Raw genomic sequence first — 144,179 nt, forward strand, 5'->3', positions numbered from 1 at the left:
ACTGGTCTAAGGTTGCCGTCCTTCTTTGGTACTAGGAAAAGTGGGCTATTCCATGGACTGACGGAGGGTTCAATAATGTCTTGGTCTAACATGTTCTGTACCATTTGACCTGTCTGCTTTCTCTGGCTGTGAGGAAATCGATACGCTGGTATGTAAATCGGCTGAGTTCCTGGTAGTAGTTCAATCGTATGTTTGACAAGGTCTGTTCTACCCATCGGTTCACCTGGTAAGGCAATCACGTTTCTGTACGAGGTCAGAAGGTTGAGGAGTTGAGGCGTATTTTCTGGGAAATCTGTGCAAGTGAGATGTGAGAGCATATCGGGTGAATATGTCGGCGCAGATCCCGTAGAGTTAATAGTACATACACCGATTGGCGTACTATCATCAGTCTGAATAGTAGGAATTGAGGAATCCTGGCACACCTTTACGGCCACTGGATATACTAGGAAGTCTCCAATCTTTACACCACTTTTAAGTTTTAGTGGAGCATTTGTGACATTGAGCAAGTACAGGTAGCATAAACTGTCCTCTAAGACTGTACACCATGCTGACTCATAAGTCAAGCCATTCACACAACACGTCTCAGGTAGTGTTAGTACATCCACTCCTTCTTTCGCACCAGCAACACAAACAGAGACTTTGGTGAACTCATGCGGTAACAAAATTGTGCACGTATTCGTTACTGCACGTTTCGTCTCTGCGTGTTGGAGAAGATCATTCAGACTGTGTGAGGTAGGTAACTGAGACATGTCTGAGTCAGCGATAGTGTTGTCGGGAGAGGAGGTAAGAGCCATGTTCGAGGGCTGAGATGATGTATCAGGAGACATTGAGGAATTTATGTCCTTGCTCGCAGTCAGTAAGGGAATGATCTCTGTATTCTCAGATGATGATAGTGGTGGTTTGGGCTGGGTTGGACTTTTTGGTAGTGATAGGGACAGAGGTAAGTGAAGGACTGATTTGATCGTAAGAACAGGACGGGGACATTCCATAGTGTAAACTTGGAATCCAGAAATGTCTATACTACCACAGGCAGGTAATAATGCAATGGAGTGTTGTGTCATGGTGGAGAAACCAATAAGGGCATCTGCGGGATACTGCAAGTCATTAGTGACATGAAATTCAATGGGGACACGGGGCAAATCTCTGTGGAGTTTGACTTCAAGGGTGACTCTTCCCTTAACCTTAAACTCTGAGCCTTCGACACCACATAGGCGAATGTCTGGTGGTTCAAGGAAACTGACGTGGTTGTGATGTCGATGAATAATTTGTAAGGAATTTTCGGAGATGAGATTTAGTATAGATCCTGTGTCCAAGAAGAATGACGTTGGTATGTCATGACTGCTTCCGAGAATGACTAAACCCGAGGATGTTACGGGACCTACATGGCGGATGGGGAGTTGGGTGTCTGGTTCTATGTGATATTGGTCCGATACGGGCGCGGCGCTTCCCCCGACTGTTGACGGTTGAGGTAACGACATTCCTCAGTGGTGTGAGTCATGCTTGATTTGTGGTATTTGCAGTGTGGACGACGGGAGCGGGAAGGCGTATGCTGTCTGGTTTGGGAGTGAGGACGTCTGTATGTACGGCCGCAACTGGATGCTCGATGTCCAAGATGACCACAGTACCAGCAAAGAATCGAAGATTGTCTGTTCCGTCGGGCGCTAGATTGATCACGACCTGCGGTAGGAGAACGATGTGTGGCAGGTCTGCCGCGTGTGGTGGGACGGGAGCAAGATTGGTCTGGGGTAGTGGAGGTGTGACAGACTGAGGAGGGCAAGGGTTGGGTGGTGCCCTGACGTGTGTAGTTCGAACCTGTTCTTTCATGAATGGCTTTAGTGACCTGAATAATTTTATCTCCTGGATTGAAACCGATTTCCAAGGCTAGCTCTCACTGTTTAGGAGTAAGCCAGTGAAGGAATCTCAGGTAACCAATTAAGTCAGCAAAGTTGGTGAGTGAAAGCATTGGAACGCCATTCTTGTCTTCTGACCATTGCATGCCTACCAGTAATTGGAGCATCTCGCTACTAGTTGCTTTCATGGCGGCGGCAGCTTCGCGGAGCTTGGCATATTGCGCTGGGACTCGCAAGTCCTCATCTAGTTGGTTTAGGAGATTAATGAATCCCATGAGAGACGCGGTATTTGAATGCTGGCAACAAAGGCTGATGAGTTCCCTACGAAAATCAGCAAAGGTACGAATGCTATTGAAATGTCCTGCACGGATCGCGGATCCGATGTCCGATTTGCCGTGGTGCAAGCGACCTAGGAGGTAGGCTACTTTGAGCGATTCATTGGTTATTTGTCTATTGTGTATTTCTGTTTCGACTTCTCTGAGGAAATCATAGACAGACCAAGTTGGGTCCTGGCCGGTAAATTTGGGACGATTGGCATCGTCGAGATAGATAGACTGTGGAGGGTTGGCCATGGCTGGAAGTGTAGAAGTGGCGGCAGGAGAGGTGTGGGAGAGAGAGAAGGTAGTGGCAGTTAAGGGCGAGCAAGACGGGGTATGAAGGGAGGCAGGAGAGGGAACGACAGGGGAAGGAGTAAAGGAAGAAGAAGGGAGTGTAGAGGCAGGAGTAGAGGAGGAGGTATCTGGATTTACGAGTGCAGGACGGGTAGTAAGTGATTCTGCGGGAAGTGAAACGGGAGGCTCAGGTACAGGGCCGTGGTACTCTTTGCCACTTCGTAAATGAGTGATTGTGTTAGAGTCGGCAGACGGGGTAGGATCAGGTGATGTTTCCGGGTCGGGAGGGCTGGTGTTAAGCGGTTGACGTGGAAAGTATGACATTTAATGCGCAATGGAAAATGAAAGGATGAAGATGGATACGTAGGGGAGAGAATGGAATACACGAGTAGGTGTGAAAATTAATGAAGGTGCGGGGATGGATGGTTTAAATAAAATGCGAAGGATGAGATGGACTATAAATAACGTAGGTGAAGATGAAAACGGGGTAATTGAAATGAGATGGCATATTTACAATAACCAATCTGTAGAGAAAATCGAGGATAATCTCTATAGAAAGGAAAGATATACTATAGTTACGCAGTAGAAACGGGAGTGTCGAGATGTATGACGTGCAGGGGTGGCTGGGCGTAGCTGGGCTGGGGCGGGGCGGGGCGGGGCGGGGCGAGGCGGGGCGGCGGTGGAGAGACAGCTGGGCAGAGAGGAGAAGAGATGCCGCGATGAATCACCGGCAGGGAGTGGCGGTCTTAGGAGGCTCCGTAATGCAGACCAGATGTGGCGGCGGCAGAGGCCGGTGGTGGGTGGTGAGGGCAGATGTTGGTGCAAGGCAGGTGTAGAGCTGTTGAGTTGCAAATGCAGAGAATGGTGGTGGGCAGGCAGTGGGCAGACAGTGATAAGTGGCACCGTGGGGGCAGGAGCTATGATGAGTTTGGAACAGGTGCTGGGAACAGGTGCGTAGGTCGGCGACGGCGACACGTGCGGTCAGGAACAAGGCGTATGGGTGGGGTTGTTTGAGAGGTGAGCACTGGTGAGAAAAATTGTACACTCGGAAAGCACAGCCAGGTATTACACCACTAAAGGCACTGAGGAGGGGCGAAGCTGGCAGATGCGAGACGTCGTGTATCTTGCGATGTTACTCCATGGAGGCGGTCAGAATCTGATGGTTCGAAACACCGCTGCTACCAAATGTAACTTGCAATACTTTGGTGATAGAAACTCCGTGTACAAACAGCTAGATAAGGAGTTTATTACAAGCTCACAGTAAGACATATTGTGGAGGGGGTACACTATATATATATATATATATATATATATATATATATATATATATATATATATATATACAGTATAATATAAACTTTTGTATAATGGTCAACATGTATAGTATTATTATATTATAATACTATATATATATATATATATATATATATATATATATATATATTTATATATATATATATATATATATTTATATATTGCAAACTAACCACAGGAGAAATGAAAGGAGCGACAGTGAGTACTTTCGTATATTACTGGTACATCTTCAGACAGAATGAGACAGAAACGTAAAGGGTAGAGGTCTTTTATGCACACCCGCAGCAGGTAGTGGCACACAGAACAATGGATGACCTGAATTTTTACCTGCGGCTTAACTTAGGGTCACCTGCAGCAGGGAGTGGAACACAACAAAGGATGACCTGAATCTAAAAATGCACGTGACAAAGGAGGAGGGAGTAGGAGGGGAGGAAAGGGGAGTGGGAGGGAGGGGGAATGGGAGAGGGGAGAGGGAGGAAGGGATAAATACTGTTGCTTAACTTAAGACCTAGAGGATTAATGCTTGGTGTGTTCCACACGGGTGTGACTACACCACCAGGAGATGACAGGGAACAATCACGTGTTAGTCTGGGGGATACTGCTTTAAAATTGATTCGGTTAACAATTTATCACACTTAAAATGACCATAGCTCATGTTTACATTCTTTTCATATGTGCCAGAAATTAGACAAGATTCTGCTACATTTCTTTCATCTAAGCTTTTTGATCTTGCTAGAATCTTGGAGCCTGTCCAGTCAATATGGTGATCACTGGATGCTTTGTGCTGAAATAAACCACTACTCTGTTGGGCTGTCCTTACGCTGTATTTATGTTGTGAGATTCTAGTTTCCAAAACTTTTCCAGATTGTCCTATGTAAAATTTGTTACAGCTTTTACACGGGATTTTGTAAACAACGCCTGAATTACTGAAATGGAAAACTAATAAGTCAGATCGCCAGTACATTCAAAGAACCCTTGTCCTCCCCTTCCATGAAAATTTTCTTGATGTTGTTCACATACTGAGGACACTCAATGTACAAGTAGTATTCAAATATGAGAACATCATAAAAAAAAACCCTCATCAAGAACAGCCCTTTCAGTAATTCAGGCCTTGTGTACAAAATCCCGTGTAAAAGCTGTATCAAATTTTACATAGGACAATCTGGAAAAGATTTGGAAACTAGAATCTCACAACATAAATACAGCGTAAGGACAGCCCAACAGAGTAGTGGTTTATTTCAGCACAAAGCATCCAGTGATCACCATATTGACTGGACAGGCTCCAAGATTCTAGCAAGATCAAAAAGCTTAGATGAAAGAAATGTAATAGAATCTTGTCTAATTTCTGGCACATATGAAAAGAATGTAAACATGAGCTATGGTCATTTTAAGTGTGATAAATTGTTAACTGAATTAATTTTAAAGCAGTATCCCCCAGACTAACACGTGATTGTTCCCTGTCATCTCCTGGTGGTGTAGTCACACCTGTGTGGGACACACCAAGCATTAATCCTCTAGGTCTTAAGTTAAGCAACAGTATTTATCCCTTCCTCCCTCCCCCCTCTCCCCTTCCCCATCCCACCCACTCCCCTTTCCTCCCCTCCTACTCCCTCCTCCTTTGTCACGTGCATTTTTAGATTCAGGTCATCCTTTGTGTTCCACTCCCTGCTGTAGGTGACCCTAAGTTAAGCCGCAGGTAAAAATTCAGGTCATCCATTGTTCTGCGTGCCACTACCTGCTGCGGGTGTGCATAAAAGACCTCTACCCTTTACGTTTCTGTCTCACTCCGTCTGAAGATGTACCGGTAATATACGAAAGTACTCACTGTCGCTCCTTTCATTTCTCCTGTGGTTAGTTTGCATACATATCTTCACGGTGAAGTGAAGTCTCTGCATATATAATATATATATATATATATATATATCTATATATATATATATATATATATATATAAACTTTAGCATAATGGTCAATATGTATAGTATTATTTCCCAAGGGGACTGCCATTCTCAATGAGGATGGTCTTCGGGGCTGTTACTTTGCCTAAATTGTGGTCGGGGTAAACACTTTTCAGTATTCAAAACTTCATGTTTCTAGGTTAAGAACTATAACAGTGCATAATGGCTTACCGGGACCCCCAGGGGTCACTCCTTGCTGTGTGATGGAATGATTCGATTGTTCCCCTCATTCCAAAATTTCGTCCCGGTTAGCATCTATCAATATGCAGATTTCAATTTCTTCTCATAAGAGCTTTAGCCGTGCATAACGACTTTGACTGACATCACCAAGAGCCCCCTACACTCGGGTGGCCCGTCGGGGTCTCGCCAAGCTTATAATCTGATGAGGGTAATAATAGGTAAAAGAAGAAAAATGGCCTTCCCTAACGGTTTTGCGTGGGATGCCTGGGGGCTACCGTCCTGGTGGGGGAAGATCCTTAGGAGTCCCACCCTGCCTGACACCTGGCCAGGGGGAACGTCTACCAATGGGCAAAATTTCCATAAGGCCTGGACTCCATTCTTCAAGAAAGTACAGTAACTCACTGACTGAGCGAGTCATTTAGTGCGGAAGTGACATTTTCAATGTCAAGCTTCATATTTAGTGATCTGTTTTCCATAAGACTCTTCGACATTCTCTCGGATGTTTTCGTCATCTTATTATTGACAATAATTTATATCGATTTAATATAGAAATAGTTTGTATTAGGAATAATTATATAGGCAAAGATATTTTCGTGTTAGGCGCTGAATAAATTGCTAAAGAACAGGTATTAAGAAATCTTAAGAATCATTTAGAGTACAAACTGATTCCCATTCATGATACATCCTACGTCCAACCCATTTTTGTAGACGTAGGAGCTTGTGCTGCATCTAGCCCTTAGCGATTTATTCTGGTTATATACCTTCAGTATCATCTTGTTTGTCATTAATGCAAATTATGTGTAAACTGAAACGATATAGTAACACAATGCCAAAGTGTAATAAAAAAAGGTGCTGCGAGGCCTCCAATTCATGTCGAAGTAGAAGACCTTATAACATCTCCTCCTCAGTGATGTACTTTACATATTACACTTAAACATTCTCATATATAATATTTATGAAGTTGTTAATACCGATAATGCACCAGTTGAATATAAGAGGATTAATACTCATAATAAATTGCTAGAAGAAAGGTGTCATGCAACCTCCCATGACATCCGATACACGTGCTCTAGTGACGCCAAACACACACACACAGACACACACACACACACACACACACACACACACACACACACACACACACACACACACACACACACAATTATTTAATTCTTCATTATATCAACCATTGGGCACTAACTACCCTCAGACATCAACAAAACTAAACTTACAGACCACAAACAAATAAAACAAAGGGTTATCACGTTTTCTTTTTTTCTGGGGGGGGGGGCAATGGGGTGAAATTTGGAATCGGGGAAAGGGAAAATAAAACAAAATAATACAGTGTTTCCAAACAGAAGCAGTTAATTCGTTGGTACGTGCACAAAGCCCCATAAGCCACTTGAAATCATATTCTGATCTCTGCAGTATATCAAAAATATGGACAAAAACGACAGTGATAAGCAAAATATGGCTTTGAAATGCTGTTTACACGAGCAGACTCAGGGACCATAACACTAAAATGGCATCCTAGAAACACAATTTGAGACAGGCTAGGGATGATGGATAGTTTCGCCTTACCTTGGCTCATGGTGAAGATATTTCTGTCCACTCTTCCTCGCCAGTGATCCACGCACATCACCGTAACTCACAGTAGACGCCAAACACCATAAAACATCGAAAAACATGCAGATGAAGTTCTGCATCTGCACAATCACTCAAACATCAACGAACTATTGAATTATGGGAAAGGGGAGGTGGAAGATGGGGTATGGACGGGGTCATGTAATGCAAGGGGTCAGATATCTCCCTCTAATTCTGTCACTGGCTCGTGTTGCTGGTTTGCAAGGCTTTTCAGCACCTCTTCCTAAGCCATTTATTCCGCTTAGTGCACCTTACTAGTGTCTCGTATGTCAGTTATACCATGTAAAGATCGGTATAGACTGCATAAATAACATATAAAAGAATACTGGCGGCTCATAAGCAGAAAGAAACAGGTTAGGAAAAGGTACTCTACTGTACCATAATTTTAATTGTAACTTGGTCCAGATTATCGTCCCATTGTAGCTTATTTCATGTAGCTCAGTGGCGGAAAAAGACATCTTTACATCCTTTCCTCAGTACTTCTCCATGAATAGCAAAATTTTCTAGCATTAATCTCTTGTAGTCAAGCCTCAAGGTGAAGAGATTGCAGTTTTAGTCCAAGCTGCAATAAAAGCAGTATAGTGAGTTTTCTTTACCAACGACGATGCAGAGACAGGAAATGGAATGTTTTCGACAAGCAGTATTTCTATAAACTCAGAAACAGGACAATCAGCTGTTGTTAAGCCTTGCAAGCTCTGTATTAACCCGCCCCGTCCCGGAGACGTGAATTCACGTCCTCACATGATGTGCACTCATATCCCGGAGACGTAAATTAACGCGGCAACATTGCAAGGTCCCTAATTTGCACAATTTTCAATTTAATTTGCACAATTTTCAATTTTTGCGAGTGATTTTTGGCACGTATACACGGGACACCTTCCTCTACAAGATGCCGGGCAGGGACAATGCCTTACCCAGCATGACCTCCTCCCCCCCCCTGCGTGCCCTTTTCTTAGCAATTCACCTTTTATCAGTGACCTGGCCAGTAAAGCCACGTCATGCCTTGGTACGAAATTCAGGGCCAGAGTGATTCCCCAATCGATGACAATGTGGAGGACAAACATTAGAGGAAGAAACAGTTAGAAATGATGATCAGGTAATGTGGCAAAAAAAGGTCAGGAATGGTGATGAGTTAGTGAGTGAAACAATGCTTATAATACCTATATTACCGTTTGAAAACCAATATACTCTTGTACTACATATAAATTCGTACCAAGTAAATAAAATACCGTTTATGAGTGGTGTGGAATAGTTATCCTCCCATAGAACTCGTTTTCTTTGCAGCCAGCCTGATAGAAAACCATGTAAGGTAAGGAGATACTCCTACCTGGATAGAGTATTTTAAACCTCAGGTGAGCGATTTCTCTATGAATTTTCGATGTTTCTCGCCAAAAGCGGATGTTTGAGCCAAAAAAAAAAAAAAAAGGTCCAAAAATGGTGGGACTGGTGCGTACCACTGCCCAGAAAACGTCGGGATGGGGGGGGGTTAAGATCTATGAAGTACTGCTGTCGCTGATTTTGTAACATCTCATTTCACCTACTCATCCATCATTGTAATGTGTCCAGTTATCGTTCCTTGTAGACACCCTTGTGTCCTGCTTGCCATTCTGTGTCAGTGTATCACTGACTATACTGAGGTTCTGGGCGACATGCTTACCCTCTACTCAGATTTCCATAACCCTTGAATCCATGGCACACGGACATTTGTTTTAGTCTTCATTCCATCCTCCCCTACTGTACTCTCGAGCACAAAAGTTCCTTTCCCTCACGAAGCACACTGTGAGTCCGAATCTCGTGAGATTCAGTCACTGAGAGAAATGTTGCCGTGATAGACCAACATCGTCCAATGCAACGAGTACGAGGATGGGGGCTTGTGTTGCGAGGGGAGGGGGTGAAAAGAGAGAAATCAGTACACAATATAGTCTAGTGATTTATTGAAAATATTATGTTGAAGGAGAAAGACCGGCCACTGTGGAAGAAGATGGTTGATTGTCTTCCTAGTGCTTATGTTTGTAAACTTGATCGCACACTACCAGCAGTTACCCTCACAAATCTACACATTCATATTGCCCAGTAAATCCATCTACCCCTACACAGTCACTCCATACACGCCCACACAGTCACTCCATACACGCCCACACAGTCACTCCATACACGCTCACACAGTCATTCCATACACGCCCACAAAGTCACCCCAAACACCCACAGACAGTCGCCCCATACACATCCACACACACCGTCAACAACAATGCTTGTGGGCCGTCTCTTCTGTTGCGTCCCCGCGGCTGTGGAGAAAGAAGGGTGTTATTTGTTACTGTAGAATATTCTGATATATATATATATATTTATGTATAATCACCATACAGTATTACTGCATACTGCAGCGGAGATGCAAAATTCGTCCTAAATGAATGGAAGAACATTTAAATTACACTGTGGTATAATTATATCAACTTGATATAAGCTCCTTGTTTCCTTATTTATTCATCAATTGATCTGAAGTTATAGTACATTTGGAGTGTTGGTAGTGAGACTAACCAGATAGTGACCTGAAGTTTTACTCGAAAATGCAGCGCTGGTCTGCCCGTCTAGAACCTGAGTAGCCTAACTTGTAGCCTATAGCACTGAATTAACCCCTCTGTCTGGAATGTACTCAGTAAAAGCAAGACTCTAGACCATCATCCATACCTCGCTCCCCAAACTGGCATGGAGTGAGATGGAGTGTGGCAGGGTTGAAAGAGAGAGAGAGACTGACACAAGGAAAAACAAACCAAAGTCTCCCCAAATGATAGGGCCTCACTCTCATTCCCTCACTCTCCTAACTCTGGTAATCCTGCGCTACCTTTGCAATATTCAGTATGACCATGGACCCTCTGACCCCACCACAAGAGGCCTGGCTGGGTGGTGGATGGTGTGTGTGTGTGTAGAATATGTACTGTACACTCCCTTGACTTCCCTTCCCTCACCCCAAATATATTCCTCCCTGGATAAGTATATACTCTTGGAAAGATTTCCCCTGGATATATTGCCCATGGACATACTCCTCCTAGATGTATTCCTCCTGGATATATTCCCCCTGGATATATTCCCCCTGGATATATTCCCCCTGGATATATTCCCCTGGATATATTCCCCCTGGATATATTCCCCCTGGATATATTCCCCCTGGATATATTCCCCCTGGATATATTCCCCCTGGATATATTCCCCTGGATATATTCCCCTGGATATATTCCCCCTGGATATATTTCCTCTGGATATATTCCCTCTGGATATATTCCCCCTGGATATATTCCCCCTGGATATATTACCTCTGGATATATTCCCCTGGATATATTACCTCTGGATATATTCCCCCTGGATATATTCCCCTGGATATATTCCCCTGGATATATTCCCCGGGATATATTCCCCTGGATATATTCCCCTGGATATATTACCTCTGGATATATTCCCCCTGGATATATTCCCTCTGGATATATTCCCTCTGGATATATTCCCCCTGGATATATTACCTCTGGATATATTCCCCCTGGATATATTCCCCCTGGATATATTCCCTCTGGATATATTCCCCCTGGATATATTCCCCCTGGATATATTTCCTCTGGATATATTCCCCCTGGATATATTTCCTCTGGATATATTCCCCCTGGATATATTTCCTCTGGATATATTCCCCCTGGATATATTTCCTCTGGATATATTTCCTCTGGATATATTCCCCCTGGATATATTTCCTCTGGATATATTCCCCCTGGATATATTTCCTCTGGATATATTTCCTCTGGATATATTCCCCCTGGATATATTTCCTCTGAATATATTCCCCCTGGATATATTCCTCCCCGGACATATTCCATCCATGCATCCATCATCCAATCCTATGGTGCCCCTTGAGGAGTGTACGAGCCCTGGGCTAAGCAAGTTGGTCCTGACATTTAAGATGAGAGTGACCAGCCTCACTCATCCCTGAGTGGCATTACCTGAGCAATAAACCCCAACCACCCATTGCAATATATCCAGTCGGCTCAATCCGACTGGAGCTCCGTAATTATTCACTAAACCTCCAGACACCAAAATTTGGTTATATGGTTACCACCCAGCGCAGTAAATGGTTTTCTGGTGTACAAGAAACCATTTGGCTTGTCACTCAGTGTAGAGTCACTCATAGAAAGATGGAAGTGGAAAGAATGAAGGAAAGAAAGACAGAAGAGGTAGTGTAAAGTCACCCGTAGGCAGGAGGAGGAGGAAAGAATGAAGGAAGACAGAAGAGGATGGAAGAAGGAGGGGGGGAAACGGCAGACACCCGACAGCAGCACTACATCGAGTGAGTGGATGGTGAGTGTCCCCACTTATCACAACGAACATATTCCCCCTGGATATATTCCCCCTGGATATATTTCCCTCTGGATATATTTCCCTCTGGATATATTCCCCCTGGATGTATTCCTCCCTGGACATATTCCCTCTGGATATATTCTCCCTGAATATATTCCCCCTGCATATATTCTCAACTGGACATTCCCTCTGGATATATTTTCACCTGGATTCCCCCTGGATATATTCTCACTTAGACATATTTCCCCGGGTATATTCTCACCTGGACATATTCCCCCTGGATATATTCTCCCTGAACATATTCCTTCTGGATATATTCTCACTTAGACATACTCCCCCTGGATATATTCTCACTTAGACATGCTCCCCCTGGATATATTCTCACTTGGACATATTTCCCCTGGATATATTCTCACTTGGACATATTTCCCCTGGATATATTCTCACTTGGACTTATTTCCCCTGGATATATTCTCACTTGGACATATTCCCTCTGGATATATTCTCACTTAGACATATTCCCCCTGGATATATTCTCACTTAGACATATTCCCCCCAGCATATATTCTCATCTAGACAGATTTCCCTCGAATATATTCGTACCTGGACAGATCCCCACCTGGTTATATTCCCTTCCGCATATTTTTCACCATCTGTGTATTGCCTTTTCCTTCTAATTCGAGTGGTATCATAAAACCTATTACAAACTGAATTGTAAAAATAAGAATAAAAATAAAAATGGCAATCAATACTGGTCTATAATGTCCCTTGCCCTGTTTCAAGAGGAACATAATCAATCACCCTAGAAGCGTGTCAGACAATCCAGCAAAGAACCTCAGGAGCGCCTCTTCCTGAACTGCAGGTGAGCAAGATGGTCAGAATATGTTGACACAAAGCACAGGCCAGTGTGACACAAGCATTGCTGAAGGCAACTGTAATCATCTTTCACGTACAAATATATACCGAATATTTTCTTACCTATGACAATATTACCGTACCTGTTCAATAAGAAGTTGTTGATGAGAATGGTGTGGTGTTATCAGCAATTAATTATATATATATAGATAGATAGATAGATAAATAGATAGATAGATAGATAGATATTCGACAAAAGCCCTTTCATACCAGTCAAGACAGAAGGAGGCAGGACTAACTAGAGGGTGAAAATATCTAGGAGAATAATGTGGGGAAGAATGTATCGAGGGGGGAAATACTTATTCAAGGCAAAATTATGTGTGGAAGGATTAAGTCAGAGGGAAGGAAGGAAGGAATAATGGAGAACTAGCGCCATGCCATAATATGGCTGTATGCCACTAAGGTAGAAGGGAGTGGGGGGAATAATTCAATTAAATGCAGGATTTGGAGAGCCGATAGAAAATGATATCCTAATAGTGGAAATATAAATAGTGGGAGACACCTAGGAAATGAGAAAGCAATGGGGACCGTCATAGTGAGGAGAGGAAGAGGTAAGCTGACAGACAGTGGTGAAGTGCAGTTGAGCAATCAAGAAAAGAATGACGGATTGTCATGGGGCAGTTACAGTGTAAACAGAGTGTCTGAGGATCACGGCTCATTAAATGATCATGAATGAGGCGGATATGGCCCAAGCGAAGACGAGCAAAGATAATCTTCCATCGACGACTGAGGTGGACCAAGGTGTGACACGGAAGAACTGAGGGTTTATTACTGTGAAGTTTGCTGTTAACCTATAGGTCCCATGAGGAATGCCAATATTCATGGAGGAGACGGGTTAGAACAGGAAAAACAACTGACATCAGGAATGGGACGGAGGGAGGACATAGAGAAGAGAGTTGAAGAATGTGCTGGTGAGTCAGTTTGTTCATTTCCAGTAATACCAAAGTGACTAGTGACCCAATAGAGGCGAACTAACTTTTTCCGAACAGATAGATGGAACAGCCACTCCTGAATCTGGGTGACCAGGAGATGAGAGTGAGTCTAGGCGTGTACGGAAGTGAACTCACTAAGAGAACCTAACAAAGGAGAAAGAAGAGACTGTTGGGAAAGACCCCAGAGCAAAAAGAATAGCTTCATCTATCTATCTGTTTATCTATCTGATTCAGTCTATCTGTCTATCTGTTTATATATCCATCTATCTATCTGTTAATCTATCTGTATCCATCTATCTGTTCATCTGCCTATCTATCTTTATCTATCTATATCCATCCATCTGTCTATCTGTCTGTAGCTGCCACAAAACATAGCAGCTTGTTTACTGAACCATTGTAAAGTTTCTTGTCTGACTTTTGCCACAGTTGCCTTCCATGCACCACTGTATATCTTGTGTACAGTCATCTACAAAAATCCTTTCGCCTCTCCTGCCTCTCTTTCACAGCTGGTTTCATGGACGCTGGGATGAGATGCATTGAACTTGGGGCTACAATGTGACACAAGAGGGTTCATGATACCTCTTCTTTAGCGATTTGTTTTGTATATTGCACCTTATTCTCCTGTATGTTGTATCTTGTTTTAAGAAAATGCAATGAAAATAAAGTGTCCAAAAAAAAAAAAAAAAAAAAGTGCGTATATGATGCGATGGTGACGTCATTACTAGCTAAGAAGCGATGTTATCGCTAGCTATGAGGTGAAGTCACTGTCCTCGGCGCAAAAAATTAAACGTGATGTTATGACGTTAGGAACTGTGTAGATACACAATAGCCTCTTTAAATACTGGTATTCTTATTTTCCATTATTTGGTATAAATTTTGTGTAAAGAACAATGTCTGAATATTTGAGGTATACAGTCACATAACTGACATGGATGTACGATAGCTAAGTTTATCATTGATTTCTTGCCCATTTCTTCGTTGATGACGATGATGAATGTTATTATTATTATTTATTTGTTTTTGTTTTGTTGTAATTGTTGTTGTTGTTGTTGTTGCTGCTGTTGTTGTTGCTCCAACCCTAGGCTCATCGGATCGTGAACCTGGTGAACTGCAGGTTGAAGCTGACCCACTTCCATAGACCACCATCATCCTTTTTGGGAGACTGGGAGGTGATAGTGATATTTATATAACCGGACAGCTCCCCCACCCGGCCATATCAATGCCACCACGTGAAGGCATCCCTCTGCAGCCCCTGATGGTGTATTGAACAATTTTAACATACATTATTTACTTTTACGAGTTTCTCGCAGCTATACTTGATGAATCTGTTGCTCTGGTTAGGTAAATATACTTATCATCCTCAATCACAAAAGTTTTCCTGAAGTTTCACTTATATTCCCCTTAAAATACCCCTTAAAGTTCTCCTTAATATCCCTTAACATCCCTCTTAATACCCCTTAAAATCGCATATACTATCCCCCAAATTCTCTTAATATCCTTTAAAATCCACTTAATTATCCCTGAAAATCTCCCTAACTGTCCCAAAAAATCCCTCTCAGTATCCCTTAAAATCTCCCTCAATATCCCTAAAGGCCCCACTGAATATCCGTTAAAAATTTATCATATAATATCTTTAAATTCTTCATAAAATTCCATAAAATTACCCTTATATGCCTTATATTCCTCCTTAATATCTCTTAAAATTCCCCCCTTAATATTCCTTAAAGTTCCCCTTCATATTCCTTAAAATCGAATTAATATTACAAAATCCTCAAATATTTCTTAAAACCCCCCTTAACATTTATTAAGATCCCTTAGTATCCTTTAAACATCTACTATTCCTTAAAAACCTGTTTAACGTCTCTTAACATGCCCTTTAATATCCCCTAGAAGCTCTTGAGTATTGCACGAAATCCCTAAAAATGTCCTTTAATATCCCTCAAAATGTCAATTACTCTCCTTTAAAATGCCTCTTAAAATCCCACTCATCACCCCTTAAATATCCCAAAAATTCCATTGATGTCCCTTAATATCCCTTAAAATCATGCTTGACATCCCTTTAAATCTCCCTTCACATTCCTTAACATCCTCTCCAATCCTTCCCTACTCACCGTAACCCCGCCATACTTGCGGTCAGGTCACATCAGGTCACAGGTCACTACGTCCAGGGTATTTTCTTGACATAATCCACGCTGACGTAAATCCTCAGGTCCAGCACATCATACTGAAGCTCCATCACCTGACCTGGGCCCGGCCTACCTGCGGGACTGAGAGTGAGGTTAGGTTGGGTTTGGTTAGGTTAGGTTAGGTTAGGTTACGTTGGGTTAGTCAGTTTAGTTTTGGATACATAGCGATAAGTTAGGGCCTGTTTTGCTGGGTCACATTTCGTTTATAACATCATATTAGGTTTGGCTGGGTTACATTATGGAAGAAATGGGATGGCAGTGACGTGGAGAGGAGTGGAAGAGGAAGAGAAAGAAGGACTGAAGGAAGAGAAAGAAGATGGAAGGAAATGGATTGGAGAGAGAAAGAGAGAGAGAGAGAGAGAGAGAGAGAGAGAGAGAGAGAGAGAGAGAGAGAGAGAGAGAGAGAGAGAATATCAAGAAGTTGAAAAAAAATTACTTGTGTGGCCTGTACTAGTCGCGGCGCACGACTCTGAGGTTGTCATTATCGTACCCTGACAACCTACCGTTCAAAATTGAGTCTGATTTCGTATCATATTATACACGAATCATATTATTATGCACGAATATATTATACACGAATATTATAATATACGAACATATACACGAATCACATGCGTCTCATATTATACACGAAATCAAACGCACTTTTGAATGGTAGGTTGCCAGGGCACGATAATAACAACTTCAGAGTCGCGCGCCGCGACTATAGGCAACTCCTGCCGAAAGGAATTAATATACTAGAAGGACAAGACATACTAAAGAAGCAGCAAATAAATAACACGTTAATAATGCTTATGTTCTGAAAATTTTAACTACCCCAGTATGGTGATGTCTGTCTATCTATCTATCTATCTATCTATCTATCTATCTATTCCCAGACGCCACAATCCCGTAAGGGTTGGCCATTTGACTTTGAGTTTGTTTTACGGGGAGGGGCACTAACCCTCCACCAACCCACTTGCTGACACGTAGGGAGGCTGTATGGTTTGGTTATATGGTTACCACCCAGCGTTGTAAATGGTTTCTTGGCTTACAGGAAACCATTTGACTTATCACTCAATGTAAAGCCACTTGTAAAGGAAAGAAAAGCAGTAAGAAGTGACAGGAAAGATGGGAGAAATAGGAAGAGAGGAGGGCAGGCACAGAAAAAGAATGATAAAGGCTAAGGAAGAAGTAGGCAGCGCTGCATCAAGTGAGTGGATGATGGTCGCCACCACCTACCTTTTTCCTATCTCCAGAAGATTTAATTGTGTTAGAACAATACCTAAGTACTCATGTGGTTAAGGAATGCTATGTTTGACGTTTTCAGTTTTAAGGGTCTATCCTACTGTGAAAAAATGTGTCTGGAAACAGAAGGAACAGACTAAGAAATACGTCATCGATTTGAAGGGGTTGATAATACAGATGTTAATACACATCTCATACCATAAGCTTGTATGTGTATTTTGTTCCCAGTTGTTGAGAAGGTGGGGATAGGATGTAGGGATAACAAAGGAATTGATTATACAACTGTTAGTACCAGACCCATCCTGTACCATAAGCTTCAGTAATTAAGATACAAATAAATGTGAGTGTGAGAATGAGTAAATTGGGAGTGTGTCGTCCTGTCTCGGCTACCTCACTTTCTTTGGGGGAAGCAGCCTAGGTATACAGATAGATAGTAGTTTAGTAAGGGTGGGTGGGGAGTGCGAGATTCCATGATAGGGTATAGCTTGCTAAGGGTTAATAATATTTACAATACTCACCGTGTACCGTAAGTTTGTAGGTATAGGTGGCTCCCGGGTGTAATTTAGGAAGTGTGGGTGATGGTGGCCTGGACAGGATGCCAGACACGGGGTCCAGGTGGAAGTGTGTGTCCCCCAGTGGTGCAAACAGCTGATAGGTGACGGAGGCGCAGGGACAACGAGTTGACTCACCGGGACCCAGGGGGCATGTCAGCCCAAGGTCCTCATCAGTGCTCCATGCCCGATACACCACACCTGGGGAGGGATAAGTTAAGTCAGGCAGGGCAGGTACACTATGCATAAGGATGCGTCGTATCAGGTCAGATCAAGGCAAGTTAGGTTGGTGGTGGAAAGGTCTACTCAGAGTAGGTACCTGTCATGTGCAACCTTTAAAGACGTCAGGTCGCGCTAGGTCCGGTACAGAAACTTTGAGGTAGGACAGAAAGATGAGTAACTTTTATAGGAGTGAGGCAGGTAACCCAGATTAAGGCTATAATGATTATGCCATCATAACCTTTCCTCACTTAAGTATGGAGTGGGGTAGGATCCAGAATTATAGAAATAGAAAACACGAAACTAGGAGAACCCCAGTGTATATACTAAAAAAAAAGACAGTGACTTCATGCGCAGTTTCCCCGCCTACCCGGGATAGACTCCTCCTCCAACCCACGGTGCTAAAGTCACGACGTTGAGGTGGCGGTTGGCCGGATGCGTGTATCATTTTTATTAGTTTATTTTTGTATGCAGCTGGTTAGTATTATACTGTGCAAGCTATGGCAATATTAAGATTATTGAAATAACACATAAGAATATTTTTACTTTGTGAGTGTAATAGAGTTGGTAGGGGTCGTTGAGCGACATATTTTACTGGGCTGTCTTCACGAGCACACGTAGGTAGAGGTCGAGTAGCGCCTCATCTTCATTACTGTAGTTTATTTTTGTATACAGTTGGTTAATATTCTGCTGTACAATATGTATGCAAGTTTTGCCAATATTAAAATCATTGAAATAATACAAGTATACTGTCTACTTTGTGATAGCAGCAGCGTGGTTGGGGTGGTCGGACTATGAAATTCACGAGCTCAAGAAAAGCTCACTGGCGTCTCATCTTATTAGTTTATTTCAGTATACAGCTAATTATGTTCTGCTGTACATTATCTGTGCAAGCTATGCCGGTTTTAAGAGTATTGAAAGAACACAGAAGAGAATATTTAAGTGCCACATGCATAAATATATACAAGCACAGATATCAGTAACTTACAATAGGACTCGTAACTACTCTTCATTTTCCAGTGTATTGGCTCAAAAATTAAGTATCGCATAGGATTGGACTGAAATATTGGTAATCAGAACAACAGTCATGTCGCCAAACCAACAAATATATCTAGCAGAATGAGTAATGTAAGAGTAATCACCAGAAAATAATCGTTTCCTTATAAGCTTTGGCACTGCTTACCTTGTTTTCCAGGTAGATGAAGATCAGGATGGCATCAGGCTTTAATCTTCTAAAATTTCTTGATGATGGTCTTTTTAGAAGTTCACTTTTTACGTCTCGAGCATATTGGTGTTGACTAAAATGTCTCTCACACACTCGGCCATGAGCGGACACCTTGTCTTTCCTTCCATACCTGCGAATCCACTGAAGTCTGGTGTTTTTATCTTTAGGGAAACTAGAATACTTCAAAAAGCCACCCTCAGGTGCTTTACCTGTACATCCAAATACACTGCACCACGCCATGTTTTCCGTGTTTCCCCGAGAAGTACATAGAAAAGAATAACCACTGTACTACAGTATGTACCCCAGGTAGGCCTAGTGCGCGAACCAGGCTGCACCCTTCTACCATACCTACGTCACCACTCACGGCGACCAATCACAGATGACATGCGCAGAGCAAGGCTATTTTAGTCAAGAAATGAACTCACTGTTTAGAGTATATACACTGTGGGGAGAACTATCAAGAACAAGCCTGATGAACAATACCAGACAATCGTTCATGTATCATCCAAGTCTTCAGAACCCTAAATTCATCAGTAGCTGTAATATATTGTTATGCCGGTTGGGTTAGGTTAGTGGTTTATATCTGGAGATGCAAGGAACATTCTAGAAATTAAGTGTTGTGCTGTAGGATTAGGTTGTTGGTTTGTATCTGGAGGTGAGAGGAATATTCTGGAGATTTCGGCATGCCTATTTATTTTCTTTCTTTCTTACCTTAGAAATTGGTTCTAGTCATCATGATTATTGTCTACTGTTACTTTTGTGTGCATTATTACGCGGAAAAAAAGGGAATTATCTCCTAGACTCTTGAATGTTTTTGGCTGCACTAGTAGGTGGAATCGGGGGGGGGGGGGAGTATTTAAAAAGACTGTTCCGCCTCTCGAGATAATTTTAGTTGGCCAGAGAGTAATGGACAGAGTGAGTTTTGTGCACAGCAACGAGTCGATGGAGCAGTGGTAGTGAGTGAGAGCCATTCAGGCAGTGAGTCAGTGAACAGTCAGTCAGTGGCACATGGACAGTGACAGAGCTAGTGAAAGAGTTAGTAAGTGAGAGTTGGACAGTGAGAGTTAGTCAAACAGTCAGTGAGTGACAGTCAGTCAGTCAGTAAACGGACAATGAACAAGGACAGAGAAGCCATGGTGTTTTCCAAATGTACCTCAGCTGTGTCTGGAAGCAATAAAACCCAAAAGTGTTCAGCGGCTTTTGATTAACACCCAGGCCTGTCTACACTTCGTTCTCGACGTATCAGTTCACCCTATGATGTAACAGTTGGTGTCAGGAGTAGGGATACGTCTTGGGATATGGAGATGCATGGACACGCTGCCAAACCGGCAGACATATCTCTGGTAGATATACTCGCAATATTGAAAGCACAGCAAGAAGCACTAAAGAAACATCATGAGGATGAAAAGAAATATTATGAGGAACAAAAAGATATGCTTGCAGTTTTGAGAGCACAGGAAAAAGAACAAAGTGAATATTGAGAAGTACACAAGAAATATCAAGAAGAACAATCAGAAGATCAGGCACAACACTAAGTGAGACTAGAGAAACTGCTAAGTGGGCACAGACAGGAGCTTTGCCAGCTACAAGAGGAGCATCAGGATGGGATCAAGAAACTGAAGCAACCACAAGAGGTAGTATACAGCGAGGTAGAAGGAATAAGCAATCAGGCAAATGAAGTGAGAGAAGAGGTTTCTTGGATAGTGGAGGAAAAGTGAGATATGAAATACAGGTGAGCAACAAGGTCGAAGTCCGTGAACAGTGTTAGGTTGAGGGTCACACGCAGCACACCCCTTAGGTCCCAGTGACAGGTGCACAGAAAGGGGGTACCGTGCCCAAGATCATCAACACAGGACCATAGAGGACTTCGGTGCAGCTGAATGTGGTGTGTCATTGACAGTTTCCAGAGACTTTGCAGTGGCCGTGTGGATTCGCAGGGTGCTGTGCTGGGCTTGGGGGGACCAGTGGATGCCAGGATGCAGAAAGAAGGACCCTGGCCATGTGTGTTGCCAACACTGGGGACCCCTGGTTTTGCCTGGCTGGTGTCCCGCCGCTACCTGTTTGACTTCCATTCGATGCAAATGCGGCTAGGGGGAAGGAGTGTTCCACTGAGGGCCATGGGGCAAGGAAGTCTACTAGTGTTGACCAGACGGACTTCAGTTATCTCCACCTGAGTCAGACATGCTGCTGCCCTGCAAGATCCACGACAAGCTAAATGCTGCCCTGGAACTGGCTGAATACAGGATCCGTGGCTTGATGGAAGGGGGAGTGACGGTGGGGAAGACTTCAGTTGACCCTATGGGAGAAGTAGTACCCATTGTCATAGCCAACATTTCACTTTGTCCTAGTAAGATGAACTGGAGCATAGTTGTGGGTATGTGCAAAGAAGTCGATCAGGAGCCACCAAGCAGTGCATGCAAGAGGAATACCATTAAGCCCCAAGAAGAACTACCCAATCACTTTGCCAGGAGCGTCCAGTGTCTGGAGAAACCACAGATGGAGCAGCTGAAGAAGCTTTTGGTGGGGTGAGAAGATGTGTCTTCTATAGGAGACCTGGACTAGGAGGTGCACCTAGAATGGAGCTGAAGACCTGCTGCACACTGAAGATGAAGGGAGGGAGCACGATAATGGTGGAATCATTGACAGCCGTGGTTATCCAAGTCTTTATGCCATGGGACTTAGACAGCAGAGGCAGTGGTGATGACCTGGTAGTCTGGTAGTTTTTCCTGTATATAGGAACAGGTTTCTATAGTGTTCCTCCTCGTAACATAGGGTTTGGGTGGAGACACCCCCTCCCTACACTATTGCCATGTTTCCTAACCCTACGATGTATAACGCCTGTGGTTTGTGTAGTAGGAATGATACATAAACATAACTCATACTAATATAACTGTAATGAAAGTGCTGACATGTATTAAGGAAGAATAAAACTATTCTGCATACTATATTATACGATAATAGAGAAACGTGGCATAAAAATTTGGCAGTGTTGCTCTAAAAATATTCTAATTATTATTTACTTCCCCAACACTTCTAACATTGCTAATTAATTTAGCAAGTATAATTGCAAGAAAATTTGAAGGGATAAAAGTGGGAAGAGGCGATCCTTTCATAATTAAAATAAATATATCAAACAGCTCTGGGGTGGCAGCACTCACGCGACACGTGTTTGTGTGTACGCTGTGGGAGGTCACCAACCCCCTACAGGATTTAGGCCTATTGGGGAAACCTCTATAAAAAAACGCGCCGTGACTTTTACCTCAAGGGTGGTGCGGAAATAAAGTCAAAATTATAATCCATACATAAAAATGGAAGTAAAAAACCATGGATGACACATAACAAAATCTAGCGAGAGAGAGAGAGAGAGAGAGAGAGAGAGAGAAAAAATAATAATAATAATAATAATAATAATAATAAAACTTTATTTCCACTAAACAGTGGGTATTCTTATACATTATACAGTAGTACAGCATACAGTATGAAAGTTCTATACACAATATAATACAAGTTGATACATATGGTGGAGAATAGTGACAGAGAGGTAAATGGTTTAAAAGGTGTGGGGACACTTAGGTTAAAAATAGATCAATTAAGGGATTTAGGAACGAAGGCAGTGGGAAGGATTAAGACAGATGGGATTGTAAGATTAGGGAGTTTGAGCAATAGGGTAGAATGTATGCTCTCAATAAAAGTATAGCAATTATCAACGGCTAATTATTATACAGGTGTTGATGGTGGGGGTCTATATTTATAGGAGGTGTTGGTGGTGGAGGTATAGCGGGTGTTGTTGATGGGGGTGTTGTTGGGGGTAGGGGTATAGGGGGTGTTGGTGGCAGGGGTATAGGGGGTATTAGAAAAACGGAGATCACAAGAGGGAAACAGTGTCAAGGTCATCGCTGATGGAGAGGTCAGCTCGGAAACGTGGCAACAGTGCAGGGAGGGGGTGACTCCACCAAAACCCTACGTTTCGATCTGTCAGACTATAGTCCTGCAGACTTTGATGGAATCTGAAAACAATGATATGAATCAAATGTGGAGAGAGGTAAGAGAGGTTCTGCATGAGAGTGCTAAGGTTACTATTAAGAAAAAGGGAAAAGCGAGAAGGAAAAAGTGGATGTCAGATGAAACATGGAATGCAATTCAGAAAAGGAAAGAGGATAAGTTAAGAAGTGAAGAACAACATGTTGATGGCCAGGTAGTTGAAGTACTTCGAGCAAAGTACTGGAGTTTACATTCAGAAGTAAAAAGACTCGTTAGACGTGATAAGAGGAGGCTATATGATGAAAAGGCAACAGAGACAGAAATTAAATTAAGTAAAAATGACGGTCAGAGCACAAGAGCAGCGTATCAGGCAATAAAGGAGTTAACTGGGACTGAAAAGAGAAGGAAGGAAATACCTGTACGAGATAGAAATGGTAATTTGATGACTAAAGATTTGGATATAAAAGGAAGGTGGAAAGAGCACTTTGAATCTGTTCTAAATAGACCAATCCCAGTCGAAGAGGACATTTTGCCAGCCGAGAGAGATTTGCAGATAGAAACAGGGGATATAACTTTGGAAGAGGTAGGAAAATCTATAAAGGAGTTAAAGAATTCTAGGCTCCAGGAGAGGATGGAATATTCCCTGAAATGCTTAAGGTGGAAAATGACGAGTTGATGAATGCGCTTTTGAAACTTTTTAATGTGGCTTGGGATAATGGTGGAATTCCAGAAGAGTGGAAAAATGGAGTGATTATAAAAATACCAAAAAAGGGAGATTTAAGTGTGTGTAGCAATTGGAGGGGGATAACTTTGACACCTGTAGTTGCAAAAGTCTTCTCCAAAATCTTGTTGAACAGAATAGAGCCAGTAATTGATAACATTTTAAGAGAAGAACAAGCGGGATTTAGAAAGGGTCGAGGTTGTAATGATCAGATTTTTATTGTAAGGCATCTAATGCAACAAGCTAATGAGATGAAAATGCCACTTAGTATGTGTTTTGTGGATTTTGAAAAGGCGTTTGATAGTGTTTCACGTGGAGCTATGTTGAAAATTATGAGATTCTATGGTATACCAGAAAAGTTTGTAAATATTATTAGAAGCCTGCATGAAGGTACTTTTTGCAAGGTAATGGTGGGTGGTTCTTTGAGTGATCCATTTCAAGTTAGGTCAGGAGTGATTCAAGGAGGCGTTCTTTCGCCATTGTTGTTTTTGGTTATGGATTATGTTATGAAAAAGGTTGTAAGGAGAACAGATGCAGGAATTAACTGGAAAGAAAATAAGAAGCTGATGGATTTGGACTATGCTGATGATATTGTACTGACTTGTGGAAGTATTTACGAGATGCAGAGGGTGCTTGATTGGTGGAGGAAGGAGAAAAAGTGGGATTGGTAATAAATTGTGGAAAGACTGAAATTATTAATATGAACGTGGAGAACCAAATCGATTGTGTTATTGGGAATCATGTGGTGAAGAATGTAGAAAACTTTAAATATCTGGGAACGATTGTATCATCTAATGGATCATTAAACAATGAAATTGAGGAGAGGATTAGACAGGCTTGGCAAGCTGTTGGAATGTTGAAATCCGTTTGGAATAATAATATGCTTTCGGTACATGCTAAAGTGAAAATTTACAAGTCCATGGTTAGACCAATTTTAATTTATGGGCATGAGTCATGGTACAGTACAATTGCAACAGATCAGAAAGTATTAGGATTTGAGAATAAAATACTGAGAAGGATTCTTGGGGTAAAGTGGCAAGACAGAGTTACAAATGCAAGAGTAAGGGATATTACGAGAGTGGAACCAGTTAATGAATATGTGAGACTGTCTCGCTGGAAGTGGCTGGGGCACATATACAGAAAAGAAGGTAGTTTAATACAGGATGTGCCAGAGTGGACTGCTAGAGGAAGAAGAGGTAGAGGTAGGCCGAGGGAAACCTGGTTGAGGACATTGAAAAAAGAAGCAGGAGAGGAGCGTTGGTGGGACCTGAAGGAGATGGCAAGAGACAAATATTGGTGGAGAGAGTTCACCGAGGCCCTATGGATCCCGTGGGGTGTCACAGGAAATGATTAATTGACTGATACTCGTATATAGGTAGGATTTGGTGTTTGTGTCAGGGACAACACAGTTTTGAGGGAGTGGCAGTTTATGTCAATAGGAGTAGGTTAGTGGTTTATATCTGTAGATCTGAGAAACATTCTAGAAATTAAGTGATGCACCATTTATTAGGTTAATGTTTATATCTGGAGATATGAGGAACATGCTAGAAATTAAATGCTGTGCTGTAGGATTAGGTTGGTGATTTGTATCTCGAGATACGAGGAACATTCTGGAGATTTTTGGCATGTCTGATTTATTTATTTCTTACCTTAGGAAATTAGGTCTTGTCATCATTGTTATTTTATATTGTTAATTTACGTGCATTGTTGCCTAAAAAAAGAAGAGTTCTCTCCTTGGCTCTAGAATACTCTGGGCTGCGCTAGTAGGTGGAGCTGCGGGGGGGGGGGGAGGTATTTAAAGGAACCGTCTCACCTCTCAAGACAGTTTAAGTTAAAGAATAATGGACAGAGTGAGCCAATGGCAGTGAATGAGAACCAGTCAGACACTGAGTCAGTGCATAGACAGTCTGTAAGTGGTAGACAACCAGCGAGAGAGAGTCAATGACAGAGTTGGTGAGAGAGCCAGACACTGAGTACTACGTAAGGGACAGAGTAGTCAGTCGTATACAGTCAGTCAGTGAACAGACAGTGAGCAAATAGTAGCGAGAGAGAGAGAGAGAGAGAGAGAGAGAGAGAGAGAGAGAGAGAGAGAGCCACGGTGTTTTACATGTGTACCTCAGCTGTGCCTGGAAAGAATGAAACCCAGAAATGTTCAGCACACTCTGGCCTATCTATGCATAATTCTGGACGTATCAACGAACCCTAAAGTATAACAGTTTATTCCGGGTAGTATAACTGACCATAATTCTAACACTAAAACTTGATCTAGAGTTTTGTCCTTTTGATGCTTGTTTCATGTAGCTTAGAATAAGACAGTACTACAGTTCCACATCCTTTACATATCACCTCTTCATCATGAGCTTCACATTCTGTTGTTAATGTGTTGTGATGCCGGTAAGATTAGGGTAGTGTTTTGAATCTGGCGATGTGGGGAACCTTCTAGAAACAGTGTTCTGTTGTAGGTTTAGGCTAGTGTTTGTATCTGGAGACGTGAGGAACAGTCCAGAGATTTTGGCATGTGTTTTGTTTTCTTTATATATTACTGTAGGAACTAGTTCTTGCCACTGTTGTTACTGTGAATTTTTAGTTTAAGTGCATTAATTCATCAGAAAATGTGAGTTCTCTTCAAGGTCCTGAAATGTTCTGGGTTGTACTGGTGGGTGGAGTCAAGGAGGGTGAGTATTTGAAGACCGTTCAACCACCGAATCAGTCAGTTCGACTCAGGCTGTGTGCAAAATCAGTACAGATTTGTCAGTGAGCCAGTGAGTGATAGAGTAAGTGCACAGCATTTCAGTTTTTCTTCAAGGAACAGTAACGGAGTTGGTGAGTCAGAAAGTGAAAGAGTAATCAGTGATGGACGGAGTAGTGAATCAATCAGTGAGTTAGTCAGCCAGTGAACAGACAGTGGACTAGCAGTAGTGAGTGAATGACAAGGTTAACGTGAGAGAGACAAGTCAGTGTTTTGCAGTTGTACCTACAAGTAATAAAGCCCAGAAACATTCATTTGCCTTTGATTAACTGCCTGGCCTGTTTAAATGTCATTCTGAACGTATCAACGGAAGCACTAAGGTATCAGTTCATGTCTGGAGTGAAACGAATCTTAAAGTTACAGCAGTGTTTTTATGGCTGGGCATGGAGAGATGATAATTTTAAGCCAAGTTAGAAGAGGACAGGGCGAAATGGAGGAGATTTGTTTGGGGTATGGGACTGAGGCTTCTGGCTATGAAAAATGAGTGCTGGTGCCACCACAACTTCATGGTTTATCAGCTTTCTGATGTAGAGTTCCAAAAATAATATCGCTTTAATTTTTAGTTTAACACTTAGCATTGTGATATGTTTGTTGGGCTCCAAAGATCATAGTTTTAGGTTTCAAAGAGCATTGCTCGCTGCCTCTTTAGTTATCAAGTTTATTAAAGCGATCAGCTACGATATGTATGCCCACAAGAGAGCCCCATCTTTCGTTTTCTGTATTGTGCCAGGAATGTAGAAAACGAGACAGCTATGGGGAACAACTTTAAAGTGTGTGTGTGTGTGTGTGTGTGTGTGTGTGTGTGTGTGTGTGTGTGTGTGTGTGTGTGTGTGTGTGTGTGAAAAATATTTTAAGGTTCTGGTAAACAAATCGGGGCTCCTCACTCGGAGCACCACAATATAAGAAATTTCTCGTATTTTCTAATAAACAACTCGTAGGTCGTTACTCGTCCCTAAAGTTGTCCTTAAGTAAATTCAAACAAGTCTCATAGGGTTAGGTGAACTGTAACTTAACCTTAACTCACCTAACTATTGCTCTTCTATCTCCTAGCTAATCCCCCCTTGAACTGGCCAATTCTTAAAGATTACTTAGAGAGTTCGGACAGCAGATGATGACGAGCCGCTTTTCTGTAGTTGCTTGGGTTTCAAGCATCCTTGAGTGTGTATGTACACGCTAACTCGATGAGGTCTAGGAGCACAGTAAGCTCGACGGCTGGCTTCTTTCTCCCTCATCGGATTCGAAGGTGCCAACTATTAATAAATTACAGTACTAAATAGTTAGATTACATCATGATATATACAGAGCGAATCTAACAAATTAATCTTAGTTTTAATTAAACTAAAGTTAAACCAAATATTCCCTTTAACTAGGTGAATATCTTAAATCCACATCTGCTTTATATGAGGACCTTTTCATCCTCGCCACGTCATCTAACGCGCAGACGCAGTTTAGCTCAGTGGAAATTTCCATATAATTACATGTATTTACAATATAGTTGTCCACAAGGGTTAAACACAGTAGCATTTAATTTATCAATAATAAGAATTATTAAAGAGAACGTAATTTCTGGGTTATAAAAACTGCTTGAACAGGTGATAACCATCTTCTGGTTTTCCTCTACTTCTAACCAGGGACGACTATTATAAAAGTAGAGAGCGCAACTGCTCTGGGGAAAATGTTTCCCACAGTGTGTGTGTGTGTGTGTGTGTGTGTGTGTGTGTGTGTGTGTGTGTGTGTGTGTGTGTGTGTGTGTGTGTGTGTGTGTGTGTGTGTGTGTGTGTGTGTGTGTGTGTGTGTGTGTGTGTGTGTGTGTGTGTGTGTGTGTTGTCCACACACGTACACATCAAGTGCATGTGCACGTGTTGTCCTTGTGCTAAGATTTTGAATCAAGAGATAATGTCATAATGCATATTGTTTCTGTATATCTATCTACCTGTGTATGTGACTATGCATATGTATCTGTTTATAGTGTATAAGTATGTATATATATGTCTGCCTATATATGTATTGTTACATAGCCTATGATTTCATCATCCTTTGTGTAATTTTAACGCACAGTATGCTGCATGTTTGATCACGAGCGTGTTCTGCCTCAGTCCCCCCCTTCTACCGTTATAGTAGAGTAAGTCGTCCTTTCTGTTATTTAGTGCGGGATTGTCGACCGTTTGTCCCCATCGCTTCATTTGCGCGTCCTGCTTACAAGTTGTATCAGGCTCTGCTGGCCCCTATATAATGAGCTCAGTCTCTGCATCATGGCCACTTAGATCTGCTCCTCATTTTGTTCACATCTCTGTCCTCCCCTGTACAGATATTATTATTGTGAGTGCTCAAGAAGTCTCCAACCATCTAGCAGCTGTGTGTAATTTGAGTATAACTGTTATTGCATTTTTTTCTTGTACTGTATAGCATAAGTTTAATTTGTAGGCCTAGTGAAGTTTTTGTAATTCGTGTGGGGTTCTTTATGTCAGTCATTTTTGATAATAGTTTGTATCTGTAATAATTTATCTGGCATTCACTGAGTATTATCTGGTATCTCATTTTATCAGGGCTGACTTAGATAAATTTACTCTTGCTAATTTTGTGTTAATAGAGGCTATTGCAGTTAACCATATATTTAACCTGTTTATTTGCCATTACATTATCCTTATGAGTTCTGAATGTTTTGTTGTTAGTTTGTGCATTAAACTTTAACTTGTAATTTTACCTAACTCTTTTGTTTTGAACCTGGAACTTTACGGGACAGTAGTGACTCTTCGTATTCTCACTTAAAGTGTACGTTATCTTTCTCTGTTCCGTAACATAAATTTGGCGACCTCATATCAGGATATCCAGGATATTATCATAAGGATATTGTTTGATATTTTGTGACTGTGATATATTCATGATGGCTACTATTTCTACACTTGATGAAGCCAAAGATTTTTTGTCAAATGTGCAAACAGTGTGTGATATAGAAAACAGAACAAAGAATGAACTTAAGCTTGTTGCTCAACAATTGGGAATTGCAGTTCACTCTCATCATTCTAAAGATCAAATTGTTGGCATGATTAATAAAAGCTTGTTTAATGTAACTCCTCCAAATGAGCAAACGCAGATTGAATTAGCTAAGTTACAGCTAGCCCTGCAGGAGGCTCGTGTGAAGGAAGCTGAATTTCAAGCACGTGCTAAGGAGGCTGATGTTAAGGAGGCAAATGCTCGTATTCAAGAGGCAGAGGTACGGGCTCAGGCACAAATTGAGCTTGCCAGATTCAGGCAGACCATGAGTATCGCATGAAACAAGGTGGAACTGGATCATCTTGCTCTGATGATTTTGATGTGGCTAAAAATGTTAAACTTGTCCCTCCTTTTAATGAATCTGATTTAACAAAGTATTTTCAGTTGTTTGAGAGGGTAGCTACAGGTTTTAATTGGCCTAAGGAGTATTGGCCAGTACTCCTTCAAACTGTTCTCACCGGTAAAGCTCAAGTAACTTATGCATCTTTGCCTCAGGATCGGTCTGATAATTATGATGTAGTTAAGAGCTTGATTCTTAAGGCCTATGAGCTTGTTCCTGAAGCTTATAGAGTAAAATTTAGGACAACTTATAAGCAAGATAAGCAATCCCATGTTGAGTATGCAAAAATCAAAGAAGATCTGCTAGAGCAGTGGTTAAATTCTAAGAATGTGGATTCTGATTTTGGTAAATTTAAGCAGATGATTTTGCTGGAGGATTTCAAAAGGTGTATTTATAAAGATGTAAACCTATATCTTGATGAGAAAAGGATAGATAATTTGTCTGATGCTGCAGTTTTAGCTGATGAGTATGTTCTCACTCACAAGAGATATTCTAGAGAAAAAGGGAAAGCTGAGAGTAAGTACGTTGCCTCTACTCAGAGTACAGGTAACAGGAAAGAGAATAAAGATGATGTTTCTCAGGAAGTAAATACCAGCTTCACCTCTAGATTTCAGAAAAGTAAATGTACTTATTGTAGTAAGCTTGGTCATACTACGGAGAGATGTTTCAGGAGACAGCGTGATGTGAACAAAAAGGAGTCTTTAAATATTCAGTCAATTGGTCTAGTGTCCACTCTTGAGAGTTCCCAGAATTCTTTAACTGAGTTAACTGAACCTGCTTTGAGGGGTAACTTAAATTCTCATGATGGAGCTCCTCTTTTGAGCAGTAACGTGGGTGACACTCAAGAGTTCATGTGCTAATTTCCTGTCTGATGGTTTTGTCAGTCCTCTGGACAGTAATGACAGGAAATCAGTTAAAATATATCGTGATACAGGTGCTTGCCAATCCCTTATGCTGACCAGTGTTCTAGGCTCTAATGTTAATTCCTCTGATGAAACTGTAATCTTACAAGGTGTAGGAATAATTACTTCTCTGTTCCTCTGTGCAGAGTGAATTTAGAGTCTGGTTTTGTTAATGGTTCTGTTATGGTTGGGTTGGTTGAGACACTCCCAATGTCAGGTGTAACTTTCTTACTTGGAAATGATATTGGTGGAAGTCAAGTGTGTCCAGCTCCTCAGTTGTCTAGTGAGCCAGTGGCTGTGTCCCAGGATTGTGATGTCCCTGATGTGTTCCCTGCATGTGCTGTCACTAGGGCTAAGTCTAAAGTTACTGGTGATGTAGAGGATGATGATGATGTTATCCTAGCTGACACTTTTCTTGCTAATTTGGACCACTCACCAGATGAGGCAGTACCCCGTAGTGTTGATAATTTGTCTCGTCAAGAGTTGGTTGAGTTGCAGGTTGCTGACCCTGAGTTGAAAGGTCTAGCTAACTCTGCTTACAGTGAAGAAGAGTCAGCCGGTGCTTCTACTTGTTATTATGTAAAGTCAGGAGTACAGTACTTATGAGGAAGTGGAGACCCCCAACAGCATCAGCCGACTGTGAATGGGAGGTTGTACATCAAGTTGTCATCCCTCGTGTTTGTAGGCAGGATATCATTCGAGTGGCTCATGATTCCAGTTTGGCAGGACACCTTGGAGTGAGGAAGACTGTGGCACGCATTTTGAAACACTTCTACTGGCCAGGTATCTTCAGGGATGTTTCCTGGTATTGTAAGTTTTGTCACACCTGTCAAGTTGTGGGAAAGTGTAATCAGACCGAAAAGGTTGCACCTCTAGTTCCCATTCCTCCTTTTGAGGCGCCTTTCACCCGTGTGTTGGTGGATATTGTGGGCCCTCTTCCTAAGACTTCTTCAGGATTTTTATGTGTTGACCATGATTGATATGGCTACTCGTTATCCTGAAGCCATTCCACTTTAGAAACATCTCAGCAAAGAACGTGGTTAAGGAAATGCTAGGGTTCTTCACAAGTTTGGTCTGCCTAAGGAGAGGTACAGTCAGACCGAGGAAGTAATTTCATGTCAAATGTTTTCAAGCAGTCTCTGAAAGAGTTGGGCATCACCCAGATCACGTGTTCAGCTTACCATCCCCAGACCCAAGGAGCGTTGGAGAGAGATATCATCAAACACTCAAATCGATGCTCAAGAAATACTGTTTGGAACATCAGAAAGACTGGGATAAAGGTCTTCCATTCGTTGTGTTTGCTGCAAGAGAATCTCCAAATGAATCACTGGGCTTCTCACCTTTGAACTACTGTTTGGCCATGAAGTAAGAGGACCCTTAAGCTACTCAAGGAATGCTGGCTGTCGGAGGAAGATGACGTCAACCTGCTGGAGTATGTGATGAAGTTCAAAGAACGGCTGTCCACCGCTTTACAGCTGGCGAGAGAGAATTTAGGAGCTGCTCAGGAGAAGATGAAGACTTGGTATGACAAGAAGTCCAGGTTACGCCACTTTCAGCCAGGAGATCAGGTTTTGATTCTGCTACCAGTTCATGGGCAACCTCTTCAAGCCAAGTTTAGTGGCCCTTATTTCGTGGAGAAGAAACTCAGTGATGTCAGCTATGTCATCGCCACACCAGATCGTAGAAAGAGCAAGCAACTATGTCACATCAACATGCTAAAGTTATATCACAGGCGGGACGAAAATAATCCAGTCTGCACTGTAGCTGTTCCACCCGAGTCTGCAAGTGAAGCTCTCCCATGCAGTATGAGCCTGAGTGATAGTTTGGGGAAGAATCCTGATATCATGAATGATCTCCAGACTAAGCTTTCTCATCTACCACCCAAGGAAAGGCAGGAGTTTTCGGCATTACTGCAGGAGTACCCGCAAGTGTTCCGTGCTACTCCAGGAAGAACCACTGTGTTGATGCATGATGTCGATGTTGGAGACGCAAAGCCAATTAAATTGCCTCCTTACCGTGTGAACCCAGTGAAAGTTCCTCTCATCCAGAAGGAGCTTGGCTACCTGTTGGACCACAAGATGATTGAGCCCTATCAGAGCGAGTGGAGTTCTCCTGTCACTCTAGTCCCTAAGCCAGGTGGGTCACAGAGGCTTTGCGTCGACTACAGACGTGTTAGTCAGATAGCCGGAGCAGACACTTACCCTCTTCCTCGTGTGGAAGATTGCATGGACAAGATCGGAGGGGCTAGGTGCATGAGTGGGTTTGATTTGTTAAAGGGATACTGGCAAGTACCTATGACTGAACGTTCTAGGGAGATCTCATGTTTTGTAACATTAGGAAAGACCTTTGCATGGTCTGTAATGCCTTATACAGATTGTTTTAGAGTAATAAGAAATTTCCTTTGTAAATTTCTTTTTTCTTTGTGGGGAGGTGTTACATAGCCTATGATTTCATCATCCTTTGTGTAATTTTAACGCACAGTATGCTGCATGTTTGATCACGAGCGTGTTCTGCCTCAGTCCCCCCCTTCTACCGTTATAGTAGAGTAAGTCGTCCTTTCTGTTATTTAGTGCGGGATTGTCGACCGTTTGTCCCCATCGCTTCATTTGCGCGTCCTGCTTACAAGTTGTATCAGGCTCTGCTGGCCCCTATATAATGAGCTCAGTCTCTGCATCATGGCCACTTAGATCTGCTCCTCATTTTGTTCACATCTCTGTCCTCCCCTGTACAGATATTATTATTGTGAGTGCTCAAGAAGTCTCCAACCATCTAGCAGCTGTGTGTAATTTGAGCATAACTGTTATTGCATTTTTTCTTGTACTGTATAGCATAAGTTTAATTTGTAGGCCTAGTGAAGTTTTTGTAATTCGTGTGGGGTTCTTTATGTCAGTCATTTTTGATAATAGTTTGTATCTGTAATAATTTATCTGGCATTCACTGAGTATTATCTGGTATCTCATTTTATCAGGGCTGACTTAGATAAATTTACTCTTGCTAATTTTGTGTTAATAGAGGCTATTGCAGTTAACCATATATTTAACCTGTTTATTTGCCATTACATTATCCTTATGAGTTCTGAATGTTTTGTTGTTAGTTTGTGCATTAAACTTTAACTTGTAATTTTACCTAACTCTTTTGTTTTGAACCTGGAACTTTACGGGACAGTAGTGACTCTTCGTATTCTCACTTAAAGTGTACGTTATCTTTCTCTGTTCCGTAACAGTATATATGAATATATATCATATATATGTGCATGTAACATATGTATTTATATGTACATCTGTACACATACCCATATCTTTATACATGCGTACCTATCCTGTACATACCGTATGTCTACGGCTACATGTGCGTGAATCAATACATATATGTATAGTTATATAAGTATATGTATGTGTGCATATGTGCCTCTCTCTGCATACGTATATACGAACGTGGGTGTCAATGTACCCCTTTGCTAATTCCCAGACTTGTAATGGTAATTACTACAACAACTTTGTACTGTGTATGTGTCATTGTATCTCTTTGTTAATTACTGTGCTTGTAATGATAATTCCTTTTATACTTTTTATGTCATATATATACAGTATGTGTCAATGTAACCCTTTGCTCTCAAGCACCCTTCCTTGATTGGACTTCAACGACAATGTTCCACAGAGTACTGGGGCTTGTACTGAATGAGAAGAATCGAAGTAAAACAAAATGTGTGTGTGTGTGTGTGTGTGTGTGTGTGTGTGTGTGTGTGTGTGTGTGTGTGTGTGTGTGTGTGTGTGTGTGTGTGTGTGTGTGTGTGTGTGTTTACATCAAGGTCTTTGTTGTTCCAGTTACGTTAAAGGTGACTGAGGTGAGAGATGGGAAGGAGGAAAAATCAAAGGTAATGAGAGGGAAATTTGAAAGACAGTCGGGTGAGAGAGAGAGAGAGAGAGAGAGAGAGAGAGAGAGAGAGAGAGAGAGAGAGAGAGAGAGAGAGAGAGAGAGAGAGAGAGAGAGAGAGAGAGAGAGAGAGAGCATAAAGTACGTTAATCTTGAAGTTACTGTGCAGGGAATGAGATCAACCCTTGAATCTTATGCTTCTCTCTCTCTCTCTCTCTCTCTCTCTCTCTCTCCCTCCTGTAGCGAGCGTCAGTTACATTACCTGTGCGTTGATATGTCATAATTACCTGTTGCATTGGAAGGCAGAACGGCCGTGGCTGAGTGGACCAGGAACCTGGGTGTGTAGTGGTCCACTGTGGGGGAGACGGAGTGTGTGGGGTGAGTTTTGCGACTAGGGTGGGATGAGGGATGAATGGAGTGACAGCTGTGAGTGGGATTAGTAGATGAGAGGTGAGCAGGATGAGTAGGGTGTCAGAAAAATGTTAAGAAAAAAAACATGATATTGAAAAAAGGGTGAGATGAGCGTGAGGAGTCTGAATCAGAGTTACCCGGTTCTGGAAATGGACGCCTTCGTGCAGTGTCATTGATATAATCGTGTTACACAAATGTTCCTCAACCTATTTCTGTTCCCTAAATGGGGACGATGGACTGCAAGAGGGCAGATTCATCCTGCAATCTATCGTGTTCAAGGTCAGACAAGGCTTGGGATACAACTAGCTTACTCATACCGGTACTATGCAGTTATAAATGTACTTAGACCATTCAGAGATTAGCCTACGGCATCAACAATCAAGTATAGCCTTAAAAACAATAGTTATAATTATTCTCTAGTCATAGAGTTATTAGGAAAGAAATGGAGAGAGAGAGAGAGAGAGAGAGAGAGAGAGAGAGAGAGAGAGTCTGATATCTTCTTGTTTTTCTTTTAATTTTTGGTCGTTTTCATAATGCGTCCTTTGTTTCTCTGCCTGTTTCAATGCTCTTTTTCAATTTCTTTTTCCTTATGTTGCAAGTTATATTCGTCTCTCTTCACCTAATTTCTCTTCTCTTACTCGTGTTTCGTTCTCTTCACCGACCTCTCACATCAGTTTTCTGTCTGTCTGCCATCAGGTAACTTGTTTTCTTGTTTGTCTTCTCTCACTCTTCCGTCTCTTCCTCATCATTGATCTCTCTCATCAGTTTTCTGTTACCTGTCTGTTTTTCATGTTATATATCCCCTTTCCCTTCCCTTCTGTCTCCTCCTCCGTCTTCCCACAAGATCTCATAATCATCCTTATCTTTCTCTCACTCCCCCCCCCTCTATCTCTGAGATATTCTCTTCTTTATCGACATTATCCTCTCCGTAACTGTCAACACTCTCTCTCTCTCTCTCTCTCTCTCTCTCTCTCTCTCTCTCTCATTTTTCTATGGTTTATCAACAGTTTCCTCTTTCCATTCTTATCATTATACTCACTTTACACACCACCTCTCTTAACCAATGCACATGAATGCATTTCCCATCAAAGTACATGTACACATAATACCACCAGCGTACATGTATACATCTTCCACAGACATACATCTAGCCTACCAACATCATCATCAATGTACAAGCTCACCAAAGGGTTCTGTAACACCTGGGCTTGTTAGATGTGTTGTAGGCATAATATAACACAATACTGTATGTAACTATATAGCTATAGCTAACAATATGTAGAACAGGTAGTTATGTCTGAGTCCTCCAGGAAGAGTTAGAGAACACATCCCCTTGCCTAGACGAACCAGGAATGTCAATTCACATAATGTATATCCACAACCCTTGTTGTCCCAGACCATCAAGAATTCTTAACCATACGATGTATTTCAAACTTTCTCGTAGGCCAGATGAACAAGAATTTCATGACATATCCAAACACGTGGAGTAACCAGCCCTAGTCAATTAGTCCACGTGATAGGATATTTACCATACACATCCTCCCCACGCTCTATATAATGTTGGAGAGATTCCCTTCAGATCAGAAGGGGGTTAGAGAAAGGGGAGAGAAGGGTTGGTGATAAGGTCCGACGTTAATATCATGCTCTACTAAACTGAAGCTCACCTTTTTTAAAACTTCGTGCAACAAACTTTGTAACCCAAGAGTTCTGTAACTCACCTCGTTGACACTACGTCTCACTACATAATTCTGGCTGAGCTTAACGATACATAATCAAGTGCCATATCTCACTACAAGTACCTAAAACCACGCTATCGAGCTTGGTGGCCAGATAACCTTGTCTGTATAATTACACCCTCGCCTACGTCTACTTACAGTGTGACTGGAGCATAGTAGGACTTGCCATCCCTCAGTGTTTGATGTGCCTCACTGACCTAATCTTACCGGTAGTTGACAGCTCCTCGAGGAAGCAGTTCAAAGTTAATCCTAGTGTACGGATAAACTGAATGTTTTCTTTCATGTTATAAAATTTCCTTGCAGTCTGCTTCCTCCAAGTTAGGTGCATACACATACTGCACCTGAGAGAGGTGTGTAGGGAGAGCCTTTACTTTTTTTTTTTTTTCTCACATTTAGATTAGCAACGTACATCTGTCAATTTTATTCCCAATACTTTCTCAGCATGGGTCGTGAGACCTTATGAGGCACTACTTGTCCTAGTAACTCCTTGTTCTAACTCTTAAGTATTGAGCCCAATAGTTATCCTGCAGGTGAAATAGATAAATACTCAGAGCAAATGAGAGAGCTTAGTACTTCGTTCATATAACCCAACTACATAGCCTCCTATTGCCTATAACATTCGTGAAGTTTTTGGTGAGTGTGTTCAGTTGCGAATATAAATATGAATCCAATTCATTACAACTGACAGTGAAACAGTGAACAATGACTTCAGAGACCCAGTGTTGCGATGTATGTAGCCCAACAATCTTTTCAGAATATTATGTATGGGTTCTTAATTGTTTTATTTAAAAAGTGGAACGATGCATTTGTCCATGACTGTACATAAACACCCTTGGTTCACCACCACGTAATCACACTTCATCTCTTTAATCTCTCTCTCCATCCCAGCCATTAATTTACTCTGTTTTTAGCTTCATATTTTTGGCCATTATTTATTCCTCTTACTTCCCCCTCCCCCCCCTCTCTCTCTCTCTTATTTTTCCACCGTTCCTCTTTCTCTTATTTCTTGTCGTCATGATGCTTTCTCGCTCTTTTATTGTCTCTTTCTTTATATTTCTGTCCTTATTTGTATGCTTGTTTCTTCTGTAAGGTAATTCTTACGTATCTCCCTACGATCCTGTCTGTCAACAAACTTCTTATATTTTTTTCTTTCTCCTAATTTCTTTCGTTCGGTTTCTTCCTTTAATAATGCTTTGTCTTTCTTCCACTTGGTTTGTTTCTTTCCCTCATTCTTGTTTTGTGTGTCTGTCCTTTTGCTTTTTCTTCTTGCTATTTTCTCTCAACCCTATATTTTCCTCTATTATCGCCCGCCTAGCAGGGCAATAATGTAATCGCCTGTGTCTATATGTGTGTCTGTGTGTGTCTGGCTATCACCAAAATAGCTATTAAAAAAAAAAAAAAAAAAGGGCAAATTGTACCCAGATATTATGGGCAGTATCCCGGAATGTATGGCTTGTTTGTCAATAATATTGACGAAGCTGCGATGATACGCCTGAGATTGCCAAAGAATTTTGAAAAAAAAAGTATCATCCTGCTTTCTCTTTTACCTTATCATTATTCACCATTTTCTATTGCACCTTCAACAAAGAAAACGGCCATTTAAAGAGTAATTCTTAGAAAGTCTTCAAAGGCCTGTTATTCCCGATGACCTTCCCCTAAATAATACCCCTGACTTCAGGGTTCTGAATGCTAATGCGATATTTAACACAGCAGGAATAAAAAGCAAAATCTGAAGACTTTTTTTCTGATTTGACGAAGCTGCGATGATATGCCTCCAATTGCCAAATGATTACTGATCAAGTTATGCCTCTACCCACCTATGGTGGAGAAGGCATTGTTTAGTCTGTTCGTCCTTGCGTGCATGGGTGCATACGTGCTTGCATATGTCTGTAACACTTTTCTGAGCTCGATATCTTCCGAACTCATCGACGGATTTTCGTGATGCAGTTTGAGGAGGTGATGATGTGATTAGCTTAGCTAGGTCAAAGGGTCAAAGGTCGAGGTCACAGGAGTCGACTTTGTTTATCCTTGTGAGTGCAATATCTCCTGAACCCTTTGACGGAGTTAGACCAAGCTTTTATCAGCGATATAGTATGAAAGGACAGTGAATAGACATGGTCAACAATGTCGAAGTGTCAAAGGTCAAGGTCATTCGACTTAGTTTATCCTTCTGGGCATGATGTCTCCTGAACCCCCTTGCTGGACTTCGACCAAATTCTTGTCAGTGTTAAGGTATAAAAGGACGATGAACTGATTACGTCAGCATGGTCAAGGAGTCATAGGTCAAGGTCATAAGGGTGTGGGAGCCATATTTCCTGAACCCCTCTATGGATTTCGACCAAACTTTTGTCAGTGATACAATATGGTGGGATGATGAGCTGATTAGGTCAACAAGGTCAAGGGGTCAAAAGTCAAGGTTATATGGGTTGACCTGTTTTATCTTTAGTATCATTATTTTCAATTCATAGTGAAACCTGTCATGGAGGTTGTATGGCGAGTCCATGTGCAAGGCCTGGCAGAGGCATAGGCTACCAAGCTAAGCTCTGCGTCGACGGTTCAGGGTTCAAGTTCTCGTCGTTTATTTATTTATTTTTAGTGATGGCGGGCGATACGCATTAGTGGACGAATGCTCTGACATTCTCTTTGGTCTGTTCGTCTCTTCCTCTCTATCTCTTCCGTTCGTCTGACTATCTCCAAAATTATATTTGTGTCTGTCTGTCTGTTTTTCTGTCTGTCATACGCTCTACTAATTCTTTATTCTCTGTTTTTTCTTGGCTGCACTTAACACTTCCAGAAGCACCTCATTTCTTATTCTTCTTTATTTTTCATTTTCTCACTTTTTCCATCTTGTTCTCATATTCTCTCCTCTCTGTATCCTCTCGCCCCTTTAAGCCCCCCAAACTCCCCCCCCCTCTCTCTCTCTCTACACACACACACACACACACACACACACACACACACACACACGATACTAGCATTTCACCAGTCCAATACAATTACATAGTTAAAATGAACAGCTGAGCATCCTGTGCAATATTTATAACTAATAATTTATATAGCAGAGCCCCATAACATGATGGCTTTGTCTAACCCTTCCATTTCAATAAATCTATCCAAAGCTGAATACAGTCGTCAGGAGGTATTAGTCTAAATAGTAAAGTCAAGCTATGTATGTTTGTGTCTGTCTGTGCGTTTGTTTGTTTCTTTTATGAGAACGGTAATAGATATTGACCTAATCCTTTTAGCATTCGCGCAGGGTAAATCCAAGGAATGTCAGAAAGAAATGAAAGAAAAGCATTCGGGAGCCGAATGCTAAGCACCCTTCCAGAATATGCTGTTGGCCAAGTCCAGTATTTGGGCTATATCTCGATACCGTGAAGGTTTCATGCTGACAGCACAAGCCGTTAGTGAGATACTGTATACTGGTGCTAAAGGTGGGGAGTCAAAACTAGTTGACCTTTGGCAGCCATTTTGGTGATCTTGACCTTGCCCCGACTGCCCATTTCGAACTCGGCCAAGATTTTACACACACACACACACACACACACACACAGGCAGGCAAAAACATTATCACCCCGACTTTTAATGGCGGACGACAATGATGATCGCGCAAGACGCGATGGCGCGAAATTGTCGAAAATAGCGGCAAGCGAAAATACGCGATAATTTTTTCTACTTTTTGTCAGAACTGGTTATTGCGAGCTCAATATAGGTATGGAAACAATGGTAATGGCATTTGCAAACAATTTGTGATGGAAAGGCTATTAAGTAGTTCCGCAGTATTTTGCTGGAGAGCACTAGTAAATCAAATAAATATAAGTATAGTTTCTTCCTGTCCCGTCATAGAAAACTTGAAAACGGCATACCCAGTTCACCGATATGCATGCCGATTTCGTTGAAATCGATGTGCTCACCTTCCCCTATTTCTGATCGTATTTATATTAGGGAGGAGGCTTATCCCCTTCAAGAATCATTGGGGGATCACGCTTCCCTAATATCACTTTATGGAAGAGAGTCCTTTGTACAACATGTTCTAAAACGTCAGAGCCATATCTGCCATCCTTTCACTATTTCTGAGAATTTTTACTTTGGTTAGGGGGCTGACCCCACTAAAAATTTTGGTTGGAAAATTGTCTATAGTGGAAAACCTTCGGAGTAACCAGACGAACTCATCTGGGCAGTTTCATTCATATTCATCAAGTTGCCTTGGAAGAGTTAAAGCACAATCACGCTCACAGACACACAGATGGGCTGAATCTCTCGCAGCTGTATAGGACGAAGTGCCAAAAATGATGCGTCATGCGTCGCAGGACTGACAAATAAATAAATACATAAATACGTAAGTAAATCTGCAAATAATAAATAAGTAATTAAACAGACAAATAATGAAAAATAAATAATGTAACGTCCCCGGCTGAGGTAATAAAGGACCGAGTCTGCTGGTAATGGAATGGGCAATATCTGTATTATCTGATATCTGGTTTTAGGTTTTCATTCATCTTATCTTCTTCCTTTTCCCACACTGAAACTGAGGTTAAGATGGTTCCCTTTATTGTTTCAGGAAATGGGTTAAATCCAAGTCGTTTGATTCCGGATGTCTGACATTAGCACTGGGATGTAGATGATACTTGCTGAAATAGTTTAGTTACCCCCTCCCACTCTTTCTCCATCTCTCTGTATATATAGAGAGAGAGAGAGAAAGAGAGAGAGAGAGAGGTAGACAGAGAGATAGATAGATAGATAAAAAATCTGCCTTTGCTACCGCCAGACATTCATAGGACACTTTCAATTTAAACTGAAGGGATTAGTGGGCTTAGCCTGATTCTCGTGGTGTTATGATGCTCCTGAGTTTATTATTTTAGTAATTTCTTTTGTTCAATCTGTTTTCAGGCATTATTTATTTATATTATTTTAGTCGTTTCATAAGTTGATTTTATTGTTTTTGTGTCGTTATATCATTATCACAAACGAGCGAGCGATGTTTACTCTCATTTAAGTTTGGAAATGAGCGGCCCGGCCCTACTCGACCGTCTGGCTAAGCAGCAGCTAATAACTTTACTCCCGTGTTAAGTAGAGTTGAAATTATTTCTGCATTTGATACGGTAGGCTACATTCGCTCAATAATTTTATCAGTTAAAAACTATCCCATAAAGAAGTAGAACCCCTTGGAATATCGACTTTTCCAAGTGTGTGTGTGTGTGTGTGTGTGTGTGTGTGTGTGTGTGTGTGTGTGCGTGTGTGTTGTGTGTGTGTGTGTGTGTGTGTGTGTGTGTGTGTGTGTGTGTGTGTGTGTGTGTGTGTGTGTGTGTGTGTGTGTGTGTGTGTGTGTGTGTGTGTGTGAGAGAGAGAGAGAGAGAGAGAGAGAGAGAGAGAGAGAATGTCTTTCGTTCCAGTATATTTTTGACTGTTCAGGTACCGCCGTGAAGAAATAATACATCAGAGGGAAACTGTGATAACATGGAGCTCGCTCGTCCTTCAGGCGCTCACAAAGCGAACTTTACTGGTATTAATTTATTGTTTCATGGAAAAATTTATTATCGAATCATGACATTAATATTCTGGTATGCAGTTATTATAAACTGAAGTGATACTTGTAAACAAAGCTATTAATATCATATAAGAAATATGAAAACTGAAATGGTTAAATGAACTGACACCGGAGGAGATGTCAGGGAGCCTCCTAAATACACGAGAAGAGCCAGAGGTCATTAGTAGTTTATAAACGATTTGTTTCCATCTGACGGAATTAGAACACTACCACAACTGAAATAATATGTCAGGTTTACAGGAATTTCGATGAGCTTTACTTACGACCTTAAAGTGAATCTCCTTAGTTACTAGTGAAAACGATCTTTCAGCCTAATTATTTGTGGTTATCGGCCTAGCTGATTTTGGTTTGAGACCTTTTTCAGGTTAAACACGCTGTAGTGATGGGGTGGTGGAGGGTTGGTGAGAGTTAGGTAGCCATGTTATGCAGGGGAAGATGAAGTGTGGGAGCGTCAATGGGCAGAGCTGAGGGAGAATTAGGGGTTGCCTATGTAAGATAGAGGATGGCGTGGTCTGAATAGGGAAAGGCAGGCAGCATAGACGGATACATACAAATGGTGATCGTTTATTTTTTAAGAGTACACACACACACACACACACACACACACACACACACACACACACACACACACGCACGCACGCACGCACGCACACACACACACACACACACACACACACACACACACACACACACACACACACACACACACACACACACATCACTACAAGCACGTGCTATTATTAACTTGATAAAATGCGCATACAAATATTTGCTCATAGCCCCAACACTCTCTCTCTCTCTCTCTCTCTCTGTATCCATCTATCTGTCTATCTATTGCCAGACGCCTTAATCCCGTAGGGGGTGGCCACAATCAAATTGCCTCCATGTCGCCCTGTCCTCCGCCATTTTACTGTCCTGCTACCAACTCACGCACCCCTCTCTCATATACCTCTCCACTCCATCCCTCCATCTCATCCTTGGCCTCCCCCTCCCTCTCCCCCTCCACTTCACTCACATACACTCTCCCCGTTAGTCTCTCACTGTCCATCCTCTCCATATGGCCACCTCAATGTGATTCTCCTATCGCTTCCTATCACATCCACATCCACACCACAACGATCCTTCATTTCGTAATTTGTCAGTCTGTCTCTCCATGTAACTCCACATGCTCCTGTCAAATAACTCATTTCCACAGCTCTCACTCTTGACTTCTGTCCTTCCAACAAGGTCCAAGTTTCACTTCCATACGTTAGAGTTGGCATCACAATACTGTCACGTAGTAACCTTTTCACTTCCATGCTTACTTCCTTGTTTCTCATCACTGCTTTCAAGGAACCAGCAACCTTTTTTCCTGGTTATACGCTTTCAAGCACTTCAACCTCCAAAATTCCATCCTTACTCATCACACTACTCAAGTACTTAAACACACTCACATTTTCCATTTCCTCCTCATCCAACCTCACCGTACATTCACTGACTTCACCTCTTTCGAAGTCCATAACTTTACCCTACATTCACTTTTAGATTCCGTTTCTTACATACTCTCCGAAACTCATCCAGCAAGCATTGCAGCTCCCCTTTGTCTTCACTTCACAACACAATATCATCGGCACACAACAGTACAGGGAGTTTCCAAACACTGCCCTCTCTCATTAGGGCCGCTCCAACATCCACTGCCCTACCTTGTATCTCTTTTATAACCCTATCCATATACAGACTGAACAACCATGGAGACATGACACATCCCTGTTCAACCTCCAAATAGAAAAATTAACTTAATTCACAATCCACACGCACTGCAGCCTTAGCACCCTCATACATACTCTTCATGGCATTCAACAACTTCCCATCTACTCCATATATTTTTAATACTTTCCACAATCCTTGTCTATCCACCCTGTCATTTGCTTTCTCCAAATCCATGAAGGCCGCATTCAACTTCTTTCCTTTCTCTAGAAACTTTTCCACTGAAGATCTAAGAACGAATATCTGATCTACACAACCTCTTCCCCTCCTAAACCCTCCCCGTTCTTCTCCAACTAATTCCTTTGTTATTTCCCTAACTTTCTCAGTAAGTATCCTACCATATACTTTTTCAATTACACTAAGAAGGCAAATGCCATTATGATTACCACATACTTCTTTTTCCCATTTTCCTTTGTACAAGGGAATAATTTTACCTGACTTCCAATCCACTGGGACTCTACCTTCCTCCCGAGCCAATCTGCACATCTTCCACATCCATTCTACTACTATCTCTCCCATGCTTCAGCATTTCACCACACACTCCATCAATTCCTGGGGCTTTCCTCATTTTAACTTTCTTCATTGCTTCCACAACTTCCATCCTACTGATTTCTTCATCTCTTCTCACATCTCTCCATCTCCCAGCCACTCCCCAGCCACTTATACTCCCATTACTTGCATTCTCTATGTTCAACAATTCGTTAATGTGTTCTCTCCATCTGCTCACTTTTTTTTCCTTCTCCACTAGTACAATAATCTTTTTTTTTAATGCAAGAAAGAAGGAACCAAAGGCCATAAGCCCGCAATAACTGTTCCTTCCAAGTGAAAAACAAAATACAAGAAGAGCCAAATTCAAGATCCGGTCATTTAGAGATGCCTGGACACTGCGTTTGAAAGACTGGAGATCGTGGGAAGCAGGAAATACAGACAGGAAATGCAACTAACTTCTTTGGCACCCTGTTTAACTCTCTTTACCTCTTTCCAGAACATTTTCTTACATTCCCTCCTCTTTACATTCAAATTCCTTCCAAATTCCTCATCGACTCTCTTCTTACTCTCTCTTGCTAATCTTTTCACCTCTCTCTTCCACTCTACATAGCCTACAACTCTCTCTTTCGTCTCTCAACTTTTTCCACGCCCCTGTTTCTCACCCACTCGATAAATGCTTTCTGCTTTTGTGCCACAGCCTCTCTTACCTCTTCAGTCCACCATGCTGTTCCCTGCACCCCCTTTCGTCTTCTCTTCCCCTACACACCACCTCGCATGCTGCACAGATTTCTTCTATGAATATCTTGCACACACCTTCCACGTCCCCCATTTGTTCCAATCCATATTTACCCAGTCGCTCCTCCAGTTCTCTCTTATATTCTGCCCTTTTTCCATATTCTTGTAACCTTTCCACCCTCCTTGTATGAGCTACTTCCTCTTGTCCTTCCCTTCTTCTATTTCTTCATTTCGTTTGGAGGGTGGTGGTCAGAAAGTCCATTCCCTCAACCTCTATATACTCTTGCATCCATTACGCACCTTCTCGTCCTGTCATCCACACACACATAATCAATCATTGCCTTCCGTTCATTCAGTTCACCATCCACCCTTCTCGTCACTGGCCACGTATACCTATGGATCATTTTTTGCCTGAAGAGCGTATTGGCTCTCACCAACCCCTTCCCGGCACAAATGTCCACTAAAGCACTGCCTCGCTCATCTGTCTCTGCAGGCACATCCCACTCACCAACTACTCCGTCCACCTTCACATTCCCTACTTTTCCATTCATATCTATCTATGTATTTATCTATATAGATAGACAGATGTAGATATCGATATATATAGATATAGATATGGATATAGAGATAGATAGATAGACAGACAGATATACATGTGTGTGTGTGTGTGTGTGTGTGTGTGTGTGTGTGTGTGAGAGAGAGAGAGAGAGAGAGAGAGAGAGAGAGAGAGAGAGAGAGAGAGAGAGAGAGAGAGAGAGAGAGAGAGAGAGAGAGAGTTCATTTTTTTGTCCGTATAGGGTATGTATTTATTTATGCATGTTTATTTATCCGTTTGTTTGTTAAATATCTGTCTATTTGTCTACCTTTCCCTTGCTTTTTTATTTCCTTTCTTTTCTTCTTTCGTCTTCTTCGTAAAGCAGGATTACCGTAGCACATAAAGAAAATCCCTGGTTTTCTTCCAAGCACCTACGTCAAGCAAGTAGTGCCTCATAATCCAAAGAGGAGTGGAAAAAATCGGTAAATACGGCAATAAGAACAAACGCGACCATAAAAAAAATTAGCTCCCAGTACCTTGCTTATCATGGCGCAGGTGTTTAAGATGCCAGTAACTGACGTAGTCAGAGGGAAAAAAGATCCTAACACTTCATCTTTTATATCTCCTCTGTTGGCTTGCACTCTGAAACTGAGTCTTGGTATGTTCCTCTGCCGATTGGTAATTCATTTCTCCTATGATGCACTACGAAAAAAAAAAAATGACGGACATGCCCTAAGTGTGAAGAAGACGAACTGGAATGGTGGACGAACGTTTGTCCCTGGCTATACGAGGCTTTCGTGCCTCCATCTGTGCACGCAATCAGGTGACTCACTGTAAACAGTGTACTCTTCAGCGTGCCTTAATGGGTGTTGCTGGGCTCTTCACTTAGTTTACTGCTCCCTTTTTTTCCCAGGCTAGCTTAATGAATTTAAAGGCTGGTGGGTGGGGCAGGTGCGTGGCCAGGTGTGTGGGGAAGGTTGTGAGGCATGAGGGGCAGATGTGCTGGGCACGTGTGTTGGGCAGATGTGGTGGGCAGGTGTGAGGGGCAAGTGTGTGGGGCAAGTGTGTGGGCAGGTGTGTGGGGAAGAAGTATGGGGAAGATGTATGGAACAGGTGTGTGGAAGAGATGCGTTAAGACAGTGCAGGACGGGTGTGGCGGGCTTGGGAAACAGTGTGTATTAGAAAAATTAGTGAATGGTTCAAGAGTAATGTGTGTGTGTGTGTGTGTGTGTGTGTGTGTGTGTGTGTGTGAGAGAGAGAGAGAGAGAGAGAGAGAGAGAGAGAGAGAGAGAGAGAGAGAGAGAGAGAGACAGAGAGAGAGTAGAGGGAAAGTAAGAGGGAGCTCGGATGAAAAATGAAATGAAAAAAAAAAGCAACGAAAGAAATGGAAAGAGAAAGGGAGGAAGTACACAGGAAGCTGCTGGCGATGGCTTAAATTTGATTTCTCTCTCTCTCTCTCTCTCTCTCTGCCTTTTGACTTCTTTCCTCCATTTTGGTCAGTGATCAATCAAATGCCACCACCGTCAAAACACCTCTCTCTCTCTCTCTCTCTCTCTCTCTCTCTGTTTATATCTAACTATCTATAGACTGACAAATTAATATTTATCGTCCGCCTTTAGCAAGGAAAGGCGGTATAGTTTCTTCAGTGTGTGTGTGTGTGTGTGTGTGTGTGTGTGTGTGTGTGTGTGTGTGTGTGTGTGTGTGTGTGTGTGTGTTGGCAAAATATTTCGATAAGTTATTTACGAATTTTCACCAAACTTTCAGGAAATAACAACTACGTGGATGTGCAGAAGCCTTTTACTTTCAGTAAGGAACTGATCAGTGATGACCGAATGCCAGCCACCACATATTTTTTAATGTGGATTGGCTTCTTGTGAAACGCTGTGACTGAATCCCACTGAGTTTTGCGAATATCGGCCTCCTTTAGCATGGCGAGGCGATGTAGTGTGTGTGTGTGTGTGTGTGTGTGTGTGTGTGTGTGTGTGTGTGTGTGTGTATGTGTGTTTATCTGTTGTCAAAATATCTCGTCTTCAGATCTGGTTTGTTGGTATCTTGTACCTTAGCCTACAAAATATTTTGGCGAGTGATTAGCATTCGGCCCCCGAATCCTTCTGTTTCATAATGTAACTGCTTTTCTTTCACCCCATACCTCTATGACTTCCGGATTATCTCCCATCTTTAGCAAGGGGAGGCGAGTATAGATTTCGTGTGTGTGTGTGTGTGTGTGTGTGTGTGTGTGTGTGTGTGTGTGTGTGTGTGTGTGTGTGTGTGTGTGTGTTGGCAAAAATTCTCGAAAAGTTGTGGACGAATTTTCACCAAACTTTCAGGAAATAGCAACTATGTAGATGAGCAAAGTATATTACTTTTGGTGAGAATTTTGCCAAAACCAATATATTTATCATCCGCCTTTAGCAAGGTGAGGCAATATAGTTTCTTCAGTGTGTGTGTGTGTGTGTGTGTGTGTGTGTGTGTGTGTGAAAGTTTGTTGCCAAAATATTTCGAGAAGTTGTTTACGAATTTTCAACTAACTTTCAGGAAATATAAACTATCTAGATGTGCAGAAGCCTATTACTTTGGATTTGATCAAAGATGACCGGATGCCAGCCATCATATATTTCCTAATATTGATGGGCTTTTCATGAAACATGGTGACTGAATTCTATAGAGTTTTGCGAATTTTCTTTACATTTGGTTTGCAGGTAGTTTTTACGTTAGCCAACAACATATTTGGCGGACGAGTAGCATTCGACCACAGAATGGTTTTATTTCATTTTTAATATGGGTTGGCGTTTTGTGACACGCGGTGACTGATTTCCGTAGAGTTTTGCGATGAAAGAAAACGATGGATTGGCTTTTTTGTGTGTGATGTGCAGTGACTGAATTCTGTAGTTTTGCAAAAAAAAAATGCAAATTTGGTTTGAGGTAGTTTATACCTTTGCCAACAGCATATTTTGGTGGGCGATCAGCATTCTGCCCTCCGAATATTGTTCTTTCAATAATAAGAATTGTCTTTTTGTAAAACGCGGTGACTGAATTCCGTAGAGTTTTGCGAACTTCAAATTTGTTTATACAGTAGGTAGCTTGTCCCTTACCCAGCAACATATTCTGGAGGGCTATTAGCATTCAGCCCCCGAATGATTTTGCTTCATTCGTCTTTCTATCTATTGCCAGACGCCTCAATCCCGTTCGGGGTGGCCATAAACAAATCGCCTCCACGTCGCCCTGTCCCCCGCCATTTCACCGCCCTGCTCCCAACTCACACCCCCCTCTCACATATACCTCTCCACCCCATCCCTTCATCTCATCCTCGGCCTCCCCCTCCCCTCTCCCCCCCTCCACCTCACTCACATACACTCTCTTCGTCAGTCTTTCACCCTCCATCCTCTCCACATGGCCAAACCACCTCAGTGTATTCCTCATAACGCTTCCTATCACATCCACATCCACACCACAACGCTCCTTTACATCCTCATTTGTCAGCCTGTCTCTCCATGTGACTCCACAGGCTCCTCTTAAATAATTCATTTCCACAACTTGTGCCCTTCCAGCAACGTCCAAGCTTCACTTCCATACGTTAGAGTTGGTATCACAATACTGTCATGTAGTAACTTTTTCACTTCCATGCTCACTTCCCTGATTCTTACCACTGCTTTCAAGGAACCAGCAACCTTTCTTCCCTGCTGTACCCTTTCAAGCACTTCACCCTCCAAACCTCCATCCTTACTCAAAGTCATCACACTACCCAAGACTTAAACGTACTCACATATTCCAATTCCTCACCATCCAACCTCGCCGCACATTCACTGACTTCACCTCTCTCAAAGACCATCACTTTACTCTTCCCTCCATTCACCTTTAGATTCCGTTTCCTACACACTCTCCCAAACTCATCCACCAAGCCTTGCAGCTCCCCTTCGTCTTCACTCAACAACATAGTATCATCTGCAAACAACAGTACAGGGAGTTTCCAAACACTACCCTCTCTCACCAGGGCCACTCCAATATCCACTACCCTACCTTGTACCTGTTTTATTACCCCATCCATGTACAGATTGAACAACCATGGAAACATGACACATCCCTGTTTCAACCCAACCTTCAAAGAGAAAAATTCACTCAGTTCACCATCCACACGCACTGCAGCCTTAGCATCATCATACATACTCTTTACAGCATTCAACAACTTCTCATCTACTCCATATATTCTTAATACTTTCCACAATCCTTGTCTATCCACCCTGTCATATGTTTTCTCCAAATCCATGAAAGCCGCATACAACTTCTTTCCCTTCTCTAGAAACTTTTCCACTAAAGATCTAAGAAAGAATATCAGATCTACACAACCTCTTCCCTTCCTAAAGCCTCCCTGTTCTTCTCCAACTAATTCCTCTGTTATTTCCCTAACTCTGTCAATAAGTATCCTACCATACATTTTTCCTATTATACTAAGGAGACAAATTCCCCCACGATTACCACACACTTCTTTTTCCCCTATTCCTTTGTACAAGGGAATAATTATACCTGACTTTCAGTCCTCCGGAACTCTACCTTCCTCCCAGGCCAATCTGCACATCTTCCACATCCTTTCTACTGCTATCTTTCCCCCATGCTTCAGCATTTCACCACACACTCCATCAGTTCTTGGGGCTTTCCCCAATTTAACTTTCTTCATTGTTTCCACAACTTCTATCTTACTGATTTCTTCCTGTCTTCTCACCTCCCTCCTTCTCCCAGCCATTCCCCAGCCACTTATACTCGCATTACTTCCATCCTCTATGTTCAACAATTCCTTTAAGTGTTCTCTCCATCTGCTCACTTTTTCTCCCTTCTCTACTAGTAATCTACCATTTTTATCTTTCACTCCCCTGCTAACTTCACTTCCACCCTGTCTTACTCTCTTCACCTCTTTCCAGAACATTTTCTTACAGTCCCTCCACTTTACACTCAAATTCCTTCCAAATTCCTCATCCACTGTCTTCTTACTCTCTCTTACTAATCTTTTCTCCTCTCTCTTTCTTTCTACATATAACTCTCTCTTCCTCCTCTCAACTTCTTCCACGCCCCTATTTCTCATCCATTCATTGTATGCTTTCTTCTTTTGTGCCACAGCCTGTCTCACCTCTTCATTCCACCACGCTGTTCCTTGCACCCCTCTCCGTCTTCTCTTCATCTCACACACCACATCACATGCTGGACATATTTCTTCTGTGAATATCTTGCACACACCTCCCACGCCCCCCATCTGCTCCAATTCATATTTGCCCAATCTTTCCTCCACTTCTCTCTTATACTCTGCCTTTTTCTCATCCTCTTGTAACCTTTCCACTCTCCTTGCAAATACTCCTTCTTCCCGTCTTTCCCTTTTTCTATATCTCCATCTTAGTTGGATCTTGATTCTGGCCACCATCAAGTAGTAGTCAGAAAGTCCACTCCCCCAACCTCTATAAGCTCTTGCATCCATTACACATCTTCGCATCCTTTCATCCACACACACATAATCAGTCATTGCCTTCCTTTCATTCAGTTCACCACCCACCCTTCTCATCACTCGCCATGTATACCTGTGGATCATTTGATGCCTGAAGAGGGTATTGGCTATCACCAACCCCTTCCTAGCACAAATGTCCACTAACGCACTGCCATTCTCATCTATCTCAGTAGGCACACCCCACTCACCAACTATTCCATCCACCTTCACATTCCCTACTTTACCATTCATATCACCGATCAAAAACACTCTCATTCCTTCCAAACTTTTCTATGCACACTTCCACATTTGTCCAGAACTCTTCCCTCACTCTGCTTGCACGATCTTGCTTTGGCGCATACACACACACAATCGCCCACATTTGTATTCCAACTCTCACTCTTACCCACCCAATCCTTGACCCAACTGATCCATACTCTCCTATGTTCTTCCATCTTTTACTCACAACTAGACACACTCCTTCTTTTGCCCTCTCATTCTCACCTACTCCTGCACATATACCCCATCCATATTCCCATTATCTCACCCTCTCACCTCACCATTTATTTTCAGTTACTCCACATACATCAACTTTCGCACCCTCAAGCACCTGGACAATCTCTTTCTTTCACCTCATCATTCGCTCCTCTTACGTTCCATGTTCCGATTACCATGTCCTTTGTCCGGTCCTTGGTCGTCATCTTTTGGTCAGTCCTTGTCCGAGGCTTCTTGTTCTTCTTTTTAGTTATTTGTTTTCCGTGGAGGGGCACTAGCCCTCCGCCAACCCTTTAGTCGCCTTGTACGACAAGCAGGGATACCGGGGGAGTATTCCTGAAAAAAAACCCTACCCCCAGGGGGGTAGTCTGTCTGTTAGGGTATCTATCTGTCAGTATATCTATGTACTGTATGTACATCGTCATCTGCATGTGTCATATACAGTATGCCTTACCCACGTGGTTCTTTACATATTTACCTCTCTTCTCTGTCTCTCTGCATGTTTGACTATCAGCCGACTCTATATTTTGGCTTCTCTGTTTATCTGTCTGTGCCCATCTGTCTGTCGTTCTGTTTATCAGTCAGTCAGGTTATCAGTCAGTCAGCCAACCTATGTATCTGTCTACCTAATCTATCTGCTTGTCAATATCTGCGTATTTTTGCCTGTCTCGCTATATAGATAGATAGATAGGTAGATATAGATATAGATTTAGATATAGATAGATAGATAGATAGAGATAGATAGATAGATAGATAGACAGATATCCTTTGGCATCCATTCATTCACCAAGCTAATTCCTAACTAATAATTACATAAGGACACCTTACTCCTGTCCCCACTTTTCCCCCCACCCAGGACGTAAACCCAATACCTTTAAAGTACGATACCCGCTTTAGCCATTGAGCCTAGCGTCGTGTTCAAGTGGTGGGGGAGGTGAATTCATGGCCGAATATGGAGAGGCGCGGGTCTGACTCTACTGGAGTGAGGGAATACTGTATGGGAATTTGAGAGAGAGAGAGAGAGAGAGAGAGAGAGAGAGAGAGAGAGGACCAATGCTGGGGAACTGACCCACACCTATGCCCTCAAACGCCACACAGATATTGTGGTGACGGTCGAGATATTCTTGGATGAAGATTTTGTGACTATGAGTGACCTTATCTCTGGGTACTGCCACTGGATTCGGTATTGCTAAGGCGGACAAGATAAAGGAGTAGCTGTCTTACTGAGATGGATTACAGGTGCAGACTCTTTCAATTCAGATTCCAGAAGCGCTAGAAATGCTTTTCTTTAGCGTTATCCTTGCCGACAGGAACGGTTTCTTACTTTGTGCTCTCTACTGCCCACAGTGGAAAAGCTATGTCCACGCTGCCTTCCTCACTGAGCAGCTTGACCATATCATGGCAACTAATAGCGGCCAGAAATGTCGATGTGGGTGACCTGAACCAACATCTGAATCAGCGTGCATTCACAGAGCTTACAGTGGTTTAGAGGCTCGTTAACCATGCCAGCTTCCGAACACACATATGTGGAGGCTCACTGAACCCTGTACTCACGGATATGCCTGAGAAATGCGTGCAGTGCCGCTCTCTGGAACGACTTGGCATCTCCAATCATTTTGCTGTGCTTTCCTAGATTAAACTCACCCCAGCTAGAGAGGGAAATTAGCCAAAAGGTCAAATGGCTGTTGGAACGTGCAAACTGGTTGTCAATTTGGCAGGCATTGGTCACTACTGGCCGGGACTCGATTCTTTTTGGCAGTGTGGACCAAGATGTAAACATTCTTTCCACTACACTGCTCAACCTGCAACAGCAACGTGTACCCCACATGACATACACAGCTGACCCAAAAGATCGCTTGATTCGGGTACTGATGTCGAGTTACTACAGAGAATAAGTACAAGGCATGAACCTTGTACTAAATGACCTGCTTGGTGAAACAAGACCTTACACAAGAAATCCTGGAGGACAATGACCAGGACAACAGAGTGGGCAAAGCAGACTTGAAGCAAAGTCTCACAGTCTGATCATAAGCAGTAGTAGACCCTAGTGAAGAAGAAACAAAAGCATCATCTCCCATGAGAGGATCCCTGCACTGAAAACGCCAGGTGGTGAATTGGTTAATCATCTTATCTCCCTCCTCTCAGCTGCCAGTAAGATCTTCGAGAAGATAATAGTGGACTAACTGACCACCTTCCTTGAAGTGCATCATCTGCTGTCACTGCAACAATCTGGATTCAGGAAAGGACGATCAACATCTGGCCTGTTACTTCTGCTCTTCCAACTCGTAGAATGATAACCTTGATTCGGGCCTGGCTACCCTTGTTTATGGTTTTCGATATTGCTGGATCACTGACTGCTTGTGGCACGTTTGCTTGTGGCATAATTGGAGAGCATGGGTAATGGGAGATCTGCTAGAACTTCTGTCCAATTACCTAACGGGCCATAGTTCCAGCATCGTCTTTAACGGACACACCTCAGTCAGGTATCCAGTGGAAGCCCCTGTCCTACAGGGATCAGTCCTTGGTCTCATTTGTGGAATATGTATTTCACGACCACATCCGAAGCAGCATCAGCTTATGCTGATGACTGTATACTACACTGTCTCGACACTTCTCAAAGTTGGAGGTCACTCCTAGACGACGTCTTATATTGGGCATGACGGTGCCAAGTCAAGCCTGCTACCAACAAAACTCAAACTATGGAAATCTCAAGTTCAGAAGTTGCAAGGGAAGCTGAAGCTTGGACAAGACAACTTACAGCTGCAAGAATACATCAATATCCTTGGAGTGGATGTTGACTCCAAGCTTCAGTTTGACTGCCATTTTCAAAGCGTGGCTCGTTAAACCACACTGAAGGTGTCACTGTTGAGAAGGAAGAGGAACCTTTTTAAAGTTGATGGCCTACTGACCCATTACAAGGACAAGGTTCGGCTCGTTATGGAATACGCTTTCCTCACCTGGATTTCAAGTGCTCGCTGTCACCTTAACCTGCTGGACAAAGTTCAACAACGTGTCATACGCCTCATGAACAGCATAAAGGAGGAATAATAACGGCAACAGAAACATCAAGGAGCAGAGAGCTGGTAACTAGACGCTTAAGAGCATCGCAGAAAGTCAGCGCCCTGACAGACCTACACAAGGCACATGTGCAGCCCATGACACACCTGGGGGACCAAGGGTCCCTGGAGGAGAAGTGAGCGCAGCACAAGATCGGTGATGAGCATCCATATTCTCCTGGGGGTCTCATTCTCATACCACCAGGCATCAGCGTGCCTTCTCTGCCAAGACAGTTGCCTTGTGGAACATCTTCACACAGATGTGGACGTCCAGCCACTAACAACACACCAGATCAAGCTGGTGGACCACGCTTGGTGCCGGACACGCCCACAGTTGTCAAAGACTTCACAAACCATCTTAGGGTTACGCTTTATGACTGACTACCTCAAGAAAGAGGCATATTTAGCTTGTAAAACTTGTAGCTCTAATTTCCCTGCATTCCTTGTATAACTGCTGAGAGAGAGAGAGAGAGAGAGAGAGAGAGAGAGAGAGAGAGAGAGAGAGAGAGAGAGAGAGAGAGAGAGAGAGAGAGAGAGAGAGAGAGGTACCGTATGTGTTGCAGGCGGGCCCGTCCCAGCATGGGTGACAGATGCACGTGTGGTCACCTCTCACATGGCCGTTCACACACCTGGTGAGACAGACAAAAATATTAATTAGTATGGTAATGGCAGGTTTATGTGGTACAGTAAGGTGTGGTAAGGAATGAAGAGTGGTAGAGAGAGAGAGAGATATGGTAAATAGACAGGTGTTGTATTGATGTGGTAGACACAGGTGTGATAGAGACGGGTGTGGTAAATCAGGTAAGGTAATGAGGCAGGTGTGGTAATGAGACAGGTATGCTAGAAACAGATGTGGTAGAGACAGGTGAGGTAGAGACAGGTGGAGTATAAAGGTTAGTGTTGTGGAGACAGGCGTAGCTGATGTGTGTGTGTGTGTGTATGTGTGTGTGTGTGTGTGTGTGTGTGTGTGTGTGTGTGTGTGTGTGTGTGTGTGTGTGTGTGTGTGTGTGTGTGTGTGTGTGTGTGTGTGTGTGTGTGAGAAAATAAGTGTGTTTTCAATGGTTTTTTGGTGGCAGGTCTGGGTAAACAGGCTGGGTTTGGGAATAGCACAGGAAATTATATTGTGGCGGTGTGGAAACCAGGAAGTTGGGGAAGAGGAAGGAAGGGAGGGAAGGAGAGGGAGAGAAGGAAAAAGGGATGGAGAAAGAAGGAAAAAGATTAAAGGAAGAGCAGAGAGAGAACGAATGAAGGAAAGGGGAGAGAAAGAAGGAAAAAGAAGAGAAGGAAGGACAGAAGGACAAGGGAGAGAAGGAAGCAGAGAAAGAAAAGGGACAGAGAGAAGGAAAAAGGAGAGCGGAAAGGAGAAGAGGAAAAGGAACAGAGAGGGAGATAAAAGGAAAGAGCGAAGGAGAGAGAGAGAGAGAAAAAAAAAAGAAGAATGAGGGAGGGAGGAAGGGAGAGTAGGATGTAAGGAAATGCAAGGGAGTGGGAGAGGGAGACGGAGACATGGAGAGGGGGAAGGACAAATAGGAAGAGATGGTACTGAGATAGAACGGAAAAGTTGTGGAAGAAAGGAGGAAGAGAGGGAAGGAAAAGAAGGGAGGAACAGAGAGAAAATGGGAAGGGAAAATAATTGAAGAAATGAGAGAAAAGTGACGAAAAAAAAGAAACCATATCAGGAGGAAGAGAAGGACGGAAGGAAGCATGAAGGAAAAAAACCTATCAGAAGGAGAGAGGGATGTAAGAAATGCAATTATGGAGGGACGAAGGGAGAGAAGGCAAATAAGGAGGGAGGGAGGGAGAGAAAGCAGTTATGTAGGGAGGAATGGAAGTTAGGAAATGCAGCGGGTCAGTATCAGAGTTACATATCCTACACTTTTCATCCTTATTGACAGCCATTGTAGGAGAGAGAGAGAGAGAGAGAGAGAGAGAGAGAGAGAGAGAATAAGATGTTACTTTCAATCTCGTGTCTGCCTGTCTATCTATCCGTTTAACTGTGTTTGCTTTCTTTACGCCCTCCTTCTCTCTCTCTCTCTCTCTCTCTCTCTCTCTCACTTCCTTCATTTTCTCATAATCCCTTCCTCGCTCTTCCTCTCCTTCACTTCCACTCTTCCTACCTCCCTCTCATCCTTCCTCCCCCTTTCCCTCTCCCTCCCTCCCACCCTGTGACTCCCTGTATGTATGTCAGTGATCCCTGCAATGGCAGTCTTGTCCATAGCCGGAATAATTCCAGGTCCAGATGGATTCCTCCAATTGGTTTGAGAAAGTGTTCACCAGAATTTACTCCTGTTCTAGTTAAATTATTCAGACTATGCATACGTACTTCTTCATTCCCTAACTCTTGGAAAGAGGCCAATATCCACCCAATTTCGAAGAAAGAAAATTCCTCCGACCCCTCCAATTTCAGACCAATAGCTATCACATCTTCTCTTGGTAAAGGATTTGAGACTGTAATTAATAAGCAAACAGTTAAACTTCTTGAATCCAAAAACTTACTTAGTGATAGTATGGCTTTTACCACAAAAGATCCACTGTCGATAAACTCAATCTTCTAACTCGTACCACCCATCAATCAATTGACCAAAATGGAGAAACCGATCCAGTAGCCCTTGAAATTTCTAAAGCTTTTGACAGAGTGTGGCACCATTCCCTACTATCCAAACTCCTTTGATATGGCCCATCATTTTTTGTTCCTCTGATTTCCTCATATCTTAGCAACAGAAAGATGAGAATAAAAGTAGATGATGTATATTCCAATTTCCACTTGATTAATCCCGGCGTGCCGCAAGGGTCAGTTCTGGCTCCAACCATATTCCTAATTCATATTAATGATCTCTTATCTATCACCCAAAATCCCATTCATTTATATGCAGATGAGCCAACACTTCACAGTTCATTCACACTTATACACCCATTCACAAAGTTTAATATCTTTAACTCACGACTCAGTACAGCAATCTCCATAAATCAAGACATATCCAAGATCTCTTAATGGGGTCAATATAATAATCTCAATTAACGCCAGAAAAACCAAATATATACTCGTACAGTTTATTGCCTGATTCCTATATTACCTTCAATGCTACTAAATTCCTATCTCTAAAAGTATTAAAATTCTTGGTGTTTCACTTAACAACGCCCTCAGCTGGACCTCTTATGTTACATCGCTTGCTAAAACCGCTTCAAAGAAACTTAGATTATTGTACAGAGTCTGTAACTTCTTCACTGGCGAGAAAATAGATATAATTTACATGAGTCATGTGCTGTCTCAGCTGGAGTATTGCTTACCCTTGTGGAATGGATGTGGAGAAGTTGCACTAAAACAACTAGACAAAATTCTGAGCAAAGCTGTTAGAATTATTAATAACCCTGTCATTACAAATAAACTACCTCCCCTACAAGTAAAAAGGAATGTTGCTTCCCTTGCTTTATTTTACAGATACTTTTATAGCATCTGCTCAGACGAAGTTGCATCCATTGTGCCACACATCCACGCCTTCCCCCACCCTACACGGGTATCTGGTAGCACTGATGACTAGACTGTCATACTGCCATATTGCAGAACTTCTGCCTATCAGAAGTCTTCTAATCCCTTTACTGCATATCTTTGGAACTCGCTTCCGCAGAGTGGTTTCCTCCCAAATTCAACCTACGGCTGTTCAAGTTCAACTGTTACAGACTGTTACGTTGGAGGAATCTGGTGCATGGATTATTTTTTATTCATTTGTTTTCCTCCTATTTTGTTGTTTTAAAAAAATCGAAAATTTTGTACACTGGTGGTACGTGTACAGGGAAGTAGATTTTTGTTGCCAGTTTCTATTTTCTCTTTTTGGTTCCCCCCCTTCTCTCTCTCTCTCTCTCTCTCTCTCTCTCTCTCTCTCTCTCTCTCCAATAAATGAATCACCTCGCCACAACACAACCAAGGAAAGAGTGGGAGCTATTGTAGCAACATTCTCGTGCTCACCTGTATTGTGTGTGTGTGTGTGTGTGTGTGTGTGTGTGTGTGTGTGTGTGTGTGTGTGTGTGTGTGTGTGTGTGTGTGTGTGTGTGTGTGATATTACACCTTCATACACTTTCATTAACATCAGTATAGTACCGCAATACTGTTGTAAATATTCTGTTATTAATATGGATATAAGTCCGCAATGTCGTTGGCTCAGTAAGAAAAATAATATGGGCTTGGATGAATGCCTGTCGACTGCACGGGGGTCATTAAGGCAGACAATCAGTATTTAGCCAAGCTAGCAAATCTTACCCTGAGTGTGACACTCAGCAGATGAATTTAAACCTACGTTAGGGAATGGAACTCAGATATCTTCACGTGTGAGCTACTTGTGCTAACCATTGCATCATCACTTCCTCTCTTGGGAGGCTCCCTAGATCCTCTTCTTTAGTGATTATAATTTTGCACAATACATCTTCCAGAAAAGTGTTCTGTTTTACATTATTCAATTATACACACACACACACACACACACACACACACACACACACACACACACACACACACACACACACATATATCTATCTCTCTATCTATCTATACATATATATATATATATATATATATATATATATATATATATATATATATATATATATATATATATAATACAAAAGAGAACCAAATTCAAGATCCGTTCATTTCGAGATGCGTGGACACACTGCGTTTGAAAGACTGGAGATCATAAGAAGTAGGAAATACAGACAGAGGGAGACAGTTCCAGAGCTGACCCGTTGCATAAATAAAGGACTGAGAGTAACGGTTAACTCTTGCCTTGCAGAGCTGGACAGAAAAGGGATGAGAATTTGTTGCTAGACGGGTGCTACGCGCCCGTCGTGGAGGTGGAGTGATGCAAGCAGACAGATCAGAGGAGCAGTGACCACTGGACTAGCGATGGAAAAGAGATAATGATGCAACAGTGCGGCGAAGAGACGGAGGTTGAAGGGTGGCAGTAAGAGGAGGCGAGTTGATGAAAAGCCTTTGACCACCATACTCAGAAGAGCTATATGTGGGGAGCCTCCCCACACATGAGAGCTGTACTATACACTGGGGCGAATAAAACTCGTGTATAAAGTCAACAACTGTGCAGGGGTAAAGAAGGAACGGAGTTGGCCTAACACACCTAATCTCTTGGAAGCAGATTTTACAAGATGTAATAATTATGATCTTTCCAGGTTAAGTCCCGAGTGAATGAAACCCCATGTATGTTTAAGGATGATGCAGGATTAAGCTGGATATTATTAAACCTTAGTGGGTACTCCTGTGGAAGATTTTGTCGGGTTGATAGATGTTAAAAAGTGAGTTTTTGATGCATTAAAAACAAGATTATTTTTACCCCAGTCAGAGATACGAGCCAAGTCAGACATTAGATGTTCCATAGCCTCTTCCCTTGTTTGTTGAAGCAACTGCTGAAATGGACGTTGCGAGAACCGTATGGAAAGGTGAGGAGTGGAATCATCTGCGTATGAGTGAATATAGGTTAGATGTACAGCTTAGAAGCTAATTGATGAATAAAAGGAAGAGAGTTGGTGATGGGACAGAGCCCTGAGGAACACGACTACTGATGGATCTAGAAGAACGATGGCCGTCTACAACAGCAGCTGTAGAACGACCAGAAAGGAAGCTATTTATGAAGGCACAGATAGAAGTTTAGAAACTGTAAGAGGGCAGTTTGGAAACTAAAGATTAATGCCAGACTCAACAGAAAGCCATTGAGATGTCAAGTGCAATGGCAAAGCTTTCGCCAAAATCCCAAAACGTGGATGACCAGGTTTCTGAAAGGAAGGTGAGAAGATCGCCAGTGGAGCGTCCCTGACGGAACCCATACTGACGATCATAAAGAAGGATGTGATAGAAAAGATGCTTTAAAATTCTTGTGTTAGGAATATACTCGAAAACTTTCGAGATTTAGGATGTTAAAGCAATTGGACGATAGTTAGAGGGTTGGGAATGGTCACCCTTCTTTGGGACCGGCTGAATGATAGCAAACTTCCAGCAAGAAGGAAAGATACAAGTTGATAGTCCGTCTATTTATCTATAGCCAGACGCCCTTATCCCGCAAAGGGTGGCCGCAGACAAAAGGCCTCCAAGTCCTTCTGTCACCCACCATTTGACTGCTCTCCCCCCAAATCACTCCCCTCTCCCTCATATACCTGTCAACTCTATCCCTCAACCTCATCCTCGGTCTCCCCTTCCCTCTCCCTCCCTTCACTTCACCAACATACACCCTCTTAGTAAGTCCTCCATTCTCCATTCTCTCCACATTTGATAGACAAAGGCAAAAGAGTTTATCTAGGCTGGGTGTTAGCACAGAAGCACAGTTCTTCAGGACAACAGGAGGGATCCCATCAGACCCATATGCCTTGTTGGTACTGAGGCCAGTGATGGCAGAAAATACATCAGCTGAAGAAATTTTAATGTCAGCCATGAGGAAGTCTGAAGGGGGAAGTGATGGAGGAACAGCACCGGAATCGTCTGAGGTGGAAATGGAGGAGAAAGTCTGAGCGAAGAGGTCTGCTTTATCAGCAGAAAGAATAGCTACAGAGCCATCCGAGTAGAAAAGAGGAGGAAGGATGATGAGGTAAAGTTGTTTGAAAGGATATTGGCAAGATGCCAGAAGAAGCGGGAAGAATTCGAGTTGGAGAGTTGAGAGCATTTAGTACGGATAAAATTATATATATATATATATATATGTATATATATATATATATATATATATATATATATATATATATATATATATGTATGTATATATATATATATATATATATATATATATATATATATATATATATATGTATATATATATATATATATATATATATATATATATATATATATATATGTATGTATATATATATATATATATATATATATATATATATATATATATATATATATATATACAGTACATATAGATATAGATAGATACATAGATATAGATATATGTAAGTATGTATGGATGTATGTATATATACTCGTATATAGACTTGATCTGCACGTAGAATAAGCATGCAAGAGAATATTCAGCAGCTTTTTAAAGGAAATGTTGTTCCAGGGAGGCTCCTGAGCCCATAAAAGGAGACTGGTCGGTGCACATATTATAGAATTAACGTGTCATATAAACACAACGATAATAAGTAAAAAGTCAAGTAAATAAATGAAGAAACAGGAACCAACACACGCCACCAAATAGTTTCAGAGTTGAATATTTGACTTTGCCCTTTAGCCTTGGCCCTTGACACAAAACTCTCAGAACTGAATTGCTGGATTCTTGTCTAACCCTTAATCATTCAGCCAACTTTGATTTTCTTAAAATCTATCTGAATCGACACTGTCAAGTGACCTTATCCGTTGATATTTTCCTATGCCCTTCACCTGCTTATCTCTTTATCCTTATTTTGACTTAACGCCTCGGCACAGTTTGGTCAGAACAGGATGAAAACTGTTTAATCTGATTTTGCTAGGCCACGTTTGACCTACCCTGTGACTTTGTTCTTTATCATATTACTCTAAGAAGACACTGTTTACTCATTTGCTGCACCTCAACCCTTCCACCAAATTTGGTTAAAATCAGGTAAAAAGTATTTGAGTTATGTTAAAAGACACAGACACACACACACACACAGACACACACACACACACACAGACACACACACACACACACACAGACACACAGACACACACACACACACACACACACACACATATATATATATATATATATATATATCTATATATATCTATATATATATATATATATATATATCTATATATATATATATATATATATATATATATATATATATATATATATATTATATAGATAGATAGATAGATACCGGTCAGAATATAACACGCTCTCACTCTGAAGGAACAGGTGTAAAAATAATATACAGTATATAAAATAAATGGAGGCTTCTAAGCCCACGCGAATCCCATCCCTCGTCACTTAGGTTCACGTGGGCGTTCATTCCTTCCTGGTCGTGTTGCGGCGGGTATTTAGTTTAGTCAGGGGAAGGGGAGGAGGAAAGGAGAAGGACGTGAGATGGGGAGGGAGTGGGAGAGGAGGGAAAGGTGGATATGAGAAAGAGAGGAGGGGAGGATTTAGAGGGAAGAAACGAAGGAGAGGTGATTGGGGGGAGGGAGGGAGAGAAGGACGGGTTCTTAGGAGGAAATGAAAGGATGAGAAGGAGAGAGGAAAGAACAGAGAAGGTTAGAAAGAGGAGGAGGAAAAGGTGAGTGACATGAGAGAAGGGGGGGGGAGAGAGAAAGGGAAGGGAATGAAGAAATGATAAGGCTGAGAATATGCAGAGAGTGAGGAAGAAAAAGTGACAAGTAAGGAAATAGAGAGAGAGAGAGAGAGAGAGAGAGAGAGAGAGAGAGAGAGAGAGACGCATTACCACGAAATTAAAGCTGTTTTAATACAATATAAACTGTCTCTGTAGGTGAGTAGAGATGATTCACGCCAAGAGCAATGACTCTCACCAGAACATTTTCTTTCTCTTTATTTATTTATTTATATCACTCTCCTGTCTATCTCATGCTTGCTAATTACTTCAACTCGGTCACTTTTTCACATTCACTTATTTTCCTACCGTCATTCACTCACTCTCTCACAGTGTCACTCTCTTATACTCTCATTCTCTCACTGTAACTCACTAACACTCACTCACTGTCACTCACTCACACTTACCTTTCACTCACACTCTCACATGCACTATCTCAGACTCTTTGTCATACTCACTCCCTCACAGTCATTCTCTCACACACCCTGCGTTGGTTTCACACACCCGTTGTTTCACACTCTCACATAATTACACATACACTCTTACTCCCATTTTTTTTTTTTGTCATTCGTTTACTCTTACATTCTCTCTCTCTCTCTCTCTCTCTCTCTCTCTTTCTCTCTCTCACTCTTAGTAGGTTGGAAGCTATTGCCTACATTTAAGTAAGTTTAGAATGTGAAGGTCAAGAGTCAAAGGTCAAGGTCAAGGGAGTGAAAAGAAATCTACCTAAAATGAACGGTTGTCCCCCGTCTCAAATTAATCACATTTATTTTTTTTTCTTTTAATTCCTCTGCTTAATACTCTTATTCTTATGGCACATTTAAGTCTTGCACTCTCACATCCTCACTCTCTCACTGTTTCAAACTACTCAGTCTGGCACATTTTCACACATTTTGCACGCCTTCATTATGATTTTCTCTCACCTTCTTATTCATACATTCTATCACTTATACTGACTAGTATTCTCACACATTTTCACAAATTCTCGCACTTTTTCACTCTCATATTCCCACACTCTCACTCATAAACTCTTGTAACTTCCATACTTTCACATTTCTCACTCACTGTCTTGTTCTGGCACCCTCTTATTCATTCTTATATTCTCTCATTCGTTCACTTTCATATTCTTGTACATTTACACACTTTTTCATTTTCTGTCACTCATTCGCTCATATTCTGTTACAGTCTTACTCATTCACGCATATCCTCACCTGTTCTCTCTCATATCCTTGCACATTCACGTACTTTCTCATTCACTCAAGTTTTTCCACACTCCCCCTCCCCTCTGTGTGTGTGTGTGTGTGTGTGTGTGTGTGTGTGTGTGTGTGTGTGTGTGTGTGTGTGTCTGTGTGTGCGTGTGTGTGTTTTCTGGACACTCCTTGGTTTACTTTCTACGGGATCTCTGTGATGCCAATATGTCTGTCATGAATACGTTAAATATGAATAGAGAAACTAAATATCATTCGATTTGTTTGCAGCTGACGGATCTGAACAGCTCTCACGACTTCAATCGTCAGTATATAAGTATAATATCACAAAGAGTTAAAGTGAGAAAAATAAATGCCATGCCCTTCGACGGAAAGCCAAAAATTTAATTAAGTACACTAAGAAAAACCTTGAGGCACATATTGCAAGTATCAGTAAAGCAAATCCCAAGGAATTTTTCAGTTACATAAGAAGCAAAATGGTAACAACTCCAACAATCGGTCCCTTCATCACAGGTAACGGAGAGCACAATGATGATGAAACTATGATGGCGAATATTCTTAATTTTTTCATTGCGTCAATATTTACAACAGAAAATATACATACGATTCCTGTTGTTTCCCCAGTTCCTTTAGAATAGGGCAATATAATCAATGACATTACAGTTACTGAGAGCGACATACTACTTGCAATTAACAAATTAAAAGAGAATAAAAAACCGGGACCAGACAAAACATTGCACGTGTGTTAAAAGAATTGCAGAATGAAATACCAAAGCCTCTATCCGAAGTATTTAACCTATCACTTAAGAGCAGTAAGGTGCCACATGAATGGAAGCTTGCTAACGTAACACCAATATTCAGAAAGGGCAACAAAGCACAATAAAAAAACTACCGCTAAATTAGTTTAACATTGGTCTATCTATCTATCTATAGCCCGACGCCTTAATCCCGCAAAGGGTGGCCGCAGACAAAACGCCTCCAAGTCACTCTGTCACCCACCATTTGACTCCCCTCCCCCCAACGCACCCCCCCCTCCCTCATATACCTCTCAACTCCATCCCTCCACCTCATCCTCGGTCTACCCCTCCCTCTCCCTCCCTCCACCTCACCTACATACACCCTCTTCGTCGGTCTTTCATTCTCCATTCTCTCCACATGTCCAAACCACCTCAGTGTATTTCTCCTAATCTTTTCAACCACATCCACATCTACCCCACAACGTTCCTTCACTTCTTCATTCGTCAACCTGTCCCTCCACGTCACTCCATTGGTGCTTTGCAAATTGCTTGAGACAAGCAATTTGCAAAGCACCAGACAAGTTTGTGAAACACTTAGAAACAAACAATCTCATTAAAGATTCGCAACACGGTTTTCGAAATAATCGCTCTTGCCTCACGAATTGCTTGGACTTTTTCAATGATATACTGAATGTACGACGAGACTAAATCTGTTGATGTGGTCTACCTCGATTTTCAATGGTCTACCTCGATTTTCAAAAGGCTTTTGACAAAGTTCCACACAAAAGACTCCTTCAGAAGCTAAAGGCACATGGTTTCAGAGGCATTGTTTTTGGGTGGGTAGAAGATTGGCCCACCGGAAGAAAGCAATGTGTTTAATCGTGGAAAAGAGTCAGACTAGATAAACGTTACATGTGGAATGCCGCAGGATTCAGTGTTAGGTCCTATTCTTTTTTTTGTTTTTTTTCTATCTATCTATCTATAGCTCGACGCCCTAATCCCGCAAAGGGTGGCTGCAGATAAACGCCTCCAAGTCGCTCTGTCACCCACCATTTGACTGTCCTCCCCCGAACTCACTATCCCCTCCCTCATATACCTCTCAACTCCATCCCTTCACCTCTTCCTCTGTCTCCCTCTCCCTCTCCCTCCCTCCACTTCACCTACATACACTCTCTTAGTCAGTCTTTCATTCTTCTTTCTCTCCACATGTTCTTTTTTTTAATATATTTAAATGATATTGATGAAGGATTATGCTGTAAGATTTCAAAATTTGCTGAAGTAATAGAGCAGATACAGCATTGCAAAGGCAGGCAATTCAGAGAGATCTTGATCAACTGTTTAAATGGGTCCAAGCATGGTGTATGGATTTCAGTATCAATAAATGCAAAGTGCTAAACGTTGGCAATAAAAATGGAAGAGCTGGTTATAACATTAATATGTCCAGCTTGGTAGGGCAAACCATGAAAAAAACTCAGGGGTTAAAATAACAAACGATTTGAAACCAAGGAAACAATGTACAGAAGCTGTGAAAGAAGCCAATAAATTGATTAGATTCATAGGTAAAGCATTCGAATATAAATCCGAAAATATCGTCCTCACTTTGTATAATTCCTTAGTACGCCTGCACTTGGAGTACTGCGTTCAGTTTTGGCCACCATATTATAAAGAGGATATGGAGAAACTTGATAGAGCACAGCGATGGATGACAAAGATGAAACCTAGATTGAGAAAACCATACGAGGAAAGTTTAGAAGCCCTGAATCTCTTTACCCTGTTAAACGGAGGTTACGAGGAGATTTAATTCAAATATTCAAAATATTCACTGGACATGATAACATGGCTGTCGAAAAATACTTCACAGTTGATCGCTCAAATTATACTAGAGGCAGTGGACATAAAAAAATTGGCAAACAATTCCAGTTGCATGAAGTTAAGCATGTCTTTTTTTAATAGAGTTGTAAATATATGGAACAAATTGGAATGAAATGTGGTAATTTGTAATACAGGACTAACCTTTAAAGGTCACTTGGATAAGTATCAGTCGTCTAACCCCCAGCTTAATATGTTCATTCCTGAATAAAACGCTTGTGTATAAGTAATTTTTTTCCCCTCGAGCCTGGATCAGTTTATCAAATGCAAATATAGTATAAGCACAGGCTAGGATATGCACAGATACCCCTGAATTAATGGCCACTACTCTTACTTTCGACCTGTGCTGGGCTGTGGATCACTGAGGGTCCCTGTTAGTTAAGTGACCACCATCGGAATTTTTTTTTTTTTTATGTACCAGGGGTCACTGCTTCAGGAGGTAACTTGTGTGCTTGTCCCACGTGGGAAAGTTCCTTGTCTCAGTGGAGTGAAAGGAGGTGGGGCCTGACTGATTGCTGCCTACCTTAAAATCGCCAGGCAAGGCTGCCACATCCCTGAACATCCACACTGTGCACTGTGCAATTTCCACACTGTGTCTACAGAAGCCTCGTTAACTCAACGTACATTATGTCATGCTTTATATACTTATTTATTTGATTATTCATTTTACTTTACTATTTTCTCTTACATGTTATTCAAACTGGTAGCTTATAGATAAGGTATCACAGAATGTAACTTTTCCTTTTCAGTCTTTGCTATGAAGTTTCCACATCAGTTTTTTCATGCTGCATGGTGGTTTTTCTCACTTTTAACTGCCAATTTTAACTGGAGGGTATGGAGGCGGGAGAAGCCTTCTTACTTTACTATCCTTATCCTTCAGCATGTAGAATTAGATCTCGTAGTCGTAGCCTATTCTGTAACAAACAGCCTCGAAAGGACCATAACGTCTGTTGCAATTTGCTTTCCTTTGTACTTCTTTATAGATGGTGTATGAAATTCCATGTGCCCTGGTTGTGAGATTGGAATGAGTCTCCTTGATTCTCTCCGACCAGGAGAGCATGTTTTCACCCCTGTTTGTTTGTTTGTTTGTCTGTTAGCAGGATGGCTGAAAAACTAAAATAGAGATTTCGACCAAATTTGGTGGATAAACAGGCCATGACCCAGGGGGCAATCGATTAACTTTAGGGACTGATTCGAATCATATTACAGATTCTGGATCCGGAGAATAGTTTTTGTGAAACCCTAATCAGTGATGAGAAAACGTAACGCATTATAAAGAGTGGTTTGGGAATTATATACGATGCCCTTGTCCGGGTGTTGCATTCCACTGAGTGCCCCTCTAGTTGCAAGTCAAATCGATCATCCAGTCTTAGCAACAAGTTACCATCAACTGAGCTGAAAGGGGTTAGAGAGTTTTGTCTAGTTGAGCAAAAGCGCAAAATTTTCAAAAGTTCTCAGGTAAAGGCAAAGAAGGAGTGGAGAAGAGAGAGGACGAGAAGTAGAGGAAGAGAAATGGAAGAATAAAGAAATGAAGTAAAGTAGGTAGAAGGAAGAGGAGAGAGAGAAAAATCAGGAGAGAGTAGAGAGTAGAAGAAAAAGGGAGGAGAAATGAAGAGAAAGGAGGAGAAGGGAAGGAGAGAATGGGGGAAGATTAAGAAAGGAGAGAAATGAAGTAAATAACAAACGACTAGAGTCAGACACAACAAACCTCGCCTGACAGCAGTTGTCTTATTTATAGCCCTCGAAAATCCGTGATCTTGCGTTTGACTTTTCAAGGTCACTCAAGGTCAGAGGCCATGGTGCCAAATAAAAGCCCATATGATACTTCCTATATTCTGATAAAAGTAAATATCTCGGTTTTAAACCAGATTCGAGTTATAGCCCCCTGAATATCTGTGACCTTGAGTTTGACCTTTCAAGGTCACTGAAAGTCAAAGATCATGGTACAATTAATAACCCAAGCGGGACTTCCTATATGCTGATAACAGTATCTCTATTTTCAACCAGTTTCGAGTTATAGCCCCCTCAATAACCGTGACCTTGAGTTTGATCGTTCATTTATTTAAGGTCAAAGGTCATGGTACCAATTAAAAGCCTAAATACGGCTTCCTATATGTTGATGATAGTAAATGTCTAACTGCAACCTGTTTAGAGTTATACCCCCCTGAATATCTGTGACCTTGAGTTTGACCTTTCAAGGTCACTCATGGTCAAAGTTCTTGGTGCCAAAAGAAAGCCTATATGGAAGTTCCTGTATGCTGATAACAGTAAGTATCTTTATCTTCGACCGGTTCAAATCATACCACTCTGAAAATCCGTGACCTTGATTTTGACTTTTCAGGGTCACTCGATTACCTCTAAAATTTAATCACTTCCTTTTGGGACCAGTGCTCACACATCCTGAAAAGTTTCATGTAATTTCTTTCAGCTGCGTTTCCGTAATGTTGCTAACAAACAAAGAAACAAACAGTGAAACAAAGAAATAAACAAACTCAACTAAAAACAATGCCTCGCCGGACTCCGTCCAGGCGAGGTAATAAGATGACAGACAAAACAAAATAAAGTATGTGGGAAATAAAAGAAGGGAAAGGAAGTGAAGAGAACACGGAACTAGGAAAGGAGAGGAAAGAGAAGTTCAGAAAGAAACAAGAAAAGGAAAGAAAAGAGCAGAGGAAGATAAGGGATGAGAAAAAGAGAGTAGACAGCGAGAGAGACGATGAGAAGGGACCAAAGGAGAGGAGAGCGGAGGAGAAGGAAAGACTAGGAGGAGGAGGAGGAGAAAGACGGAGATGAAGATGAAGGCGAAGAGGAAGATGAAAAGCAGAAAAAGAAGAAGAAGAATAGGTGGAGGAGGAGGAGGAGGAGGACAAAGAGGAGGCGAAAGAGGAAGAGGAGGAGAAGGAGGAGGAGGAGGAGACGATAAAGAGAGATGACTGGAGAGCAATAGGGAGGGTAAAATGTAGGGCGGGAGGGATTATCGACAAAACCAGAGAATCAAGAGGGTGATGGAAGACGAGAGAGAGAGAGAGAGTCACAAAGGAAGGTATACAGACAATGACAGACACACCAGGAGACAGTTTGACAGACAGACGGTCAGACAGACAGATAGACAGACAAACAGACAGACAGACAGACGGAAAAGTAAGCCGACAAGAAGGCAGAGCCAGGGACACATAGACATAGAGACAGCAACGAACGAATAGAAACAGTGTGAGACAGGTAGGCATAGAGACAGATAAAGAAACCGGTAGAAACAGAAAGACAGAGAGATAAAAAGAGGCTGGGACAATCAAACAGAGAGAGACAAAGACAGAGACAGAAACAGAGACAGAACCACTTTGCATCTTGAAATAAACGTTTTGTGACGATGAAACTAACTTTTGTAACAAGCTTTTTATTTTTGGTTATTTGTTCGGTTGTTGTTCATTGGTCAGTGTTGTTGTTTTGTTGTTGCAGTTGTTGATACTGCCTTTTTTTTTCTGCGAATAATTATGAGAGAGAGAGAGAGAGAGAGAGAGAGAGAGAGGGAGGGAGGGAGAATAAGAAGTAAAGGAGAAAAGAAGGATGATGAGAAGAGGTGATGAGGAAGAAGAGGAAAGAGAAAGAGCAGAGAGGAGGAAAGGAAGAGGGTGAAGATGAATAGGAAAATAGAAGAGGAAAGAAAGAGGAGTGAGGCGGAGGAACAAAAAAGAAAAAGAAGAGGAGAAAGAGAGGATATTAAGAGGAAAATAAGAGGAAGCAACGAGTAATAGAGGAAGAAGAGAAGAAAAGCAGAGAGATGAGAAGGTAAGAAGAGTGAGCTTTGGAAGATGAGAAAAAAAAAAGTACGAAAGCCGAACTACAGAAAAACAAAATAGTTGACTTAAAAATCCCATGTATCTGGAGGTCAAAAGAAAATTAAATGTCAGAAGTGGAGGGAAAGGGGAGAGACAAAAAAAAAAAAAAGATGAAGTGGGGAAGGAAAGACTGTGAAAAATGAGAGTAATAAAAAATGATACTTCAATAACGAAGAGAGAGAGAGAGAGAGAGAGAGAGAGAGAGAGAGAGAGAGAGAGAGAGAGGCAACTGTAGAAGAGATATATATTTAATGGTTGCTTGTTGATTAAAAGTGGTATTGCAGAATACTGCAGTGTTTTGGTTTGATGGGTACATGTTCCTTTCGGCTTACAGAAAGAGCAAGTCATATTAAGATCGATTTAAAGTGGTTAGGATTAAAAAAAATAAAAAAGGGTTAGTTTAAGTAGATAGTGATAATTCCTTCACTTCGATGACGCATCTACGCATTTTTTCCTTTTAATGTTTCTATTGTTTATCTCCAGACGAATGTATTTTTCATCGGGGAGACTTTTCGAGGTGGAGAGGTTTAAACTCATATCGCACCTTCAACACGAGTAGCTGCTCCTAAGCTTAATAAAATCGTCTGGTGGCAGCAAGAGCAAACTAATAAAGCTGTCAAAAAATTAAAAGAACAAAGGTACCGTAAATCATTATTTAAGTGTTGTTATTGTAGGATTTACTGATTCACCTGATTATGGTACATTTAATGTAGGTGACATGTTGTGCTGGGTGAAAAGCGGTTGAGGCTGAGGTCATGTTTTTGGCGGTAAGAAGGGTTGAAGTGGTGATGATGATGATGATGATGATAATAATGATGATGATGGTGATGATGATGTTAACTAAATTCAAGTAAGGAGTATACAGTATGTTATATACAAAATCGCTTTAACTTTTCCTATCTTATACCTGACTTGATTAAGGCAGGTTATGTGAAGCGTAGTTATAGTAGCTTAACAGACTTACCTGGTGCTGTTATCGAGATTATGGTGGTGCTTGTGGTGGTGCTTGTGGTGAGGGCTGTGGTAGCTGTGGATGGCTTTTGGTCCACTCTGAATTACACCACCTAACGAAAAAAAAAATAATGCATGAAGTTACTGAAATGTAGGACAAAACAAACAGCGATGCGGGTGATTACATAAAACCTCAAATCACTGCATAAATGAAGTACAATGTTATGAATAATAAAACAATTAGAAGTTAAATATAAACATATAGCAATGCATAGCATAATATGCAGGTATGATATATATAATGGAATGTTTGTCGTTTGTGTTTCTGTCTGTCCTCTATGGAAATCGAGGGGGGATGTATATAGAACGCTCGAAACAGCTCTAACAGGGGTAACATTTTACGACGAATATAGATGAGTACATTACAACTGCTGAAATGGTATCCCTGATGGTCAAGTTTACTACTAATTAGAAGTAATCGTCATAATGGTGGAAACATGGTGGCCAATTATGGTATATTTATTATTTTACTTCTACAGCCATATTGTTATTATTATTATTATTATAATTATTATTATTGTTATTATTATTATTATTATTATTATTATTGTTATTATTATTATTATTATTATTATTATTATTATTATAACTCTTTTAACCCCTTAACCGCGGGGCGTCACTTTCGTGACGCTTGGGAGCAAGGGATCATACCGCGGGGCGTCGCTTTTGTGATTCTGTGTTATTTTGAATTCACCCGGGCTTCCAAGTGGGGGCTTGTATCATCTATCAGTACTGCCAATGTCCAACACTAGTCAGCACTCCTAATCTCATCTGTACTCCCATCCATTGTTGACAATTTAGCCATTTCTCCCCGTTCTTGACTCCCCTCCCTACCCCCCCTCCATTACACTATCCTCTCGCCTGCCCGGCCGTGCTACACTAAGTAAATCTTCCCTGGAATTTTTCACTGATTTCATCCATTGAAATAAGCCCTATGCCCTATTCTTATACCAAATAATATATACAAGAAAGAAATAAGGTAAGTGAGAGTGCCATACACCTGGAATTGGCTAATTATCACCTGACAACACCTCACGTGCACTCGTTCGCTAATTTTCGCTGTTTTTTTCCCCTTGAAATATGCCATATAATCTATTTTCGTAATAAATATACATATAAGGAGTGAAGGGAGAAGCCTAAGTGATATTTACATTCACCTGGAACTACCTAATTTATAATGTATTGTCTAGATTTCCTGCCAATCATTTCAGTGAAATACATAGCTGTTTCAAGAGCTACGTTGGTAGCACTGAATAACCCCCAAGTAGGCCTCAACCCGGGCCGGCCTTCCTTTATCAGTTCTCTCTCATCTTCCGAAGAGGAGGTACGGCTCATCCTCTTGCTGACTTCAGGGCCTTTTTTTACCCCCATGCAAAGGGCCCTGTGACCTTTACCCCCTACTAAATCTCGTGTGGAAAGAGGTAAAGGGCTGACAATTGATAAAAGAGTGACTACGATCTTTCTATTGAGTAAAACAGTGCAAGTGGAATTGTAAATAATGTGTAAATAATGTGTAAACAGCAAGTGAAAGTATTGAATGTAAATATACGTGAACAATGGAAAATAGTTTTATAAGTTACTTCAAGTGACAGTGCATAACACAGTGTAAATAAAATAGAAATGTAAATAACGTAAATAAAATAGAGAACGTAAATAGAAATGTAAATGAGTAGTATTATAAGAATATGAGTATATACCCTAGGAGTAATGAAAGTGAAAGTTTCACTATAGCATGTCTGAATACTATGAGTTATGAGAGTGAAGATGAAAGTGACATTCACTCTCAATGCCAGTATACAGGACGAGAAAGTGAATGCTACGTATTTTACTGAAAGAAATTGAATCCCTACAGTGACAATAAACTAATACTACTGAAGGAAACTTATGGATAAAGACTGTAGATATATATAAGTGTTATATAGTAATAGAAATATAAAGTGTGAGGGGTTTTATGAATAATAAATGACAGAGAACCAAGAGCGAACTAGCGCAAGTGCGGCGGTCAGACGCGCTCATAATTTTCATTGTTTTCAGTGTTTTTTTTTTTTTGGAGTATGGATCCCAAACTACTTGAAAATCATAGAGTAATGTTTATAGTGTTAATATCTGGCTGTGGTAATCATATTACGGGTTGTCGGGAAGTGTAAAGTGGAGACTTCGTTACCCAACTTCAGAGGTCTCCACAAGTCCTACGGTAACTGACGAAGGCTCAACAAACATTCCAGGAGAAAGCTGAAGGTATGTGCCATAAGCATATATAATTTAATATTCTAGGACTAATAACTGATTTTTGGCAAATATTTTTTGAGAGTCTGTCGGAGCCCGAATAACCCCGCGGCACACGCAAAACATCGGTAAACATGCCCGCGGTGTAGGGGTTAAAGACCACCTTCGGCGGCCTTTCCGCTCCAGATAAAAAAGGCGGTTACGACAACTTCAGTGCTCACAAAGGAAGTGATCCGCCTAAAGGTCGCCTAAGCCACTTGTCCAAGGCCAGAAATGAGTCATAACTGGGGAACCGGTGTGTCCCGATTGGACTGGAAATTGTTTTATTCTTCAAGTTAGAGCATTTTAGCGACATCTTGCTCTGACAAAAATTACGCTACAGTGCACCGTTGTTGCTCTGTTACGGTAACAAATGGGCAAACCAACAAACATGCAGAAAACGGATCATCGATGGGTGGGACGACTCGTGGAGTCATCATAGCAGGTGGAGTGAGCAGGCAGGGTTGAGTGGATGGGTGGGTGTGGAGTAGTAGGGTGGGAGAATGCGTGTGGTGGGGCAGGGTGGGTGGGTGGGAGACTGGGGCAGCGTGGGTGGGTGAGTGGGTGGACAAGATGGATGGGTGAGCGTGAGTGAGTAAGCGAGAAGGTGGGTGGGTGGATGGGTTGGGTAGGTGGGTGGATGGGTGGCTAGGTTAGGTGAAAGGGTTAATGTGTGTGTGGGAAATTGGATCCATGGAAGGAATAGTCTCATGGGGAATATATCCCAGGGGAAATGGGCCCAAGAATGAATCTTCGTTCATTGAGTAAAATGGGACTCCGATGGTCTTCTTCATAGGGGATCACAGGTAAGCTGGTATGCACCCGGGCAACGTCGGGTCCCCTGGTAGTACATACTATATATAAATCTATCTATCTATCTGTCTATCTGCTGTACTCACGCAGTTGCAAGCGCTGGTTCGAATCCTCGCAATATTTAATTACAACGGCCATGCCACGTTGAGTACACCGCTTCCCGTCCGATCAGCGAAGTTAAGCAACGTTGGGTCTGGTTAGTACTTGGATGGGTGACCGCGTGGGAACACCAGATGCTGTTGGCATCCCTACGTGTTAAGTGGGGTTGGTGGAGGATTAGTGCCCCTCCCTGTAAAACAATTAACTCTAAGCCCTTGACCACCCCGTTTGGGATACATGGCGTCTGGCAATGGATGGAGATATATATATATATATATATATATATATATATATATACAGAGGTGGGCACCCTGTACACAAAAAGTACCGTCGGTAACGGTAACGGTACTTGCCTATAATTGTAGTGTCACTACCGGTACCAGTACCTAAAAGAAGAAAAAAATAGATGTACCGAGTACCGACTCGGTACCCGGTACATGAATATGAATAAAGTAAACTTGCTCAGTATTGATTTTTTTTTTGTTTTTTGTTACCACACTGAGGACCCAGAGACTAGTCTTGTCAGCAGAGCCGGACCTGAGGAGAGATGAAAGATGTTGTCAGACAATTGTCAGTCACATTAACTATGGGGTGACTAAAGCATAAGGTTATGCCACCGTTCAGTCCTTTACTTTCAATACATAGATCGCTAAACTTTAACCAGCCACTGTAATTCACATTCTTATACACCTAGATTAGTGTTTATCAAAATAAACACAATTTTATGACTACATCATGTAATTACATGCACAATAATCTGGTTAACAATTATATAGTGCACTTCAGTTTTCTTTTTCAGTGTTGCCCTTGAGGAAAGTGAGCAATTCAAAATGATAGTCACTGAGTCCCGCCTGTTTTGGTTTGATCACGTCCTTCCCCAATGAAAACAGACGTTCCACAGCATCACTGGATGGTATTGGCGTGTTATAAGTTACAATTAAGTCTCCGAAAACCTTGCAAGGAAAGCAGTCCTTGTTGATTTTATGTTTCTGGGGTTTCTCCAAAAATTCCTTTACTAGCTTTATCCCAGTCTCCCTTTTCTTCCTCCCTTTTACATAGAGGGGTTCGAGAAACTCTTCCTTGACATACTGCTCGTCATTATCTTCAGTGGTGCTGCTCTCCGCGTCCTCTAGCTTGCTGTCCAGTAGTGACACCATCTTCTTCTCCACCCTCCTCCTCATTTTCTCTGTGTCATAGGATGCAGACTCAGGTAACCACGCCAACCACTATAGCTTGAATTGGGTATGAAAGGCAGCAGCAAGTAGGCAGTCAATGTCCTCGAAACGATGTCCGAACCTGCCTTCCACACCCCCAGTCACTGCGTTCACTAGAGGCTAGTACACCGTTAGATCGGTGCTTTCCTTCACCCCTTGTAATATCTTGAGGCACATGGCCAGGGTCGGCAGCAGCACTCCTATGTAGGCCTTCTCCTCACTTTTTTTTTTTTTAATCACACGATGCGTGAATATAGATAAATAAAATGTACCAGTACCGAGTACCGACAAAATATGCTTAAAAATGTACTGTCGGCACCAATCTCGGTACATGACGAAAACAGTAGTGTCACTACTGCTACCGGTAATCGAATTGTAACTCGGTAATGTAACTCTGTACTTTTGTACCTCGGTACTGCCCACCTATATATATATATATATATATATATATATATATACATACATATCCCGCTGCTACCTGGCGCGTCCCCGGGTGGCAGATAGGGGAAGGCCTTGTAGATATGCGAAGTACCGTCTTAGACGGCGCGGACCATGGGACCCCCTATAGATACATAGGGCTCCACCGAATGTAACGAATAAGGTGGCAAAAAAATTACATCTCACCAGAAACTATGTGGCAGGGAGGTGACATTATTTGCCACAATCCTCCCAACCAAACATGAGTTTTATTGCAAATGATTTAACGGGCGTTCCTGTCGGATCATCGTCTACTAAAGGTCCAACCGCACTGCCTCCTGTGCTTATGGGCAGTGTGCCACCGAAAGTGAGTAGGCACTGTGTTGGAAAATTAGACTCTTGGATGTTAAACAAACTGAAATCGATGAAGATCTATACATACAATGTAAGAAGCCTCGCAGAAGATTACAAACTTGATAACCTGATGACTGAACTGGAAAACATTAGTTGGGATATTGCAGGTTTGAGTGAGATCCGCAGAAAAGAAGACAGCAAACACCTATTTTACTACAGAGGAAAGGAAAATGAAAGAGTTAGTGGTGTAGGATTTCTAATTAACAGAAATCTTGCAGACAACATTATTAAATTCAGCAGTGTATCTGACAGAGCAACATTTGTTGTCATTAGACTATGCAAAAAATATACCATGAAAGTCATACAAGTATATGCACCAACTTCTCAAAGCCCAGATGAAGAAATAGAAACATTCTACGATGACATCTCCCCAGATTATGGAAGAAGAAAAGACAACCTATACTATACTCATGGGAGACCAATGCAAAAGTTGGGAAGTCGAAAAATGGAGAAGCATGTATGGGAAAATTTGGAGTGGAAGAAAGGAATGAAAGAGGAAAAATGCTAGTAAATTTTGCTGAAATGTTTGACATGAGAATAATGATCACATTTTTCCACAAAAGAACAGGAAGAAAGTGGACCAGGAGAAGCCCAAATGGAGAAACAAAGAATGAAATCGACTTCATTATAGAAGATAAGAATAACACGATCACAAATGTCACAGTTATCAACAAGTAAATATAGGTAGTGATCATAGAATGCTGGGTTGCACAGCCAGATTCAATTTCAGAAATGAAAGAAAGATGATTAAAGATAAAAAGATATACCCAATAACAGTAAATGAAAACAGAGCAGCCTTTCAGTTGGAAATAAGGAACAGATTTCAGGCTCTAAGTAATACTGAATGTGACATTGATGAGCTGAATGACAGACTAACAAAAGTGCTAAGAGAATCAGCAGAGGTAGTAGGAAAACCTAATACAACCAAAGCCAAGAAGTATTCAGAAAAGACACTCGAGCTTATGAAAAAACGAAAGGAAATGAAAGTAAAGTCAAAGAAAGACTAAATAGAACGAGCAGAACTAAATAAGCTTATCAACAAAAGACAAAGAGAAGAAAAAAGAAACCATCAAAAATGGAAAAAGTCTGAAACAGGTCCGAAGTAAAATGGCACAAGGAAAGCAACAAATGATATCACTGAAAGAAAAAAAACGGTGAAATCATTAAATGCAGATATAAAATTGTGAAGAGAGTTGAAGAATTTTACAAAGAACTGTATGCATCAAAGACAGTAGTACCAATAGTTAACTTTTCAGTTGACACAAGTGAAATACCTGAGGTAACACCAGACGAAGTAAATATTTGTCTTAAAAATAAGAAAAGAGGGATGGCTCCGGGAGAAGATGGAATAGTAACAGATTTACTGTTGGATGCCGGAGTAGAAGTACAAAATAGGCTTGCTCACTTATTTACCCACTGTATAAAACAGAAGAAAATTCCCAAAACATGGTGTAATGCAAAATTTATTTTACAAAAAAGGTGACTCAAAAGATCTTAGTAACTATCGACCCATTAGTTTATTATCAGTCATTTACAAACTCTTCACTAAAGTCCTTACGAACAGAATAACAACAATTTTGGAGGAAAACAAACCTCGTGAACAGGCAGGATTCCGAAGCGGGTATTCGACCATTGATCATCTACATACAGTGAACCAGCTAATTGAGAAAACTATAGAATATAATAAACCACTTTGCTTAGGTTTTGTTGATTACGAAAAGGCTTTCAACTCAGTGAAGCACATAGCAATTATAAATTCATTGCGAGAACAAGAAGTGAATGAGAACATTGTAAACCTGCTCGAAAACATATATATATATATATATATATATATATATATATATATATATATATATATATATAAAGAGGGAACTGCTACAGTTAAATTACATAAGGACACAGAAAAAATTAAGATTGAGAAGGGCGTGCGTCAGGGAGATACAATTTCACCAAAATTATTTACAGCATGCCTAGAAAGTATTTTTAGAAAGCTAGACTGGGAAAACAAAGGAGTGAACATTGATGGAGAAAAGCTAAACCATTTAAGATTTGCGGATGACATTGTCCTAATCTCAGAAACAGCAGATGCATTGCAAGAAATGTTAAATGACCTGAACAGAGGAAATCTGAAAGTAGGACTGAAGATTGAACAGAAGTAAAACTAAAGTAATGTTTAATCCACAAACACCAAACCGCGTCATCAGAATAAGTGATGAAATACTTGAAGAAGGTAAGGAGTACAACCACTTGGGACAAATACTAAAATTAACGAAAGATCATGATAGCGAAATAAAAAGACGCATTACAATTGGATGGAAAGCTTTCGGTAAACATAGAGGCATTATGAAAAGTAACTTGCCAGTTTGTATGAAACGAAAAGTATATAACGAATGTATAATTCCAGCTATGACGTATGGTTGTGAGACCTGGAAAATGACAAAATCAATGGAAATGAATTAATCCGTTCTCAGAGAGCAATGTTGGGATTATCTTTAAGAGATAGGAAAAGATCAACTTGGGTGAGAGAGCAGACTAAAGTCAAAGATATTATAGAAGTTATAAAAGAACAGAAATGGAGGTGGGCAGGCCATATAGCAAGAAAAAGGGATAACCGATGGAGTAAGAGGCTGACGGACTGGACACCAAGAGAATGTAAGCGTAGCAGAAAAAGGCCAGACAGGAGATGGAGAGATGAGATAGAGAAATTTGCAGGGAAAACGTGGCAAAGATTGGCTCAGTCAAGGAATTCGTGGAAAAGGTTGGGGGAGGCCTTTGTTTAGCCATGGACTAGTTATGGCTGATGATGATGATGATGATGATGATGATTATATATATATATATATATATATATATATATATATATATATATATATATATATATATATATAGTGCCCCACCCCGTAAAAAGAACTAACTAAACAAGCGAATAAAGCGCCTCGGACCCAGACGGACCATACGTTGACGACTAAGGAACGGACAAAGGACATTCTTAGGGTGGGAACATGGAATGTGAGAGAAGTGAATGATGAAGTGAAAGAGAGAGAGATTGTTCAGGTGCTTGAGGATGCAAGAGTGGATATATGTGGATTGACTGAAACTAAATGGAAAGGTGAAAGAGTGAGAGAATGGGAATATGGTTTAGGTATATGTACGGGAGTTAATGAGAATGAGAGGGCAAGAGAGGGAGTATGTCTGATGATAAACATGAAGTGGAAGGAGAATATAAGAGAGTATAGTGGGTGCAAGGATTGTATGGGTGAGGATGAAAGTAAGTATACAAGCTTGGGCGATTGTATGTGTGTATGCTCCGACAGAGGACCGAGTGGCAAGAGTGAAAGATGAGTTTTGGGCGAGAGTAGAAGCATGTATGGACAAATTTGAGAGGAGCGAGAGAGTGCTTTGATTGGAGACATGAATGGCAAAGTTGGGAATGTATGAGTGGATGGACTGGTTGGTCAGTGGGGTGTGCCAGCTGACGCAGATGGGAATGGTAGTGCTTTGGTGGACATCTGTGCTGGTAAGGGGTTGGCAATAGCCAACACCTACTTTCGACATAAGATGATCCACCAGTATACATGGAGAGTAATGAGGAGGATGGATGGTGTACTTGTTGAACGAAAGGCAATGATAGACTACGTGTGTGTGGATGAGCGAATGAGAAGACAAGTGTTGGATGCAAGAGTGTGAAGAAGGTCGGGGAATGGAGTCTCGGACCATCACTTAGGCCAAGGTAAAGCTGCAAAGAAAATGGTTGAGGAGACGAAGGGGAAGACAGGAGGAAACAGCTCATGTGAAAAGAGTGGAGAATTTGCAAGATAGTGAGAAAATGGCAGAGTATATGAGCATAGTGGAAGAAAGATTGGGAAGGTATGAGCTAGAGCAGATGGAAGGAGTGGAAGATGTATGTAAGATATTTACGGAAGAGATAGGCGCAGCGTGTGAGGTTGTTTGTGGAGTGAGGAGGAGATGCAAGGGTGTGCAAGGGACAGCATGGTGGAATGATGAGGTGAAACGAACTGTGGAACAAAAGAAGAAGGCATATAGTGAATGGTTAGTGAGTAGAGGTAGAGGAGAAGATGAGAGAGAGAAGAGAGAGGTATATGTGAGTAGGAGAAGGGAGGTGAAGAGACTGGTGAAGGAGACTAAGAAGAAAGTAGATGAAGAGTTTGGGAGGAATCTGAGTGTGAAATGGAGGGAGAGTAAGAAATTGTTTTGGAAGGAGGTAAAGAAAGTAAGGCAGCGTGAAAGGGGAAATAGTAGGGGAGTGAAGATAGGAATAATAGATTGTTGGTGGAGAAGAGAGAGAAATTGAGGAGATGGAAGGAGCACTTTGAGGATTTGTTGAATGTAGAGAGTGACAGCAGTGTGAGTATAAGTGGTTGGGGAAAGGCTGGGAGAAGAAGAGATGAGAGGAGAGAAGAAGAGATCAGTAGGACGGAAGTAGTGGAAGCAATGAAGAAGATCAAGTTGGGATCGGCCCCAGGAATTGATGGAGTGTGTGGTGAAATGCTGAGGTATGGGGGTGAGATTGTTGTGGCGTGGATATGGAAGTTGTGTAGATTGGCTTGGGAAGAGGGAAGGTTTTCAGAGGACTGGAAATCAGGTATAATTATTGTTCCTTTATATAAAGGAAAAGGGGAGAGAGAAGTATGCGGTAACCATAGGGGTATTTGCCTTCTTAGTGTGACTGGTAAAATATATGGTAGAATACTCATTGATAGGGTTAGGCATATGACAGAGGAGCTAGCTGGAGATGAACAAGGGGGATTTAGGAAGGGAAAAGGGTGTGTAGATCAGATATTTGTTCTAAGATGTTTAGTGGAGAAGTATCTAGAGAAGGAAAAGAAAGTGTATGCTGCCTTCATGGACTTGGAGAAAGCTTATGACAGAATAGATAGGCAAGGTATGTGGAAGGTATTAAGAATATATGAAGTGGAGAGGAAATTGTTGAATGCTGTGAAGAGTATGTACGAAGGAGCTAGGGCTACGGTGCGAGTGGATGGTGAGCTGAGTTCTTTGATCTCAATGTGGGACTGAAACAGGGTTGTGTGATGTCTCCATGGCTGTTTAATATATACATGGATGGGGTTGTAAAGGAGGTGCAGGGTAGGGCAGTGGATGTGGGGGTGGCTTTAATGATTGAGAGTGAGATTTGGAAGATTCCGGTGTTGCTGTTTGCTGATGATACAGTATTGTTGAGTGAAGATGAATAGGAGTTGCAAGGTTTGGTGAATGAATCTGGGACAGTGTGTTGGAGGAGGAAGCTGAAAGTTAATGTAAACAAAAGTAAAGTTATTGTGTTTGAGAGGAATGAAGTCACAGAATGTACAGTGAGGTTGGATGGTGAGGATGTGGAGAATGTGAGTGCATTCAAGTACTTGGGTAGTGTGATGAGTAAGGATGGAACTTTGGATGATAAAGTGTGTGAAAGGGTACAGCAGGGAAGGAAGGTTGTTGGTTCACTGAAAGCAGTGATGAGAAATAGGGAGGTGAGTATGGAAGTTAAGAAGTCACTGCATGATAGTATTGTGATCCCTACCCTGACGTATGGAAGCGAGGCGTGGACCTTGCAAGAGGGGAACAATTCAAGAGTGAGAGCAGTGGAAACGAGTTACTTGAGAGGAGCATGTGGAGTGACCTGGAGGGACAGGTTGACGAATGAAGAAGTGAAGGAACGTTGTGGGGTGGATGTGGATGTGGTTGAGAAGATTAGGAGAAATACACTGAGGTGGTTTGGACATGTGGAGAGAATGGAGAATGAAAGACTGACTAAGAAGGTGTATGTAGGTGAGGTGGAGGGAGGGAGAGGGAAGGGTGGACCGAGGATGAGGTGGAGGGATGGAGTTGAGGTACATGAGGGAGGGGGGTGAGTTGGGGGGAGGGTTGTCAAATGGTGGGTGACAGAGCGACTTGGAGGCGTTTTGTCTGCGCCCACCCATTGCGGGATTAGGGCGTCGGGCTATAGATAGATAGATAGATAGATGGATATATATATATATATATATATATATATATATATATATATATAAAAAATAGAGGGAGAGAGAGAAAGAGAGAGGGGGGGGGTGATATCTACATAGAAAAGGACACTCAAAATAGCCCAGGCACATGGGATATTTCGTGTTTCCTTTTTCCCTGCGGGTATTAGCATTTTTATGAAACGTGTTTTATTATGTGATTTCTTCGCAGATAGATAGATATGTAGATAGATTCAGATATAGGTAGACAGATACTTAGGTGATGGATAGAGCGATAGGCATATATATAGGTAGGTAACACTGTACAGTAGGTGTATGTATGTATTTATTAATATACATATGTAGTCCATTAAGTGAATTATAGCAAAAGTTGATCTTATTCAAACTCTTTGGTTTCCTGTACGGTACGTTAAGGTTGACAAACCATATTATTTTAACATGTCTTATATGACCATTAGTTTGAACACTGTTTAGATTCGTCTTCCAATGTATATGTCATTACCATTTGCACGTATAATGGTATGATAAAAACTGCTATTTATGTCACTCACTTGGTAATTGCCCTGCATGTTTTTTTCATAACAGCTTAGGCATATGCAAATTGTGTTATTGTTTGTAGGCTATATAATGGTTACGAACCACATAAAAACATTGCCATATGTTGCTTGTTTTCATGGCACATTCTCGAAAGTATTATGTAACATGACATTATCTCCAGCTTCAGAAACATGTAAGCCACATTTAACTTTTTGTTTTCAAATGGTATGTTTCACACAGGAGGGGGTATTTAGTGTTTTGTTGTATTGCCAATGTATCCACAGGTATGTGGTAGAAGTGCGTCTGAAAACAATGGAATTTTTTTTTTTTTTCCCAGTTAAATCAACACGATACTTATGATTAACAGCGCTAAAACAACAGACGGCTGTGGGTTTGTTACCCGTCTGAATGTTTTCGGGATGATAATGTAACCTACCATGTATGTGGCAAGCTGTCCTACCCATTACCCAATAAATACACTCTAAATAATATTCTTGTCTGTATTACTGATACTTCCACTATATTCCGAGTCGCAGACATTTATCATTGGTATGAATTTTTGTCGTCAGTATACAATATATGGAACATATTCACCACCCACATGGCACCAAAGGTGAAGGATGCTCATGCACCATTATCTATTGACATAATTAACTCAGCTTCACGTGGTAGGCCTATATATTCCCAATTCATAATCTAACCATAGTCTACCCTATAACTGTTTTTTTTTTTATTCCCGTTCTCCCTTATCTAGCTTGTGCACTAGATGGCGTCAAGGTAAGGGTCTCGCAATTATAACGCTGAGTCGTTACTCCGTATCTTTTCTCCTTCGTGATCAAGAAAGGATCCAACACGTGGACCACGGTCGATTCACTCCCCTTGTGTTCACAACATCAGGTAGGATGGGTACGGAGGCGAAAAAATTCTACTCGAGACTGGCGGATGTTCTTTCTGAGAAGAAGCATCAACCTCAGAATTCTGTTATCGCCTGAATGAGATGTCGTGAGGTGTGCACTCTAAGCCTCAGGGGCACAAGTTCATCAACCTTCAGGCTTGTCTCTCTGGCGGGTATGGATTACGAAGCTACTGTGGTCGAGAGCCGCATGGACCAGCGACTCCAATAGATTAATGTATTTGCCATTAAAATCCGCTATGCGAGTGCGTGACGAGCGAGCGAGGGTTTGTACATACGCCTATCATCATAATTTCATCATGGTGTAAACTTTCAACATTTCTGGTGAGGTAGTTGAACAATAACAAAAGAATAATTGAGCTAAAATAACTACTTTCTTACCTCTCTCTCTCTCTCTCTCTCTCTCTCTCTCTCTCACCCACACACAAACACACGCACCGAGCGCGATCAACATATGAAAGTGAAGAACAACTCATACCTCGCATATGTCACTTTCAAGGTGCTTTAAATCGATTTCATAGTGGAGCATGTCAATGGAAGCCAAACCCTTGGTACATTCCCTCGGAAATCTGGGATTCGAAGGGGATTCTTTGGCTTCGTGAGTAAATATATAGCTAAGAACAATTTTTATTGAATGTATCTAGTCGCTGCTGAAAGAATCTCTTCTTTGTCTCACTTAGCAGAAAAATTATTAGCCTCTGAAAACCATCGTAGCTGGGCCAGGCTGGATAGTGTTGGGCCACTCATTTCTCAGCTGAACGTAAACATCACTTCGCTATGCTTGCTCACTAGCTCGTAATTAGCACTGTAATGCTAAAGGAAAAAAAGTAATAAAAGCAGTAGTATATGGTTGGTAACCACAGTCATTGGCATGTTTGGGGCCAATGGATTGTAATCTGAAGGTTAATGTTAACCTTCACAATACAACTCCAAATGGTGAGCTGTTTTATGAACCTTGTTTCGATCTTCACAATATAATTCCCAAATGGATGGAAGTGATTTTAAGAAAAAGAAAAAGGTGGTGGTAGTAGTAGTAGTAGCAGCAGCAGCAGCAGCAGCAGCAACAGCAGCAGCAGCAGCAGCAGCAGCAGCAGCAGCAGCAGCAGCAGCAGTAGCACCAGCAGCAGCAGCAGTAGCACCAGCAGCAACAGCAGCAGGAATAGTAGTAGTGGTAGTAAGAGTAGTAGCAGCAGCAGTAGTAGCACCAGCAGCAACAGCAATATTAGTAGTGGTAGTAGTAGCAGCAGCAGCAGCAGCAGCAGCAACAGTAATAGTAGTAGTAGTAGTATTAGTAGTAGCAGTAGTAGAATAGGCACAATATGTTATGACACGATACTATATATAACTTTACCTTTACCGAAGTGCCGGTCAAGTGACGTTAGCGGCCATGGAGCGCCATCATCCTCTATCATCAGCTATCCTGATTAACTCCACATTGCTGATTATTTCTTGTAAATCGTTTCTTATACAATCCCTAGACTTTAATCGTTGTCTTCCTCCCGCTCTTCTTCCCTCTATTCTTCCAAGTAAACAGTCATTTTCAAGTTCTTTTACTCCTATAACATGTCCCAAAAATTCCATCTGTCTTTTTCTATAGTCTTCATCATTTCTCTTTCCACTCCTGCCCTTCTCAGAACTTCTTCATGTGTTACTTTTTCTATCCATGATATTCGCATCATTCTTCCCAAAAACCATACCTCAGCTGCTTGTAATCTCTCTCTCATTTTCTTCTTTACCGTCCACGTTTCGCACCCGTATAATAGCGCTGACCAGACAAAATATATCAACACTCTTATTCGTGTCCTCATATCCATAGTTATGTTAGTTAAAAATTTTCTCATTCGTCTGAAAGCTCCTTTAGCAATACCAATTCTTCTTACAATTTCCTTCTTACTTCCTCCGTCACCTGATATAACAGCACTTAAGTATTCGAAACCTCTCACCTGCTCTATATAGCTGCCGTGGATATTAAGTTGGATATTTATCGCTTCTCTCCGTTTTGTTAGTACCATTGCCTTTGTTTGGATGTTAATCTTCATCCCTTTCTGTTGAGATGCTTCCACTAATCTGTCCACCAGTTCTTGCTGTTTCTCTTCCGAAACCGCAACCAGTACCGTGTCATCAGCATACCTCAGATTAATAATATTCTTACCACCAACCTTGACCCCTACAGTATGTAATTATATAGTTGTAGGCACTAGAATATATCTCATAACACAATGTACAGGAAGGATGTCGTGTCTACTGGAGACATACACGGCTTGTCACTAGGAATGTCAATCCACATAACATATCCACAATCTTGTTGTCCTAGACCATCAAGAATCTTTAACATAAGCTGTACCTCAAACGATCTCTTTGTAGTCCAGACGACCAAGAATTTGACGACGATTCACACACGAGGAGTAACCAGCCCTAGTCGGTTTGTCCACGTGATTGGAAATCTACCAGACACTACATCACACAACACATCCTCTCCAAGCTGTATATAATGTCGGAGAGATTCTCTTCAGATCATAAGGGGTTGGAGAGAAGACCCGATAACACGAGGGTCAGCTAGGAGGCTTTGCCGTCACACTACGTTATGCTGTAAATCACAATTCGATATAACTGTACAATAAACTCCGTAACCCAAGAGTGCTCTAACTCACCTTGTTGATACGCAAAGGGGGGGAAGTGAGAAAGAGAGAGAGAGAAAGGGACCTACCTATTCACTCGAGCCAATGACACACCATTTTAATAAGCAGCAACAAGTTTGAGCCATACTACATCACACGACTTTATTCTGGCAGCGCTCCAACGATCTACAACCGACCTCCCTATCTCCCTACAAGTACCTACGACTGTGCTATCGAGATTGGTGGCGAGCGGTAATAACGAACCGAACTACAATCAAACAATGACTTACGAGTTTATACTACGATAAAATACGTTACTGAGATTGATGACAAGCGGTAATAACGAACCAACTACAATAAACTACGCTAAGCGAGATTGGTGACAGCGGTAAACGAAGCCGATTAACGTCTCACTCAACAATCTTCAATCAAGCTACAAGCAAAACAGAGAGCGAGAGCTGGCGGAGCATCACGAAACTTAACTTGGCCCTCGCTCCTAATCACCTCAACCACAACTCCACGATTTACGAGAAACAATAGCAGCGATAAACTACGTCTATCAACAACTCTACACGCCTACAAGTTAATCTCAACAAGTAAGGAAAATCAAACATGCAAATTAAGAAGAAGAATCAAAGGAAGTGAAGTGTGTGACATCTGAGTAGAGCACAGCACAGCTGACCTACACTGTCCTACTTCACCACCCCACCAGGACCCTCATCACTTTTCCCCACCATCACCATCTCCACCGCCAGGAAGAGGAGAGCAAGTGTCTTGATCCCAGATCCGATGACCAAATGATGCTGACGTGCTGAGGTGGATCAACAATCTTCAGCACCAACACCTCCCTCACCACACCTCACACCACGACCGTATCTCCACTGCTGTTCTGTTGAGTTGATTTATTCTAAGCAAGGTTATATTAGTTAACACTTCCTCACTTACGTAAATATCCATAATATACTAACAGTTAAAGAACCAAGCAATTCATCAACAATCAACTATAGTGTGACAGTCTCTCTTTTTTTTTTTTTTTTTTTTTTTTTTTAATGTGCTCGACTCTGGGCATAGGCTTCTCAGCCTGCTCCCAAGGCCCAGTAGTCCTCCTACATATCGTACACCTCTACATGTCACGATTTACACTGACACTGACACATGTGTTTTATATTTTAATTTTATGAGAAATCAAGAGAAATGTAGAATGTGATTTAGTGTGTAATCCCAAATAAAGCACCTAAATTAGCGCCTGAAGGATCAGCATTAGCAGTGACAAATACCCTTACACAAAACCAGAAAAACCAACAAAATATAAATTACGAAACACCATCAGAGACACAAGAATAAGCAGATGTTAAGAAACGTGATTAGCCAGTTAGGTGCTCGAGAAGCTTCTCAGCATTTCACGTACAGTAGGTCCGGTATCGGTACGAGTCAGAGTTGCTAGTTAGCCTGCTGTTTGTGGGCGTAGTTTTTTCGTAAGTTATGCATTGATTTTTGTGCTCTTTTTCTCAATAATGTTTTATTTAAGAGATTGCTTGTTAAATTATGTAGTTTAAGTTCGTATGGTAAATGATTTACAGTGTTATGTAATGTAAGAAAACTTGCATGTTTTGATATCTCTGAGTTGGCAATTGTTGTTCTCGTTGAATGTAGACGTTTCTCGAATAATGAAAGCTTATATAAGAACAGGGTAGAGGCTGTTTCAGGTTTAGTTGGGTTTCAGGTCAGTTTGAGTGAAGTTCAGTCGGATTTGGTTCAGTTTGAGTGTAGTGTCAGTGCAGTGCTGTTGGTGAAGATTGTGAAGTGTTGCTGGCAAGCATGAAGTGTAATCACAGTTAGTGAAGATTATTTTCGGTACTGGTGGAAGCAGTGAAGTGTTACTGAAGTTCGTACATCATCAATACTTGTGAAAAACTGTGAAGTGTTGTCAAGCATTAAGTGTAATTGCAATTAGTAAAGTGTGTATAGATCCAGTGCTTGTGAAAACAGCGAAGTTGGAAAGCATTAAGCAGAACTATTTGGAAAATAGACAGTGAACTTTAAGGAGCCAGTGTTTTATTTTCGCCTCAGCTGATCTTGTGTGCTATACACCTAAAGGCTGACCATAGGAAGAACAACTCACTGGGCGACGTCCTTCCTGTACTGTACTATTGCTGTTGGAGCCTGTGGCAATGTAGGAAGCGTGGACGGAAAACAGAAAAACAAACTCAGGAAACAAAACACGCACTAGATAAAGAATAGCAAAGAGATGCAATTTACACTGAAGTTAATAATGATGACACTTGGTCAAAATTTTCAGATGCAGATAGGGAACTTTATAAAAATTTACCTCCAACTTACTATAACCTACACCATAGAGTATTAAGGGCAGGAAAAACATAAATTTCCTGTAAATGACGATTGCAAGGAAAACACTGTAAAGATGGTTAACTCAGATACAGCAAGCACCAGTGCAGTACCTTCTCCATAAAATTCCAGTAATACTTCACTTCCAGTGTATATTTTTCATGAAGACAATGATCTCACAAAATTCTCTGGTACTGAAAAAGACAAGTTTGACATAAACACACTTACGAGTATTGAACAGTGTCAGCAATATTTCATTTGGTGACACATTACAGATGAGAAAGGAAAAATAGCTGTTTTCTCAGCTAGAATAAACCAAGAACGATGCCCAGCTGGCAATTTGCTCAGGTCAGACAAGCTGTTGAGAGCTTCAACATTTGAGCAATTTAAGACAGAATTTCTCAGGAAAGTCTCTGGAAGCAGGAATTTTCTTGGTGGTATAACCCCAGAAGTACACAAAATTGTAGACCTACTAAGGCAAACGCACTCAGACTCAGAGCTGGGGGAAATAACAGCAGATGTTTCCATTATTAAGAAAACCTTGTTAGCTAGCCTAAAAACCTCAAACTGGGTTGCAGATGATGGTAATATGTCACCAATGCATGTCGTTCACATCACTGGCTACATATGAGCCCTATGCAAATTTCCTGACAGGGTGTTAAAAATCGCCAAAACCATCCTATAAATTATAATCCAGGGATGTGGTTACTTGAGTTCAATTATGAGGTGGAATTAAATTGCAGCAAAGCTGGGGTTACTAACACATCACAGGCCAACAAGACAGGGATCAAAGTGCCAGAAATTGTAGCAAGGATAAATAAGTCAAGTCCTGACAGGGGCCAGAGACAATCTTGTCCAGTTCACAAACACACAACTCAAGGACTCGTTCCTGCACACTAGGTAACTGGGCGGTACAAAAGTCTGGCAGAAGTCCCAGCAGACATCGGTCGGCACAAAGACAAACACATGGAAGATCACCTCATAGGTTGAATTCAAGTAACATGCTCTGTTACTATTGTGCAAATCCTGGTCACACAAAATCTAAGTGTTACATTAATAATAAAGAGGACAGGCAAATGGCGAAAGGGTTTGAACCGTATTGCAGGCATCATAAATCTTCCGGTCACTGGACCTCAGACTGTAAAACAGCAGAAAAATCAGTATCCATCTACAGATCGGGGGAAGGTTGTACCAGCACAAAAGACGACGACTTATAAAACACCCAAATAAACAAATGGATAACATAGGAAGTCTCTTTGGCAATGAAAGCATTTTGGTCTTTGTTTTATGTGAGGAGGAAGAAATTTCATTATTTTTGGATTCAGGCTCGCCAGTGAATTTAATAACGCATGATGAGTTAAAAAGAATGTTTAGAAATAGAAGAAAAGTGACGTTTTGGGGAAGTTCAGACTTAAATTTATACAGAGTGGATGATAAAGACATACCAGTTATTGGTATGCTTGAGTTAAACATGAAATTCACAGAGACCACAAAATAATTTACTACCACTTTTTACGTAGAAGAAAAATTATCAATTAGAGGAAATATGCTGCTTGGACTAAATACAATGACACAAAATATAATATTGATGCCCCGTTTCAATGGAATTAACTACGACAGCGAATTCATAGAGGAAATTTCATCTCCTGATACGACAACCAACTTTTATAGAAAAACTAGGGTCACAAGAAAGATTACACACAACACAAAAGAAAACGTACAAAAATAAAACAGGCGCTTAGACTAGCTGTTACAAGCCGACACCCACCCCTCACCCACTCACCAACAATCCAATTGTGACTCACTCACTTACCCAGCAAGCATTATCTATGATATAAATTTACCACCAAAATCATTCATGCGAGTAACTATTAAAAGTAAATTCAGAAATTGTAATGTCATTGTATTAGAAGAGACTATTAGAATAAATGGCCTTTTGATAGAAAGTGCCCTATGTTGGGTAAATGACAAGGCTGAGACTAATGTCATTCTAGCTAACACCATGAATGGAGATGTGAAGATTAAGAAAGGAACCTGTATTTGTAGGTTAAAGATTTGCCTAGCCCCTATACGCGAAGTGACAGTAGCAGGAGCGTCGAGCAGAGTAAACTCGTCAGAGAGTGCATAAAGGTGCATTTGGTTTGCTCAGATAATTCTGATGTGGAAAATGATTTATTAGATGTACTGCAGAAACATGGACAGGCTGTCGCATTACCTGGTAAAAACTTAGGGTGTACAAAATTATCCAAACCATATTAATGTAAAACGGATACACAACCAATCTATATGCCAGCGTACAGAGTTGCACACTCACATCGTGCACTAGCAAAGTAGTATGTGGATGAAATGTTAAGTTTGGACATCACTGAACCTTCAGTGTCCCCATGGCACGCACCACTCTTATTTCTACCTAAACAAAATGGGGAAATGCGGGCAGTTGTTGAATATCACAAATTCAATCAGGAAACCATTCCCGACCGTTTTCCCATGTCATTGTTAAGTGATGTTCTGCATAGCATTGGACCAGAAAATATGGTCTTTTCTACAATCGATTTATTAAGTGGCTATTATCACATGGGCCTACATAAAGAATCCCGCAAATACACTGCTTTCTTTACAGACAGTGGGCATTATCAGTATAAGAGATTCCCAGTGGGATTAAGGACAGCTCCAGGCACATTCCAACGATTAATGAATAGTGTACTGTCTGGAACATTAGGTGATGGTATATTTGTGTACTTGGACGACATCATAACTGCAACACACACAATAGATGAACATCTACAGAAATTAGACCAGCCCCTACGCAAGTTAGCCAATGCTAGTTTGAAAATTAAGCTGTCTAAATGTAAATTTTGCTTTAAGAAAATAAAATTCTTAGACCACAGACTAGATGCAGAGGGGATCCACACCTCTGAGGACAAAATACAAGCAGTAAGGGATTTCCCTGAACCCAAAAATGTGCATGAAGTAAGACAATTTTTAGGGCTTGCTGGGTACTACAGAGCATTTATACAACAATTCCTTAACATAGCAGAACCATTATTTCACCTACTGAAAAAACAAGCGGTATTTCAGTGGGGAGAGAAACAAAAAATAGCATTTATTGAATTAAAAGAAAAACTTACATGTGCACCTTGCCTGGCCTGTCCTAATTTCATAAAACCATTTATATTTTGCACAGATGCCTCCCTTTATGGTTTAGGTGCAGTATTGATGCAAGAGGATAAACGAGGTAAATATCAACCCACTGCTGGTACTTAGGCCAGTCCTTTTGTATTAAGCTTAAATCCGTTGTGCCAACCAGGAGTCAGTGCACTGGCAAGAACCTGTTTATCATTATTAGCATTAGTTATTGATTGTCAGGGGTGGAGTCACTTTCTCTAGAGGCTAACAGTACTAACAAACAGCACGTGTGAGTAATTGGTCTCTGCTGTGTACTGTTGAGAAAGTTTTAAAATTCTCGTCTTTAGAGAATCGGCGAAGTAAGCCGGCATAAAGTAACCTTACTGCTTAATTTTCACAAGTCAATTCGTTGTCCATATTTTCAAGTAACATTTAAAGTATACTTTAATATACCAATTTTCAAAAACCCCGTGACATCTGGTGACCTCATTCCAGGATATTAACTCGTAGCTCTAAAGTTATTAACGAGATAATACTCACTCACTCATATTTAGGTATTTATCATTAATGTCTATAGGCTCTATCTTATTGGTGATTAATGATTCATTTCTATTAATTTTATGTAATAGTTTCCACAGCCAGTTTTTTTTTTTATAATTTTTCCTTTACCAGTTTAAATAGATAAAATTGGTCACCACTAACCTGTGCCTTTGTTCTTTACTCTTGATTATTGGTATTTCCCTGCAAAATAGCAGCCAGTACTTAGTCTTTAGTTCACTCAGACTGAGTTAGCATCATGGCTGCCAACGTCTATGTACAGGAAACTAGAGATATGGGGCTTAGTGACCCTGAAAAAATCCAAGACTACGTCCTCTCATGGTTTAGTTACGAGCAACAACGTGAGAAAGATGCTCGTGAAGAACGCGAAAGAGAACGTGAATACGAGCGAAAACAATGTGAGGAACGTGAGAGAGAACGTGAACACGAGCGAAAACAATGCGAGAAACGTGAGAGAGAACGTGAACACGAGCGAAAACAACGCAAACTCGAGTTAGAACAAGAGCGACAACAACGCGAATACGAGCAAAAACAATGCGAACTCGAGTTAGACCAAGAGCGAGAACAACGTGAGAGAGAACGTCAGCTCGAGTTAGAACAACGAGAGAGAGAACGTGAATACGAGCGAGAACAACGAGAACACGAACGTGCCGAGCGTGAGGCACGTGAAAAACATGAACTTGAGATGCTGAGGCTCAAGCGAGACTCCTTGGCTTCAGACACATCTGGTGCAGCTAACCCAAGCTCCACGAGCGCTCTCCCTGCACAAGTTTTGACGACCCCACACATCAATCTTCCTCCATACAAGGAAGGCGAGGGAATCGAGTCATTCATAGCCCGTTTCGAAGACATGGCTCAGCTGTACCAGCTGGATGAGGCAGCTAAGCGGCTTCAGTTTCTTACCCTGTTTGAGGGCCCTGCCCTCGATATTCTCCACAGAATTCGTGGAGACAATCTCACGTATGAGATGATGAAGGCCGCACTCGCCAAACCATACGGTCTCACAGTTGACAACGCCAAGAGTCAGTTTATGAGGGCACATTTACAAGAAAAAGAGACTGCCATTCAGTTTCTTGACTGGCTTACTGCTTACTTAGATGAGTGGATGGAGAAAGATGAAACTCCTTCCAAGCATGAGGGGATAATTGACCTTATGCTGCGCACGCAGCTAGAAAATTCATGGCCCGCTGAACTTATGGCTCAGCTTAAAATCTGCCAGGTAAGGGATGCCAGCCAAATGGTGATCAAGGCTGATGCATTCTTCACTGCATATGGGTATCAAACTCGTAAGCAGCACACCTGGAACAGGAAAGCTGACAAATCTGGGAAACTGTCTCAGACTGAACCCCAGCAACAAGGCCGTTCCCAGAATAATGGCCAAGGTCCAAAACCACAGAAGACCAGGGGCAAAACACCCAGAAACCTGAGTGGAGGCAGTACCACAAGTACCCTAACCAGCAGCAGTATCAGCCACGCAATCGACTGTCAGGACTATCCTTTTCAGCACCAGCTCCAGTGTATCAGAGGCAGGAGGTGAACCCAGCCTTCGTTCCTCAGCAGCAGCACGGTGGTGTCGTCCCTAGCAGTACAGGTACCTCCCCACAGTTCTCTAGTCCCCGAGCGACAGTGAACACTCTGCCACAGGAGGTCAACACTCCATCTCCCCACACAGTGAGTACAACCCCTCAGGCATCTAATTATCAGGGCACCATGTTTGCTGCATAATTTATTCAGCAGCCTCACCAGTGGCTGGCTGCTTCCTCCACAGGCCCTCCCACAGGTGACAGCACCTTCCTTGTTCAGCCAGGGTTTGTGGGAGGCATTCCTGTGAAGGTCCTGAGAGACAATGGTTCCTCGGGTTGCTCTGTCAGGCAGAGTCTAGTTCGGCCTGAGGAATACATAGGTCGACAGATCCAAGCTAACCTTATTGATGGATCAGTGAGATTGTTCCCTGAGGCATGTATCCAGGTGGCATCTCCATTTTATACTGGTAGGACAGTCGCAGTTGTCATGCCAGAACCTTTGTTTGACCTTATCATAGGCAATATTCCAGGTGCCAAGCATAGTTGCACCATAGATGACGTTACTCAGACTTCGGCTGCAGTAACACGAGCCATCGCTGAGGCTCCAAATTGTGTCACCACTGTGACCATTGCATCGCCGCAAGATCTGATGTGTAGCCAAATTGTTGTTCAAGAACAACACTCTGACCCAACACTTGCTGCCGTGCGAAAGAAACAAAAGGGTAGAGTGATAAGGTATTCACGGGGAGGTCAAGCCAAGTTCCATCGTAAACAAGGACAGCTGTACCGTGAGTCACGAACACCCCAGGGCGAGGTTCGACTGCAGTTTGTCATTCCCGCTAAGTATCGCCAAGCAGTGTTAGAATGGGGTCATTGTTCAGCTTCAGGGGGTCACATGGGCAAAAAGAAAACCCAGGGCCGTATCCGCGCTGACTTTTTCTGGCCAAGAATGGGATTGGAAATAGATAGTTTTGTGCGTTCCTGCAATGTGTGTCCACATACCACTAATCAGGGACATGTCCTTCCTGTGCCGTGTGAATCCACACCCATAATCTCAGAGTCATTTGAAAGAGAGGGCAGTGGTAATGTGGGTGCAAACCTGACGTCTCGCCCGTTGGCCCCACAGGACACATCATGTCCAGGGCCTGTACATACACATGTACTGTAGGTTAAGGGAGAAGTTCAAGAACCCCATAGGGACAATCCAAGGCTGTGTTTGAATTACCTTGTGGAACGTCTCGAGCTGTGGGCCTCTCTGAGGATTCCTGGAGAATGTACATTATCCACATGAGTGTTCACACCCACGGTGGTGTTAAAATGTGACCTGCCCGAGATTGCGTAGGGATTCTCAGCTTCCTGTCATTAATAGTAAGTGTAGAGTTAGGTTAACTAGTAAACTGCCTGTTCTCAGAGATTTCAGCAATCCAAGAACTGGCACGTTTCCTGGTTAATAATGTTAGGTTAACCAGTAAACTGCCCATTCTGAGAGATTTGGGCAATTCAAGAACTGGCACGTTTCCTGGTTAATAATGGTAGGTTAACCAGTAAACCGCCCATTCTGAGAGATTTGGGCAATTCAAGAACTGGCACGTTTCCTGGTTAATAATGCTAGGTTAACCAGTAAACTACAAGGGTTCTGAGAGATTTGTGAATCCAAAGACTACGTTTCCTGGTTAATAATAAACATAAGTACTGACTGCTAGGCCGAGAGAGAGAGAAATTACACTTTTGATGCTCCACCTTGATTCCTTTCGCAGGTGCAGCTGGCGGGTGCAGCATTGACATGCGTATCAGCTGGTCGTCCCTGTCGCATGTTGCCGCCTCTTCTCTTCTGCCTCGTCATCTTTATTTCCTATTGTATTACATACTTCTACACGCAGGCACAGTTACACTACAACTGTCACACCTACACTGTGTACTACATACATCACGCTATATAACAATTAGTTGTTAATGTAAATGTAGCAAACTTTTCGCTCAGTTTGACCTGAGTACAGGATTTTTCACCGTCGTCACGGAGTTTTTTCCTCAAGCTTGCTTCTATTAATGTAAATACGAAGTTTTTACGCTCATGGGCGACTGTGACTTTCTCCTGTAGCGGGGTAGTACACACACCACAGTGTGAGTCTTGTGTGACTGAGTTAGGATTTATATGTATGTATATAATTTTTTTTTTTTTTTCTGAAGAAAAAAAAAATGATTTTGATGGGGCATAATGTCACGAAGTGGCGCGAGCATGTTTATAAGTTTGTAACATTTTATTCAGAGTGAAAACTGCGAATTCTAGTGGAATTCTCATTGTGTATCGCTCAGTTTAACCGTCCACGTATTCACTCGATTGGGACGGTTTTTAGAACATTTTTCACTGTTTCATAAGTGATCGTCCTTGTGCGTGACATTAGCGCCTTCGCTGAGTGATTTATTGTGAGTGTGTATCGCTCACTTTATTTTCGTTGACCGCTGGAGCAAGTACGGCCATCCCTCGCCCCCTTCCATAATTCAAACTTAGTCAGGATTAGAGTGTTGTGAGAGAAGGTTCGTGTACAGTGAGTTCCTGAAATCTCCACCTAGTGTGAATCGGCGAAGGGCGTTCAGCGTAATGCAGCGTCCGTCCTACGTGTCAACACCCAGTCATTCCGCTTAGCTGCAATATGCTGAACGCCCTTCGCCGATTCACACTAGGTGGAGATTTCAAGAACTCGCTGTACAACGAACCTTTTCTCACGACGATCCAAGCCTGACTAAGTTTGAATTATGGAAGGGGGCGAGGGATGGCCGTACTTGCTCCAACGGTCAACGAAAATAAAGTGAGCGATACACACTCACAATAAATCACTCAGCAACGGCGCTATTGTCGCGCACAAGGACGATCATTTATGAAACATTGAAAAATGTTCTGAAAACCGTCCCAATCGAGTGAAAACGTGAACGGTTAAACTGAGCGATACACAATGAGAATTCCACTAGAATTCGCGGTTTTCACTCTGAATAAAATGTTACGAACTTTTAAACACACTCGCGCCAATTCGTGACAAGGAGATACACCTCATTTCATAATTTATGGGTCAGACAAACGTCTCCCTTACGAGACGTTATAAGGCGAACAAATTCCCGTATATAATTACGATGATTACCCTAAACTTCGCTTACTTAAATTTCAAGAAATACACACAAAGGTAAAGAAACAGTTAACTATGTCTAAGGAAGAAATGACAAAATCATTTAATAAGAAGGCAAAAGAATCAAACATCAGCATAGGTGATATTGTCTGTGGCATCATTCACACTAGAGACAATAAACTGTCACCGAAATTTGAAGGCCCATACAGGGTAATTAAGAGAACAGCCAATAAGGTAGTGATTAAGTCACGATCGAGTGATGAAGAAAAAGAAATACATATTGATCACTTAAAAAGGTCTCAAGAAATTTAGCTTGCAACTATAAAACACCGGACATGACCGAAAAACCTAGTATACACGGTGAAAGTAAGCCGGAAGCAATTAACACATATCGGAATAAATTGCGGTCGCATACCAAACAGACAAACATAGGTGCAACCAATACAGCTCTCACTATAACAAGGCATTTACATGACTTAGGAATAGGTTTAGACTTCTGTTATAGGTAATAAGATTAAACAGGTCGAGATAACTGTAGTATTCATTATCACTATCATCACCCTTAGCATAACTTGCTAACAACAGTGGATTAGATATCTAGTACAGTTGTTCTTTCGGTAGGTAAAGATGAGGCGAATTTTTCCATGAATCATTTTCCTATTGATATCAAGAGGATCATCTCAATTACACCATCAACATGTAGTCAGACAAGGGTGCCTGATCGCCCCAACAGCCTCAACGGCAACTGCTGAGGACATAATAAGTACCGAATTTAGTTTGGATGCACTGCAAGACCTACCAATAATGTCACAGGAAATATCAGGACCACTTAGAATTCTGGAAGCGGTGCTAACACGCCCTTTTCACATGATCACCCCACACAGGAAGTAGCTGAATTAATTAAATTAACGGACTGGAAGCTAGAACAGGCTAAGCACATAATGATCACCATGATCCAGGACATCCCATCAGCTGGGAGTAACACACTTAAGACAGGAAACGACATCACACATACACGTAACAGACGTGGTTTGTTCGACTTAGGTGGAACAATTACAGGCAACATTTTTGGACTGGCAACAGAAAATGATCGAGAGGTAATAAATAAAAAATTTAACACTATTGCACAAATTCTCTCATACCAACATAAGTTGGCTGATACCCAGAAGACCTTAATGCTGACGATTGTAAAGAGCCTAAGAAAGGCAGAAGCATCAACTCTAGGAATTGTGGGGAAAGTAAATGCACTAGAAGGGAACAATGTACTATTCCAACACCTCTCAGTGATCATGGAACACACTGACGTAATAATACTACAGTTAGACAGTACTAGAGCTCATTATCAGTCTTTCATGAAAGGAATTGCTAATGCTGATAACGGATGGATCACCATTAGTCTACTACCCATCCACAATCTCAGTCAAATAATTAGTCAAGGCATACATAAGCATGGATTGAAACCTTTGTTTGAGGAAAGAAATCTGATGTTATATTATCCATATTTGGATGAAACACTCACATCAATAGTAGTTCATGTACCGTTCGTAAATTTTTTCACAATCTATCAAATATGTCCTTTTCCTTCTAAGAAAGATGACTCATTAGTCACCATCAACATCAAAACAGAAGTCATCATGGTCTCCAAGAAACAGGATGCTGTCATTTTTACTAATGAAACAACAACTGAACACAAATGTCGTACATTGTTACATGCATTTCATCTTTGTCCTGCGTACATCTTCACGTTTCAGGCAGCTAAGACAGTCCCTTGTGAAATGGCTATCATAAAACATCATGACATCCCTCATCATTGCAACTTCACATTCGCTCCAGATAAACTCATCCATCATCAACGCATTGGACATTCACAGTTCTTCTGCTTCACTCAAAATATATTAGTTTTTGTGACTTGCCCAGACACATCTTCAGCCCATATATCAGCATCTGGTTTATACATCCCAGTTCTGACACCTACACTATCCACTTAGCCCACTAAAAACAATTATGCCTTTCTCAACCACACACACAAGTACTTCTATCCATTACCTAGGATGAACTTAAATATAAGTGCACACATTAAGTTGACTTCACCCAAGTATGAAACCATGCAACTAATAAATCAGACAATACAACCTTGGGAAGACTACGGTAGGATTATGTTCAACCCATATTATGCATACAGCCCAGCTCCAGGCAACTTTGTAATTTTCTCCATCATATTTGTTATATTACTTTTGGCTATGTACAGAATGCAAGCAAAGATGCTAACCTGGAATCAGTGTTTAAGAACTGTCCTGTGCAAGTGAGACAAACTGAGTAAATATTGTAAATATTGCACATATATATATATATATATATATATAATAACAAAATATGGGTTACACATAATATGGGCTTACTTTAGTTATACTTATGTCTCATTTATATATGAATACATACAGCAAGTCTTTCTCGTATGTATATTGTATAATTGACTACAGTAGACTTGCCATTGCATTATTTTAATATTGCTATTATAATTATATATCTATTATACATGTACATTTTTATGTTACATTATATTACTACAGTGACTACAATTATAATCACTACTTTATCACAAGTATGTAACTTTTACAATATTATGTATTTCACTTAATTAGCTTACAAGTTGATTGTAATATGTTTATAATATGCATTAATATGTTATGGCAATATTTACTGTCGTTGGTACGACAGCTTCGCGTGACCGAGCGATATATTGGCACAATATGTTATAATACAGTACTATATGTAACTACAGTATGTAACTATATTGTTATAGGCACTATATCTCATAACACAATGTACAGGATGTAGTGTCTGTAGTGTCTGCTGGAGACATACAGTACACAGCTTCTCACTAGGAATGTCAATCCACATAATGTATATCCACAGTCTTGTTGTCCTAGACCATCAAGAATCCTTAATTTAAGATGTACCTCAAACAATCTCTTTGTTGTCCAGACGACCAAGAATTTCAAATGTATTCAAACACATGGAGTAACCAGCCCTAGTCGGTTAATCCACGTGAATGGAAATCTACCAGACACTACATCACACCACACATCCTCTCCAAGCTGTATATTATGTCAGATTCCCTTCGGATCAGAAGGGGTTGGAGAGAAGGCCTGATAACACAAGGGTTAGCTAAGAGGCTTTGCCGTCACGCTACATTACGCTGTAAATCACAGTTTGATATAACTGTACAATAAACTCCATAACCCAGGAGTGCTCTAAGCCTCTAACTCACTTCTCTGATACACAAAAGAGGGAAAGTTAGAAAGAAAGAGAAAGGGACCTACCTTTTCACTCGAGCCAACGACACACCGTGTAATATTAAGCAGCAACAAGTTTAAGCCATACTACATCTCACGACTTTATTCTGGCAGTGCTCCGATGATCTACAACTGATCTCCCTATCTCCCTATAAGTACCTACGACCACGCTCTCGAGAGTAGTTGTAACAGCAGCAGCAGCACCAACAGCAGTAGTAGTAGCAGTTAAGAACAAGCGATCCCAGCGGACAGAGAGATGTTTACTGTATGTTCAGCTGAGAAATTAGCAGCCCACCACGACCAGGCCAAGCCCACAACAACCAGGCCCGGCCTGTCACGACCTGGCCTGACCGCAATGGTTTTCAGAGGCTAATAACTTTTCTATTATGTCAGACAGAGAAGAGACTCTTTCAACAGGTAGTAAACACATTCAATAGATTTTGCGTTTAGCTATGTATTTACTCATGAGACCACAGAAATCCCTTTGAATCCCAGCTTTCCAAGGGAATGTACAAAGGGCTTCAATTGACATGCTTCACTATGAAATAGATTATAGATTTCCTGTTGTGACAGTTTCCTTGCATGAATACTAACATTTGACTATCGGATATTACGCTCATAATTTTACATGAACGTTTTTTCTATGTTTAAGGGGTGAAATCAGCAAGGGTAATCACCCCATTTCTGGAATTTATAATTTGATCAATTGCCAAGGGGTTACCGACGCAGTTCATTGACACGGCAAGTAGGGAGCAGAGAAGTGAACTTTGCGCATGTGATAAATCCTACGGCGCCTCGCTATATGGACATCGAGGAAGAAAACTTGAGAGAGAGGAAAAAACATGAGAAAGTAAATATTTTAGCTCAAATATTTTTTCAGTTATTGTTCATCTTCCTCACTACAAATGTTGGAAGTTTACATCAAGATGAAATTATGACGGTAGGCGTATGCATATATGCTCGTTTGCTCATCACGCTCTCACAAAGCGCATTTTAATGGTAATAGTATCGCCAGGTACTCTACTGTACATCTGAATGCAAACCAACTTAACTACAGCATGAAGTTGCTCCTCCCCTGCAGCTTACCATCTTCCTTTCGGTGGATAGAGAGGGAGTTGAGGAACAATTGTATATCTCACAGCCCGCTTGTCTGCCATTCGTCGTTTTCGTTTGTTTACTTTTTTCTGTAACTGATATAATTTATTTCATTTTTTTTATGTCATCTGTTTTCCTTTCTCATTTTCTCTTCCCAGCCCGTTTGCCATTTATTTGACACTCCGGGGCCCGTATGCATAAAAGGTCCTGGGACCTAGGAACTAGTCGCAAGTCGTAGGAACTGATCCCAAGTCGCAGGACTTGTTTATAAACGCTCCCACGTCCTAGGACTGGTCCTAAGACACGGAGATTTTAGGTGTAGCCAGGGAGGTGACTTACGACTTAGGAATATTCCTAGGACCTGAAAATGGCTGAACAACAACAAGCTCCGAGGCGTCAGCAGAGAACTTTTCGCCCACGTAGGGACATGTTGAATGAATTAAGTGATGCAGAACTGATAAGCAGATACCGTTTGGATCGTGCAGGAATTATTTTTGTTACTGACTTGGTAAGAGATGTCCTGCAAAGTCCATCTGAGAGGAACCAGGCACTTATCCCGGAGATGAAAGTGATCATTTTGTTGAGATATTTGGCCACAGGTAAAATGCAAGTATGCAGCAGTGATGATTTGGGACCCTCACAGCCTACAGTCAGCAGAGTTATCTCACATACATTAAATGCGTTCTACAGACGTGAAATAATGTGTAGATTCTTGAAGTTCTCCACAGACCCCCAAGAACTACAAAGGAAAAAAATCGAATTTATGGAAATTGCTGGCTTCCCCGGGATGGTTGGAGCAATTGATGGGACACATGTGAGAATAATAGCCCCAAAAGAGTTTGAAGAAGAATATGTGAACAGAAAGCGGTATCATAGCATTAATGTACAAGTTGTTTTTGATGCCAAGTACAGAATTATTAACTGTTTGGCCAAGTGGCCAGGGTCAGTGCATGATGCTAGGATACTCAATGAAAGTGGACTTAAAAGAATGTTTGAAAACCGAGAGGTTCCACCGGGGTGCATTCTTCTAGGAGGTTGAATGCTCCCACGTCGTCTGAATGTTTACAATACACGATAGCCCAGCGTCCACAGAAAAAAGAAAATGTAACTGGAAAATGGATACTTACATTCATCAAGAAATCCACCTACATTATTTCTATAATCATTTTGTGACTTAGAGTATTTTACTAAATAATATATCTCTCTATCTTGGCCAAAAACTGCATTTTCGAAAAAAAAATATTGCTACAGTTAGCACTTTTCCTAAGTCTGGGACTTGGGAAAATTCCTGGGTAGGAATTGCCATGTACGTCCTAGGTAGTGTTTATGAATCGATTCCCAAGACACAGTCCCAGCTGAGAGCAGTTCTTAGGACTTTCCTAGGAACGTTTTTGAATAGGGGCCCGGGTCCTTCTTTCGTCTCAACAATATCTCACCTATTGTCTTCACTCCGTTGGAGCGATTATCAGCTTTCATGTTACTTTTCTCTGTATTTTTTTTTTCTGGCGTTCATTATTTTCCGTTAACCTTCTATCGCCTAAATAATTTCTCACTCTGAATTTTGGATCTGTGCTTTTTTTTTTTTTTTTTTTGAGAATGAATAAAGGAAGGAAAACAAAGGAAATAAATGAAAAATAAGTCCATGTCTAAAGGCATCCTCCATTCATAAAATATTTATAACAACTTGATTTAAATAATAGTGGATTAAATGTTTGTGGGAAGCAACTCCTAGGAAGTGAATTCCAGAGAGTAGTAGATAAATGAATTTTGATATGCAGAGGTTTTGCACTGCGGGGGAGGCAGTGTACAGTAAGATCATGGGCGCTCCCAGCTGCCCGAATATTTCGGGAGAAAACGTGAAGGGGAGGCACAATTGAAGCATGTTCGTCAGAGCACATACGGTAAAAATATCGGTAAAATAATGCAAAAGATGCAACATTTCTGCGTACTGATAATGAAGGAAGGTCCTGCGTAATGGCAGGATTATTGATTAATCTAATGGCTTTATTTTGAATTTTGTCCAACTGCCTCAAAGCAACCGCTCCACATCCTCTCCACAGTGGCGAACAGTATTCGATCTGAGAACGCACATGATTGGTATACGAGTATTGTGGCCAACTGCTTATCGGTGCAGAATTCACGAACTCCTTACATGAGTCCCAAGTTTCTAGAAGCATTTTTAGCAAAAGATTTAACATAAGCTGTCCAGCTTTGGTTGGGGTTCAGTGTGACACCCAGGATATCAATTGTGGTGGATATGAGAATATTGACATCATTTAAAATTATGTGGGAGTCTGGGGGATTCATTCTGTTGGAGAAATTAATGTATTTAGTTTTCTGAGCTTTAAAAGAGACCAAATTTGTTTAAACCATCAGCCTACATATTCTCTCTCTCTCTCTCTCTTGCTAACTTTTTCTCGTCAGTCTAGGCCTGGCGTCACGTTCGGCGCCACACCTTAGTCTCGGCTCGGCTTCAGCTGTACGAAAATATAACTCATTATTTTTCTCAGGGTGTATTCCTGAAGGAAGAAAGGAAGTTAAGGGCTTCATCCTACCTTCACCTTCCTCTTTTTCTCTTTCTCTCTTCATCCTAAGCCCGCTGCCCTTCTTCACTTAGTTCCTCCGTCTTCTTCTTCTCCCATTCTGTTGTCTTGTTTTCTCTCTCCTCTTTTTCTGTTCGTTTAGAGTCAGGCTTCCGTAGTTCTTTTTCACCTTCTTCCTTATTATCTCCTCGTTTTCCTTTCTTCTTTTTTTTCTCTTCTTTTTTAATTTACTTTTCAAATCCTTTCTCCACTCAGTTTCAGAAACTTTGGGTTGATAATCCTATTTCCCCCTAACCTTCCTCCTCCTCCTCCTCCTCCTCTCTGTCCTCCTGCTCCTTCCTGTCTTCTTCCTGCTTCCTATCCTTTTCCTCCACCTCCACCTCCTCCTCTTCCACCACCTGATGTCAGCATTCCATTACCACCACAGTTTTTCATATCATTTCAATCTTTTGCTGCTCTCTCTCCCTGCCTCCACTCTCCTTTCCTACATCCCTCCTACTGTCCCATTACTGGCCAGCTCCATGCTGCCCTTATTGTTCGTCGCGTTTTCTCTCCTGTACTCTTTCTTGTTTAATTGTGGCAGGCACCTCTACGCTTCAGAATTTACTGATTCAGACCGAACCTGGACACAATGACCAGCCTATGACCTAGCTGTGTCCGCGAGATTTTGGTTGCTAGACAACTACTCGTTGCCTGGCAACGACTAAGAAACTGCTTTTTTCGTACTTTTCACGTTTTTAGTTATAGAAGCGTTACTAATGGGCGTAGAAAGCTCTGGCTTCTTTAGGCATAATCTTGAGGTCATTCACTGTTGGAAGTGTTCCATCTATTTATCCTCTTTCTCCTCCAGTTTTCGAGTGCCAACCCTGCGAAGATTGGCATCGTTGTCCCTAGCAACCAGTACCGATTTCCAAAAATGCCTCCCTAGTTCCCCAACAGCTCAGTGGAATTGAATGGAAGTTTGCATGCTTATAGATACTGACTAGTACTACAACTTTCTACTGTACACCTATGTGTACAGGTCATATTCGAACACGGTGAAAATAGCTAATATCACGACTATACCCGCGTGAAATGCTGAGGCTCTGAAGATTAATAAGGTAGGGCCATGATTCTTGGGTGAAATGTTGCACTGGAGTACCTACATATAGAAAAGATTTATAGTGTCGAAACTCACTACAGGTCACTGTCCGCTGAAAGCCGGCCATTGTCGCCTACCGGCTTGTTATTATTCCCTTGTTCCTTCATGGCTTTATGTTTAGTGTCCTTTTTATCTTCCTTTCCTCCATCTTCCCCCTTTCTCTCTTTCCTTTTTCCCTTCCTTCCCCTCTGAACATGCTCTCTTCTATTTCTTTCCCATTTCTTTCTTCCCTTTTTGTATCATTCTCTGTGGTCATTCCCACCCCCCTTCCATTTTTTTCTTCCTCACTCCCTCCCTCATTTCCTCAGGACCTCCTCTTCCTTCTTTCCTCCTCCATCCCTACCTCTCTTCCCTACCTCTCTTCCCCCCGCCCTGCTTGCTTTCTTCCCTCCGGCCGTCTCCCTCTCCTCTCAATTCTTTCCTTTTCATAACTTCTTTCTTCCCTCTCTTTCTATTTTTTCCGTCTTTCCCTCCCTCCCCTTTTGGTTGCTTCCTTCAGTCTCTTCCTCCCTCCCTTTCTTTCTTCCTTCCTTCCTCCATTTGTTTTCTTAACTTCCTCCTCGCCCGCCTCCCTCCAGCATTCACGTACGGTACATTCCAGTCATCTCTCTCCCCCCATCTCTCTGTCTGTCTGCCAGCCTCACTGTTTGCGTACCTGCCAGTCTGTCTGTCTTTCTGTCTGTCTGTCTGTCTGTCTCCCTCTCTCTCTCTCTCTCTCTCTCTCTCTCTCTCTCTTGCTCGCTCGCTCGCTCTCTCTGATTTTATAACATTCCTTCTAGTTTCACTGAATGTATTTTTATGCTTCTCTCCATTCTGTCCTTCTTCCTTTTTCATCGTTATATTCGTGGCACCACATATTGCTCTCTCTCTCTCTCTCTCTCTCTCTCTCTCCACTCGACCTTCCATCCATCCCTTCATCAATCCATCCATCCATCCATCAATCAATCCACCTATCCATCAATCCATTCATCCATCCATCAATCCACCCATCCATCAATCCATCCATCAGTCCACCCATCCATCAATCCATCCATCCGTTCACTTACACTTCGCTTCTTACATCCTTCCTTCCATCCAATAATCAGACTCTGCTTCCTCCCTTCCTTCATTCTTTCATTTCAACGATCATTTCATGTATCCTTCCCGCTTTTCCTTCCTTCATTCATTCATTCCTTCACGCCCTCCTTCCTTCCTTCCTTCGCCCCCTCCTTCCTTCCTCCTTCATCCCATCATCAGTCTTATCAACCTTCCTTCAGTCTTTCCTATCATCATTCCACTTGTCCTTCCTTCTTTTCTTTCTTCTCTCCCTTCCTCCATTTATCCATTACCTGTCCATCCATCCATCCACCCATCCAACATACACCAACCTACTCATCCATCCATACATACATCCACCAATCCACCCACCTATTCATCCATCTATCCACCCATCCATCCATCCTTCCATCCACCCATCCATCCATCCACTCATCCACGCATCCATTCGTCTATCCATCCATCCATCCATCTATTCATTCATCCACCATCCACCTGTCCATCTACACATACACCCATCCACCCATCCATCTATCCACCCATCCATCATCCACCAAACTACTCCTCCATCCATCCATCTATCCATCCATCCACCCATCCATCAATCCATCCAGCCATTCATCCATGCATCCACACACCCATCCACCATGCACTCATCCATCCATTCATGCATCCAACATCCACAAACCTATTCATCCATCCATCCATCCATCCGTCCACCCTGCCCCATCAGTGTAGCAGGGCAGTACTCCCGAGGTGGATGGAAAGCTGATGACAGGGAGTGCTGGAGCTCCCATTTCATCAGCCCTCAGGACTAGTTCCTGACCATCCCCCTTTGCTGAACTTTTTCGGTGTCTCAGTTACACGGAGAGTAGGCCAGCATGCTGTCCAATACAAATTTCTCTATCTACACTAAACTACATGCACAGTACACACTACACTTCCTTTTCCAAAAATCAAAAAACAAACCATGGCGTCTCATCACCCAGCCTCGGAGTCCCCAGGGTGGAAACCATAAATGCCCCCACCTTCCGCCCCTCTCCCGGTGACGACACGAGGTGCCTGGAATCACTGTCTGACTCTCTTCTTCTTCATTTCTGCAACATTCGCGGCCTTTCCTCTAACTTTCGCTCTGTTGAGCACCACCTCTCCTCCGCTAAACCTCACCTTCTCTTTTTAACTGAGACTCAGCTGACTGAGGCAACTGACAGCAAACCCTTATCTGTATCCTCCTACTTTCTCTATACTCATTTCAAAGCCAAGTTGGCTGTTGTGTATATATACGCAACGACTTATCTTGCTCTCGTGTTCCTGAACTCGATTCTTCTGAATTCTCTACACTCTAGCTTCGGCTTTCCTGTCATTCTCTGACTAAATATATCTGTGCTGTTTACTTATCCCCTAATTCTACTGACTATCAAAAATTCTTCGACTATCTTACTTCTACGATGGAACACCTTCTTTCCATTTCTCCTTTCTCTGAAATCTCCGTTCTAGGAGATTTCAATGTTCACCACCACCTTTGGCTCTCCTCTCCTTTCACTGATCCACCTGGTGAACAAGCCTACATCTTTTCTATCCTTAATGACCTAGAGCAGCTTGTACAGCACCCTACCCATATCCCAGACCGCCTTGGAGAGAGCTCCAACATACTTGACCTCTTCCTTACAATTGATCCTTCTGCTTACACTGTTAATCTTTTCTCTCCGTTGGGCTCCTCCGATCACAACCTTATCACCTTAACCTGTCCTATCACTCTGGTATGGCCTGTGGACCCTCCAGGGAAACGTCGCCTGTGGCATTTTGGAGCCACGGATTGGGAGGCCCTCAGGCAGTACTTCTTTGATTTTCCCTGGAATGATTATTGCTTCCATGGCCGTGAGCCATCTGAGTGTGCCTTGCGCATTACGGAGGTTATTCTCTCGGGCATGGAAGCATACAATCCTTTCTCATATCCTCTGACTAATGCAAGAAAGCCTTGGATTAATCACGCTTGTTCTAATGCTGTCCACAATAAGGAGAGGGCCTACAAAAGGTACCGGGGCCGGAGCCAACCCACCCCTGAATCACATCATCTTTACGTTTCTGCCCGGAATCATGCTAAGTCTGTTCTTCTCTCTGCTAAAAATAATTTCATCCGTACTAAATGCTCTCAACTCTCCAACTCGAATTCTTCCCGCTCCTTCTGGCACCTTGCCAAAAACCTTTCTAACAACTTTACCTCATCATCCTTCCCTCCTCTTTTCTACTCTGATGGTTCTGTAGTTATTTCTTCAACTGATAAAGCAGATCTCTTCGCACAGACTTTCTCCTCCAATTCTACCTTAGACGATTCCGGTACTGTTCCTCCATCATTTCCCGCCTCTGACTTCCTCATGGCTGACATTAAAATTTCTTCAGCTGATGTATTTTCTGCCATCACTGGCCTCAATACTAACAAGGCATATGGGACTGATGGAATCCCTCCTGTTGTTCTCAAGAACTGTGCTTCTGTGCTTACACCCTGCCTAGGCAAATTCTTTCGCCTTTGTCTGTCAACTTGTACCTTTCCTTCTTGCTGGAAGTTTGCTCTCATTCATCCAGTCCCAAAGAAAGGTGACCACTCCCAACCCTTCAACTATCGTCCAGTTGTTTAACGTCCTGTATTTCAAAAGTTTTCGAGTCAATTCTAACCCAATAGAAAAATTTTAAGGCATCTTTTCTATCACAACTTTCTTTCTGATCGTCAGTATGGGTTCCGCCAGGGACGCTCCACTGGTGATCTTCTCACCTACCTTTCAGACTCCTGGTCATCCTCCTTTCGGGACTTTGGAGAAAGCTTTGCCATTGCACTTGACATCTCAAAGGCTTTCGATCGAGTCTGGCATAAATCTTTAATTTCCAAACTGTCCTCTTACGGGTTCTATCCCTCTATCTGTGCCTTCACCGCTAGCTTCCTTTCTGGTTGTTCTATAGCCGCTGTTGTAGACGGCCATCGTTCTTCTCCTAGATCTATCAGCAGTGGTGTTCCTCAGGGCTCTGTCCTATCAGGAACTCTCTTCCTTCTATTCATCAATGACCTTCTAAGCTGTTCATCTAACCCTATCCACTCATACGCTGATGACTCCACCCTTCACCTTTCTATTCGGTTCCCGCAACGCCCATCTCAGCAGTTACTTTAAAAAACAAGGGATGAGGCTATGGCACACCTAATGTCTGACGTGGCTCGTATCTCTGACTGGGGTAAAAATAATATGGTTGTTTTTAATGCATCAAAGACTCAGTTCTTACACCTATCAACCCGTGAAAATCTTCCACAGGTATACCCACTAATGTTTAATAATATTCAGCTTAATCCTGCATCATCCTTGAACATGCTTGGGGTTTCATTTACTCGGGACTTATCTTGGAAAGATCATATTACATCTCTTGTAAAATCTGCTTCCAAGAGATTGGGTGTGCTAAGCCAACTCCGTTCTTTCTTTATCCCTGCACAATTGTTGACTCTATACAGGAGTTTTATCCTCCCCTGTATGGAGTACAACTCTCATGTGTGGGGAGACTCCCCACACACAGCTCTTCTCAATAGGGTGGAGTCAAAGGCTTTTCGTCTCATTAACTCTCCTCCTCTTACTGACTCCCTTCAACCTCTGTCGCTTCGCCGCACTGTTGCATCTTTATCTCTTTTCTATCGCTACTTTAATGGTAACTGCTCCTCTGAACTGTCTGCATGCATTCCTCCACCTCTACGACGGGCGCGTAGCACCCGTCTAGCAGCAAACTCTCATCCCTTTTCTGTCCAACTCTCTAATGCAAGAGTTAACCGTTACTCCCAGTCCTTCATTTATGCAACAGGTCAACTCTGGAACTGTCTCCCTCTGTCTGTATTTCCTGCTGCCTATGATCTCCAGTCTTTCAAACGCAGTGTGTCCAGGCATCTCGAAATGAATGGATCTTGAATTTGGCTCTCTCTTGTATTTTGTTTTTCTCTTGGAGGGAACTCTTATTGTGGGCTCATGGCCTTTGGTTCCTTCTTCCTCGCATAAAAAAAAAAAAAAAAAATTGGTTGGCGAGAGGCGGACATGGGTGTGGAGAGGAGGGGGTGGAAGAGGCGGAGGGGAAATAAGTGAAGGTAGGAGGAGGGGAGGGAGAGATAGAAGAGGGGAAATAAGCGAGGGTTGGGGAAGGGGGAGGGAGACAGGAAGGGGAATAAGTGAAGATAGAGGAAGTGCTACGGAGGGAGGAGATGGGGGCAGCAGGAAGTACATTAGGGTGGATCGTTTTTACATTTTATATTTTTAAATTCAAAATCCAATAGCGCTCAAAAGTTGTGTACTCCCGAGAAAAAAATCAAAGTGAAATAAATTTTTTTGCAACAATATCTTCTGCCTCCCCAGAGAGCTCAAAAAATGAAAAAGTCAAGCAAAAAACATGGTAATTGGAGGATTTTTTAAAACAACAAACTGTAAGTAGACGTAGCCGAGGGGTGAAATTTTACTGAGAAGGGTATCTGGTTGTATCGTCGATGGAGTGGTGCCAGGAGAGAGAGAGAGTAATGGTGTGGCGTTGTAGGAGATATCAGTGTAGATTTGGGTTGATGGACATTATTGTGAGACACTTACTTGAAATAAAGTTATTAGCCTGGCGTGAACCGTGTAGCCCATGTTTAGTATCAGTTTGTGCTAACTGCCGTCCTCCTACTTTACTCATTCTCCTACTCCTTATCGCTCTCTGGAAATCTCTCTTACTCTCTCTCTGTCTAACTCTAACTCCCCCTGTTTTACGTGTGATATCGGACTTATATCTCCCTCTAGCTTCTGGCTGAAGAGTGTGGGCGTACGTGTGCGTACGTTTGTGCGTGTGTTTGTGTCGGTTATATTTCCGGCTCATGATCAGGGGTGTGTGGCATTCTTGATTAGTCTAGAGTAAGGGGATGTTTAGTTGTCTCTTCCTGGAGAGCTCAGACATAACTACTTGTTTTACATATTGTTACCGATAGCTATATAGTCACATACCATAGTTACATATAGTACTGTGTTATAACATACAGTATTATGCATACATATCGCTCAGTCACGCCCACTGTCGTACCAACGACAGTAAATAGTGTCATAACATAGTAATGCATACATATACACATCGCAATTAACTTGTAAGCTAATAAAGTGAAATACATAATATTGTAAAAGTTACATAATTGTGCGAATATTGTATAATAATTGCAGTTACACTGTGTTAATGCTATTGTAGTTATATTGTTTTAATGCAACTGTTACATAATTGTGTTTTCCATAAAACTGTTGTTACATCGGTTTAATGCAACTGTTACCTAATTGTATTTGCCATAAATTGTAGTTACATTGTTTTAATGCAACTGTTACAAAATGTGGTTGTAACAATTTGTAGTTACATGAATGTGGCAATTGTGACATAATTGCAGTAATGTTAGCGTTTGTAGTTACATAATTGTAACAACATAATTGCAGTAATGCTATCGTTTGTAGTTACATAACTGTAACAACTGTAACATAATTGCAGAAATGCTATCGTTTGTAGTTACATAATTGTAGCAATTGTAATATATTTGCAGTAATGCAAGCGTTTGTAGTTACATAATTGTAGCAGTTGTAACATAGTTGCAGTAATGCTATCTTTTGTAGTTACATAATTGTAGCAACTGTAAAATAACTGCGGTAATGCTATCGTTTGTAGTTACATAACTGTGGCAATTGTAACATAATTGCAGTAATGCAAGCCTTTGTTTGAGATTGGTGGCTAGCAGTAAACGAAGCCGATAAACATCTCAATCATCAATCAACGAGGAAACTACAATCAAAATAATCTACGACTACGCTCAATTTGGCGACTTCGCGCAATCGCAAGTAACAAAAAACAAACAAGCAAAGCAGAGAGCGAGAGCTGGCGGAGCATCAACACGCCTTAACCACCTCAACCACAACTACACGATTTATGAGAAACAATAACAACAAACCAACTACGTCCACTTACACTGGTGGCTAGCGGTAACAAGAACCAACTACATCCACTTACGTTGGTGGCTAGTGGTAACAACGAACCTATTACACCAATGTAAGTAGACATAGACGTAGTTGAGAGATGAAATTATATTGGGAAGGGTATCTGGTTGTATCTTCGATGGAGTGGCGCCAGGAGAGAGAGTACTGGTGAGGCGTTGTAGATGTCAGTGTAGGCCTTCTCTGTTCCGTTATCCTCTCCGTATTTTAAGTGGGATGATGAAATAGGCAGATCTGGGTCGATGGAGTTTGTGAGACAGTCTATCTATCTATCTATATACCTAGGCTGCTTCCCCCAAGGAAAGGGAGGTAGCCGAGACAGGACGACACACTCCCCATTTACTCATCCATTCAAACACATTCATTCGCATCTTAGCCCCAAAGGAGAGAAGGGACAGATCCTCACCGCACTACACCGCACAAGGGTCAGCTGCGCAGTGCAATCAGTGACATCCGCAGCAGGGCCCGAAAGCAGAGCTGGTTTACCCCTGCCACATCATAATAGACCCATCCCCTTACCCGCACCTGACCTGACTAGCTGATCAGATCAAATGCGGGAAAATATCCCCTCAGGGCTGCATCATCATTTATTCATTCACAATTTCTCTCCATTTATTTCTGGCACGCACAGCCACTCTTCCTTGCTCAACAGACATCCCTCGCGCATCCAGCGCACTCTTCACACTGTACATCCATCCTGTTCGTGGTCTCCCTCTAAGCCTTACTCCTCTCACATCAAACCTAGTTATCTTTTTCACCAGTCGCTCATTATCCATTCTCTCCATATGCCCAAACCATCGTAACACCCTCTGTCCAACTCAATCAGCCATCTCCCGAACAACTCCAGTTCTCCTTCACACTTCATCATTTCACACTCGATCCATACGCGTCACTCCACACATACTCATCAGACATCTCATCTCCATTACATTCAAACTTTTCCTCTCTGCTACACCCATATTCCATGTTTCAGCCCCATATAATGCAGTTGGTACCACAACATCCTCATACTGTACAGCCTTCTCTTTGCATCCATTCTAAGCTAACAATATCTAAACACCTTTTTCATTCCTCCCAGCACCTTACCTACTTCATTCATTTTAAACGTCACTTCTGCATCTCTTCTTCCATCCACAGCAACATGTGACCCTAAATATTTAAAACACTCTACCTCCTCAAGCAACTCACCATTCAAAACTATATTCATCCCCCTACCATCTACCAACCTCGTACACTTCATCACTTTACTCTTATTCTCATTTACTTTCAATTTTTTCCTTTCACACACCCTTCCAAACTCCTCTACCAACTGTCTCAATCTCTCCTCTGAATCAGCCACCAGTGCAGTATCATCTGCAAACAGCAGCTGCTTCAGATTCCACTCTCCACCATCAACATTCACCAGACTCAGACCTCCACCAAAAACTCTTGCATTCACCTCCCTTACAACACCATCCATATAAATATTAAACAACCAAGGCGACATCACACATCCCTTTCGCAGCCCCACTCTCACAGGAAACCAATCACTCACAGCATTTCCCACTCTTACACTCGCTCTATTATTTACATAAAAACTCTTCACCCTTCTTAATAACCTATCATCAAGTCCATACAATCTTAAAACAGTCCACAAAGCCTCCCTATCAGTTCTATCATACGCTTTCTCTAAATCCATGAACGCCCAAAACACAGCCTTGCCATTCGCTAAATGCTTTTCACACACTCGTCTCACAGCAAACACCTGATCCACGCATCCTCTCCCTCTCCTAAAGCCACACTGCTCATCACCAATCACTCCCTCTGTACCCTCTCTAACTCTCATAATTAACACTCTACCATACACCTTACCTACAACACTCAAGAGACTTATACCCCTAAAGCTAGTACATTCATAATTATCACCCTTGCCTTTATACAACGGGACCACACAAGCACTTGCCTAGTAAACTGGCACCATACCTTTCACAAAGCACACATTCAACAGTCTTACTAACCAGTCAACAACAGTCACTCCATCACCCTTCAGGCATTCCACAGTACACCTATCCATACCTGCAGCTTTCCCTGTTTTCATCTCCTGTACTGCCTTCTCCACTTCCTCCTTCGTGATCAGAGAATCATTCAACTATCCCAACACATTTATTCCTTGCACCCTTCCATCCGCCACAATCTCAGCTACCCTTTCCTCCTCTACATTTGACAATCTTTCAAAATACTCTGTCCATCTCTTCCTTACTGCGTCCTTCTCAATTAATATCCTTCCATCCTCCGCTTTTACTCACTCTTCCTTCCCAGACTCTCCCTTTCGCACCCGTTTCACCTCCTTCCAGAACATTTTCTTATTCTGTTGAAAATTCTCAGTCAGCCGCCTACCCCACCTCTCATCTGCTGCCACTTTAGCATCACGCACAGCCCTTCTCGCCCTATTCTTCTTTTCATTATACCTCTCATATGACACCTCATCCTTCTTCAGCAGCCACACTTCTTGTGCACGTCTCTTCTCAGCCACAGCCATACTTACTTCCTCGCACCACCATTCACTTCCATTTCTTTCACCACCACCCACACGTCTCACACCACACACCTCTTCTGCATGCCCCACCACAGCACTCTTCAACAACTGCCATTCCTCCTCCACACTGCCATTTTTCTGATCTTTCACTGCGTTCCACTCATCTTTCAATTTCTCCTGATACTCTATCATTTTCTCTCTTTTATCCAACTCACTTTCAAAACCTCCCTGCCACACATAACCCTCCTAGCTCTCACTCATCTCTTACCTACTCTTAACTTTCCCTTCACAAGGTAGTGGTCAGACATACCTCCGCCCTCCCCTCTCAGAACTCTCACATCCAACAATCTTCCTATTACATTCCTGGACACAACTACATAGTCCATCAAAGCTCTATCAACAACCCTTCCACCCTCCTGTCTCACCCATGTATACTTATAAATATCTTTCTTCTCAAACAGCGTATTTCCAATCACCATCTCTCTCTCAATGCACATAGGCGGCCTGCAATCCTGATGGACCCAGGTTCGAATCCCGGCTGGGGCAGGGAACAGTTTAAGGATTTGAATTTCATAAAAGCAGACTTTCCTGATCTACCAAAAGACCCGCCGACATGTCGTAAAAATACCCCCGCTAATATCAATACACCAGTCCTGTATGAGACAGCCCTAGCATGTATTCAATATGGACGGTGGGTGTCAGCGCCGAAGTGGTGACATGTGGAGGTGTAGGAGGACTACTGGACCTTGGGATAGGCTACTGCCCCCGAGATATAGGCTCTGAAGCCTTTGTCCAGAGTCGGAGACATAAAAAAAATAAATAAAATAAAATCGTTCCCCATTTTCATTTCTTCCAGGCACACCATGCATACCAACTACACCTTCAAATGCTACATTTCCCACTCTAGCATTCATATCTCCCATCATTACCACATTCACATTTTCTCCAAAACTCTGCAGACACTCATCAACATCATTCCAGAAAGACTCCCTCTCTTCCTCATCCCTTTCACTACCAGGCCCACATGCACTCACAAACACCCACAACTCATGTTCAAATTTCGCTTTCATCTACATCAGTCTCGATGACACCTCCTTCCATTCAGTCACACACTGCTGTACATCCGGACTCACTAACAAGGCCAGACCTCTTGCCCTTCCTCTATCAACACCTGACAATCTTCCATTCACACTTCCAAACATAGACCCATCCTTCCCTTTCATCTTCGTTTCACTCAAAGCTAACACATCCAACTTTCTTCTCACAAACATTCTCCCAATCTCCTCCCTTTTAGCCTCAATCGTACGACATCCACGCACATTCATTGACCCAGTCTTCAGGGTACGGGGATAACTCAATCCCCCATCCCTTTCTCTGGCCTGCCTCTTTTTAGGACTAAAAAAACAGAGGAGGGGGTCCCTAGTCCCCTTAGTTAATACCCTGGCGTGAACCGTGTAGCCTGTGGTTAGTAGCAGTTATGCTAGATGCCGTTGGCCTACTTTACTCTCACTCTCCTACTCCTTACCGCTTTCTGGAAATCTCTCTTACTCTCTCCTTGTCTAACTCTAACTCCCCCTGTTCTGCATGTGATATCGGACTTATATCCCCCTCTAGCTTCTGGCTGAAGAGTGTGGGCGTACGTGTGCGTACGTTTGTGCGTGTGTTTGTGTCGGTCATATTTCCGGCACGTGATCAGGGGTGTTTGGCATTCTTGATTGGTCTAGAGTAAGGGAATGTTTAGTTGTCTCTTCCTGGTGAACTCAGACATAACTACTTGTATTACATGTTGTTACCTATAGCTAAATAGTTACATACCGAAGTTACATAGAGTATTGTGTTATATTATGTCTACAGCAGTGACGCTCAAAAGTTGTGTACTCATGAGAAAAAAATCAGAGTGAAAAAAAGTTTTTTTGCAGCAATATATTCTGCCTCCCCAAAGAGCTCAAAAAAATGAAAAAGTCAAGCAAAAAAACACGGCAATTGTAGGATTTTTTAAAACAACAAACCAGGCATAAATCATATAGCAATAGTTATAAATGTCTTCTAATTTGCATCCTAAACACACAGAAAAATTCTGCTTCATATTAAGTATGTTCTGCCTCTCCAAAATAGAATATTTTTTATTTAATTATCATTAAATTTAACCATTTTTCAAAATACTCCTAAAAATCACAAAAGTTACAAATGCTTCTAACAGTTAAAAATGCAATGCATGGAAGCATAAATGTGTGTAAAGCCTCAGTGCTCTAGTAAAACATCTTCTACCTCCCCCAGTTAGCATAATGTCATGTAGTGCATTGCCTTCCCTCCACACGCCTATGCACCCCTTTTGTCTCATATTACATGTGTCTTTTTTTTTTAACTTTCAGTCAGTCTACATTCATCTGTTATTGAAGCAGCACCTCACAAGTTTGTCTCCTACAGAGAGCTCTGATTGGATTGAATACTGACGTCCCAAGAAACAAGACTTTCGAGTCTGTGTCGAAAATCTTAGACACCAGACAATTTAAAAATGAAATGTCTTCCAATATATAATGATGTAATGAGATTCTATCCATATGTAGGGCAGAATCTGAAGACATCTAAAAAGAAGCCAATATTATCTGAGATTAGTGTCTCCAATATTTCAATGGTATAGGCTGTATGGTAAAGAGCTTCTATTTCCATGGACTCTGATGAGCGTATTTTGCAGATGCTGAAGCGCTATCACAACATATACAAAATACTACAGAAACCTACAAAATGAAGGAAGAACGTTTAAAGTTATCAAGAGAAAGTTCAAGTTTTTCAAAAAGGTTCTCAAGACAGACTATATGATGCTGCTGCTTACAAATGTAAGGACTTCAAGAATTGCAAGTGTGAGGAGAGAAGAGTGCCACAAATGGAGCGAGAATGTTTAATGGACCAGAGAACAAAATGGACATTGGTTATTGGATCTTTGGATGCTACCACAACCAAGAGAAATGAAAAACGGTTGAGCAGAAAACAAGCAACACCTGGTTCTAGTTCAAACGATGACTTGTGTGAAACTGGATTGTTTTGCAATACAAGTTCAGCAAATGAAGACAGTGAAGATGAGTTTTCTCAACAACTCCCTACTAGAGCTAAACAAGAACTGAAATGAAAGAGCAAGAAAAGAAGCCTGCGGTCTCTTGCTATTCCGTGTGATCGTTGTATATTATCTGACAGAGTTGCTGCTCCTGCGGCAAGTGTTGTTTTACTTGACGACCTTGGTATGAGAGATCAGACAGAAGGAGTTATTGTCAGAAGTAAAATAAGGAGGGCACCTACAACATCAAGAACTAAAATTCATATACAAGAAAAGGCAATTCAACCACTCATTAGCATCTACTTTGATGGCCGTAGAGATAAAACACTTATAAATAAAGGAACAGGAAGAACTCAACCTATAAGGACAGTGAACGAAGAACACATCACAATTTTGCAAGAGCCTTCTTCAAAGTACTTAGGGCATGTCTGCCCATCCTCAGGAACTGCTGAAAATATCTGTACTGAAATGTTAGACTTCCTGTACTCGAATAAAGTTGACACATCAAAGATAAAGGCAATAGGCTGTGATTACAGCGGTAAATACAGAACTAAAGGGCTGTGTGGTAGTCCTAATGGAGATAGAACTGAAAAGACTGCTGCAGTGGGTCATTTCCCTGCTTCACGCTGTTGAACTTCCTTTACGGCATTTGATCATTGAATTAGATGGACCAACAACTGGATCTAGAGGATTGACAGGACCAATTGGATAGTTGCATTTAAACTGTGTAAAACTTCCTGTTGTGAATTTCAATACTGTTAAAGGAGAAGGTATTCCGAATGGTTCAGCAGATTTGAGTACTGACTAGTGATACTTGTTGAATATCTACAATGCTGTCTAGAGGCCACTGTGATGAGTCCCTGGCAAATTAGCTCAATGGAGATGGTTAACAACGGCTAATAGAGTTCTGCGACTGTACGTTGCAACAGAAGAACTATCAGACCCTTGAAAAGATCATACATTTCATTATGAAAGTTTACACACCAGTGTGGTTCAAGATCTAGAACATTTCTTCCCTGAAGTTTGCTGCGAAACACCTTCATGAAATCATCTCTTGTGCAAAATCTCTCCCTCCTGGTGTGATTACGATTGTAAAACCAGTGATTCAAAGAAACGCATATTTTGCTCATCCTGAGAATCTTTTGATATGCATGATCTTTGATGATGATAAACACATCACAGAGTTGGGCTGGCGAAAGATTTTAAATGCCAGGAACGATCACACAACAGGAGCAGAGCATTCAGAATTCCACAATTGAACTTTGATGCTGGAACTTACCACCACTTGATAAACTGGCATGACAGCAATGTTGAAGTGACAGAACCACCTCTCACTACAGATTTTTCAACGGATGACATCAACTACATGGTGAAAATAGGCGTATTTCCTGATGTTGTTCCGAAGGCTGATATTCCCTGTCATCCCCAGGCTGTGGAACATCACATCAAGCAGGTGACAGAAGCCTTAGCATTAGTGGTCGGGGCACAGAAGAGATGGTTTCATTAGAACTACTCTTCAGTCATGCAAACAAATGCCCAAATTTGACACAAAGTCACAACCGGCAGGGTAGGGCTGGCGGCACAGGGTCCTCCCCGTCGCCATCAAGCGACTGTGCCGGCAGCGGCTGTTGCTATTTCCGGGAATGCTCGTCGGCGAAGAAGTGACTGTGCGGCCTTATTCTTTACCAACATCTGCGGCCTTACCACAAATTTAAACTCGGTTCATTTTTTCCTTCAGTCCATATCCCCTTTGGCCCTTTTCCTCACAGAACCACAAATCTCACCCTCTACCGATATATCTCCATTTTGTTTTCCCGGTTACCATCTCCTTACAAACTTCCGTAACAAGGGCGGCACCTGTTGTTATATCAAATCTCAATATGCAGTTCACACTATTTTAAACTTCACTCCATCCAGTTTTGATTACTCATTATATAAATTAAATGGTCAAAACATTACCAAATATATTTGTGTAGTTTATCGTTCTCCCAATGCTTCTTTGGAACCCAGTGTATTTGATTCCATATCCACTCAGCTGAGTAACCTTGACCTTGCCCTTGGCACCGAAATTACCATTTTGGGTGATTTTAACATACACAATGTTGAACGGTTATTGCATTCTGCCAAGACTGGCGACGCAGGTCTAGAGTGCGAGCTGTTTGCGGAATCATTTAATCTCACCCAGTTGGTAAAGCAACCAACCAGAATACCTGATAATCCTGACCATAATGCCCATCTCTTGGATTTATTCTTGACAAATAATCAAGATCAATACAGGATAGAGGTACTGTCACCACTTGGATCCTCTGACCACAATCTCATCAAAGCCTCATTAGTTAACCCTCCCACACCTCCCCGTTCTGAACCTGTCAGGGTGACCCGATGGCACTTTGACAGGGCAGACTGGGATGGATTTAGAAATTATCTTGCTGATGTTCCATGGCAGTCTTTCTTCTCTAGTGATCCCAATTCTACCCAGTCCCACATTTGCGACTTAATACTAGCTGGTATGGATTTATTCATACCAAGTCAACAGTTCACTAAAAGATCGAACTCTCCAAAATGGTTTGATGGCAACTGTGCCAGAGCAACAGCCCAAAAGTCACTAGCATATAACTCTTACTTAAAATAAAAAACATCTGAATCACTCTCCCAATTTAAAATTGCTAGAAATCATGCAAAAGCTGTATTAAATCTATCTAAATCAAACTTTCTTCAAACGCAAGCATCAAAACTACTTAAAAACCCTAATGACAATAGAATATTCTGGCCAACTCTTAATTCTTTCAATAATAACTTTAACAAGTCATCTGCCATTCCCCCACAAAAATCTTCAGATGGCAACAGTACAAATGACCCACGTGAGAAAGCAGATATTTTTGCCAGTACCTTTGCCAGAAACTCTACCATAGACGATACCAGCCAGAATGTCCCAGTACTGGATCTTGACTGTCCCGAAATTGCCCCACTTAAAATACAGACAAGATACGTAAAATCCATCCTAGACAATTTACCTACCAACAAAGCTCCAGGCACAGATGGAATTCCGCCAATTGTTTTGAAAAAGTGTTCCCCTGAACTTGCCTCTGTCCTAGCTAAATTATTCAGACTATGCGTATGTACTTCTTTATTCCCAAATTCATGGAAAGAAGCCAATAACCACCCAGTTCCGAAGAAAGGAAGTTCGTCTGACCCCTCCAATTACAGACCAATAGCTGTCACATCTTCTCTTGGTAAGGTATTTGAAACTTTAATTAATAAGCACATTGTTAAACATCTTGAATCCAGCAACTTAATTAGTGATAGACAATATGGTTTTCGCCACGAAAGATCCATCATTGACCTACTCAATCTCTTATCTCATACCATCCATCAATCAATTGATCTTTTTGGAGAAACTCATGCAGTAGCTCTTGATATCTCTAAAGCTTTCGACAGAGTATGGCACCGTTCCCTGCTGTCCAAACTCCCTTGCTATGGACTAACGTCTTTTGTTCCTTTGATTTCTTCATATCTTAGTGACAGGAAAATAAAAGTTGATGATGTATATTCCAATTTCCACTCAATTAACGCTGGCGTGCTGCAGGGATCAGTTCTGGCGCCAACCCTATTTCTGGTTCATATAAATGATCTCTTATCTGTCACCCACAATCCCATTCACTCATATCCAGATGACTCAACACTACATAGTTCATTCACACTCAGACATCCATTTACAAAGTCTAATATCTCCACCTCTCAACTCAGTACAACCATCTCCATAAATCAAAATCTATCTACAATCAGTGAATGGGGACAAAACAACCTTGTCTCTTTTAATGCTAGTAAAACTAAATACATACAGTTTACTAATAGACAGATATTGCCAGATTCGTACATTACCTTCAGTACTACTAATATTCCCATCTCCAAAAGTATTGAAATTCTTGGTGTCTCACTTAACAATGCCCTCAGCTGGACCTCTCATGTCAGATCACTTGCTAAAACCTCCTCAAAGAAACTTGGATTATTGTACAGAGTCTGTAACTTATTCGGCGATGAGCAGTTAGCTATAATTTATGAGTCATGTGTGCTCTCAGCTTGAATATTGCTCAGCCTTGTGGAATGGTTGTGGAGAAGTTGCATTAAGACAACTAGACAAAATTCAGAACAAAGCTGTTAGAATCATTAACAACCCTGCCATTACAAATAAACTACCTCCCCTGCAAGTAAGAAGGAATGTTGCCTCCCTTGCATTATTTTACAGATATTTTTTTGGCAAATGCTCAGACGAAGTTCCGTCCATGGTGCCACCTCTCCATGCCTGCCCTCGTGCTACATGGGCATCTGGTAGCACTCATGACTGGAATGTCACTCAGCCATATTGCAGAACTTCTGCCTATCAGAATTCTTTCATTCCCCGAACTGCATCTCTCTGGAACTCGCTTCCCCAGAGTTGTTTCCTTCCAAATTTCAACCCACAATTGTTCAAGTCTAGTTGTTACAGATATTTTATGAACAGAGGACACTAGTAATCTGGTGTATGGATTATTTTTTTTTTTCTCATTTGTTTTCCTTCCTCCGTTCTGTTATTTATAAAAAAAAAAAAAAAAAAATTCAAGTCCCTTTCTGATAAGTCGATAAACTCCAGTAGGATAGGGTGGACGGGCTGGGTTAGGTTGGAACTCGAAATACACACACCTCCACGTGGAGAATTTTGGGTTACTTTACTAGTATATTTTTACCAAAATAAGCGAAGAGCTGTATACGCTTGACTACAATATAACCCATTCCTTGAATATCTCATCATGGTTATCTAAAACTTTAACATTGCAATAAGCAGAAAAGACGATAATAGCTATTAGAATAGAGCATTTGGGGAGGCAGAAGATGTTAAACTACAGCACTTAGATTTTGAACGCAGTCATTTATGTTCTCTGACATTAAACTTTTAACTATTAGAAGCATCTTTGTCACTTTTGTGATTATTAGGAATATATCGAAAAATGCATGAAATTTATGAAAATTTGATTATAAATTCCAAAGTTGGGAAGGCAGAAGATTTTATTTAATAGGAAGCATAGTTTTTCTGTAAGCCAAGGATGAAAAGGAGAAAATATTTATAACTATTGCTATATGATTTATGCATGGATTGTAATATATGAAAAAAAAAAAAATGAAAATGCTGTGTTTTTGCTATATTTTTAAAAGTTTTTGAGCTCGAAGGGGAGGAAGAAGATACTGCTGCAGAAACGTTTCATTTCACTGTGAATTTTTTCTCTCGTGTACACAACTTTTGAGAACTATTGGATTTTGAATGTCAAAAAAAAGTGTAACAACGATCCACCCTAAGGTACACTGGCGAAAGGGGGCATGAGAACGGTAAGAGGAGAGAAGAGGGAGGAGGGAGGCAAGAAACAGCTAAGAGAGAGAGAGAGAGAGAGAGAGAGAGAGAGAGAGAGAGAGAGAGTGAGTAGATGAATGAGTGCGGCAGGTGAAGGGGATGAGGGTAGAAAGGGTAATTGGGGACGGAATCAAGAGGGAGGGGGAGTGGGAGGGAAAGATATATTAGAGATATGGGAAGTGGAGAGGGGGGAAGGTGGTTGTGGAAAGGGTGAGGCGGAAGGTGGAGGAAAAGATATGAAGGGTAGAGGAAAGATGAGGGAGGAGGGATATGAAGAACGGGGAGAAAGATGGGATACAAAGTACAGTGTACAAAGGAATGCAAACAGCAACAGACCTTATGATCCTTTCAAGGCTGTTTGTTACGGAGTAGACTATGACTACGAGAGCTAATTCTACATGCTGAAGGATAAGGATAGTAAAGCAAGAAGGCTTCCCCCGCCTCCAAACCCTCCAGTTAAAACTGGCAAGAAAAAGTGAGAAAAGCCACCATGCAGCATCGAAAAACTGACGTGGATATTTCATAGGAAAGACTGAAAAGGAAAAGTTTCATTCTATAATACTTTATCTATAAGCTACCAGTACGAATAACATGAAAGAGAAAGTAGTAGAGTAAAATGAATAATCGAATAAATAACAAACTAACGCATGACATTATGTACGGGTACGTTGAGTTAACGAGGCATCTGCGGACAAAGCGTGGAAATTGCATTGTGCACCATATGGATGTTCAGAGGTGGTGTGGCAGCCTTGTCTGGCGCTCTTAACGTAGGTAGGAGTCAATGAGGCCTCATCTCCGTTCACTCCACTGTGACAAGGGACTTTCCCATGCAGGACACGTACACAAGTCACCTCCTGAAGCAATGACCCCTGGTACAGTTGCAGACACATATACCGATCCTCTTCCTTACGATAAATAACGAAACGGTGATCAGTGACTTTCGAAACCCAGTGATGCGATCTTAGGAGCCCAACACGCTTTTCAGAATATCATGTAAAAGTCTCATAATCGTTCAACTAGAAAGTGGACCCATATTATTGTCCGCAACTGTACATTAAAAAAAAAATCCCGATGGTAGTCAGTTGACTAACAGGGACCCTCAGTGATCTTCAGCCCATCACAGATGGAAAAAATGAGTAGTGACCATTAACTCAGGGCTATCTGTGCATATCCTAGTCTGTGCATATACTATACTTGCAATTAATAAATGGATCCAGGCTCTCTCTCTCTCTCTCTCTCTCTCTCTCTCTCTCTATATATATATATATATATATATATATATATATATATATGTATACGCAAGTGTTTTATTCAGGAGTAAACATATTAAGCTGATGGTTAGACGACTACTACTTATCCAAGTGACCTTTAAAGGTTAGTACTGTATTACAGTTTACTACATTGGGGGGCAATTTGTTCCATATATTTACAACTCTATTACAGAAGAAATGCTTAGCTTCATGCGACTGGAATCGTTTGCCAATTATTTTATGCCCATTGCCTCTAGTATAATTCGCGTGATCAACTGTGAAGAATTTATCGACAGCCATGTTATCATGTCCTTCGACCATTTTAAATACTTGAATTAAATCTCCTCGTAACCTCCGTTTAGTTATGGTAGAGATTCAGGGCTTCTAAACGTTTCTCGTATGGTTTATTTCTCAATCTATGTATCATCTATGTCATTTTTCGTTGTACTCTTGCCAGCTTTTCCATATCCTTTTTGTAATACGGTGACCAAAATTGAATGCAATACTCCAGGTATGGGCTTACTAAGGAGTTATACAGAGTGAGGACGATATTATCGGATTTATATTCAAATGCTCTACCCATGAATCCTATCAATTTATTAGTTTTTTCACAGCTTCTGTAGACTGTTTTCTTGGTTTCAGATCCTTAGTTATTATAACTCCTAAGTCTTTTTCATGGTTTGCCCTCTCAAGTTGGACATTATTCATGCTATAAAGAGCTCTTACATTTTTACTGCCAATGTTTAGCACTTTACATTTATTAATACTGAAATCCATTTGCCAACCTTGGGCCCAGTTAAACAGTAGATCAAGATCTTTTTGAACTGCCTGCCTCTGCAGTTCTGTATCTGCTCTGTTACCTATTTTAGTATCGTCAGCAAATTTAGAAATTTTACAATATAATCCTTCATCAATATCATTTATATATATTAAGAAAAGAATAGGACCTAACACTGAACCCTGCGGCACTCCACTTGTAACATTTATCCAGTCTGACTCTTTTCCGTTTATTACAACTCTCTGCTTTCGTCTGGTAAGCCTATCTTCTACCCACCCAAGAACACCGCCGATGAAACCATGTGCCTTCAGCTTCTGAAGGAGTCTTTTGTGTCGAACTTTGTCAAAATCCTTTTGAAAATCGAGGTAAACAACATCAACAGATTAAGTGTTGTCATACGTGCTCAGTATATCATCGGAAAAGTCCAGCAGATTCGTGAGGCAAGAGCGATTATTACGAAAACCATGTTGCGAATCTTTGATGAGATTGTGGAGGAGGGAGGGGATGGTCAAGTGGGGGAGGGAGAGTGGAGGGGATAATGGAGGGATATAAAAGAAGCAGAGAAGGAAGAAGAGGGAAAAGGGAGGTTGAGGAGAGGAGGAAGATAGAGTGGGTGGAGATACAATATACTGCCCAGTGGAGGAAGGGGGCTTGTGGAGGCTTAGGGAGGCTGGGAGCCTTTGTGCTGGCAATCCCTTGGGTCAGTCTGGCGTTATCAGTCCGCTGGTATTGATGTCTCCTCCCTCTCCCCCTTCCTCCAGCTCTCTCTCTCTCTCTCTCTCTCTCTCTCTGTCTTTTACCCATTCGACGGGATGACTCTATGCAATCTGATCCGGATTCCCAAAGTTACGTTTAGTGGTCAGCAACAATGCCCATTATGTCCTTTACCACGATGATGATGAGTTTTATGTTTTACTCCGGTTAGCTTACTTGCAATCGACGGGTCTGTTCGGCCAGACGGATCAGGGTTAAGCAAGAACAAATACAACAAAAAGACAACAGAAACAAAACAACAACAAATACTATAGCTTCAGTTACTACTGCTACAACTGCTACTACTGTTGTTGTTGTTGTTGTTGTTGTTGTTGTTGTTGTTGTTGTTGTTGTTGCTGCTGCTGCTGCTGCTGCTGTTGTTACTACTGCTACTAAGTCTACTACTACTACTACTACTTCTGCTATTACAACTACTTTATTCATCTTTGGAATGCCCTCTCGCACTGGGTGAGTAGGGTAGTTAGCCTCACACGAAATATTACTGCATTACCCACGCTCCCATTCCCCAGTTACATCTTCATTCACCAGTTACCGAGTACTGAGGCGTGGAGAGATAAGGTGCCGCGGTGTGTAAGGCTGGGTGTTGCGTCGGCGTTGTTACTGATTAGGCGCTGTAACGCTTGGAGGGCCTTTTCGTCTGTCAGTATTTATATCTGTCCATCTGTCCTGTTTGCCTTCCTGTTTGACTATGTATCTAAATGGTGATTTTACCTGTCTCTGTTTATCTATCGGTGTATGTCTATGCACTGTATGTATGTACGAATGTAGTTGTCTGCCTGTCTACTGTATATAAAGTGTGCTGATTCTGATCTGTCTTATGTGTTCGAACTTGCTCACACACCATCTCCTGCGGTGCTTGTGGGAGGCCATACGATATACGGCACTAAAGGAAATGATTATCCCTTTCTATTCATTTCCTAGGATTACATCTCTTGTAACTTATTAACTTATTACCCACAGACAAATTTGTTCTTGCTACCACCAGACGATTTGATCCAACAAAGCATGCACCCTGACAATGAATAATTTCTACCATACCATTTTTATTCTGAAGTGGCCTGAAATTACCATCCCTCCATCTTCAATGCAGTAGAATAAGATGCTAGTTATGAAGAAGTGCCACGGAAAAAGTGTATAGCCAATGCATTGTCTTCTGTTCCTGAGCTACGGGAAACGGGCTGCAAAAAAGAGAAAATCTGGACCAAGCTAGAGCAAGAAAAAAAAAAAAAAAGTATTATAGCTTCCTGTATCGGCCTTGACAGAGTAGTTAAAGCAAAATACAATTGACAATTTCACTTATCTTAATATCAGCTTCATCAGCATAATGCAGTGCAGTACCTTCTGGAAAAACACATCACACAACAATATAAGCTGGTATATTAAAGCTATCGTTATGATTCTTGCCAACACGCAGATTAAAGCTTGTTATTATCTTACAAAGACAAACTCGGATTTCCTTTACAGTAATGTTGTCAAAAATAAAGTTTGGCTATTGTAGAATCAGTATGGAAATCGTCATCTCAGTCTTAATTATCACGTAAGAGCTGGTTCGAATTCCGGAGTGGGATGGGAAGAGCTCAGAGGATTTGAATTTCATTAAAGCAGACTTCATGAACTACCATAAGACCAGCCGACATGCAGTAGAACCGCCCCCGCTAGTACCTGTATACCACTCCTGTATGTGGCAGCCCTACCTAGCATGTATTCAGTATGGACGGAGAGCGTTAGCACCAAAGAGGTGACATGTGGAGGTGTATGGTGCGAAGTGGGACTGCTAGGGCTCAAGGAACAGGCTGTTGCAAGCCTATACCCAGGGTAGAATGTAGCCTATATAAAAAAAGAAATTACATAGAAACAGGAAAACCATCAAACAACATGTCCAATGAAATTAGCCACGTACTCGAAGCAGTTACTCACAGTGTTCAGACCTTCGAGATGAATGATGATACTGCAGTATTAGACAGAGTGTGGGAGAATGGAAAAGTGAGAGAATAAGTGTGTGTGTGTGTGTGTGTGTGTGTGTGTGTGTGTGTGTGTGTGTGTGTGTGTGTGTGTGTGTGTGTGTGTATGAGAGAGAGAGAGAGAGAAAAAAAAAAAGTGAGTGCCGGTGAATGAATTTGCATGTGAGAGTGTGATAATACTAGAAACATTATGAGTTAGGTATAATATCATTATAGGAGTAAATGGTGAACGAACGAAAACCAGTGCATACCCTTCAGGAAGAGAGATTATAGTTTGAATGTAATCGGCTGACGACAACAATAATAAAGGAGAAATAAATGGGCATAGTACGGACTTTACTATTTGACATTATTTTCACCTTCTTTTTTGCAGGTGGTTAACCCTGGACAGAATAAAATCACCTGGTGGTAGGGAAAATAAAATTAGTATATAGTAATTAAGGGGTTGATAAGAGTCCAAACACTGTCCATACTGCAGTGTCGGCGACTAAGACGTGCTCACTCTGAATCTTCCTCCCCTCTCCCCCTCACCAGTCCACCTTCTCAACATTTCCCCCTCTCCATCCCCTCCTCGCTATCCTTCCCCCCTCCCCTTCCTCTATCTCTGCATTTCTCCCTTCATCCTCCCCTCTCTGCTAATCCCTTCCCTATCAATCCCCACCCCATCCTCTCTTTACCATTCACATTCTCCCTCACTCTACACTTTCTCCCCATTCGCCCTTACTCCTCTTCATCTTTACTTCCCCATCAACTTTGACTCATCATCCTTCTCCCCACCCACAACACTTTCTCTCCCTCTCCATCATTCCCCTCCCCATATATATCAACTCCCTTGTCATTAACACCATACCTTTCCCATGGCATCGTTTTCTGTCCATTCATTTTCATACCTTCTCCTTCTCTTCATATAGACTCAATTTCCTTCCCACTCATCTTCCCTTTCCCTCACCCCATCCTCTCTTCCCTTCCCCCATAGTATTCAACTCCGTCTCAATTAACCTTTGCTATCATCCACCCTCCTCCTCCCCAGCATTGATTCATCTTCCCAATCCCCACTCATCCCCCATCTACTTGCATTCCTGCTCCCTCTCTCCATCCAGTTTCATTCGTCTCACTCAGTCCATCTTGACATCCTCTCACTCTTCATCCACTATAACCTATCTTCCCACGCTTCATCCAATTTGGCCCTTCATCCACTCTGACATCCTTTCTCCCTCCACACACAGACTCACCCTCCTTCCTACTCACCTTCCTGTTCACAGACTCATCCATCTTTTCCCGTTCGTTCTGACTCTTTCTACTCTCCATCCATAGACTCATCCATCACCTCCCTCTTCATCAACCCTCTGCCTTTCTCCATTCTCCTTTCCCCTATCCACGGCCTCACTACACCCTCTCTCCGTTCACATTCATTATCCACCCCTGTCAATCTCTCTCTCTCTCTCTCTCTCTCTCTCTCTCTCTCTCTCCCACTAGCTGGTATGACTGATAACCCCTTACACATTGTCTCCGCCTGGCATAGTGTGATAGGTCTCTATATCCCGGCAGACGCACCAATGGGTTAGCGCCGGGGCTGACACCTGGTGTGAGTGGGTATGTGTCGTTGGACATACAGTAGGTGTGTGAAGTGGGCCGGTACACATTGCTGTAGATAGTGAAATGGTAGGAAAGGGTTGGAAAAAGTGTGCAGGGGAAAGAATGCTATTGTGAGAGGGGAAATTTATGGAAAAAGGTGAAACGAGAGGGAGTATAAGGAAACAGGAGGGAATGTAGAGCTTGAGAGAGAGAGAGAGAGAGAGAGAGAGAGAGAGAGAGAGAGAGAGAGAGAGAGAGAGAGAGAAGAATTATAGTTTTGAGAAGCGTGAAGTGAGAAGAGAAGTGGGTGGAATGTAGATCTTTGATTGGATAAAATAAGGGCAAAAAGAGATGATGTACCGTCGTAGAATAAATTAAAACAGACGAGTGAGTGCGTATTGTTGAACATGACAGTGTGCATTATGCCAGAAATAATTTTTGTGCGAAGAGAATTGGTGGTGAAATGTTAAAGTTATGATTCAGGGAGGAGAATATAGGTTAGAGAAAGGAGTAAAATGGGAGGTTAACAGGCAAAAAGAGGGATTAAAACTAGAGGAAAGGATCTACAGACTTGGGAATTATACAAAAGAGGCGAGTGTGCAGGCATTATTGAAAACGGCGGTGTGCGGGAGGCTGGGAAACTGTTATGGTTAATGAACCAGCGGTGGAAGGTTGAAGAGAGGGGGAGAGTGAAGAGTATGTAGCTTGAGAGGAGTAACAACCAATATAATATGAGTGATTAGCACAAGAGAGAATGATCTAAAGGCTCAGAACTAACAGACGAGGGCACAGACATTGTTGAATATGATGCTGTGCAGGAGGCCGAGGAAAAGTTATTGTGGGGAGTGAAGTGAGGGCGACGTATTTTTACACTGTTTTTGCCTCAGACGATGTCATTTCCTCTAAAACGGTGATTTTATTTCTTTATGCATCCTTCAGACGATATTATTCATCTTGGAACAAACTTTCCGAACTGGACGGGTCTCATGTAGCCTTTCTTAATTGCGTAAAACCGTCTGAGGGTGGCAGCAGTAACTGCAAAAATACGTAGTCGGAGTGAAAAGGCTAATCACCTCACTGCCAAAGTTGATTTATCCAGGTGCTGTGCAAGGCTATGTCTGATTCGTCCTGTTCGAAAAGGGTGTCCAAAGCCGAATAGTCATCAGGAGACAGCTGGAATAAAACAGACAACGCGTCATTGTATCAGCCTTTTCAGTCAATTGACGCATGTACTATATAGGCTGTTTTTGCTGTTTCCATGTGATTTTACTAAAATTTGGTCAGACGCTTCGAACTAAAAAGGTTTTATATATAACCTTTAATTACTACATGCACTGGTGCTGGAGTGCGACGCCTTCTCGTGGTGGCACCGGAGGATTCACTGCCCGGTTACACAAATGTCCCTTACCTCCCTTACAATCCCCAAGACGCAGGATGGTGAACTGCCGGAAAAGGCAACTTGAGCATGCACTCCACCAGGTTCACGTTACAGATGAAGCAGTCTACAACAGCAATAATGACAGCAACAACAACAGCAACAGCAACTATACTACTACTACTACTACAACTACCATCACTACTACTACCGCTACTACTACTACTTCTACCATTACCGCTACAACTATTATTACTACTACTACTACTACCACTACTACTACTACTACTACAATGAAGATCCATCCTAAAGTTGAATAAAATCGTCTGCTTGATAAAAATTAGTATGTCCTCGGAGTGAAGGAGTTAAAGAGGTGAATATGGCAGTGTTTGATAATGACCGTCACTGACCTGGCCGTGTGTTGACTGGAGAAAGCAGCGGTAACAGCATCCAGCACAGCACCAGTGGCACAGCAGTTGACCCCTTCACCTTCCCCTCCATCTTCACCAACCATTCACTGTTCCGGATGTTTAGGTTTCCTCTTTATTAATGCTGTGTTACTTCTTGCTTGTTGTTAAGGCTGTTTTGATTCTGAGGTTGTGGTCTTTTTTCCTGTTAAGCTGTTTTTCTGTTTTTTATTTCCTTTCTTTTTATTTAATTTATGTTCACATGCAAGGCTGCATTTGTCCTCTTTTTTGCTTGTTTTTTTTGGCTTATTTTCCCTAATTCTGTGGTTTTTCCTTTATTTTCAGTGCAGTGTTATTTATTGGCTGTCCTGATTTTGAAGATGTGATTTTTTTTTTTCTGTGTGCCTTCATACATTTTTTTTAATTTTCAGCTTAGGGATATTTTGTACATATAGTCAATAGGTGTATGGTTTTCAGATTACGCAGTGGTCTGGTACAGTTAAATTTAGCAATCCTTTATTTTCAGGGTTGCGTAGTTTTTGGTAAATTGTGTTATGTGAATGATTTTCCTTGTTCATTTCTTTATGCATATGCTGTTCCATGTAATAATTCTTTTTCTATATTTTCTGTGCTGTGTTGTTTCTTCTTGTGGTACCTTCTGCTTAGGCTGTAATTCGGTAGGTTATCTTATTTTCTCATTTTTTTTTATTTTTATTGTGTATTGTTATTCCTTTCTTCTTGGGAGTCAAGTAGAGCAATCTGTATAATAATCTGTATAAGGTAAGTTTCTTCCGTACTGCATTAATTATATATACCCCTCTTTATAGAGTGAAACTATACTTCATGCTAAGTTTCATTTTCATTTTTTGCCCTGCTGTATTAAATGTATTTTGTGCAGTGTGGAACCATTTTTTTTTTTTTTCACGTTAAATTTTTACACCGTGTTAGACATAGCCTTTTGTGATGAAAAGATTTTTTCAAGTTTTTTGTCTTTTTTACGTTTGTTTTCGTCTTTTCACGTTTATTTTCGTTTCTTCTGTGTTGTGTTCGTTGCAAGTGTCTTGTGGCTTTTGTTTTTAAAGGATTTTAGTTTCTGCTTAAGATATAATCTTTTCTGTGTTGTGTGCTCTGCTAGTGTTTGTGAAACAGGTCTGTCCTGTTCACTGTACTCTCAGACCGTGTTCATTATCTATTTTGTTATTATTATATTTTGAGTACCGGTATGTTATTGTTCATTTTACAGGATTTTCTACGTACTATTATTTATAACTTTCGCGTAACTAAATTTCTCATATTTTTGTATTCTCTTTTTATTTCATAATCCGTGTTACATATAATTACATGTAATTTTAGGTACTTTTATGACATATTTCTATTGTTTTTCTGCCTCTTTGTCAGTTTGCAAGCGTCTGTTTCTCAGTATTTCATTGTCTGTCTGTCTACTCGTTTTTGTTTTGACTGATCTGCATTAATTGTCTTTCTGACTGTCTGTCTGTTTGAATGTGACATTTTATTTATGTTTTTTCTTCCTACCTATTTTTTTTTCATTACCTGTTTGTTCCATTCAAACAGGTGGATAGCATTTCTCTCTCCTCTCCTTGTCTTTTTGGAAGTGCTTTCCTGTTTGTCTGAATCTGTATATCTCTGTCTATCTTTCGGTCAGTCTAAGGACTTGCTTCATTTATTTTATGTATCTTGGTTACTGTTTCTGTGTTTATTTGTTTTTATCTGTTTATCTGTCCGTCTGTTTATGTCTAGTTGTCCCACACTTTTTTTTATTACATCTATATGTTCCCTGTATTTGTGACTTTCTGATCGCCTGCCTGTCCTTCGTTCTGTCTATCTGTCAGTCAGTCTGTGTCAGACTATGTATCTTGCCTATTCTGTGTTCTGTACTTCGTTTTCTCTGCTTGTCTGTGCGAGGGTCTGTTTCTTCTCACTGTTTTAGTTCACATTTTCATCATTGCTTATCCCTTCTTTCCTATCTCATTCTCTTCATGTGTCTGTCTTGTTGGTCTTTGTGAACACTGTCCGTTTGTACGGCCTGTCTCTGCTTCTCTTATCCTTTAGCGTGTTTCTACTACCGCGTTCACTTTGCCTCTGTTTAAGTCTCTTTCATTGCTTTGTAACATCTGCCTCCCAGCTTCTACTTTTTTCTTAACCCTTGTGTCTTTATTTACTTGCCTTCTTTTCGCCTTTGCACCTCCTTGGTTTCTCTTTTGTTATTTCTCCGTGTCTCTCTTTCTCTGTTTCTTTATTTCCGTTTCTTTTTTCACTTTGTTTTGCCAGCATCTGTTCTTCCTTTTTGTCTTTTCGCTCGCCTCTTCTTTTTTCCCTTCTCAGTCTGTCTTCCTCAGCAAGAGCCACCTGAAAAATAATAAGAAAAAGTTATCCACAGAAGCAGCCGTTTAATCACCGGAATAAACACCGCTTATCATGCATTAATTATCAGCAGTAAATATATGCAAATGTACACATACACCCCCGGGAGGGAACTCCGGATTATAAATTGCATTCACAGGCAGTTTAAGTATACCAATAGTTGGAGGGTAATTAGGGAATAGTACTAATCACTGAATCTGGTCTGGATATAATATTTAACTGTCAGAGGTATTGTGGAGTCTGGGAGATGAGTGTGGTTGTGGTGGTTGTGTGGTGGTGATGATGATGATGATGGTACAGGGAGTAGTTGTGGAGTTTTGGAAATGAATGTATTTATGATGTTTTGTGGCTGCTGCTGCTGCTGATGGTGGTGGTGGTGGAAGTATTGTCGTTGTTAATAATGATGATGATGATGATGATGATGATGACGGCGATAGTTTTGTTGATGATGGTAGATGAAATGGTGATAAATGACAGTGCTGATGATGATGGTAGATGAAGTGGTGATGATAGTGTTGTAGATGATGATGGTAGATGAAATGATGATAGTATTGCAGATGACGAAAGATGAAATGATAATGATAGTTACATGTAGTACTAGTAGGCGTCCACACTGAAAGTGTGGAACGTGTTCGATCGGGAGAGCGAGGCATTGCTGAATACTATGTGATTCATCTTCCTCTGATATCCTGACCTGAAAATACTAAAAAGAACTTATTACATTACACCAATAACATTCCCTCACTTCCTAAAACCAATACTCTTCTTGTATTAATTTTAGGTCTAGAGCTTGGGACATTGCAGGTTAATAATGACTTTGCTTTTTACTCACTCAAAAATTTACTTTCTCCAAATCTCTCGGTGCGTTTCGATTCGAATAAGAAATCAGAAATTCAGAGTTTCTTTCGTCGATCCGGGTATTGTATTAGTTTGACTCGGATTCAGTCAAAATTTTCCAAAAAAACAAAAAACAAAAACAAACAGTATGTATTATTTGTTTTGAAAAGGCAAAACCTGGTTGCTCTCAGCAATCGTCGGAAGTTACTGCTGCGCTGCTCAAGCAGCTGTAGACCGTTACTTCTTGCGCAGCCGGCTGTTACGCTAATCTGCCTTAGAAAAAAAAAATCTTTTCCTCGATTTACGGAAAAATTGTTGGGAATTACGAGTTGTCTGTGAAATGAAAATAATTGACGATATTCATGCGATTTCCAAACTTGTGTCTATCTTGCTTTCTTGTAACTTCAGAATTGGCTGAGATATCCAAAAAAGTTCGCTACTGTACTACAGAGTTTTACTCTCAACCCCTGTCCCCATTTTTTGCCGATGCGATAAATCCTTCGCTCGGGTACATATGTCGGGGGTCCAAACTGTGACTAAATTTGTTGTTCGAGTGAGCGAAGCGAACAAGAACAATTACTGATGATGATGATGGTAGAGAAAACCATGATTATTATACAGTAATATTATTGATGAGGATAGCAGTACAAAGATTTTTATTAATGCAAGGAAGAAGAAAGCAAAGGCTAGAATTCTGAAAATAGTTCCCCCCATGAAAAAATTAAAACAAGATAATAAAGAGCCAATTCAAGATCCGTTCATTTCGAGAAGCCTGGACAAACTGTGTTATAAGACTGGAGATCATAGGCAGTAGGAAATGTAGACAGAGGAAGACATTTCCAGAGTAGACCTATCGCATATATAAAGGACTGGGAGTAACGGTTAACTCTTGCATTAGAAAGTTGGAATGAAAAGGGATAAGTGTTTGTTGCTGGACGGGTGCAACGCGCCTGCCATAGTGGTGGAAGGTTCCAAGCAAACAGCTCAGAGGAGCAGTGATCACTGAAATACAACAGTGCGGCGAAGAAGTAGAGGTTGAAAGGAGCCAGTAAGAGGAGGAGAGTTAATGAGGCGAAAAATCTTTGAATCCACCTTGTTGAGAAGAGCTGTATGTGGGGAGCCACATCACACGTGAGTTGTACTGTACACGGGGGCGAATAAGACCCGCGTAGAAGGTCAGCAACTGTGCTGGGGTTAAAAAAAGCACTGAGTCGGTTTAACACACCAAAACTATTAGAAGCAGATTTTGCAAGAGGGGTAATATGATCTTTGCAAGAAAAATCCCGAGAAAGTGAATCCTCAAGTATATTCAGAATTGATCCAGGATTGATTTGGGTATTGTTAAAAACTGGAGAATATTCCTGTGGAAGATTTTGATGGTGCATTATAAACAATAAGATTACTTTTATCCCAATCAAGATATGAGCCAAGTCAGACATTAAGTGTTCCACAGCCTCACCCTTTGTTTGTCTAAGTAACTGCTGAGATGGACGCTGTTCGAAGCGAATGAACAGGTGATGGGTGGAGTCATCAGTGTATGAGTGGGTAGGGTTGGATGTACAACTCAAAAGGTCATTGATGAAAAGAAGGAAAACTGGTGATAGAACAGAGCCCTGAGGAACACCACTACTGATAGCTCTAGGAGAGGGACAGTGGCCATCTACAACAGCGACTATAGAACGACTAGAAAGGAAGCTGGAGATGAAGGCATAGATAGAAAGATAGAAACAGAAAAATGGCAGTTTGGAAATTAAAGATGTATGACTGCCTAGATTAAAAGCCTTGATGTGAAGTGCAACAGCAAAGAGTTCGCCAAAGCCCCGAAAGGAGAATGTCCAAGAATCTGAAAAGAGGGCGAGAAGATCACTAGTGCAGCGTTCCTGGCGGAATCCATACTGACGATCAAAATGAAGGTTGTGATAGGAAAGATGCTTTCATTTTTTTTTTTTTTTAATGAGAACAGATTAAAAAACTTTAGAAATGCAGGATGTTAAAGGAATCGGGCGACAGTTAGAGGGCTGGGAATGGTCACCCCTCTTTGGGACAGGCTGAATGAGAGCAAACTTCCAGCAAGAAGAAAAGGTACAAGTTGACAGACAAAGACGAAAGAGTTTACCAAGGCAGGGTGTAAGCGCAGAAGCACAGTTCTTGAGGACGACAGGAGGGCCCCCATCAGGATCATATGCCTGTTACTATTAAGGCCAGCGATGCCAGAAAACACATCAAGTGAAGAAATTTTCATGTCAGCCATGAGGAAGTCAGAGTGGGGAAGTGATGGAGGAACTGCACCGGAATCTTCTAAGGTGGAAATGGAGGAGAAAGTCTGAGCGAAGAGATCTGCTTTATCAGTAGAAGAAACAGTTACAGAGCCATCATAGTGGAAAAGAGCAGGGAAGGATGATGAAATAAAGTTGTTCGAAAGGTTTTGGGGAAAATGCCAGAAGGAGTGGAAAGAATTTGAGTTAGAGAGTTCAAAGCATTTATTACAAATGGGATTATTTTAGCAGAGCGAGTTAGCATGATTCCGGGCAGAAACATAAAAGAGATGAGATTCAGCGGTGGATTGGTTCCAGTACGTTTTGTAGGTATTCTCCTTGTGGACAGCATTCAGAACAAGCGTGATTAAACCTATTTTTTTTTTTTTTAAGGCCATAGGATGTGAGAAAGAAATGTATGCTTCCATGCCCGAGAGAATAACCTCTGTAATGCGCGAGACACACACAGATGGCTCTCAGTCATGGAAGCATTAATCATTCCAGGGAAATTCAAAGAAGTACTGTCTGAGGGCCTCCCAATCAGTAGCTCCAATATGCCACAGCTGCTGCTTCTTAGGAGGGTCCGCGAGCCTTACCGGAGTGATAGGACAGGTTAAGGTGATAAGGCTGTTATCGGAGGAGCCCAACGGTGAGAAAAGAGTAACAGCAGAAGGATTAGTTGTAGGAAAGAGGACAAGTATGTTGGAACTCTCTCCAAGGCTGTCGTGGATGTGGGGGTAGGGTGCTGTGCAAGTTCCTCTAGCTCATTAAAGATAGAAAAGATGTAAGCTTGTTCACCAAGTGGATCAGTGAATGGTGAAAAGAGCTAAAGGTGGTGGTCAACATTGAAATAATCTAGAATGGAAATTTCAGGGAAAGAAGAAATTGAGAGGGTGTGTTTCATCTTAGAAGTAAGATAGTCAAAGAATATTTCATAGTCAGTAGTATTAGGGGACAAATAAACAGCACAGATATATTTAGTCAGAGAATGACAGGACAGCCGAAGCCAGAGAGTAGAGAAATCAGAAGATTCAAGTTTAGGAACAAGAGAGCAAGCTCTGTTGGTGAGTACATATATGAGACCGGACAGCCACATTTGGCTTTGAAATGAGTATAGAGAAAGTAGGACGATACAGAAAAGGGTTTGCCATCAGTCGCCTCAGTTAAGTCTCAGTGAGGAGGAGAAGGTGAGTTTTAGAGGAGGAGAGGTGGTGTTCAATAAAGAGAAAATTATAGAAAACGTTGCGAATGTTGGAGAAATGAAGAAGAAGTGAGTCGGACAGTGGTTCCAGACATCTCGCTTGATAGTCACTTGGAGAGGGGTAGATGGTGGAGATTTTATGTCTCCCCCCCCCCCCTTTCTCGCCTTGGGACTCTGAGGCTGGGTGTTGAGATTCCATTTTTATATAAAAAATAAAAAATAGAAAAGGAAGTGTGATGTGTAATGTGCATGTAGTTTGGTGTTGACAGTTGAAGAAAATTGTATAGGAGAGTATGCTGGCCTGCTCTCTATGTTACTGAAACACTGGAAACGTTTAGCAAAAGGGGTTGGTCTGAAGCTTGTCCCAAGGGCTGAAGAAACGAGAGCTCCAGCTCTCCTTGTTATCAGTTTTCCATCCTCCTTGGGAGTACTGTCCTGTTCTACTGGTGCTACAATGTGGTTATGGTGATTGTGTGGTAGATTTTGTGGTAATGAGGGTAGGTTTCGTGTTAGGTAGGTGTGGTAGCGGTGATAAGTGTGACTGTGGTGATTGATTTTGGTTTTTGTAATTTTGGCGATAGTGGACGTACCGGTTGAAAATGTGGAGTTGTGGCCATGAGTGTGGTTGAGGTGTGGTATGCGTGGTGGTAATAGAGGTAGTAGTGATAATGAGGGTGGTGGGGTGAGTTAATGAATGTGGCTGTGGAGAGGTAGTTTAACCCCTTTGCGCCCGGCGGCCTCAATATTGGACGGAACTGGGCATTCTCAATATTTAATAAAGATGGGAACCTCGGGGTAGGGACCTATAGCTTCGCGACAATGGGCCGACAGGCGAAGGGCGATACGCCAAGCACCCTTCTGGCAAAATCCCTCGCACAAGGACTCTGGGAGCTAAAGGGTTAAGAGAGTAATGATGATGATATGATGATGAAAGTAGAGAAAATAATGTTAGAGATGTTATGATGCATGTAGATGTGGTGATGGTCGTTGTAGTTTTTGTGGCCCTATGGATGCTGAAGTGCTGGTTGTGGTAAATATAGTTGTCGTGATGGGGACGCAGATAATGTACCAGGAAAAATGATGTGAAGCTTTTGTACTGAATGTACAGAAAGCAGAGATAAGTACCGTAGATTCCGTACGTGGTGGTATTGATGCTAGGTCGACAAAAAATTATACATATCAGTACCAAGTTTAAATTATTAAAACGATAGTCATGAAAGTATCATACAAGTTGTTCACAAATCCTACCAGTTTTTTAAAAATTAACCGCGTGTAAATAGCTAAAAATACGTACTAAGATGTAATATTACAAAATTAAGCTAACCTCTACAGCTACGTCTAGTTCCGTTTCCACATCAACAAAACTGCATCTCAATATATTAAGTCGATTACACGCAATAAATAATTGTGAACCCAGCAGAACACTGTGGTCACGCTGCGTGTTTATCAGTGTTATGCATCACTACTGTAGTGACAGCAACGAGGGACATCGAATCTTTTTTGCAAAAAAGTATATCTCACTCAGTATTTTAAATGAAAAGTGTTCAGTGTGTTATAAAAGTCTTTGTCCAGGAGCAGAGAACACACACACACACACACACACACACACACACACACACACACACACACACACACACACACACACACACACACACACACACCTTATTTCTCACAGCCACATTGCTTACCCAGTCCACATTGCCACATTTCTCTCAGCCACATTTCTCATTCACCTCACACTGACACATTTCACAAAATCATTTATTTCACTCACCTCACACTGAGACAATTTTTTTACGCTTCATTCTGCCGTACAACATACAGTAGTACCACAATTCACACCTCCACAACACACTGCTGGACTGGATGTTTACACATTTCTCACACCCTCAAACCACGAAATCACACCACACACACACACACACACACACACACACACACACACACACACACACACACACACACACACAGTTAATCCATCCTATACCGATCACACTGCCTCACGTTTACATCTAAGGGATGATTGGAATTTACTGCTCTTGTAATGCCACCCAGGGGCTGGTACACTCTCCTTACATACCGGGAGTGAGTAGTCTAACTCTGGGCCCCAACACTCCTTGCGGGTCAAATTAAAAAAAAAGGAGAGAGACTGAATAATGAAGATAATTTTGATATTTTTCCCTGGCTCCCCATACCAATCGTCCTAAGTAACTGAACATAATCCTTCTATTAGCCTCTTTGGAGTCGCCTAAGTTATTATTTTCCTAAGTAATATTTACTGAGTCACGCTGGTAATATTTTCTCAGTAACTTTCACGCCCCTGGCTCGGCCACAGTCGGGTTGAAGGAGTTATATCCTTCATTTACTTTGGTATGAAAAGTTTCCTCCCTACTTCTGGACTGTACATCTTTATCTTTCTTTTTATTTTTTTCTTTCCTCTCTGCGTTTTCTTTGCCATTCCGCTTTCCTTTCTTTTTCCCCTCCTCTTGTCTTTTGCTTCCGACCTTCTCTTTTCTCTCATTCCCCCTCTCTGTCCCCTCTTTCTTTCTTTTCCCCATTTGTTCTTCTGTCAATTTCCGTCTGTCTGCCTGTCTTAATCTATGGGAGTGGTAGGTGGTGACGACCATCATCCACTCACTTGATGTAGTGCTGTCTACTTCTTCCTTCACCTTCATCATTCTTTTTCTGTGTCTGCCCTCCTCTCTCCCTGCTTTTCCTTTTCCTTCCTGTCACTTTTTATTACTCTTCTTTCCACTTCAGGTGGCTCCACACTCAGTGACAAAACTAATGGTTTCCTGTAATCCAAGTAACCATTTACAACGCTGAGTAGTATTTACTCGTATATAACCAGATAATTTGGTGAAGTGGAGCCTACTATGGTGTTCCTGTTAACTGAGCGGAGACGGAGATGCGGCATTCACCTAGGAACCAATTTTCCCGGTGCCTCTCCACAGCGAAGCGCTGTAAATCGTATGGAATATCGGTTCACTGCACGGGATTACTCTGCAGGGACACACACACACACACACACACACACACACACACACACACACACACACACACACACACACAAATGCCCTTACTCCTCTCTCTCTCTCTCTCTCTCTCTTTCCTTTGTCCATCTCTTTCTGTGTGTGTGTGTGTGTGTGTGTGTGTCTGTTTCTGTCTGTCTGTCTGTATGTATGTCTGTCTGTCTCTCTCTCTCTCTCTCTCTCTCTGTTCCTCATCATCTAATCATCCTCTCGCTTCAGGAGCATAACAAATGACACGTCAAATTCGCCATCGCCTAACTGCATCCTCCTGCCAGATTATTTTGCTTTTCATGTCGTACGCCCGGTGGTCTAGTGGGTTAAGGCGTCTGTCAGTTAATTCCAAGACCAGATTTTTTCTTAAGTAAACTTTGCCTCAGACGAACTGTATAGATTAGGTTCATATTACAACCTTAAATGTTAAATTTATAAAACATGATTGGCCATGACAACAGATCAACATTATAGACAAATCTCATCCCAGACCATTATTCTAGACCAGTATGTTACATGACCATAATTGTTTCACCTTAACTTGGCCCAGGCTTTCGTCCTTCTGCTGCTTATTTCTGGTAGCTCAGTCCAGAAAAGGAGTGCTGCAGTCTACAACCTATCCATAGCACTTCTTCGTGACTGGCGTCATATTCGAGTCTTAGTCTCGTTTTACAACTCGACGTTCAAGATGAATTGATGTTATTTTAGGTCAAGGTATATTACTACAGATTAAATTCACTCCAGATTATTTTGTAAACTCACTTTATAGACCAAATTGATAGACCAGTTAATTTTCCAGGTCATCTTTATAGGCTAACTTTTTAGACCAACTTTATAAGCTAACTTTATAGACCAACTTTATTGACCAATTAACTTTAGAGACCTATTTTAATGCTAGCTTTATAGATCAACACTGCAGGTAAATTTTATAGACCAACGTTATAAGTTAGCTTTACAGACCAGCTTTATAGACCAACTTTATAAAAGAACTTTATAGACTATCTCTATTGGCTAACTTTAGGAAAACTTTAGAGGCTAAGTTGAGAGCCTAAGTTTATAGATTAACTTTATGGACCAACTTTATAGATAAACTTTATGGACCAACTTTAGAGATCAACTTTATAGGCCAACTTTATAAACCAAGTTTATAGACTAACTTTATAGACCAACTTTATAGACCAACTTTATAGGCTACTTTATAGACCAACTTGATAAATCACCTTTAGACCAACCTTATGGACTAACTTTATAGGCTAACTTTATCAACCAGCTTTACATACCAACTTTACAGACTAAATTATATACTATTATATAGACCAAATTCATCGACTAACTTTATAGACCAACTTTGTAGACCAACTTCACATATTAGCTTCATCCCAGACCAACTTTGCAGACAACAATTTAAATAAAATTTTAATCTATTTTCTAAGTAGTGTTTATCCTTGATGATATTTATTAGTCCAGCGTGTAAGTACTTTACTCAAGCTTTTTAAAATCTCCAGACATTGGTCGACGACTTTACTGCTCGTTCTTTACTTTGCTGTTTATCATTTACATCATTTTTTGTTTTACAGTTTGCTTTGCGAATTGCTTTACGATTTGTTGTTCTATTTATTATGTTATCCATTTAATATAAATTTTACTGTTTACTTTGCTATTTAAATCATTTACAGGTAACTTTACTGTTTTCTTTAATACTTACTATTTACTTGTAGTGTATTTTACTTATTTTCTCTATTTTACTACATAATAATTACTTTCTTATTTACAGTTTAGTTTACTATTTTCTATTTACTTTATTCTACTTATTGTTTGCTATTTACAGCACTATTTACCTTAGTAATTATACTGTTTACTTGTAGTGTACTGAACTATTTATTTTACTATTTAATAATAACTTTACTATTTACAATTTACTTTTAATGCTTACCATTTTATATTTACTTAACTTTTCTATTTACTGTTTACTATTTACATTGCCGACCTTGACTTTTCTGATGATGCAGTTATCCTAGCAGGGTCGCTGAAGACACCACTGAGAGCACTCAAGGAATTTCAAGAGAATGCGAAACCATTGGGTCTCTTGGGCCAAGACCAAGGTCCAGGCATTTGGTGGCTTGTTGGATGAAGCAGTTCAGTCTGTCCAAGCATGTGGTGAGGATACAGAAGTCTTGGAAAGATTCACGTACCTTGGTTTGGTTCATAACAACGGTAGATCAGACAGTGAGATCTCTCGTCGGACTGCTCCGGCCTACGGGGTTATGGATTCACTCAATTCGGGTATTTGGCACTATTGTCATTTGTGTTGAAAGACGAAAGTTAACATCTTCAAGGCACTGGTGTTCCCTGTCTTACTTTATGGCTGTGAGATATGGACACTAAACAGTGACTTGAAGCGGAGAATTGGCTCCTTTGGTACTAAGTGTCTTCGCAGGATCATGGGCCATAGCTGGTATGACC

General features: G+C 41.5%; 1 protein-coding gene and 1 non-coding gene across 2 annotated transcripts; one reads left to right on the forward strand and one right to left on the reverse strand.

Annotated features, from left to right (window-relative positions):
* Nucleotides 1-15,903: 15,903 nt before the first annotated feature.
* LOC145405583 (uncharacterized) lies at nt 15,904-76,242 on the reverse strand. The gene is made up of 5 exons (XM_080276909.1): nt 76,151-76,242; nt 55,481-55,560; nt 35,001-35,066; nt 17,677-17,910; nt 15,904-16,004 (listed from the first exon to the last, which is right to left on the reverse strand). Exons 1-5 carry the CDS (start codon nt 76,240-76,242, stop codon nt 15,904-15,906), a joined length of 573 nt encoding a protein of 190 aa, XP_080133035.1.
* On the forward strand, nt 75,089-75,207 carry LOC145405687 (5S ribosomal RNA). The gene has a single exon (XR_013898428.1). It is a non-coding gene; the product is annotated as a 5S ribosomal RNA (ribosomal RNA).
* Nucleotides 76,243-144,179: the final 67,937 nt, after the last annotated feature.

The sequence above is a fragment of the Coenobita brevimanus genome, chromosome 67 (assembly GCF_032717465.1).
Source record: "Coenobita brevimanus isolate Jiangsu-jjx chromosome 67, ASM3271746v2, whole genome shotgun sequence".
Lineage (NCBI taxonomy): Eukaryota > Metazoa > Arthropoda > Malacostraca > Decapoda > Coenobitidae > Coenobita > Coenobita brevimanus.

Excerpts from the sequence above, each read along its gene's own strand:
- LOC145405583 (XM_080276909.1), bottom strand. The coding sequence starts at position 76,242 with ATGAGGAGGAGGGTGGAGAAGAAGATGGTGTCACTACTGGACAGCAAG. Across the intron at positions 35,067-55,480 it reads GCCCGCCTGCAACACATACG|TGGACCACTACACACCCAGG; the intron begins GTACCTCTCTCT and ends TCTCCCCCACAG. Across the intron at positions 16,005-17,676 it reads CTACAAACTTACGGTACACG|GTAGGCCGGGCCCAGGTCAG; the intron begins GTGAGTATTGTA and ends TCAGTCCCGCAG.